The sequence below is a fragment of the Pezoporus flaviventris genome, unplaced genomic scaffold (genome assembly GCF_033815535.1).
Source record: "Pezoporus flaviventris isolate CSIRO_AGI_PZ_B2104156 unplaced genomic scaffold, CSIRO_AGI_Pfla_v1 ptg000007l, whole genome shotgun sequence".
Classification (NCBI taxonomy): domain Eukaryota; kingdom Metazoa; phylum Chordata; class Aves; order Psittaciformes; family Psittacidae; genus Pezoporus; species Pezoporus flaviventris.
This window is the reverse complement of record NW_026892555.1, coordinates 83,499,811-83,643,989: the sequence shown is the minus strand read 5'-3', so window position 1 is coordinate 83,643,989 and position 144,179 is coordinate 83,499,811. Positions and strand designations below refer to the sequence as shown.

At 40.9% G+C, this 144,179-nt stretch overlaps 1 protein-coding gene across 1 annotated transcript; it reads right to left on the bottom strand.

The window, feature by feature from the left end:
- Positions 1-29,139: 29,139 nt before the first annotated feature.
- Positions 29,140-142,808, bottom strand: CDH20 (cadherin 20). Its single transcript, XM_061449281.1, has 12 exons — positions 142,479-142,808; positions 63,829-64,195; positions 57,933-58,227; positions 56,157-56,276; positions 52,461-52,628; positions 50,428-50,615; positions 46,699-46,952; positions 43,062-43,198; positions 40,433-40,554; positions 38,462-38,579; positions 32,271-32,522; positions 29,140-30,765 (listed from the first exon to the last, which is right to left on the bottom strand). The coding sequence occupies exons 2-12, from the start codon at positions 64,069-64,071 to the stop codon at positions 30,266-30,268; spliced, it is 2,397 nt and encodes a 798-aa protein (XP_061305265.1). The 5' UTR covers positions 64,072-64,195; positions 142,479-142,808; the 3' UTR covers positions 29,140-30,265.
- Positions 142,809-144,179: the final 1,371 nt, after the last annotated feature.

Here is a 144,179-nt window from a genome sequence, read left to right as displayed (position 1 = left end):
CCACCTTCTTGGAGAGACACTATAGTTTGGTGGATGGTGGGGCGGGGGGTGGGAAGGAGAATCAAAATAGTTGCATAGATGTGGAAGATGAGAAACAAGAAAAAAAGGTAATGCTGAAGGTAAAAACGAGAGAATGTTTTAACAACTTTTCAGGAGAGAAAAAAAAGAGAGCTCTGTAGTGTTCGACTCACCATGTGCGTAGCCCTGAAAAATACTTGTAGTGTTTTGGAATCAGATGCTGACAGGTGAAAACATTACACTTCTGAGGGTAAGCAAGCTAAAAGAATTTTTGAGTGAAGTAAACAGGCACTAAATATGAATGGAGACATGATCTCTTTGAAGACCTGAATGGCACTTTGCGGTGCCAGCCCTGATGGGTGCTGTCACTGCATCCAGATGTAGCTCTGCATTGCTGTTCCCTCTATAACTTTGATATTCACAGCTCAAAAGTGGGAGGGGCTGGAAGTATAAAGATGAGTAAAAGAGAAGAAAGCCCGTTAGTGTCTACCATCCATTGAGGGGATTTGCTCAGAAGCTAACCCAGCTGAGTCAGGGTTTTCCAGACAGGTAAATATTCTCAGCAAGGGGTTGGCATACCGGGACCTGGTGACAAGAGAAATGTGAGGGATAATGCTGTATGTGGTAGTGTGGAGGTACACTGGATCATGTAGGGAGAGGGTAGGGTAAGAAAAGAAATCTATTTTTTGTTTTCCTGCTGGGAAAATGTGAGGGAAAGGATGGCCAAATTCACTTCTGCTGTGGTCTCTTTACCTGTGCTTTATGTGGGAGGTGTTGCAGAAAAGGAAGGCTAAACAATTCAGTATTGTTTTATTATATCGTCCAATATATTATGAAGTGATGTACACACTATGTAAAGCACTGTATGCAATAAACAATGTGTTCAATGTGATTATAGGTATTGTGGCATGGCAGATATATGAGAAATGTCAGTGTAAACACTGATAGAGGGAGATTTAAAATGGGAGAATTTATTATAGCAAAGTTAGGTATTGGTCCCCAGGAAGGAATGAAAGCACATTCACTAACTGCTGTTCCTTCCATAAAAATCGATTTTCCTGTCTTTCTTTTTTGGGTGTTCTTATGTGGTATTATAGACTTTGAAAATATCATCCAAGGAGTAAAAGAAGAATTGGGACGTAAGCACTTTAATCCACATGTTTAATCCAAAATTCTTGATACAGAGGCAGTGGCTCACCTTTGATTTTCTGAGATTTGTGCTTTCTTTGGTCTGCCATTTTATCTATTTATTTATTTTTCAGTAAGATTACCTCAAAGCCGTACGTTAGAAGTATCTGGTGTTGAGATAAGAATGGTGGTTACAGGGGCAGTAGCATAAAGCCTAATGATAAACTGGATAACTAGAAACCTTGCTGATGCTGAAAAATGCTAAATGAAAGACAGGATAGGAAGCAGTAGATGGACCATAATTTTATTGAAGTAAATAATTTTTCCTAACTTTGTTAATCTCTACATAGTGTGTACTGGAATTGTTGCTGATTTTCTGCCAGTGTGAGAAGATGAATAACAAGTCTCTGGTGTTCATGCCTCTCTGTGAAGAAGCTGACTGAGCTCTAGAGAAACCAGGAGAGTCACTAGCCACAGTAAACTGTCTGAAGGAAGTGGTACAAGGTGGATCTCTCTGAAAAGAAGCTGGGTTGTGTGCATTCCCAGTGCCTGTGCTGTTAGTAATTTCTTTTTAGGCTTTTTATCATTCTGTGATGTGAAATTATTAGGGCTTTTCCCATTACTTGTGCTTTTTCAAGCTGATCAATGAAATGAAAACGTTTCTTTTAGGGTACTAAGGCCCAGCAAAAATGAGCCTGGAGGACAGCAATAGCTTCTTGCATCCTTCTCTGGATGGCATTTGTGGGTAGTTAGAAGGGAGCCCTTCCAGTTCGTCTGGTCTTTTCACAGAGATTTTACCTTTTAGGCAACTGCGAAGTGGCAGCTTCATACATGGGGGTGGGTACACCCAGACCTCTCTTACTGCTCTGTAAGAACAAGGCAGCTGAACTGAAGAGAAAGCTCTCTTGTAGCGTACTATTGCGGAGCTGCTGAGCACAGCACAGCCGTCCCAGGAATATAAAGCTACTTTGAAACAAGTGATAACTCTTTTTACAACTTCCTTGTCCTCCAACGGAATTTGGCTCCTGCTAAACTTGCTCAATATTTTGGCTGTTTGCTCCAGACAAGTTTCAAAGAGCCCTGGATGTGGCTTCCTTGCAGAAGGGAAAGAAAAAAAAAAATAAAATAATGGTTTCATTGTTATCTATTTTTATTTTGCCAACACCTTGTATTCTGCGCTGAAGTCACTGGAGACTCATTTCCTGTGAGCACATCTCTGGGATAAAAGCATCCATAGTCTCTGACAGAGGAGAGGGCAGCTAAATGGCATGAAATTATTTAAAAATGCTAGTATTAAAGATGCGAAGCCAAGTACCCACAAACAAAGAAATGCTGGGATTCGTGCTCAGCTGAAGCCTTAATTTGATGCCTTTACACACAATATGCCTTTTTTTGGGGTCACTTTTTTCACAGGCCTCCTGTCTCACGCAGCATGCAGGACACTTGGTGCTCATTCACCAAGTATCTTTTGAAGTAGTTTTCCCACTCTTCCTTGATATGTGCTTGTATACTCTCTCAGAAATGTGGACTTCTTCATTTCATCTCAGACTTTTCTGTGGTGCTTGTGCTGGAATGATCTTCTAGCTTTCAAATACCAAAGAGTTCACAACATCTTTTAAGTAGAGGAGTTAATATCATTTGCTTTTTATTGACTACAGACTGAGACCTGAAGATTAAAGGCAGTTGCATCAAAAGGAAATCCAGCAGCAGAAACAGAGATTGGATACTGTTCTTCAGGCTGACTTTCACTTTCTTTAGCTATGAAATCTTTTTGTTTCTCCTCCAGTTTCCTTCCTCCTTACTGTTTAGTCTTCCTATGCCAGTAAGAGATGACCTTAGGTCTTACAAATACTCTTTCTAGTATAAAATTCAAGTGCATTCCCAGAAAAAAAGTGAACTGGAAAGGTTACATCCGAGGAAGGTTCCAAGTAGTGACTACTGCATGTGGAAACCATGTGGGAGGCTGCAGACATTTCAGGAAACACAGCAATCAGCACATTTGAGAGGGGTGTTGTGTACTGCCCTTGCATGAGCTGTTGGTTGTAGAATTAGGAAAGCCAATGAAGACAGGATAAAATTTGCAGAAATTAGATGATTAAATGGAATATTGAGAGCTTTGAAAATGCAAAAATATACAGAAAAAAGAACTGAAAACTTAATGTCTGGTTCAAAGCTACAGGATTGCTAAGAGGGCTTAGCATCCATCAGGAATAGACCCAGCAAAGATGCCTACAGTATACACCCATATAAAAGCAATGAAAAGCAAAGGAAATCTGAATAATGCATCAGTGAAAACTGACTCAGAACAGGGAAGCTGTGAAATGAGTACAGACAGAAAGCAGATGCTCTGTTTCCTATTGAAGCTGGAAACAGAATTATGCAATTGTACAGGAAAATGAGGAATGCGTCTGCAATACTTCTGTAGGCCCTTCATATAGGCCTGTATTATTCAAGACCTGTCTGATATGCTGGTATATCTGTAGGAGATTGCGGGCAGCACAGCGTGCTGAATCACACTGAAAAATCCCAAAACTTTGAAGTCTACTTGTGACAGAGCAATTAAAATAGGCTTTATGAACTTTCAAGTCTCTGCAGTCATCAATGTAGTAGCACTACAGATATTGAAGTTTTCCTTATTAAGGGATGAAGAATAGCAGTGCACTTTCATAACGATGTCTCATCTCCAAGTTACAATGATGCTGATGTAGACTAAAAAGGTACAACTGCTGGATTCTCAGGTGATTTGCACAACTGAAAGCTAATTTCAGCACTGACACAGACATATGTATGATTTTCCCTCCCTGTTTGTTTATGCTGGGAACAGGGTGACCTGTTACAGCCTTTCTGATGTGAAGTTTAGCTCATCACTCTTGAAGAATATGCAGAATGCCTTAATAGCTTTTGCAGTTGGTTACTGTTTTTGTGGGTACCTTGTAATGAAATGGCATAGAATATTTTTGTTCATTTCCCTATTATTGGATTGCAGAATCACAATTCAGTTGAACTTTACCTTCAGGAGGACAACTTGCATGACTAGCCAAAGCCACACGGAGATACGTGTAGCGCTCTGAAACACTGCCATCTTTTGGTCACTGGAAAATGTGTCGTACGATTAGTTTCCGATTCCTTCTGGGTGTTTGGGACTAGAGAGAAATATTTATACACCCCAATAATTTTATCCCATGCAGAAATTAATTAGATGGAGGAGCCTGGAGAATCCCATCTCCGTATTTTGGGGTGAACTTCAGTGTTGCATTATTTTCCTTCCTGCTCCTGTCTGGGAAGTGCACACATAGCTCTCCCCTTAGGCAAAAGGAAGAATGAGCTACACGTAGCAGAGTTGTTTGATGCCTTGCTGAAAAATGCTTACACAGTCTATTAATAATGGCTTTATGAGACCCTGTATTAAGATCCTTTGGGATATGAAGGATACGAGGTTAATAAGCAGGATCTGACATAGCATAATTTTGGGAAATATACATTTAATTCCCTCTTTGAAGTTGCCCATATCCTCCAGTTCATAAGATTTCTGTACTGTTTCTATTCACTGTACATTTATGAAGAGTTTTGTGGGCTGTCTAGCTTTCTGCCCAAAATACTTTTTAGTACTGCTAGGGATTTCTGGCTTTTGTGGTGGGTTGACCCTAGCTAGACATTAGGTGCCCACCAAAGCTGCTCTGTCCCTCCCCTCTTCAGCTGGACAGGGGAGAGAAAATATGTCAAAAGGCTCACAGGTCCAGATAAGGACAGGAAGATCACTCACCAGTTACTGTCATGGACAAAACATGGCAAACCTGGGGAAAAAAAAAAAAATAAAATTCTTACTAATCAAATCAGAGTAGGATGATGAGAAATAAAACCAAATCTTAAAACACCTTCCCCCACCCCTCCATTCTCCCTGGGCTCAGTTTCTTTCCCAACTTTCTCTACCTTCTTCCCCTGGGTGGCACAGGGGGACAGGGAACGGGACAGTTCATCACATGTTGTCTCTGCTGCTTCTTCCTCCTCGGTGGGAGGATTTCTCACACTCTTCCCATGCTCCAGTGTGGGGTTTCTCCCATGGGGCACAGTCCTCCACAAGCTTCTCCAACGTGAATCCTTCCCATGGGCCGCACTTCTTCATGAACTGCTCCAGCGTGGGTCCCTTCCACAGGGTGCAGTCCTTCAGGAACAGACTGCTCCAGTGTGGGTCCTGATGGGGTCACAGGTCCTGCAGCAAAAACCTGCTCCAGTGTGGGCTTCCCATGGGGTCACAGCCTCCTTCAGGCATGCACCTGCTCTGGTGTGGGGTTCCTCCTGAGGCTGCAGGTGGATATCTGCTCTACCATGGACCTCCATGGGCTGCAGGGGGACAGCCTGCCTCACCATGGTCTGCACCACAGGCTGCAGGAGAATCTCTGCTCCGGTACCTGGAGCATCTCCTGCCCTCCTTCTTTATTGACCTTGGTGTCTGCAGAGCTGTTGCTCTCAGATATCATCACTCCCCTCTCTGGCTGCAGTTGTTGCTGTACAGTCACTTTCCCCACTTCTTAAACATATTTTCTCAGAGGTTCTACCACCATTGTTGATGGGCTCAGCCTTGGCCAGCAGCAGATCCATCTTGGATCCAGCTGGCATTGTCTCTATTTGGCATAAGGGAAGCTTCTGGCAGCTTTTCATAGAAAACACACCTGTAACCCTCCTGCTATCGAAACCTTGCTGCAGAAACCCAATACAGCTTTAGATTGGGCAATCTAGGAATGAAACCTGGAAATAGGGAGAATGGAGAAGGAAACTGCAGATGTTCTCCAGTGGTAAGTCCCTGGAGTCCTGAGGCACAGGATTCAGAGGCTGTTCTTGCCATGCAGAAGGTGAATAAAGTCAATGAAATTGCCATGGTGGCCTGAATCCTTCACAAGGGCTTTATCATGTCTTTATCTGACTGCCTTACCTGATAACTAGTGTTTTGGGAGATGATGTGCTGGTTTTGGCTGGGATAGAGTTAGTTTTTTTCATAGTAGCTTGTATAGGGCTTATTTTGGATCTGTGCTGGAAACAGTGTTGATAAAACAGGGATGTTTTAGTTATTGCCATTCAGTGATTACACAGAGTCAAGACTTTTTCTGCCTCTCACCCCACCCTACCAGTGTGCAGGCTGGGGCGCACAAGAGGCTAGGAAGGCATGCAGCTGGGGTGGCTGACCCCAGCTGACCAAAGGGATATTCCATGCCATATCATGTCATGCTTAGTATATAAAGCTGGGCAAAGTAGAAGGAAAAGGGGGATGTTTGGAGTGATGGTACTTGTCTTCCCAACCGTTATGCCTGATGGAGCCCTGCTTTCCTGGACATGGCCTAACACCTGTCTGTCAATGGGAAGTAGTGAATGAACTCTTTATTTTGTGCAGGCACGGATTTTGCTTTACCTATAAAACTGTCTTTATCTGAACCCAGAGTTTTCTCACTTTTACTTTTCTGATTCTCTCCACCATCCCACTGTGGGAGATTGAGTGAGTGGCTGTGTGGTGCTTAGCTGCCACCTGAGATTAAACCATGACCGATAACTAAGGTGATTATAAAGTAGGAGCGTAATCAGGAAAAGAAAGGATAAAGTATTGAAGTTATATTGACTAGGCTTGACTTCCTTTTCCCCTATGCAACTTTTGTGTGGTGATTTACACATTGCAAGGAAAAGCAGAGTTAGTCTCTCTGGTGCAGGTATCAAATGCTTTGATGGAACTTCTCCAGCAGCAGACTGAACTACACGAAGGAAGAATTAGATGCCCAGACTTACAAATAGATGCTTACAGATATGATTGTACAAGAATACAAGCTGGTACAATTTTTCCTGGCAGATAGCCAGAAAAAATTGTCACATTAAATTGGGAGGATTTATTTTAATTTTCTCCTTCTGACATCCTCCTATTGATTTGGACTAAGTGCCTTTATTCAATAATTCTACTAAATGAATACCAAACAGTCTAGTTGCTTAAATAGCATTTATTTATCAATATAATTTTTAATGCACAGAATTTCACTCTGTCAGGACCCAGCTTAGTTATGAAAGTGTGTAATTAAAAAGAAAAGAAAAAACACTAAGCCAAAACAACAAGAAAAACACACAACAAAAAACAACAAAAAAGTATATTTTAGAAAGCAAACTGCCTGAGAATTAACTGTAGCATGTTCTCACAAGCAGCTCAATTGCTTTTCAGCAGTAGTACTGTCAGATGTACATTGTCTTTCAGACAGGATCCAGCTCCTTGATGCTTTGGTGTAATAGAAGTAAATAGGTGTTATACAGCAGGAGGGACTGTTACTCTCTGACAACATTCTACACTTTAACACAGAAATAATCAGAAATGAGAGGTCACTTGTGAAGTAGTTTGGAGGCACCATGTCAAAAAGAATAAGTGATGTGAATGTTTTCTGAGTGAGGTGATATCACATCTAAATCTTTTGTGATGAAGAAAAGGTTTATGTGCGACCTCCTCATGAGGTTTCGCTACAATAATAGCAAAGCTTTATTATGTCTGTTTTCTTGCATTATATACATTTGGAAATGTATAGTGCACTACTCAGTATATACACTTGGAAAATGTAGGTCATGATTGTAATATCTTCCTAGGAAGAGAAAGAAAACTAAAGTCTTGCTAATTTGTGCCATTGAATTTGTTTTGCAGAATTAGTAAGAAATTCATCCAGGTGTTCATTATGTGTCACTTTTGCTGGCTGAGTTTCTCTACCACTGTAGAAAAGAACAGGTATGAAAATGCATGGCTTACGTGTGAATGTGCAATAATTCAGGCCCCAAATTTGTGGAACCTTATCTAGTCAATGAGTGATTATAGTGGTTCAGTATTGATAAAATCCAGACAGTGGCCCCTAAATATTAGTTGGTAGGCTGCATAGTATACAGAACTCTGTGTAAGAAAGACATGGAACATTAAAGAGAAACTTTAGCAGAGTTCAAAGAAATGTGGTCTCTCTTGTGCAACTCACACACTTTTTTCACATATTGTGAAATCATTATTGTGCCCAACTTACTTCAGAAGGAAATCTCCAGCTCAGCCTGCTAGACACCAGGAGACACTATATGAAGAACTTAACCACAAAGTTTAAAACTAATTAGTTCTTCTGCTACCTTATAGCTCTAATTTATTTAAATGGATTTGATGGAGTACAGCTTGCTCAAACAAGGATCAGAAAAAGGCAGTCATTGACTGTGTCTGATGGGAGGAACAGGCATCAGGAGATTTGTTTCTTTCTTCCCCCATCCTGTTGGCTCTCTGAGAATTACTGTTTGTCATGATAGCAGGCTTCAGAAGAGGCTTGATGCAGTAGCTAACTTAAGATCCCTATTAATTTTCTATAACTCAGTAAACTGTAAATAAATGGATTAAAGAGCCATTTGATCTTCAAGAAGAGGTTTAAAGGGGCTTTGATGACTTAGTACCTAAGGGAATACAATGGATTATTATGGATAATTGATTAAAGAAGAGAGGACATTAAATTGATGTATACGTGAAGACATATGATCTACAGCTCATGCATGTGAGATTGTGCACATGTGCATAAATGGAGACAGAGCAGAGTGGGTGTATGAAAGTATACATGTTACTATTTATTTACTTTGTCTTTTTTAATTAGGAAATGAGAGATGAAACATTACTCCCTTAAACCATAAATGCATTTGCAGATATGTCGGCATGCTACTAAACTCCAGGTGAAGTTGAGACACCAGGCAAATTTCTATCCATCAGACATGCTATCCATTAGTAAAACTGAATGCAAAGGGCAGCACCGTAACTATAAGCTTGTGTGAGTTGAAGTATATGATGATTGAGAAGGTAGACAGATGGTAAAAACACTGAAATACATTAGAAATCGTCTCCCCATTAAGGGAGAGCCCAAGAAAGCCAGCTTGCTCTTATCATCTTCCCCAGTGTATCTTGGCTTGGATACTAGCATCTCTTTCTGTTATAGGTATGTTCTTAAAAGGAGCACTCTGAGAAAAGCTTAAAAACATGTAGGACAAATGGTAAGTGGACAAAAAGGTCAAGGAGCTACACCCTTCAGATTTCTTAATCAAAAAAATGTAAAGACTTGTCTCATCTTTTAAAAAACAAAACTTTGGTGTCCAACGTGGCCAGAAACTAAAATATTGTAATGTCTTAATAATCTAAGACTAGTTTTGTGACCTCTTCAGATCAAACAATTGGCTCTTCTGCTTTGCAAACTGCATTTCTGTCTGCAGCATGCTAAATCAACACAGCTGTATAAATCTGCTAAACACAAGAAGTGAAATGGTAGCAAGTCAGTCTTGACCTTAGTCCCTTGAAAGTTAGCTTACAGGAACTGAAGCAAATCTACATATTGTTTGCTCCTGATTTGTTTCTTTCTCTTGGATAAAATATGTTTAATTTTACAGGTTAATTTTTCTTTATTTTAGTAAGGACTTTGTGGAACAGGAAAGGTTGAATATAGTTTGGGGAGGAGAAGAGGGAGGTGATCTTTGTACCTTGTGGCAGTTACTGTTTTGCACTCATAGTGGTGTTTTTAATTTTGCCAGTTTTGTTAAGTTTAAATGATAACTTTACAGATAATACAAAAGCAAAATGATACAGAACAATTCATTCCTTGCTTTTGCTTCTCTCCTGCATATACTCCCTGCCCAGCCATTGTTGCTCTTTAAAACTAAGTGGAGAGCGAAGGATTTCTTTTGCAGCAGGGCTTTGGGAAATCTAGAAAGCAGCTGTTCACTTCCACTAGAGCAGCAGAGATGGCACAGACTGTCCTCTGGGAACTGACATTGAGTATAGTACTGCATTATAAATACCATTTCCTAAATACAGACTAGGCTCCCTGCAGCTGATTAATAGACCCATGCTGTCTTAGTACAGGGCATGAAAGAACATTTTCCTCACTTTTGGAGTAGGGGGAGCATCTCATAGCATTTCTTTTACTTCACCAATTATGTGTGTAGTTGGATAGACTTTTAACAATGATTTACGAATGGACCTTCACACTGGCTCTGGCATCATCACCTCCCACTGAGGTGAGCTGTGATTAGGGGTGCAGATGCTTCCCAGCAGATTGAGAAGAAAGGTGTGAGTTTAGACCCTTCTTCTCTTTCTGGGCTCAGGCTCTGGTCTGACATGTAGCCCTTGAAAAACAGCTTCACATCATCTTTACATCACATTGCTGGTTTGTGAACTGGAACCTAAACATCCTCATAGTACTGTGGGAATATAAGAAGTCACTAACTATTGTTGGCTTCACTGACTGCTTCTCTTTTCTTACTCATCTGAAATAATTTTCTGGTCTCATTTGGAGAGTTAAGCTACTCTTGCATGGTAGGAAGGAATTAACTTTGTACAACCAATGCAAACTAAAAGAGACAGTAACTGCTTAAGCTCCAACTGAATAACTGCTGGGAATGCTCCTTGTTAGTGGATGCTCCTCTCTTTGGGTGCTTTCTTCCCTTTTTGTATTCCCCTTTCTGCAGGAAGGTATGGCTCTTCCTAGATTTCACATTCTCATGTACCTGTTCACCACTAGGTATTGTCTGAAGAGGTAAGAAAGTGAAGCAAAAGGCACTTTACAGCTCCCTGTATCAGCTGTGTGAAGCCTCCTGTGGATTACAGTTGAACAGACGTTCCTCTTCCTTGGAGAAAGCAGCCTAAGACTGTGCTGTAAGGAAACAAAAAAGCTGCAGGGGAGATATTGATTTTTTTCTTAAATAACTCTTAAGTGAGTCTTTACTACTCTGAGGGCTTCTTAATCACCAGATTAATTAAACACAAGTGATTACCAGCATTCAAATGTTCAGGTGTATGGTCATTTTGTTTCTCAAGACTTGAAACTGCAGTAACTGGCAATATCTTAGCCCTCATTAGAGCTAAATTGCAATTGAAATCTCTAAACCTGTCAAAGTCACTATACGCTGTGACACCAGCCCAAGAGTCAGTTTGCCATGTGCAGCAGTGATACAAGCAGTAATGCAAGGAGCAAAGGAGAAACCTGATTTTGCTCTCTGTGCAAGGAAAAAAATGAAGCTGGAATAAATAAATACAATTTTTCACAGGATGGAGTGAGGTTTCTTTGAGTTAGAGTTTCAAGGCGTACACTTCCACTCCCAAGTGGAAGAAGACTTTTATGTTCTCTTGATACACTCCCTCGGTTAAAGCTTAATAAGTGAATTCCCAGGTTCATTCTTTCCATCTTATTTTTCAGTGAGTTTCCTAGTTATCAGGAAGAAAGCACCTACCAGCTGCTATTTAAGTCAATAAAAACAACCATAATGTTTGCCTTTTATTAATTGGTTCTGTAAAGGGGATTCTCCCCTGTGAATCTGTCCCCTTGCTTTTTATTAGAAAAAAGGATATTTAGATCATTACTATTTGCACATACTGTAAAAAACAATCAACCACATTAAACTTGTGTTTAAAAGCTAATTTCCAACATTGAGGAAACTGTCGGGTAGATAAAACATTAGGAGGAACCAGGAAACTAGGTGAAGTTTTTCTCATGAAGAATTGAAATAATTTTAAGTAATTTGTCAAAATGTCCAGAAAATCTCAATTTTTAATTGAAAAAGTGAATATTTTTTTTTTTTTTCTGAGAAGGACAGGTAAGTATTCAAGGAAAGAAAGCATGTTTTATAATGACAACTTTTAACAACAGCAATAATAATAATGCAACAGGTTTGAGCTGATGGAAGGGATGCTGTGACAGGATGAGCAGGATGAGCAGGATGGAAAGGAGGCTGGAACAGAAGGCAGATCAAAACTGATGGTTAGCTGTGTATTGAGGTTCTCAGGACTTGTGTTACCAAATATCATTGCCACAGCAATTAAAAAAAACACAAACCAAGCAACCAAAAAAAATAACCCCACAAAACTCTTCCCATTCCTCTTTCATTTGTACATATTTTTGCTGTCTATAGCCAGGCATCTTTTACTTTCTGATGAGTAAATAAGTTACTTTAGAGTATCAATACCCTCTTTTCCTTTTGACTGCAGTCAGCTGAGCTTCTGGGAAACAGACCTGACTGCATCAATATATCCACTAAGGTCACCTTAACTGTTACTGAACATGAATTTTTCAGGTTGCTGTACTACCCATGTTCCCTGTCTGAGTGTGCAGTTTTATGCATCATAACCATTTCCCATGGAAAAAAAAAAACAGAAATGATGATTCAGGTTATGTTTAAAAAATGTTGATCTTCTGTTTGTGGCTTTGCTTTTTCCTGTGAGTGTAGGCAGAGCAGAGCTCTTAACCAGTGTGCGGGTTACAGACCATAACACTCAGCAGGAAGTGTGCCTTGCCCCAGGGCAAAATCAGGACAAGGAAGCCCGAGCACTGTTTCCTTTCCTTTCTTGTGTGTGTCCTGCCTCTTTGGAGCAAAAGTATTTCTAGTGTAACAATGACATTAAATGAAAGTAAACAGGATTGGTAGGCAACTTGCAAAGGGTTTAGCTCAACTAATCATGCTGATGTTATCTCTTATTAATTATTTAGAGTAACTGTGTGCTGGAAATGGTGGAATACACAGGGGATAACATGGACTAGAGAACACACAGTGTAACTGAGTCACTGTACTGCTCTTCCATCAAATGTAGTTTACTGGGGAATGGCGAGAAGGGGAAACAGTTTTAGAGCTGTTAACGCTTATGAGTCAGGGACGTGTAGACACGGTGACTTCTGGATCTTCAAGAGCACAAATTTAGGATGAACTCTTACATCAGAAAGCCTGTGCTTTCTTGCCCTTGCTAATACCTGGCTGTCAGGAAGCATGGAGAAGCATAGAGTTAACCTGGCCACTTCTATGCCTGGTCCTCCTGGTGTTGGTAGTGATAGTGCCAACTTGTGTAAGAAAAAACTTGTCCTGGATTCTGTTTTTTCCAGCCTGTTCCAGAACACAGCCTTGAATGTGAGAAATTAATTCAGGAGTGAGCCATGCCGTTCTCTCAAGCTGAATGGGATTCAAGCTGATAAATTGAAAGGGAAAAACCATATAATTTATTGGCAGTGTCATGTGGATTTAAGCACACTATGTACCTGTGAGAATGAGTCGTCTAAATTTTTCTCCTTGGAAAAGCAGTGAAGTTGTTAATTCTTTCATAGTAGAGTCAAAAGGTCTTTTCACAGAACTGTTTCATCTGGACTAAAAATTGCTGTAGGACAAAATCAGGGCAGATAGAACTGTTATAATTAAAGTGATACAGTTAGAGAGTGCATGATGTGAATCACATACAAGCAGCAAGCAAATATGCTCAGAGTAAATTGCAGTTGAAAGGAGTTTTAAAAGACTAGCAATGGGACCCAGTTTTCAAAACCGAGGTGTCACAGTGCCCTTTCAGATGCCCTCCATCTCCTACACTCCAGCTGCTTCTCCAGACGGTTTTGTGGATTTGCAGCCTCATGTCATGTGTGTCAGCCCCACATGGATGTCTCACATACGTAAGGACATCTAAAATGGTACTTCATGCCTATGTTCAGGAAGCCAAAACCCCTCTGACTTACTATTCCAGAAAGTATGTATTAGTAACTTCTGTTAACATCTATTTGGTCTTCATTGCTCCTGAGACTGGAAACGAATTAAAGCCACCCTTTATCACAGGATATTGCACATTCATATCTACCCCTGTGGGGCAGGGGTAGAAGCAGTAACTTCTATATGAGGTTTAAAAAATGAATAACTCTTAGTGCCACTTTAGGAGTTGGTGTTGTAATCTCTGCTTGAACCACACATTAGGATAATATTATCTATAACATCTTCCTAAAAGTGAATGTTTATTGATGAATGAAACTACTGTTTCCCATGGTCTGGAACATATGTAGTAATTTCAGTCATTAAAAACCTGCCCAACTGTTCAAAGAAGAGCTGCATTAACTAGCTCTATACTAATCAGTGGCTACTTAAGACTGGTTAACATTATCATAAATGCTTGATAGCTTTTGGACTTGAATTTGAATAGAATCATGGAATGGTTAGAGCTGGAAAGGACCTTAAGATCATCTCATTCCAACCCCCCTGCCATGGGCAGGGACACCTCACACTAAACCATGTCACCCATGTCCAGCCTGGTCTTGAACACTGCCAGGGACAGAGCATTCACAACTTCCCTGGGCAACCCATTCCAGTGCCTCACCACCCTCACAGCAAAGAACTTCTTCCTTACATCCAATCTGAACTTCCCCTGTTTAAGTTTTAACCCGTTACCCCTTGTCCTATCACTACAGTCCTGATGAAGAGTCCCTCCCCAGCATCCCTATAGGCCCCCTTCAGATACTGGAAGGCTGCTGTGAGGTCTCTTCTCAAGACTGAACAGCACCAACTTTCTTAGTCCACTTTCTGAATACTGAAACATGTTTGTGCCATACTTATATGGTGTCAATCTCTCTTTTTTTTTCTCTTTTTCTCCCTTTCTTTTCCTAACAAGTTAATAAATTCAGTTCTTTGACAACTGTTTAGGTTCCTGCCTGTGAATAATAATTGCTTTTTAAGGCAGTTTGGTGTGCTGTGGAGGGCAATGCGTTGTGTTTGGAGAATCCAAAGTTCTCAAATAATTACATTGAGAGGGCATCTTGTCTTATTTGTGTGGCCATAAAGCTCTGTTATTCTGTTCTGTACAGGGCCATATGTCATTTTAGCATCTGAGTTCCTTCTGGCACAGTAGTAAGCTGTGTGCTTAGTGTTTTGCAGTTCTTTAATTCCTCTTAGATCAAAAGCAGAGCCAGTGATTGCATTTCCTTTGTTTTTTCAGCTACACTAAGGAGCACTGAGCACACTTTGTATTTGGTGCTGCCACCTGACCTTGGAAAAATCCGAGTTATAAAACCGGTTTTATATTGGCTTTACAATACTGTATGTTTCCTTGTAGCTCAGACAGTTCCAGTTTTGTGATTTGGACATCCTCTGAGATTTGAATGCAGTTAGATTTCTCTGGAACAAAATAATGATATCCTTGGGTTTTCCAAGGACTGCTACTTCCAGATAGATGAGCTAATTTGCTAATAACTATGTGCCTAGGGTCTGACGATCCAAATTTTGCAGGTTTATGTACAGAATTATTTTTTTGTTGAGGAAGCACCATATAATGAGTTCTGAGAGCTGCCTGCTAGTGTCTGCAGCTTTCACTTGTTCAGACTTGTTCCACTTACCTGAAGGACATGATTGCTTTCTAACATGCTGATCAGCCTTCACAAAGAAACAGAAGAGAAGACAGTGTAACATCCAAGGTTTTACTCCTTCTGCCCATTTATTATTCGCTGTAACTAAGTGAAGCAGAACTCTTTTAGTTCACGGGCATAGCATTCCCTTTATAAGAGATCTCCTTTTGTCATCTGAATCAACTTAATTTTTCACCATTCTCTGAGCAGTTTTCCTGAAATGCTTTGCTGTCTGTCAGTAGGAAAATTGTTTTTTCTTTTAGGTTCATCTGTGCTTCTTCCTCCAGCAATTTATATTTTTACTAATTCCCATTATTTTTAACTACTTCCCTCAAAATGTGCTGAACTATAAACTCAATTACTGAATGTATCAGTCAGCTGAAGAGGTAGCTTTTTTGGGTTATGTGTCCTTCCCTGAAAACTAGCTAACTTGAGAGACATGTGTTGTTTGTGAAGTGGCAGTGAAAGGATTTTTAAAGGAATTCTGGGAAGAAATTTCTGTAGCAGGGATATGTCATAAAGGTTCCCCAGCTTTTAAATTTTAAGGTGCAAACATGTGTCTTAAAACGAGTGTGCTGATTTCAGTGAGAGCAGGGACTGTCATCATCACCAGATCCCTCCAGTGCCTGCAGAGATGGAGCCACAGGCTCCATGCCCTGAAAAAATCTCTAATGATCACCCAAACCCACAAAACGTGTAAGACCACAGTGTACAAAAAAGGAGAAATAACCCCAAAAAACTGTTAACCTCCTTTTCCACTGCAGAGTCTACTCTGGCTCATCCTTCACCTCCAGGATGAGAGAAAACAGGCATTTGGCTGTGGCCTGCTCTTTCTTACACTGCATTTTTGTTTTCCAAATTTGTCAGCTTGCTTACTCATTGGGGTATTCTGCCTATTTGTGCAATACACAACAGCTTGCCTTTCCTGCAGTCTGCTGGCTGGGAAGATAAGGTGTTCTGCATGAAGAGAATCCAGCCTCTCTTAAACCTGGGTGCCTTCAGCTCACTTCTTTGTGGCACTGTTTTACCCTTCCTTCCTAGTTTTCTAAAAACTTCTTTACAGCCCCTGTGATGTGAGTTTGAGTAATCAGACTGGCAGCAATACACAGCTGAATAAGGCAGCTGAGTTGCACATCTAGTGCAGTGAAAAATAATACTGGCACCATCCCAGTCTGCAGCAATGACTACATTTCTTTGAGCGTGGATACATTCTAGTGACAGTGATTGGTTTTGTGTTTTATTTCCCCCCTCCTTCTCTGTCTGTGTGTTCAGATCATCACAAAAGGCAGATGATGGTGAATGTGATTCTTTTTGCTGAGTGACAGATTCATCCAATGATAAGACCCTAGAGGAAGTTGATTCTGCAGTGGAGAATGGCCACTCCACTATTGCCAGATGAATATACCAGTGCCAAGATGTTTATACGCACAATGCCATAAGGCATACACAGGGGGTATGCTTCTCCTACTGGGAGAAGTACAGTTTGGTATTGCGGTGTTAGGCCTCTAGCACTGCTATGAAGCAGGGTTTGTTATTCTGAGAAAAATGAAATTTCTGTGCAGCCAGATTGCAGTTGATTAGCATGTGAACTTCAGCTTTTCCTATGGGACAGGAGTATTCAGTAACCCATATGGACTCTGAAAGCTTGTGCAAGCGAAGGCTTGTCAGATTTTTGTATTTTACCTCTGTGGGGTAGCATGTGTTTAAAATTGCATGTGTGTCTTTTCAAATGTTTGCAGATACTTTCAGAATCTGAAAAACTAACAAGGAAGGCAGGAAGCATGTTTCTACACAGACCCTGTGACCCTTCGGCAGGTGAGCTCAGTGCAACCTTAACCAGATGAGGGTTGCAGTGGCTGCACTTAGTGCAGACGTTTCATATGGATCTTGATAGGCCTGAAGGTTTGACTGTATTTGCTTTTCCTATAGAAACATTGACGCCAATCTCTTCCCTTGATGGATAAAACAGAAGTGGGCTAGACATGGAATTAGCCATTGCTCAATGTAGGACTTGGAGAAGAAGGTAAACTGATTTCAAAAAGGACATGGTCCTGAGTCAGCATGTGTGAGTGTGATCTCTCCTATGATACATATTTTAGTGGATAAGGATAAAGAGTCTTGCTTACTGAGTGTGGAGAATTGAGTAGACAGTTGTCTAGCAAGAGTGCTGAAAAGTGCATTTCATCATAGCCTGTTTCTATAAATGAGCAACGGGCTCCTCTTATGCCTCTTAGCTGACCTTTCCTAGAGGCAAAGTACTAAATACTAAAGAGCAGTGTCCCAGAGTCATGGTAAGCACGATAGAGAGCCCTGCAAAAAATGTTTGCTAGCAGATATCCAGATAATGAGAAGGGAGATGCTGCATTTTGCACTGCTCCACAAGAACAGGAGCCTGTTGACCTTCAGGGGTAGGCTGACAGGTTAGCTACACTCCTTCACCCCTGAACTGCAGGTGAAGAGCTGGAGATTTACGGCTTTGAGACTGTCTTTTGTTACTTGTACTTGGGGTTGTGCCAAGGCTATGTTCATGATCAGAGCACTAGGGGTTAACAGGGCACTGAGAGGTGTTTTAATGTATGGTCAATTAGTTATAATGCAGACTGATTGATTGCTTATCTATTAAATCTTCTGTTAATGGACTTATGAAATGTATTACTCATCTGTAAAATGGTTATAACAGCTATAAATCATTTAAGAAACTTAATAATTCATTTGTGAACCTATTCTTTAGAGTAAAGAGGGATTGATCTTACCTTCATGCCCTATTTTTTTAAATTACACATATGATACCAGCACTTTATGTGAGCATGTCTTCCATACTGGGCAATGGAATGGAAAGGATCCCATGTGTTTCATAGTGGCTGCTTATTTTCCTTTCCAAGTCTTGGTTCTTGTCTTTCTGAAAGTTATCACACTGACTTTAAAGCTGCTTCACAAAGTCTGTTGAAATACCCTGTTATGGCTGCTGGAGCTGACTGGAGCACAGCCATTTGCTCAGTCTGTGGGAAGCACTGCATTTTCGGCTGTTACACCACCCTCAGAATTGAAGTGTGTCTGCCAGATGCCAGGTGGTCCTTCCCAGTGGAAGCCGGTGGGGTTCTTAGTGGTGTATGAAGTACAACATAAAATCCTGGCCAACATTGTTTTGTTTTGATCAAGTCATAGGTAACCTGGTTTAACCTGGGGGTCCTTGAGGGCATTTCTGGGCCTGTGCTTACTTATGCCTATTTGTGGTGCTAAGGCAGGGCTCCAGGGACTGTGGAAACCTTGGAGTGAAACATATTCCCAAAATCTCTTTTTCCCTCAGTCTGAAAGGGTGAGGGCATTTCCTTGTTTTTGTAGAGGCCCTGTGGAGGACTGGCAGGCCCTCCTGCCTGCCTTGGAAGCTGCATGACTAGGCTGGCTGTGTAATTCTGGCTGGTTTTATGGCTGTGCTTTCTAGCAAAATTTTGTACTTTCTGTGTGTACTGGGACTTTTAACCTCCAAGAGAGATGTGATCCACTGAGCCCCACGGGGGCCACCGTGGGTGTCTAGACAGGACCCATTGGCAAGCAGCACCGGTACCGCCATCCATGCTCTGGCTGGAGCTGGAGATGCAGAGGGAGGGCTCTGTGGTGGGAGCCTGGGGAAACTCACCCAGGACATCTTTGTTTTCTTCCCAATTCACCTACAGATGTGTCATCCAGCCCCAGCACTGCTGCTGCTGAAGAGACTGTCAGGGCATTTTCTTCAAATGAAGTTTTCAAATGCTTCCCTCCCACTCCTTTACTTTTTATGTTAGCCTATTAGAAATGGGAAATTGAAATCTCTTTCCTCCCTCAGGGGAGTGTTTCCTCTCTCCTTTCTCTTTTCTTTCATTTTTTTCCCCCTGCTTTATATTGCTTGAGCATTTGATGGCTGCTTTTCATGGGCAGCCTGCAAATTCATGAAATGAAACAAGCAAAGGAGCAAACAGTACTTTAATGAGATGAGGAGGATGTTAATACATTTTGCAAAAAGGCTTTGCAGACACAGACAGGAAAGCAAGAACACTATAGGTAATATTAGCATGGACAGCATTCCATAAATACTTCTGTGCCACTCTAGCACACATGTGGATTGCCAATAAGCAGCTGGTGCCAGACAGTGAAGTCTACAGACCCGATATAATTCCATGCAAGTCTCTGTGTGACAAAGATGTTCATAGCTGCTGGAGTGGCTCATGTTTGATACATCTTTCAGAAGGTTATTCACATAGGTCTGTCCTGTGTTCTGGAGACCTCACTCACTTGCAGAACAATTAAGAATCCCAGATGAAATGTATCTCATTATGGCATGTAATACGTTATGCTACAGAACATGTTGTCACGAAGGCTGGACATCAGAACACTGGTCCAAAAAACGATGCCAGTTTCTCTCCGTGTTCTGTTAGTGCAGTGGGGTGTGATATCATGCAGCTGTCTGGAGGTGACACTGACTCAGCCTGGCCTTCCTAGCATTATGTCCCTGAAACCCATCGCCTCTCAGAATGCATCAGTACCATAAAGCAGGCGATGAGCCTGTGCCTGTCTTATTTCTCTGTTCATGTACCCTTCTCTCCTATCAAAGGTTTAAATTTAGGCATAAAATACCAAGAAAATCATTCCCTTCTTTTATAAACCAAACCTGACTCCAGGATACCTGGTCAGTGTTGCTGGCTTTGGGGATTTCATCACAAAACTCAAGCAATTTGTTTGCTTTCATTAAAAAAAACCACTTCCTAAACAAGCAGCTCAGCTTTTCAATTATTTAGAGAGGCAATGTTTTCCTGGCTGGAAGCTTTGGGACATGAGCTCCAAAGTTGCCAGTGTAGTGGCAAATTGTTAAAAATAAAACTAAATTTTTTCTGAAAAGGAAAATGTTATTTGGTAAAACAAAGAAAGTTTAATAATTTGGAGATAGCTGACTTGTGACTTTTTCAAATGCTTGTAACTGATGTAACTGATTTCACTCCCTATAAAAGCAACCACATGAGTTAATATTAACTGTCTTTCATATCTCCTTCTAATTCCAGTATGAATTATCCTTCATCTGGATACTTGCTATTAATAACACTAAAAATATAAATCAAAGACTTTTTTTTTTTGTTGTTGTTGTTGTGCAACTTTTAGCTTCATTATTGGACACGTTCCAGAGAATGGCATCCGAAAACATTCAAATTAGCAAGCACAGGTATAATGATGTCTTTTTTTTTGTCCCATTGCTTTACATGACTGTGTAACCTCCTCAGCTGCATCAGAAATTCCAGCATGAAGTAGCTACTGCAGCTATTGCTTTATGTTCATCCTGAGATCTTTGTTCAGGCATTTCTAACATGATCCTTACTTCACTCTCTGCTCCTTTTCCTCTTCAGCTAAAAGGATGTGAAGTGGCATCAACGCTTTTTTATTATTGTTGTCCTGTCCTCATGTTCTGAATGTGCTCTTGCAGGGATAAACTTAATGGCATCTCAGCTGAATACCTCCAGCTTCTCTCCTGTCTGATTCCCAGCCCTTTTAAATAGTACTTTCTGTCCAATGTGCCCCAAATCTGCTGCTCTTGGATCTGCGCACTTTGCAGGCCTGATACACTACATCCTCCCTTTCCATGTGAGCTGCACTGCCCCTTTACACGAGTCCCCTTGCACATCTCAGTTGTGCACCTCTGTGCTTGCCTGACCCATTGCGTAGGTCCCATGGCCTGTACAAAGCAACAGGGAGAGGCCAGTTGCATGCAATGACTGTCCGGGATCTGTGCAGCCTCTGTGGGCTCTCTGTGATCTCATGAATTTTGATTCTCTCTGATGCTGGTGTTGCTGGATGGAGCTCACCCACAAGCAAGCTTCAGGAATTAATTACCCTTTGCCAGGGCCATCGTGAATGCAAACTAGTTATTACTGACTGTGTACTCCGTCTTGCTTGTGCCCTGCACGTAACCCCTTATCAGTTACGCCCAAAGCAGCTCAGCACCGAGAGAAATCATGAGCACAGTTGGAAAAATCAAACTTCTCTGAAGGCACCAAACACTTTAAAAATATCACCGGGCTCCACAAACACTGCTGGAAGAAGAGATTTCCCCATTCTCAGAGCGGTGTCATTGGATCTATTGTAAGGTTGGCATGGACTTCTTTGGCTATGTGGAGCAACAGGGAAGTCAAAAGGAATGAGAGGAGACAAGAGGCCAGCACATGTAACGGTGAAGCTGGCTTGCAAGGAGTTGCATTACAGCCCGGCCATACTGTGGCTCCTGATCCCTTGCTTCATTTTCAACAAAGGGAGATGCTCCAGCTTTGATAATGTATTGATTAATAGGAAAAATAACATGTGTGGCAGTGCTGTCTGTAGGCTCTTCCTACAAAACTTTCCAGCCAAAACTAGGTCAGGTTTAAAAGCCTAACGTGTGCACTGAAGCGCAAAGCAGAGAAAGAGATGACTTGTTCCCAGTAATGATATTTTAAACAAAAAGAAAGAGCCAGCATTCTGTTTCTTTAATGGCTCCAAGCTGATTGGCTGCAAGCTGATCAGATATTTCACTACAGCTGTGTTTTGCTTTTAGATGCTATGACAGTATTTACTGGCAGAGACAGGACAATGAGTTGCAGGCAGAAGCTGGCAGGGAAGATGTTACAGCAAAAGTAGCTAAATAGCATAATTTTTTCTTGTTATAATTCTGGTACATTGCAGTAGTCATTATCCACACATGAAATGAGAGATGCTTCCCTGGCCTTACAAGCAGGGATGGAGGACACTATTACCATTGATTTGTGGATGGGGATTTGATAGTAATAGAAAAAATGACTTTCTAGAGGTCTAAGTAAAGTCTTTATCACAGCTATGTACAAAATCAGTGCCATGGTCTTGTATCTTATACAAACATCTTTTATTTGAAAGAGAGGTTGGCCAGCTTGGTTTTGCCACATGTTGGTTTGAGCAGCCATGGTGGCAGTAATTGGTGCTGACAGCAAGTGTATCCACCAGCAGTGGCAGGTCTCACCTCTTTTCTGGGCTGTACATCCTTGTGAAGCAGTGTGTGAAACACTACAGATAACCAAGCAATTTGGTTTCCTCTGAGATTTTACTCTTCACTAGTGTATCTTGCACTAACGTCTCAGTGAAACCTCTCTTCATCCTGTTGGAGATGTGCAGTCAGTTGTCAGGATCCCTCATCAGTTCCCTGAGGACCTCTGGCCCATGTGGACACCCCCTGCTCATCCAGCAGCCAATGGCCTGAGAAGGGAGAAACACCCCTCTAGGGGCCAATTCTTCTCCTGAGAAGGGTGACTAAGGTAATATGGTCTACTTGCTGGGGAATCCTCCTCTCTCTCTCTATTGTCTACAGAAAGAGCTTAGACATTTAATTTTTAGATCAGTTCTACAATTTTTCTGGAAAATTGGGATCTGCTGTATTACTGGTTTCAAATCCTGCAGGGCTGCACAAAGACACTCAGTTGATTTTCTTTTAGCAATAGTATTAGCGTGTAATGCTCTCTAAGGGCTACTGATAACAGTCACTATACTCATCAAGGATGCTGTGCTGCTGCAGTAATTCGTATTTACTGTGTTCTTTGATGTTTTTGGAGAGGTCTGACAAAGAAGCAAAATATTGTGACTACAACTGATAAAGTGAGACAAAGGAGATGGATTAGGATCTGGTTTTCTACAGAATTTTGCTCAGTTCTATTCTAGGTATGCTTTAAGGAAGCCTGAATCACTACAATCTCCTAGTGCCTTCCAGTAATGCGTTAAAAGATATGCTGCCAACATCTGCTGCTCATGAGTCATCCTTCTTTTTCTCTTTTCTCAGAGCCAGAAGGGTATGTGCTTTTTGAAAAGAAATATGCAGCTTTATATCATATCTAGTATGTGCCTCGGGCCCTAAAATGCTTAGGAGTCTGTTTAAATAAATACTAAAACTCTTCACATTGTTATGCTACTTTAAAGTGGGTAATAGTTATCCCTGTGGTATGCTGGGTGGAAATCCACAGCGCAGACAGATAGGCTGTGAAAATTCATCACACTCACATGTACCATCAGCATTAGGGTCAAACCCAGACCCCAAGTCTCATAGTGCCTTGGTGTTTTTTGTTAGCTACGAGCTGGGAGAGCACATTTGGCAGTATGTGGCTTACACAGGGCTGTGGCTGTTCACCAAAGTGTTGGTGGGAGATATCTTGCTTTCTGTGAGCCCAGATATAAAAATATGACACCAGGAACACTGGGGAAGACTTTTCAGCCTTGTCTTTCACCAGACTTGCTGGGTGGCTGGTGTAGTGGGTTATGCAGTCTAACTTTAACTGTGGGATGGAGCCATTTTTTTTACTGACTATTTTCTCTTGCACCAACCTGTGAACGAAGTCAGGGCTGACAAAGCTCTAGGCCAAGCCCCGTCAGAAAATGCTGACAAAAAATGCTTGCTTAATTTGTTGTTGTTCTAAGCAAAGCTAACAGTTTACAACATCTTTGGATGTGCTGTTCATTTATCAAGCAGATCAATGAGATAGCTAAAATTTTCCAGGGAACGTGAAGGAGGCTTAGTATCTTACAAATCGGTCAGTTTGGAGCTCTCACTGTGAGTGATGTTTCTAAAATGCTAACATTATCTCTAATTTCTTAAAATTACACATAATTTGTGTTGTGTTGTTCACTACTCTAACAGTTTATGAAAACACTTGACAATTAACTCTGGATGATAAGATTTAATAAGAGCTTTCACACATTTTTATCCTGCTCATCTGTTTTGAGTTGTAAATGCAACATTGACTTTTGATTTCTTTAGTGGTAGGACAGCTGGCTGAATAGTAATTGAGAGATTCAAATACTCAGGAACCATGAAATGAAGTTTCCTTGGAAATACATCTACGTCTGAAGGAAAAAGGGGGTTCTTGTGTTTCCTGATTTCTCCATCATAACTGATTTGAATGGTGACCAGGTTAAGGCAATATTGGGCACTTAGAGACCCACTGGGGACCAGCCATAGCTCTAATGCTCTGCAGTGATCATGGCAGTGAACCCTCTTCCCATTGTAAAAGCAGAACAAGAGATGCAGGGAGGTTTTCTGTACCTGTAAGAGTGGGAGCAAGAGGGAAGGCATGTTCCCTTGACCACAGGTTATCTTCACTACTAGTTTCAAGATCTCTCATTCCCTTCCTTTGCCTTTCCCACCTGGGAGTGGTGGCCTTGGACTGAAGGGCTGGTGTCATTGGAGGTCAGGAGCATTAAGCTGTGCTGGGAGGAGCAGGGCATTGCACACTGCTTCAGGCTGTATGCATATTCCAAACAGCATCTAAACGATATTTTCCAAATTTCTCTTTTTCTAGACATGGTGGAAAAAGCATGGGCAGGATCTTCAGAAGGCTGATATAGGAAAGCAGAACTGAAAATCTGTCCCTAAAGCCTCAGTTTGGCAGTGGGACTCCCCACCCCCTATCGCTTTCTGTGGATCATCACTCTGACTCCACCTCAGGTTCACTGCTGTCCCTGCTAATTTTCCTCTGTCTGTTTAAAGAGGATGCACTGATACAGATTATTACTGCATTACAGTCCAAATGAGAGACAAATCACTGACCTCTATGCATGCGAACGAATCCCTTAGGTGATACAGCTGTTTTGTAGCAGTGGCTGTCTTGGAGCACTCTGATGGCATATGCGTTTCCCTGAGACATAGGGCACTATTGAGTGAAAGTACTGTGAATATCAGCAGGCACAAGTTGGAATGTCTTCAAATACTCACTCTCAGTTTACAACAGCTGCATGTAAAAAGAACGTGTTGCGGGTTATTTCTTGAGCAGGATGCAATGGACTGCCTTGCATCTTGACAAACAGGAGGAGGGAAAGTAGCAACATATTTAGCTTTGCAACAGTATGGATTTCCTCATATGCCATCTTCACTTGTTATTGAAGCCACCTTCTCTCCTGGGGAGCAGCAGCCTCTCCTGGGTTGGTCTGATAGCTATGCTAGCATAAACCAAAGTGATCACATCTGGCAGCACCTTAGTAATAAGACCTTGTCAGCACAAAGGCAAAAGTAACTAAATATCCTCAACTTTGAACTTGTCCAAGTCAAAACTTTTCTGGAGTCTGTCAGGTATAATTTGTGTCTGTTTTACATGTCTTGTTTCTCTTACTTGCGGCCAGGACATGTGAGATGTGGTGCATATGCAGGGCAGACCTCTGGGAGACATCCATCCACCTGGTTTGATGGTTCCTGAGAGCTGTTGTCAGGCAGCAGGCAATGCAGCAGGTTCTAGTGGTTCGAGTTTGTGGTATAAGACAGTTACACCAAGCAAAAGCCAGGCACAGGCTAGTAAATCATATTTCAAGGTGACCAAATTATAACTTTTATAACTTCTGAGTCCTCCAAGGATCTGTGGCACTACTGGTTTTAATGAATGGTCTAAAAGGGGATTGTAGGCAGCAAACACGATGGTGGAATAAAATGATTAAGAGCAATAAAAGCTGGAATAGAAATGACAAAATCAAGAGGGACCTAATAAAGCTGGAAAAATGGGCAATGCAGGATCAAATGAAACACAGCGTTGCAAGGAATTTTATAACAGAAGGAAAGATGTTAACTCTTTTTAGCATTCTTGAGTTCTGCATTTTGCTCTGAAGAGATCTGGGCTTTTGACAGACAGCTTAAAGAACACTGCTACTCAGAGCCTAGGTGTGGCAACAAGAGATGGCAGGTTGTGCAGTCTACCTAGACAAGACAGATAGGTGGTAGGAAGGGAAAAGGAAAACATCAGAGACTGTAGTGTTTGCCCATGGTCACTCATCAAATGGTCACTCATCAAACCAAATGTAGAACAGGGGGGCTTGAGAATGTCAGTGTCTAGGGCCAGACTGAACTGCCTGCACAGATCCCCGGAGACCAGGCCATTAACTGAGAGAAGCACCTCCAGAGAGTCATAGACATATATAGACATAGTCATACAGATGGTCAACACAGAGGGAAGGAATCACTCTTTGTCTAGCTCAGTTAGTTAGAGGGAGAGGTTAGATGAGTTGCTTAGGCCATATGCTCAATTTTTAAGTGGCTGGAATTAGTAAAATGACTTATACCCTGTTATTTTTACCTCTGAACCATTTCTTTTCAGCCCAAGCTGAAACTAGGGGGCTGTTCCTGGATGGTAAGTCCTTTTGTATTTCCCTGAGAACTGGCAGCTGTGGAAAAAAATATGTCATCAGAGGAACAAAATGAAATGGATAGTGATAAAAGCTTTATGGATTCAGGCTAACCTTGGGGACTGAGGACACTGGTGAGGCCATATAGAGTCTTGCCCTGGCCCTCTGACATTTCTGCCCTTACACAAGGGCAGCGGGTAGAGTGTGGGTACTACTCAGGACTGGGGCTGCCAGTTGGAGATGTCTGCTAGTGTGGCGATAGCCCCTCCACCATGGCTAGCTGAGTTCCCTGGCTCATGAGCAGATTTTATGCAGCGCTGCAAATGTTCATGCACACTGCCAGGGCCTTGAGAAGCTCCAGGGCAGGAAACTGAGGACCTCTGTGATCAGCATGTTTGTTTCACTGCCAGCCTGTGGCATCATATGTTTCCTTTGAGTTTAGAGTCTCCTCCCTTGTTCTAGTTTGGGCCATGCCTGCTGAGCCCTGATGTGTCTGTAAATAGATCCTATTTACATTTCATTGGTAAAAACAGAGAGTTCTTCAGTTTTGTTTGTGGGAGGGTGATAGATGCAAGTGTTGGTTGTTTGCATGGAGATCTCACAGACTGCAAAAGCAGTCACCTGTTCCATAAAATGGAAAAAAACCCAGCCAGGCTGCCAAGTGCCTACTAAACACCAGCTGTGAAGTGTCACAGCATCAAGCTGTACAGCTACTAACTGTGCTCACAAGCTGAGGCAAACCCAAGGATAATCAGGTAGCCTAATGGTGACAGACAGCTTAGGAAGGTGGGTTCAGAGGCTTCCCTATGGTGTGAGTGCAAGCACCTAGCCATAGTGCTGTTGATCCTTCCCGCTGGGTGATACACAACCTAGGAAGTTGGTCTCAGCTGCTGCATAGCATGTCTTGCAGAAGCCACTGCTGGGGGCTTCTGTGGTGTAAAACCAGACCTTGGAGCAGCTTGCCCTCAGTACGTGCAGCAGATACCTTCAAGTTGAAGACAATATGACTGGCCAGCATTTCTGTCCCCCTTCCTCTCACTGTGCTACAATGGGACAAGTAAAGCATTGCGATATCAGAACATTAGGAACTGTACAGAGCCTTTTTGTAGACTGTGACTAAAAGGAGAACCACAAATGGTCTGAAAATACCAAACCGTAACCATACAGAGGAACAATTATCTATGTTCATTGCAGTCTGTATGCAGCCTGTATGACAGGGATAGTTGTTTTATACTTCCGAGGGAAGGCTTTCAGCACTGAATATATTGATGCAGTGGAAGATTCCTGGAAAAGTTACAGATCCTTAACAGTTGAGGGTTTTAAGAATAAACAGGCATCTGCTTAAAGTGTATAAAACTGATGCTTAATTCAGACAGGGAAGTGGTGGAATAAATGTCCTCTCCTGTTCCTTTCTATCCTATGTTCTGTGATTCCTGTTACATCAGGAGGTTAAGAAGCTCTCAGAAGCTTCTCAATAGCAGGTTTGCATGCTCTACACCATTTACTTGATCATGGTGGTTGCAGTCCTTTGTCTAGTGTTATAAAACCAATGTGATATGTGAACATAAGTGCTCCAGGATAAGTAAAACAATCATTATGACATAATTTTCAGTGCTTTTACTGTGATGTTGTAAGGCAGGTTCAGGTGATAAGTAGAACCCATGGCATACTGTGTTTGTGAAGGCACAGCTTTCACATCTTTGTTTGTTGAGAAGTCACTAAATTTTTTTTTATCTTGCTGGCTGCTTGGCTCTCCAGGGGCACGTGACTTTGTACAACTCTGTGGAAACAAGGCTTCTGTCTTAAATTAGTACAGGTGTAGATGAGGCAAAGTTAGAGACAGCAGTGTTTCACACACATCTGCAACAGAAACTGAGCACAGTACTGACATGGTAAACGTGTGGTAACTGGACAGTTATGTCTGCACATCTGTTTCTGGGTATTTTGAGATAGACAGATACCTTAGCTAGAAAGAAACCTTCAAATGCCTTTGCTGACTTTTCTGCTTTCAGAAGCCTTTAGCCACCTTCCATGAAACTTGTGTTAGTGTAATTTCCCTGCCCCTTCCCATTTGCACACGCAAACAAGATAAGATCTGGGCTCAAAACTTTAATTGCAGAGTAAGAATAGCCATAAATGGATATTGCATGTTACAGTCTGTCACGTCTCTGAAGGCACGAGATTTTGTCAGGGCTGTGTAACTGGTTTCCAAGCTTCAAAATGCCCCAGCCATAATGTTTCAAAAATCATCCACCAAGAATTTCTTTTTACTTCACCATGGCTGGAATGCACTTAGGCTGGTACTAGGAAGAAGCTCTTTACTGTGAGGGTGGTGAGGCACTGGCACAGGTTGCCCAGAGAAGCTGTGGCTGCCCCATCCCTGGCAGTGTTCAAGGCCAGGTTGGATGGGGTTTTGAGCAACCTGGTAGAGTGGAAGACCTCCCTGCCCATGGCAGGGGGTTTGGAACTAGATTGTCTTTGAGGTTTCTTCCAACCCAAACCATTGTATGATTCTACAATTCACTGCTAAGGACAGTGCCCAAGTGAACAACAACAAAAGGAGGAGGCAGTCTGCTTGAACCTGCAAACTGAAGGCCTGTCTCCTTGACACAATGCAGATGAACCATTTCTTTTTGATGCTCAAGGTTTGTAAAGCCACAGAAAAACACTAACTGCTGTGAGTAAAGTAGTCAATAAATTACCATCAGACTCTCCCTTCTGTTTAACTTTTATTAAAAGAGGTGCTAAGGTACTGTACTGTATGCAGTACATCATATTTATTACCAAAATTAACAAATATACAAAACTTATACATGTAATTTTCTTACATCCATTTATTGGTCTATAATACTGCATTTGTTCAAGTAGGTTATCTACAGTATGTAAACATCCCTTGGATTGACCTCACACAGATTAGGAAAGCCCATCTAACCCATGTAGTTACCAAATATAGTTTTTATTTTTTTAAATTTATTTGGCTTTCATTGGTAGAATCCAATCTTCACATTTGGCACATGGAAGAGACATCTACAGTGCAAAAGAGGCAGATTTTCTGGTTTTGTTCTGAGCAGTTTAGTGGAGTCATGGTTTTAAGGAGCCAAGAATAAATTTACACAATCTTGATAGGAGATGGATTAGTGTTAACGCCAATGACTTATAGATCAGCCATTAAACTAGAGCAGAAATTCAAAGCCTCTTCCCCAGCCCTCTCAGCCAGGTGGAAAAAAACCCTCAGCCTTGTTTCTGAAGGATTATAAAAGGACTCCGTTACCAGCAAAGAGAGGAGGTTTACTTTACAAAGAGCCCTCTGAGATTCCAGTTTCAATTTTCTGCTTTGAGGGATTTTTTCTTTTTTTTCTTCCTCTTGTTAGCAAGCAATTTATTTTTTTTTTTTTTTCCTTTTTAATGGGGGAAAAATAACTGGGGGAGAACAGATTTTCTCTGCTGGCTATTTCATAGTGAATTGGAGATTACAGTTGGAGTTCGTAGATCTTTGAACCCAGAAGTACAGAGCTCAGTAAGCTGCCGTGTACGAGGGAGAGAGAAAGGGAGAAAGAGAATAAATGTCATTATAGTCCAGCTGTGGAGCTTTCCAATTTTGCTGTATGAAACAGGAAAAAACTTTCTTCCTTCTGCTTCCCACTGTTTCGCAAATGTGACTTAATTTAACTGAGTAAAGCTGATCCAGAGAGACCTTCATTTGCACCCTTCTTCCCATTCTCATCCAAGCACCGTATTGCTATTTTTTAGGAGGCCTCACTTATGTCCATGGAAGCATTTGATGAGAATGGACCTAACTGGACGCCATTTTGCATGGAAACCCCTCTGCCATTCCTTGTCTGTTACCACAGAGCCCCACTGCTGTCCGTGGCACCGTACATCTCGGCCAGCTTTTTGAAGCGCGGCCCCCAGTCTGTCAGGTAGTCGTAGCTCTGGTCTGAGTCTGTCGTCACCGACTGTAGGGAGCTGAGTGACTCCGCCACCGAGCCATTCCCTTCAAACATATACGTCTGGAGGGAGTCGAAGGGAGGCGCCCACAGGTCCATGTCAGCTTCGTACAGCTTAGCAAGCACATAGTTGTGGACGTTGTTGTCCATGACGCACGCCTGAGGTACGTATCGGGAGAGGCTCTCTATTTCAGGGAGCATGTCCTGCCGGTTTTTCACCACCAGCTGAGCCTCCCGCGGGTTCCACATGGCAGCAATATCGAAGGCCTCTGTGTCTTCCTCCCCGCCACCCTCGTCGTCATACCTGACGATGTTCTCGTGGATGTTCTCCTCCTCATCGATGATGTATGGCTGCTTCCGCTGACGCCGCATGGAGAGGATGAGGAGAACCAGCACTGCAGGAGGCAACAGAGAGACATGGAGCCATCAGTGAAGGGGCAGATTTTATGAGGGCTTTAGGCTCTCTGCTGCCCTGATTTCCCTTTCATGAGCCCAGTCAGTCCCTTGGATTTAAAGAGCTGTGGTGTTCGCAGGTGGGTGGTGTAGCAATCCCTCAACCCCAAGTCTAACAGTTGTGTGAGGTCCTGCTAATCTGTCCCTTTTCCCACCTTAATTCTTAACTCTCAGTGACAAGGCATGTATATCCAGTGGTGGTTGCGATACACTATAGCAATACTTGAGCTACTTTTAAGTTAGCCAGATCAGACAATCAATAACAGTTTATCTGTAGTGGCACACAGCTCCATAGAGGTACTTTCTTTTCCTGCTGTGTAACAGCTTTTTGCAGCCTGCTTGCAGCCCTCAGCCCAAGGTCTGACTCTGGCTCGGGGCTGCATGTCACATAGACGGATGGTGCCAAGGCACCATGGTGGTACTTTTGCCTACATAGAAAAATGCAGAGCTAGCCCTTTGGTCTCCTCCAAAGGGTTTTTTTTTGGTTTCGTTTTATCTGCAACCCTCTTGCAGTGCTGCTGTGCTGGTGCTCATCATCCTCTCCGTGCTTCTTAGCATGGGAACCAGTGGTCAGAAAAGCACCAGGGCCCTTTATTATTGAAAATGTGCCATCAATTGTTGACTGTATTTCCAGGGCTAGAACTCAGCAAAGGTTTTGAACGCTGAAATTTCCACCCGAGGTACCTAGGCTCCTTTGAACAGCCAGAATTGAGATACGTCTAAAGAATTTTTCCAGTATCTTACTCCACTGTTCCTCAAACTGTGTCCCCTGAAATTTCAGGGAATGTGTGTTTTGAACTAATATCTCATGACTCGAGAGAGTGAATGAGGGCAGCTCTGAAATTCTTTTGGTACCAACAGCTATCAGGGGACATAGAAAGTCTGGGCAAGAAAGGAATTAAATTTATTTGTAGAGACAGAACACATGCAAGATGCTCAGCTCTTTTATAGCAGCACAGGCACCATTTTAATGTAGTGCCTCAAGGAAAATATATGGAGGTGGGAATATCTACTGTCAAAAGACAAGAGATGGAATAGGGCTTACCATTCCTGTTTCCTGCGGGAGAACATGATCAGGAACTGCTGAGGATGAGAAAGTAATCTGTCCCCAGCCGCAGCTCTTAGGACTTCCTCCTGGCATACCTCTTCCAGGAAAGCAGGGTGATATTAGACACCCTGGCACTTTGGCATCTGGCAGAAATATTTGCAGGCCATAGTTTTTCCTCATTCCTACACCCCAGGGTCTGAAGCCATATGCAGCTGACTATACCGTCTGGCCATCTGGTCCTTGATTTGGCCCTTTCAGTATGTGTGTGTCTACATATAATATATATATATGCATAGACGTGTGTGTGCATGTGCGTGTGCATCCTTCACTTTTGGTTGATCAGCAACCCCCTGGCCAGAGCTGAAGAGTCTGACTTTTCCTAAGAAGCCAAGGATTTACCGAGCAGGACGAAGATGCAGGCAAGGATCGCAATGAGTGCCCCTCTGCTCAGGCTGACGGGGAGGACGTAGGCCTCTGCATTGCAGGACATCACCATGCCATCGTCATCGCAGCTGCACACGTGCACAGTCAGCGTGCCTGTGCTGCTCAGCACGGGGCGGCCGTTGTCACTGATCAGGATGGGGAGGTAAAAGGTGTTCTGCTCATGTTGTCTGAAACCAGAGCGCCTCGTCAAAATCCATGCCGTGTTATCTGAGGGTAGAAAATAAATGGAGAGAAGAGCTTACATGCAGAGCACATGAATTCAGCAGAGAAGGAAGGTTAAAAAAATCACCCCTAGACCCACACATATATTTGTCTTCTCTCTTTTTTTCTTTGGTTTGTATCAATTTGTCACAAATCAGCATTTTGTTTCTGCCTCATTACAGTCTCTTCTCATGCCACAGCTCCAAACCTGCAAGGCATATACACCTTAGGAGCTGCTTTTAACCCTTCTGATATAAAGTGCCCAGAGCAAACTCACAGCCTCCAGATTTAGCTAAAAGAGCTTTCAGAAGGCAAGACAGAAACAAACAGTTGAAGGAAACTTGTTGTCCTTGTTTGTTCATACTTAACATCTTTTCTAGACTTCACTCTTAAGCACTGGCACTGTTTTGGAAATGCTGGTGTATAACCCTTGTGGACATGTTAAGGTACTTTTCATGTTTTTTGATATATGGCATGGTCATCTGCTTGAGTCAACAAAAAGACAAAGGAAAAAACAGATTGCTATTCTAAAGCAGCAATGAGTTGAAAACTTGCAACTAAACTTTTTTCAGTGCAATACATGCAATTTCACTGGCACTTTTGCCATTGAAAGAAGCCAGAATGCTTTATGTCATCATTGTCAGAATTATTCTGCTTTGATATGACCATTCTGCTTCATTTAATGTAACTGCCTGTTTTTTTTATATAAATCAAAAGGAATCAAAGTGATGCTGCTATAAAAAATAGTAAAAGAGTGACCTAACAGTCAGTTGCTGTTGGTCATTTCAAGCAAAATTCCTACCTTTGGGGCTTCTTCTCCATATTCAGCCTCTTTTTAAAAATGTCAGAATTTCCCAGTGGCATTTGAATTCCTGCCTACCCTCTCCCTCAAATTCCTCAGACTGCACCATGTTTCCTAATGAGAAAGAAACTGAACTCAGGAATTTGTTCTTCTCATTTCTCACCACAGGAATGCCTAGGCAAAATCTTTGGAGATCAGTGATGATTTTTTAGTGCTGACTTTCAAGCTTCTTGGCCTCAGAGACTTTTGGAAAGCATAAGACTGGATGTCTCCAATGGGAACTGGGCCACCAGGGAGTCAAAAGGAACCTGCAGGAAAATTGGCCCTTCTTACAAACATGTCTGCAAATCTTGGTCCAGCAATGATAAATGGGGAACACAAGTAATTTTTCTCTTTGGCAGACCTACCTGACCTGACCCCATGCGGCGATGCTGTGGGTTTTTGGGAGCTGAGTTTCATGTGGTTTCTTTTACTACTTAGTTTTGTTTCCTGTTTCCTTGGTTCAAGAGAGGCCACAGTCGGGCCACCTGCATCTCCAGGTTGTTACCAATGTACATCTGCTAAGCCTGGAAATGCAGGATGCCAATTGGCTATTCCCAGGTGGGTTGGCACAAAGTGGCTGCAACCCAGAAATGGCAAGAAACCTGATCACAAGCACACTGTAGAAAACCCCCAAAATATCAAGAAGGGATTGTTCCACTTCCTTGTTATTTCCCTATCAGTTTACTGCTAAAATTATAATCTTGGGTTATTTTCTTCAGTGCAGAGACTCAGGTTGCATGCAGATAAATCAGCTGTATTACCTGCTGTAGTCTGAACATCAGAAATGATTTGATGGCTTTTGGGAATGAAATCAAGAGTGTTATGTACAGCTGGCTATGGAATATAAGCAAACTCAAGCTAGACTCACTAGACTTGCCTGCTAGACTTAAATTATGCTCAGAATTCCATATTTTGTGCTGCAAATCTTATGGCGTCATATGGTACTGGTGCCCATACCTTTGGGCTTTTCATGTGCCCTCTAGTATGTGCTCTCCAGCTATTAATACCATGTCTTTTCAACACTGGGCCTGTTTTAGCATAAGAAAAAGCATCCCAAAGTGCAGAAAATGGCCAAGTGTCTGCATTTATGCTGTGTGAATGGAAATGTCTATGTCACCTTAACAGTGTACTAATTTGGTCGCTTTTCTCTTTCCTGGGTGAAAGACTCACTCTCTTTAAACTGACTTACAGCAGGAGTAACAAATTCTATTCTATGACTAGGTGACAAAAGACCTTCATCTTATGTGAAATTGCTCTTTGTGAAGAAAAAAGACTTCATTATTCTGAGCTGATCGTACTTTGCCTGCAAAAGAAGTCAAAGGCAGTAAACCTGGATGAAGCTGTGCAAAATTAGCTAGTGAGAGATCTCAAGTGTTTTTAACCATAACTTTTTCTTTTCAGGCCCAAACCAGGTCTCTATAATTAAATAATAATAATAACTTTATACACACATGTATGTATTTTTGCTGTGATATGCTGAACATATCACCCACATCTTAAGTGTTCTTGGTGATAAAATTCTCCAGGTGACTCTCAGCATTACGTTTCATCCCTTAGTTTTGTTTTGCTTTGCAACAGTCAGGCATCCAAATCATCCCTAAAGAATCGCTCTACCTGTTACTTTGCAACTGCAATATGTTGGTGCCAAAGCTTGTTGTGTGACTCATCAAAAGCTAATGTGATCTGATGTACTACTGCAGTGTGAAGGACATGCCGGGATGTGGTGCAGCATGGCAGAAAAAGGAATACACAATTTTCTTCCAAATTTGATATCTGCTAAGCCTCAGCCATCAAGAGAAGAGGGCTTGTGAGGACATGAAAGCCCCATTATATAAGAAGAAAAAAAAAACAAGCATGATAAGAATGCACAACATTTTTTGCATCGCAGCTTCCAACACAGCTTCTTTGGCTCACAGAAGGCTGGATAGTAGCACTTAGCTATAGTGCTGAGCAGAGATACTGGTGATCACAGCATAGCTAGTCCTGTGCCTGTGTCATTAGGAGGAGGTGAAAACTGTACTTCCCGCAGGTGTACAGGCTGGTGTCTTTATGTGGTTGTGAGAGCAAGCCACGGAGCATCTCTTTCCTGCAGCTTTCTGCCCCACTGAAAGTGGTGTACCTCCCTGGAGAGGTTAGGGGATTTAACCACTGTGTAGGTCCAAACACTGAGATCAGAGCTAAACACCACTCTCCTTACAAGAAAGCCTTGTTTTCTGTGTGCATCTGTACAGGAACGGGGGATGGTTACTACAGAACTTCTGTTAGTTTCTAAAACCTAATTGTAATAATTATGAATATAGAGAAACATGCAAAGAAATATTTCACCCGGAGTGGGAGAAAGAGCACAAGGAAGCAGGCATTACAGACACCACTGGCTTGAGGAAGGGGTCACATTTTTACTCGGGGATTTTCAGCTCACTGCTTTTGCTCTCTGCCGAGGTGTGAGGTAGATCGCGGTTTTAGGGGAGGAACAAACAGCCCGTAATTTTCTAGGACAAGTTTAGGGTTAGGGTTAGGGTTGGGGAGGACTGCCAGAGTCTTCTAATGATGGTCCTGACTGTGGTATGACACTGAAATCTGCACCCATGAAAATGTCTGCTCTCTTCATCAGTTCACCCAAAGATGGAGGCCATCAGTTAAAGGTCAGCAGAAGATCAGCTCAGAGTTTAATCTGGAAATGCAGGAAGATTCTTTTGTTCATCCTATTCTTACACCAAGCCTCTTTTGACAACTTTTCCCTAGCATAATCTCAGTAGATTTAGAATCAGGCAAAGATGGCTTGACAATGTCCTACATGAGTAACCAAAGAGATGGGAGACTCCAGCTCAATTCCCTGCTTTATCACATATATCCTACAAGGCCTTGGGAGGTCATTTAGTCGCAGATCTTTGCAGATACTCACATATTTATCTCCCACTGATTTTACTGAGCTCAAAGGGAACTAGGCATGTAAGTAGCTTAATTTCTTTTGCCCTGGATCCCCGACTGTAAAAATGGAGAACAATAGGATTTCTCTGCCTACCAGAGATATGTGGAGAATAAAGAGACTGAAGAAGTTCTCAGAGACTAAAATGACAAGGGCCAAAGAAATATAGAAATATGTAAAACAGTTCATCAGAAGGCAAAGTGTGATCTATCTGTTGCTCAGTATAAATCAAGGTTTTAATTGTGCCAGGAAGGCTTCATGTTTTGCAGTTTCTCCTACTGCTATATTGGACAACCAAGTAATCAGCACAACTGCAAATCTTAATAGCGCCTTCCCGCAGCCTGAGAAATATTGCTGTCTTGTGTTTACATGGGGACGCTGGGACTAGCAAGGAGGGTTCTGTTTCTTGTCTTGCCACCCTTTGACATACAATATAGCTGCCCCCTCTGTGACTATGTCATATGATTTATGTAGTCCTTAGTGGTCTCTAGCTGAAAATATAAATATAAATTATTGTTACTGAAATGACTACTGCACTCAAAATTGCTGAGGCACTAAATTAATCCTTAATGTCTGTATTTCGAATAGTCAGTTGTTTGATATTTTACATTTTTTATTTCAGGTCTGTAACCGATAGTACCCTAAGTTTCTTGTGCTGTATATCTCTGGAAAACTGGTATTTTACAGAGCGGGAGGCACAGCCATTCAGTCATTGCTGTCACTATAAATTATCAGAAGTACAGCCTTAGACAGAAAAAGTGCATCTGATGCTGATAATTTTGTTTCTTTTTTTAGAACAATGCCTTGAGGGTGAAATGAGCCTAGTTTGCCAAATGTTTTAGCAATAGTTGTGTTTTATTTGTTCACTTATTTTGGCAATATATATTCAAAAATAAAAAGAGGGAGACAATGGGAGAGAGATGGGAATAAAAATGCAAGAAATCCTGTGTGGGAAAAATGACTGCTACTGCTGAACCCAGGACAAGGCTTCAGGGACACTATAGAAAGAAAATGGGGTTTGGGATGAAAAAACATTAGCGCGCAGTATAGGAGGGTTCCCAACTTTGCAAGTAGCATGTTTTAATAGATGTTTGCATCCTCACTGCTTTTTCATATGCCTGCAGAGGCACAGACAGGGGTTATGGAAACACATGCGACAAGCAGGCAAGCGTAGGAGCAGGGGCAGGCAGAATGCTTGGAGGCCAGCACAGATGCTGCAGGTGGCCATGCTTTCTGCCCATTTATTCTGGAATCACTTGCTGATCTGCTGTACTTTACATACTAAACTTCTACTGAAATACAGCCCCTTCATATTGGCTTTCAAAGCTCTGCACCAGGTCACTCAAAGTCCTCCCTCTTTCCCCATGAAGGCTGTTGTGGATCTGACCTAAGCACCAGTATCTGCCCGTCAAGATCTTCTATCAGCAGCAGTCATGCAAAGGCTTGCCAAAGTGGGGCTTTCCTGCATGGTCTAAGCCTACCAAAGTTTCCCCAAAAGAAGTAAATTCCACTGGTTAGGACACTCACCTGCCAGCACTTTGCCATGAGTCTTCTCACTGCTGTTTCAGTTTATACTTAGTAGATCTTACACAGACTTTAAGCTGCATGCCATTATCCCCCTAAGGCTCTGCATATTCTTCCCCATCTCCTGCCCTTTCCTACAGAAATGAGGATGTACAAAAGAGGGAGAAAAAAAGTGCTTGGGGTAAAAGACTAGAACAGTACTAGAACCTTCCCTTTCTGTGCCTGGGAGAAACATGAAAAGTACAAAAAAAAAAAAAAAAAAGGAACAACATAATTCCCTTCAGATATGTCTCCTAGTTCCAGTTGCTGTCCTACATTTAAGCATCTCCCTTTCAATGAATGCAATTTCCACTCCGTTATCCAAGATGCCTGCAGCCTGGCCACAAGATCTGAATTTGCACAAAACACTGACACATTTCATCAAAGAAGAAAAAGGGGCCTATTTCTAGAGAATATTTATAAGAAGAAAATACCTTATAACCTTCAAATGTATTAAGTAATATGTTATTTTATTGCTGCATTTAAGGAGCAGGTGTCACTTGGTATTATTTGAAATGGCAGTCTTATCACACAGTGTAAGTCACAGCCTCTCAAGTCCAACTCAGGCATTAGAAATTAGAGTACATAACTGTCTGTGTCCACTCTGATTACCTTGATTGTCCCTTACAGTAAAGTTGGGGTTGTTGGCTGCCTCCGGAGCCAAGCTATAGTAGAAGTGCTGACCATCCTGTGGGTCATCCCTGTCAATGGCGCTCACTGTCTGGATAAGCTATAGGGTATGATAACAAAGCAGAAACAGTTGAGAAGCAATATATATATAATATGAATAAACAGATATCATATACATTTATATATATAAGCAAATGGAGCATTTGAATGAAACTGTCTTGCAGATGTACAGTAGATAAATAAAAGAGACTCAAAACCTTGCAGGCTTCATATATTTTGCTATCATTATGCAAATCACCTTTAAAAAAAGGAAATAGCTGGTTTGCTTCAAATAACAGACACTTTTCTCTCATGCATCCCTATTTTCTGCTGCACAATTATTTTTCCAGTGTGTTCAGAATACTCATTGTGCATTAGAGAGCTTGTAAGAAGTCCATGATTATTTTCAACTTCATTTCGCAGGTAGAAAAGGACTTCAGGTTAATTATTTTATCACTCTTAATTTTAAATCAATTCAATTCTTTCCAAGTTGTCAGTGGAAAAGAGAATGAGTAAAGGTAACTATGCAAACACTCTGTGTGTGCAATATGTAACGTCACAGAAAGAAATTAAGACAATGTTAAATCCACAAAGAGATTTGTCAGCTCACCTATAGAGGCTTAGTAAAGTAGGTCTAACAGCTTGAAGCACAGTGAGCTATAGCTCTGTCTGAATAAACATTCTGACATCTTTTTAGACAAGGAATAAATCTTCACTTGGATTTTTACATTCAAAAGTTATTTTTGAATTCGAAGGTAAATGACAGACCCACGAAGTCTTGTTCACCACCTTAAAAATTATTTCAGAACTTTTCAAAGAGTGGAAACAGAAGCTGTCTTTCTTTACATAAGGAAATAGTCTAAATTAGAGTGCATTTCTCAGAAAACTTATTATTTAGGGCACCCACTTTTCAAAACCAGGAAAAAAAGTATGCAATGATTTCTACTCCCTGTACTTTTAAGATCCTCTGTAAATTAGGGAGATGAAATTATCCTATATGTGATAGTTGTGAGACAGTTGTCCCAGCAGTGAGTAGCTATTTCATTCTGCTTCACAGCAAGCTGGAAGAAGCTTCAGTGAACACACAGCAATATTACTAGCATAATTTTTTCTTCACAAATCACGAGTGATGTGTCTATATGTTTAAATTATGCTAGTCAGGTTTGCACTAGGAGACACAAGTCTCACTGTGGACCCTGGGTGGCAAAGCACCCAAGTTGCCTCCCTACAAGCAATCAGCAGTAGAGCTCACACCAGCTCCAGCGAGAGAGAGATCATGTCCATCTGTGACAAAGGCAGACCTTGTTCAAGGGGTTTAATGGGCTTTTAGATGGGAGAGGAGCAAAAAGGCTTCCCTGCTTGGTTAGAGGTCCTGGCTTACAGTGTGTGGTGAGGGAAGTCCTATGTTGTCAATGACTCTTTGTCCCAGCAAAACGGGTTCAGCTTGGCTCCCCTTTGAAGCTGGTGTAGTTTGTTCTGCTCAAATCCCATAAGTCCAGGGTGCTTAAGGCTCTTATAAATAGAGTCTTTTAACAGTAAGCCTTGTCTGCCACAGGCGGGCCGGATTATCTCCACGGCATTTCTCATAACACTTCTCTCTTTGTTGCTGTTATCAGACATACTGGATGTTTGCCTGATGGCACCTGCCCAAAGGAAGGCTTAATTTCAGCCATGAAGCATATTGTACAGTGATCCTGGAAACTACTGGGGGACAAAAAAGAGGTGCTATGTATGATGCTAATCCCAGTGTGATGTACTTGCCTTTGGAAAGCAGCATAGACAACTGTTCACCAGAGTTCAGGTGAAATGCGTGGTTAGCTGAACCCTCTTTTCAACGTTCACCCTTTCTGACATGCTGCCTTTGTGTAGGATGGCATTCCTTCCCCAGCCCCTGGCATTACCAGTGTTTCTCACCTGCCCTGCTTTGGCATTTTCACAAACAAAAGCTTCATAAAACCTTGCAAACTCCGGCGCGTTGTCATTCACATCCAGGACTTTCACTGTCACAGAGACGCTGCCCACCTGAGAGGGGTTGTCTGGAAGGAGGAGGCACAATGTAAAGAAAGACAGTGTACAGGAAGGGGAAGGGGCTGCTCCTCACCTTGCTTCAGAGGTAAAGCAGTTTTTTGGGTACTGACTCATGTTAAATGGCATTTTCACATAGGGAGCTGCGATTGCTTGCGGCTTGTGTGACTCGGAGTGAAGCTGCAAATGCATCTCTCTCTAGCCTGGCTTCCCATCTGATCACACCTCTTTCAAACAAATTCCATGAAAACTTCAACCTCGTTTGGTCCAGTGGGACTATTTCTATAACAAAAGTTTTAGACAATGCCAGTATATATATATTTTTTTACTGTCCCTTGATTGGGCAATAGTATTTGTGAAGCCTCTCTGCTGGTGGCACAAATTAGAAAGGGACTCTTTTAAGCATAGGTTTGTGATTCAGATCTCGTTGAAAGTGGTAATTCTGCATTTTAGAATTTACTCAGAATTTATGTTCCTTGAACTCATGAATGCTGTCAAAGATTTGTTACTTTGTACAGATGGGGTTAAAATGTAGTAACACATGAAATTGTACAGAAAAACTTTCACTGAAGCTTAAAATTGCAATGAAAGTTTTGCATTCTGCATGCCAACATTTGTGATGCTTCTGTCCCACTGGTTCATTAGCTTTCTTTGCCAGTAAATCCATACATCATTTCACATATCTTCACAATTTCCAAACTAAGTATCCACAGAATTCTTTTTTACTGTTTTTTTTTTCCCCCAAACATATTTTTTCCTTTATTTACTGATAAAACACTGAGCAGAACAGGAAAAAAAAAAAAGGAAATTCATTATTATGAGGTCAGAAAAGGTGCAAAAATCCAGAAAATTCTTAAAAAAGAGTATTCTCATCTCCTTTTTCACCATACCACTTTATGCATTTATCTCCAAATAGATCTCCCTTTATAACAAGAACTGATATGTTCATATAAACAATAGAGAATTTTCTTATTCCGTGGAATTTTCTTAAATGTTCAATGTACCGTATCCGTAACATGTGTCACATTGTATCATTGAGATAATAGTCTTAAACTATATTGTTTCTCCCTAATTTATAATTTAATCTTTCATCTTCCCACATATCTATACATATCTTGCTAACACACCTGTCATTGTGTCAGATGAATGTCTGTGTTTACACTCTTAGCAATATTGATCTAACTTTTTAAAGTAGGAGCTTTATTCAGGAGTGCACAACTATGACATTTTTGCACGTATTCACTAGACTAAAATACTGTGTTGTACACGTACAGATCAAAACTGACAGAGGATTGATGGAGGATGAGTCAAAGGAAGACATGCCTTCATATTGCTCTCACCCTTGAGTGCTGCTACAGGGGCAGCTTTTACAGACTTGTGTGTGTATTTGGATTTACATGGAATTGCAATGGCTGCTGGTGACTGAAAATAAAACTTGCGTCAAAATGGATGGGGGTGAGATCCTATCATGTCACCAGCTCCTCACTAGTAAAAAGGGGACAGAAAAACATCATGTTCTGGAACAGCCTGCAAACATGTGGCAGAGTCACCCTGACTCTTGTGGAACCTTCTTTTTGCTAACCTCAAGTTGGCTGATCCATTTTTGGGCAAGTGTCTTGAATCTTTTTTCTTCTCAAACTGCTCTATATCTCTGGTACAGCCTGAATGTGCAGGGAACTCTCTCAGACATGAGGAATGATACCGCTATTGGCAGCAAGCTTCTGAAAAGCTGCTGCCCCTCAGGTGATGCACTGAGATCCTGAGCAAAAGCTATATGGACCAGAGAGATTTCTGGTGAAGACTGCGTGAACCTTTTGTTTGCTTATATTCCCCAAACTCCTTTATGAATTTCACATCTGTTAGTATTTCAAACTCAGCTAAATTTTTCAGAGACACTACGAAGTAATCAGCATCTCCTTGCTCTCAAAGCCTAGGTAAATGCTTGGAACAGATGAATTCTGAGCTGAGTTTTAGTTTGCTGTAAAACCAAAATGCATAACAAATTTAGCATTCTGGCCCAAATTATTTATGCAGCAAGCAGACGGTGATGACCTTTACTTGCTGCTGAACCAGAGCAGATTTCAGCTGGTGACCTAGTAGTGCAGGATCACTTCTGCCTACCAGTCCCTGCACCACTCAATCCTCCCAGGTAGGACTGGCAGCTCTGGCATCTGTGCAGCGTATACAACATCTGCTTTAGCTACCTAGCCCTTCTGAAGAGACAGAGTTTTTGCAGAAACACATCAGAAAGAGTTTTAAATAAATCCCTGGAATACTAATGAATTGGAAAAGCAGCGCTCTGCATTGAATTGCCAGCCTCTACTCCTCCTACCATCCTGTGAAAGGGAGCACAAAAAAGAAATAAAATGCAGTATTTGCTTGTCGATGTCAGAAAAGTAATTCAATTAACACGGCTTCCTACTCAGTGCATAAGAACATGTGAACTGCTGAATCTGTCTCTCAGCCTACTTTGTCTATTATATCTTTTTAATCTATGTACAGTTTGCATTCTCCTTACTCAGCTCCATGGCCAGCACAGTGATGTTGTGCCAAGAAACGTCTTCCCGGTCAAGAGGTCTTGCAGTCATCAGTGCTCCTGATGTAATGTCGACATAAAAGAACCGCCCTGGATCGCTGCTCCTGTCAATTGAGTATCTGCAAGAGTACATATCAAAAGCATTATGCATCCCTTGTGAAAACTGTGTGTTATAGCCAACAAAATACCCCAGCAATGGGAATAATGTCATACCCAGCAGATCCACATTCTTCCACAACCTAGTTATATGCTTCATTGACTTGTATAGGTAAAGTCAGCTGCTCAAAAAACTAGTTCATGTGGCTAACAGCATTTAATGGTGAGTACTACTTGGATGGAGCTGGAAGACAGGAAGATTTAGAGGAAGAAGCCTCAAAGCAAGGCACAGCTCAGCACAGGAACATCTGCTTTACAGAGAAAATCTGTCAGTGGGGAATGTGATTTCTTTTTCTAAGCAAAATAATTATGCCCTTTCCTTGGGCATGACTGAGACAAAAATGAAAATTACTTTACTCAGCTCATTCTCTGAGCACCTTACGCTGACAAGGAGAAACTGTTCCCTTCCTTGTGCTTTTGTATTCTCTCCTCCTTCAGGCGATTAAACTCCACCTGCATCCTGAACCATCCATACTGACTGAGCCATGTCAACTCAAGGGGATGATGAATGGCTTTCTCACATCATTCAGCTGGAAAAGCAGCCCGCTCTGTGAGGTTCATTCATCATAATTGCTGAACCTGCCTGGCTAATATTATGTCAGTTTAATGCTGGGAATAAACTTTTTGTATCCATGAGCAAGGAAATGTAGTGGTACCTGAAGGCCAGGAAACTTGGGCAGGGAGTCAGCTGATTGACAGCTGTCACTGCAGTCAGGGGGACCATTTTTCAGGGTGTGTAAAATACTCAACACCCTTCGTATGCATCACCTTGCTCGTAACAGCATTTTGCACAAGTTGCCTTCCTAGCTAACTATACTCATGGTAAGAGGTCCTTTGGCAAAAGCCACCCACAAACCTATGTAAATGTCACAGCCTCAAACAGAGCCCAGACTTATCCTCATTTTGGCTGGTTCCTTCTTTGAAGTTGATGGGAAGTGAAAACATTAGCATAACAGACTCTGAACAGGGCTTGTTCTTCTGAATTTTCTCTTTTCAGCACAGGTGCGTTGACTGGAATAAGCTTGCCAGCCTGATCTTTACATAGGAACTTATTAAACTGGGATATAAAATATTATTGAGCTGTGTTGTTGGAAAATTCTTTTACAATTTTTTTCCAGAAAAATCAAAGAAGGTGGGATAGCAGGTTTGCTTCACTCTCCTTTCCAGTCCTTCCCATCCCTTCTTAAATAGATTTCTGAGGCCTTTGATTTATTTAGGAAATAAGTACAAGTGTTCCTATATTTAGCTATAATAATTATTCTTGTATGAGAGCTATAAAAAGAATTATTCTCTGACAGTTTAAGGCCAGCAAGTATCTGAAGTTGAATATGGCTTTCTGATTAAGTGTTGAGGTATTAATCACAGGTGTCAAGAGGCACAGGTGGAGCCTCTGTCTGGTTCTCCATGTAAGTTCTCCTGCTAATAACACCTGCTCCTTCACACTTGTTTCCATTGTATTCTTTAGGTAATCTTCCTGAATCACTTAACAACAATCATGATGTATTTTCAGCCATTATAATTTCACAGTGTGAGAGTCCAGAAACTGGATGCTGGAAAAATGAGGATTTGAGAGTTTCCCCGTGTTTAGTGAGCCCTCCCCACAATATGTCCTGGATTTTCCATACTGGAAAAAAATGGCAAAAGGAGGGTCAGATCACTGTTTTAATTTCAGATGGATTTCAGCTTGTGTAACAAAACATGGGATTTTGGTTTTCTTATATTGCCTTGCCCTGTGCAAAGAGAATGCAAAGCAAACCTAAACACTCACAGAATGATACTGCACAAAGCTGTCATGGACGGAGTGGACCCCATTACAGGCAAGGAGAACCAGTTCTTAACATTTGTATTTTAGATAGCATTACAAGTAGTATTTATTCTTCTTCTTTTTTTTTTTTCCTATTTCCTCTACCCCAACCATTTACATTTGTATGTATTAGGTGTGGGGGAGGAAGGAGAGAAGGGAGGAAGGAGGAAAGAACGGAAAGTGGAAAGGGCAGAAGCTGGGAAGAAAGAGAGGAAGAAAGTCAGGAAGTGACAGAGTTACAAAGGAGTCCGTGAATATTTGCGACTGTTTTTTTATTGTAATGTATCTCTAGTGATGCATTCTGTGCTTTATAGAGTGCTGTTTCATCAAGGGTAGTCACTGGAAAACTCTGAAGAAAACTAAGAGAAACCTCATTAAAAATGACAATGAACACTTCTGCCTTCTGATCGTCTGCAGAATTACTCTTACACTGTTTTAAGCAGAGTAGCACAAAACTGCACTGCAGTGTTTGGACAATGCTAGACAGTAATCAGCAAAATAGGATGTAAGTGAAAACAAGTTTAGGGTAGTGAAATTGTGATGTAGACAGTATAATACTTAGTTTTATTGAAGAATTTGAGACAATATCATGAGAAGTATGATAACCTTATAACATAGAAAAGATAGGTATATTAAGATAGTGAGATGAAAAACTAATTAGAGCAGCAACACAGGAAATAACATCATTAAGAAGAACAGGTTCTGTGTTTGCTCCGATCTCCTATGTGAAGCCCAGAGCTGCTCATATAGATTTAACTTTCTTTAAAAACTCCAAATGTTTGATGTTTTGACTCCCTCCTGTATTTCCCATGCCTGTTCCTGAACACAGACAATTCAGAAGCTGGATTGACCCAAGGTTAGGCAAACTGCAGCTCAACACCCAGAGTGTTTCTTAGATGAGAGAAGCAGCCAACCTGCTGGGATTAACTTGCAGTCACTTGGAGCTTCTGCAGGTAGTGGAAATCAGTATGTGTGCTGGCCTTGGAGAAACGATCCTATGATAAACTGGGCTGACTTGGCAGCTACTATGGAACAGAGTGGTGTGATCACACAAATCTGCTCCTTTGTCTCCTTGCTGAGTTGCAGCTACAAAGCTCCCATGGTTGTAAATACACCTTTACCTTTCTTAACTCCATATGGGAATATCTAGCTCTGTAGCTTTAAGCAGGCACTATACAATTTAGGGGCTCATGAATATTTATTAGTATGCATTCAATCTACTCTAAAAGTAGCTGTGTATTTGAGCTGTTGACAAAGGCAGGCTTTGAATCAGGAGGGGGAGAAAGGAGAAGTAAGTTGGTTACCTTCCCCTCGGTATGGCAGCAAATTCTTAGTGATGTTGTCAGGTTTTGTGCCAGCAAAGGTATGACAGTATGCGGTTTGTTTTCAATGTATCCTATCAGGACATGCTTGACCAGTTTTTTTGCAATGCTAGATGCAGACATTCTCTATACCACAGAAAAGGCAATGGTGAGCTCCCGCATTGCTTTGACAGTCATAGCAGAGCCCCTCAGTGTGTGAGATCTGGTTTGGATAAGCCTACTGACAGCTACTACTAGCTAAAAAAGAGTGAGTTCCAGCTGTGCTGTTTCATCATTGCCTCACCAGCCATACATACTAGGGAACACTCATGGGGGAACACACAAAGACAAGACAGACCTGATGGAGTTGTTGGTCACATCTGGGTCCTTGGCAATAATGGTCTGTATGGTGGTTCCAATCTCCACATCCTCAGGCACTTCCACAAAGTAGAAGCTGGGCTCAAACACAGGAGGTTCATCTACGTCCTCCACAGTGATGTGGACGGTGGTGGTGTCGCGAAAGGGACCCAGGTTCAAGAACCGCATTTCCAGGTGGGGGTTGGCACCCTCTACTTTCAAGGTGTAGCTTTTCTTGCTCTCAAAACTTAAAGGCTGAGTAGGAAAAATACATCCAGAGTCAGGCAAACTGAGCCTTATGATTTAGGACATATAATTTTAATTTTCAGAAGTAAAGTTACCCTCTAATATAAACTGATGTTTCTTTTTTAAAGTAGATCTTTACTTAACTTTTTAATCATACAGCTAACAAAGGTAATTATTTGCAGATGGAATAAAAGTATTGAGTGAAAACAGTATTAGAAGTAGTACAGTATACATAATCTTTTTTTTTTTTTTAATTTGACAGTTGAACTGAACAAACCAGGAGAAATATTTAAAGACCAATTCTCGGGGTTGCCCAGTGGGACATACTCTTTTTTGTTGCATTAATGGCTGTCAAAACATGTGACTTGCGCATCATGTGTGGGACTACCGTGCACAGCCTTATTTCATTTGGACTATAGTCAGATCACTGCTGTTGTTCCCGTCCAACACCTTTGCTTTTCTTGGTCAGCTCTTTGTTTTTGAAGACCCACCACCAGACTGGGACAAGGAGATGGGCAGGTAAATAATGAAGACAGAGAATGCCAAAGCAACTGGAAGTCAAAGCTGCAAAGATCATTCCTTTAGCAGTGAAGTCCTCCTTGGCCTTGGCCAGCTGCAACCCATCTCTTCTCTGCCCTGCTCAGTAACGCAGTTGACCAGTTCTGCAGCCATGAGTTGTATATTAGTTTAAGCAACATCAGCACAAGTTTCACATGCTCAGGCATGGCAGAAGTATATCCTATGGGCCTCAAAACGCACCCTAAATTCAAGGGAGGCTTCAGTACTTCTCTACTGCCACAACAGCTTCTTTCTTGAGAAGTAGAAACATTGCAGTGACATACAAAAGCTCATGCTTTTGCAGTAAAATTGCCAGTGCTGACGTCCTCCATAAGAATGCCTGATGAAAGACTGGAGCTCTTGAAATTATAAACCTAAACCTCAGAATTCAGGACATGGAGGTGAGAAATGAAAACTGGAATGGGAATTAGTTTTCTTGTGCTGGGGAGATGACAGTCCAGTATTACTGGAGATTCCGCGCAGTGATGTAGTACAAACTGTGCAACCTGTGGCAGCAGGTGCAAACAGATGAACTGAAACTTGCTCAGGCTGCCCTTAGTTCCACCTGGTAAATCAGTGACTACTGCAGGCATAGCACTTGTCAGCAAAGATTTATCTAGATCTGCAAACGTATTATCCATTACCGAAGAGCTGTTATGGTCTACCAGTTGCATATTTATGCATTGTAAAAATAGCAATAAAATAAATTCACATGATCAAGCAACACTTATAGTCCATCTGTCAAGGAATGCGCAATGCAAAGCTGCCTAAACATATATTAAGAAAGAGGCCATTATATTTCATGGTTTCTCGGAAAACTGCACGAGAAACACTGCATGTACACTAAAAAGCTAAGTTGTAAAAAGAGCTGTTAAATCACAGAAACAGTTACTAGCTATAAAACCCAACTACATTATGAAAAGGCATAATCACCTGGAATGATCAAGTTAGACAAATGAGATAAATCAAACAAGTGTGCTAAGCAATCGTATTTTTGATGCTTCTGCATTCAGACTCCCTCAATTTGCCCTCTTCATCAGCCATGGCTTTCTCTCCAGAGATCCTTTCACGTGCCAACGCCTCAACATCACTGCCGCCCTCAGTTTTGTCTTCCACAGGTATGTTCAAACCTCTTTCCAACAGTGGAACCATAGGGAGGGCGAGCGGGTTGCCTTCTACAAACTGAACATTGTAAAACACAGCTGAGAGGAAAGGCAACCAGTGGAAACTTCTCTTCATTCTCATCCTCCTTACCCCAGTGCTGGGACAGACGCTAAGAGATGTGCCATGCAGGAGGGATTTAGCAAGAGCTGCTGTGAGAAGTGATTGACCAGGGAGGAAACACTGGGCTTGGTCCTGGCTGAGTGACCCACCACCCTGCTCCTATGGGCAGTGTGGCAGCCCAGGAAGGGAGAAGGGGGAAAACCATCACTGGAGTGACTATCAGCCTCACAGGCAGGGAGCTTGGAAAGAGCTGTAACTCTTAGGAGGTAATCAACATTTTTGGGATTAGTGGGCTGTGGTAAGTGGCCACAAGACTACAAGCAGTGTAATTATCTGTAACCGTAAATTCTGACATTTTGATGCCCATGATAGAAGTGTTAGCCATTTTGCTTGGGAAATCTGTCTAGAAAAATGAAAGGGGAAGATTTGCTTTCTTTCAAAGAAGATTTCATTCTGGGTTTAGAAATTCTTTCTCTCTCTCCCCACTCCCCCCATTTTGATATGCAGTTGAATAATTTTTTTCTTAAGTGGATACAAAGTTCAACTTTCCCAATGTTTTGCTATTGATGATCATAACATTACAAAAAACTACAGGCATATATAGAATTTTACAAACATTTATGTATTGAGCAGTGTGTACCTGATGCCAGTACATGCTAGGTATGATTGATGCTGTAAAAGTTTATAACTTCTCCTGCTAACGTACATAAACATCTAGTAGAACTGTATTCATAATAACAAAAGTCAAGATTATTGACACATTTACTCCAAAGAAACAATTTTCTTTCATCAATAAATTAGTGAAAAATTACTTTAGAGATTGTATTCAACCTCTGTTTAATTCCAGCAAAGTTATTTAACTTTAGGGACTAGTGCTCAGGAGAAATGTGACCATAAATACATGTTTAAATACTTTGCCGCAGGGCATAGAGGCTTGTAGGGTCAAATCTCTGCCATGTGCTGTTCCATTTTAGTGCACAATTTAATCCCAGGCTATTTAAATGAAGAATATACTTCCTTATTAGTACACTAGATACGCTTAGGCAGAAATATACAGTTATAATTTCATAACGTAGAAACAGAGTTGAACTTCTAGCATTTATGTAAGCTTGTAGAATAAATATCCTGTAGCAGGGAGTCTAAGGAAAAATACTCCATGCCTTTCTGCATAGCCTGCGGTACAGAGTACTAGCAGTTTCACAGCTGCCATTTTAGAGACAGCTTCTTCTAGCCTAATTAGCATTTATGGATCTTCAAGCAGCAATCAAAAAAAAACCTGCCTGGGTTTTATTGGTTTATAAATAATTCTAAGGCATGCTTTATTATTGTTTGTGGGACACAGGAGTGAAAAATGTGTATAGTTCAAATGCAAATATTGATCTAATTTCTTGTATTGTAGGATAATTAAGCTACAGAGAATATTTAAATAGATAAATAGTGAATCGCACCATTCCTTCAGTAGGAAAAGACATGTTTATGCTAATGCTCTCCCTACTTTTTAAAGGCTGCTCCTAGGAACGCTGTCTGCTTTCACATTTTAGCAATGAATGTTAAAAAAATTGTGTTTTATAGCAGGAAAGGGGCTACTGTCACGTAATGGGAACCAAATTACTACAGGCATAAGGGAATGCTGCGCACATAAAATGTAACCAGGAATTACATGTTAGCCATATAAATTACTATAAAAAGGAAACTTTACTACCTTTCTCACAGTTATGATGCCAACTTGGTAATTAGGATCAGTGTTAATATCAAAGACATCCAGTCCATCTCCATCCACAAGGCTGTATTTCATCTCCGCATTTATGCCTTCATCCAGGTCTTTAGCAACCACACGGCCCACAGTGGAGCTGACAGGAGCGGACTCCGGCACGCTCATCTGATAATGCTCTGGCACAAGCAGCAGAGAGGGAGAGGGGAGCAAAAAACAGGCTGTGAAAAGGAACCAAAGACTGCGATGTGAAGTGTAGATCAGGGCAAGCCACAACACTGCATAGCCTGCAGGGAGTCTCCAGTACCTTTCCCAAAGCTGCAACAGCAGTGTGATTTCCTTTAAAAAGCCCCAGCTCCACTGAGTTGCCTGGGAAAGTTTTATTTAGGAGTTTGCCATATCAACAGGTTTGTTCAAAGGGTTCTTTTCAAAGTAGCAATATTACTGAAAAGGGGAACTTCAACCAGAAAAATGGGGCAATTAACACTTGTGCTGTTGAAGCCCTGATATAAAGCAGGATATGAAACAGCTTTAATAGGACAGGCATCTTCTATTAGATCAGCTTGTACACAGGGTATAAACACATAGGTTTTGAGCATCACAAATCCTTTCTCAAGTCAGTACAAACTTCTTTTCAACCCTGAGCAAGGCTTTGAGAGCTCAGAAGCTTGCCTGTTTCTTCCAAATTTACTAGTTACTCTATTAAAATATACTACCTCTCCCTACGAGCCCTGTCTTGAGCATATTTGGTGCATCACTAATTTGCTGAGCAGCAAGCCTGGGGAAAGCGAGAGCTTCTATTTTGAAAATATGCTTAAAAAATATAGATGTTGAGCCTAAAATACTATTCTGCCATCATACTTTATGTTCAGGCCTTCCTTGCTGCACTCTCTCTGTTGGCTCCACCAACTATTGACCTTTATAAAGCAGGATAACACCTAGGATGGGGTTTAATCTATTCTTAATTTTCTTAATCAAGAGTTTGATATCAAACAGTTACAATACATGCCACTTTCAAAACAGAATTGATGTGTTCAACAAGTTGCTCTGACAGAAAAGCAGAACTTGAGGTTTCTTGCTAATCTTAGTGTAATGCTTTGATTTAACAGTGCAGCATGCAGAAACAGATGGAGAATAGCAACAAAAAGAACTGCAGAAGGTTTTATTTCTCAGCTGGATGAGAAAAAACGGTAAAACCAAAATGGCTTGAGACTGATCTATGCCACCAAAAGAATCAGAATTTTTATTTTTTAATGAAAGTATATCCCTTGAAAGATTTAGTTCAATCAAACTTGAAAAGTTTCTTTCATTTTAACAATAATGTAGAGTTATGTAGATACATTTGATCTAAACAAATTAAAAAGAACAAAATATTGCAAATCTTGATTTGAGGATCACTTTTGTAAATACAAAGTAATATTTCTGATAAGAGTGGAGTTGCCTGCTTTTGCATTCCATTAACTGTGGCTGTTGCATGTCTTAGGGTTTGACTGCATATTGCTAAGGTTTAGATGAAGCTTTTCTGGAGAGCAGCCTGTATGACAACGCACTGTACACTGGCAGCACAGCTACCAGACGCTCCCCTGCAGTGACCTGGCTGGAGTAGTGAATGAATTATCTTTCAGCTTCTAGCACTGCCACATGTCCCTGATTTGACAGACATCCTTTTGGAGGTGAGATGAAGAGAGAGTCAGGGCAGCAATCAGCAGCCAAAGGCAATGGCCATAAGCATTCGAGGAACATTAAAGACATCCTTCTTCCTTTTTCTCTAAATTAATTTCCTCCTCTTTAAAAAAAAAAAAAAAGTATATTTTTTTGTTGAGGTCAGAAACCTTTTCTGAAAGACAAAGTGGTGAATGACTCATTTTGACATTTTTTCTGAAGGAAAGTTCCTTCATCAATTGAAATTCTGCTTATCTCTAATAGTGGCTATCCAGAGCTTGAAAATGTCTGCAATGACAGCAAACAGCAGCCAGACAACTCACCCACCCCTTTTTGTCCACCCTACTGCAGTGGGTACTCACTCTGTGGAAATCTGGGTGGGTTGTCATTGACATCAGAGAGGGTGATGTTGACTGTGGTTGTTCCAGCTAATCCTCCCAGCTGTCCGCCCATATCCTTGGCCTGGATAATCACTTCATAATATTCTTTTGCTTCTCTGTCCATGTTCATTAGAGCTGTTCTAATTAAGCCTGAGATTGAGGGGGAAAAAGGTTTTGGGAACAAAAGAAATGGCAGTTAAAGAGTATACAAACAAGGTGGAGTGCTCTTGCTCCTGCATTCTACCCCCTATGTCAAGAATGAGACCAGGCTCTGCATTCACTCTCACCTTTACTGGCAGAGTAAAACTTACCCAAATTAAATCTAGGTTAACAGAAGGTGTGAATTTTAAAGAGGCCCAGTTAAAATGCATCAGCTCTGGGGCAGGCTGTCTGTTCAAAATGCAAACTTTGCCTTCCAAGAGAGCTGGAAAAACTTTTCAGGAGCAGAGTGTGTTGTGCTGCTCGGGGATGACTGTCCACACAGAAGTGGAAGTTATGGGATTAGTTAACAGATAGATCAAGGTGAGTGTTCCATCGTCCCTACACATGCAGTCCTGGAGGCAAACTGGCATAAGCCCACAGGCTTTGATCGGGACCTTGGGGAATCGCGCTGCGGGTTACGCGAGTACAATCTGCAGAGCTGCCGCTGGTTTGGGCCGGACGGCGGGTGGTGACCCCTCTTCCCCCACCTGCAGAGCTTCCGTGTCCTTCGGGGTAACACTACTGCAAGAGGACATGAGGTGGCAGCAGCACTTCTCTCTCGGAGGCTGCGGGGAGCAGGCCCGGGCAGCGGCGCGGTCGGTGCTGTGGGGCGGCGGAGCGACTCCTGCCGCAGCTGTTCCACGCTGCTGCTCGTCCCTGGGGCTCCAGCTACCGCACCCGCCCGGCCCCCTCCTGCCAACCATGCTGGGCTTGTCGGGGGTCTGCCTCGGGTTTGGATGCTGCTCTTTGGTTTTCCTGGAGCATCAGATCTGCGGGCGTTTGCACTCCTTTCCCTCTCACCCGGCTGTCCCCACTGAGCTCTTGCTCATCCCCACGGCTGTCTGCCAGGAAGGAGGCGCACAGGTCTACACTGCAGAGGTGTCAAACCTCGAGTTCTCCCAGTGTGCCTCATACCATCTCAAGAACTACTTGCCCACAGCACACTGGTGGCTTTCTCTTTCACAGCACAGCTACCCAACGCTACTGCTTGGCCACAGCGGAGTCCCTGAGCAGGACAGCAGCAGTGGCTGGTGATGCAGCCCAGGGCATGCACTGCCAGGGGACACTTCCCATGGCACTTACGGCCCTTGCTAGACATCGGTCATGACACATTTGGGGTGGCCTTCTATGTGGGGGCAAATACGTGTCAGCCCTGGGCACCATCTTAGCTGCATGGCTCAACAGGCAGTACTTGCATGTCAGGACACTATTAACTTGAGTGATCTGCATTTAGTGTTTATTTTTAGCAGGAAGATGACATATGGGTTTAATAAAAAAGCAGTAAAAAGATATTGCATTGGCAATTATCGCTGTATGCAAGAGGGAAGAAATAGTGACCAGTACTGAATACTTCCCATGGATATAAATAAGATACAAAAATGGTTATCATTTTGGAAAGTATTTTCTTCATATAAGAATACGTTTTAGGGTATTTCCACTCTTCTCTTGTCCTTAATACAGAACAGTCTAGATACATGAAAAAAGACATCAGCGCCTAAAAGCCAGGCTCCCCCATGCCTATGTTTGGGGCCCTCTGGTCCCTGCAGAAGGGCCACTCCAGGGCAGCAGGACTCAGCCAGGCCGGTGTTCGTGCTCCTCCAAATGGGACCCAGAGGAGCAACTGTGCTGAGCAGGAAGCCTCTGATGCTGCTGCATGTAACTGGTCAGCAAGGAAATGCTGGAGATGGTGGTGAACCTTAAAACTTTCCTTAGGGCTATGGAAATGATCAGATCCTCAGATATTCCAAAGCAAAGGGTGCTGATACCATTGTTTTAATCAAACTGAATGAGGTTTTCTCTCTTAAAAAAAGTAGTAAAGAGCAGAGCTAAGGTGATGTCCTTTCTTTTTTGCAACAGCCAGATGGTTTCTTGGGAAGTTGGACACTCAGGGGTTTTTGCCTGCTCTGCCTGAGGGGATTTAAATCCTTGGGTTTTACCTTCTAGGGGATTATGATCATGGTCAGGCTGTAAAAGTACCCTGAAAAAAAGGAGGAAGAGGCTCTCAGCTTTCCTTTGAAGTTGCACCTTTACATATACATTTGTTGAGCACCTGTGAGGCCAGTGGCAGAACAGTCATGCTTCTGGAACCAAGAGATTGTGTCGGGAGGTGAAGGATAAGGACACCAAATTCTTCTAACAGAGCAGTATACTGAAATGTGTTGTCCACTATTGGGTGCTTTAATCACTATGCTTCAATATAAAGGAGCGGGTGATTGTTTATAATTCAGTTCCGTTTTAGAAGAATGTGAGAGCTGCAATTGCATTTTTTTGGGTTAACAAATCTTGTGGGTGGTTTGCTGTGGGGAAGCTAGTGAGAGTATTGCGTTCGTGGTGAGGAAATCGCTTCTGGCTCACAACTGCATGTTGTCTAAAAGGGTGCCCTGTTGTCCATCTGTAAAGGCTGAGGCAGCTCTGGACATATGCAGAGATGCAGGTCTAAGTGACTGGGAAATTGATAAATGGAGAAAAAGAACTTTTCTGGGTTAAATACCAATCAAGAACATAATTTTGTATTTAAAAGCCTATCTTCATTCTAAATTGCACTCTACCGGTTTAATCTGTACCAGGTCTGACCCTGAATATTGCTTCTTTGCTTTCTTAGAAATCATTCAGCACCCAGCAAATCTATAATTATCTGTGGTTGATAACCTGAAGTCAAAATGGACATTGCTGTTTCTTAGAAATCATTCAGCACCCAGCAAATCTATAATTATCTGTGGTTGATAACCTGAAGTCAAAATGGACATTGCTGTTTTATTTATATGTAAAGAGCTGAGAAAATAGCATGCCACATACAAACTCGTTTTTGGTTAGAGCACCTACTCCCTGAACTGCTAACTTTCAGAAGCAGATTATGCAGTGTTGTTCTGCTTTGTCCCCTAGGGCTCAGCAGTGACTATCGTCTCATGCGTTTCTGACCTTAGCACTACAGATGCCCTTTAGAAACTGTCAAAACCTGCCAGATTCCTCTTTTGGATATGAACCTTGGATATACACAGAAAATGAGAGAGAGAAAGCAAAACAGTGAGGGTATCCTATAGATAAATTTAAGGTTATTAACAAGAACACCCTTAGGTAAAAAAACTATGCCAGGTAACTTCATCCAAGTTGCACTTTCCAGTCCTGGTTGGTTCATAGGTTACTTTTTTTTCCCTCTAAGCCTTGTTACCATCTAGATGTGTTGAAGACATTGTTGCAATGATAGATGCCAACAAGAACATATACAGCATCCGACCCATCCAGCTTCTGAGCTGCAGAATACAGTCATTGGGATGAATATAGCACTGTAGAAAGCACATCATTCTGGAGCTCATTACCATGGCCTTGCTTTAGCCCTCACACAGTACTGCTCTATCTTGACTCTGAGCCACAGAAATACGTTTCTCTGACCTCAGTCACAATGCACTGCCTTTGCTTTCTGCTTGAAACATTTTCTTTTGTTTTCACACTGCCTCATTCCTTGATGAAATAACATACCTGTCCGAGAGTCCACAGAGAAATATGGTTGTCCTTGGAGAATACTGTACACTACTCTTGCACTGTTCCCATAGGTTGGGTCGTCAGCATCTGTTGCTGTCACCTGGATAACAGAGGTGCCTGACAAAAAAATCCATCAGGTAAGACTTTGTGGGATAAAGAGCTGGCATGAAAAGTACAGTTCAAAATAAATTGAAGTGCCTAACAAAAGCTTTACCACAACAAACTTTTTCATTTGTTGCTCATAGTGTTTATTGTTATAGCCCATACTTTTATCTCATTAGCATTAAAGGAATTAACAGGCATAAATTCATCATGCATCTATAAGAAGATATAAAAAAGCTAGTAGTCTGAGGACTACAGTTACAGAATTGCCAATATAACAGTACTTTGTTATGGGTTGCAGAGGGCTGGTAGTTATTTATTCCTTGCTTCTTTTTCCCTTTTTCTTGATTTTAAATATTTTTTAAAGGCAGCTCAAGTAAGATCTATAGCTTTGTTGAAATTAATCGTGAGCTGCTGTAGCAGGCCTATGAATGCTGTATGTTGAGATGGAAACCATTTGTACACAAATAGTGACTGTGAAGGGATGTGTATCTGAGATTATCTCTCTGTGGGATTGCAGTTTACATTGCATGACCTTGTGATTGTAATGTGCTTAAGTGCCCTTTGGAACCTGCACAGATGTATATAGACTTCTTTTCTTCAACTGGTTTTCAAGGTCTGCTTCCTCTAAAGCCATTAATGGCTTGCAGATGAATTAATTTATCATTAAAAAGGAGATGGTAAAGCATAACTTTGAAATATATGTGAGTTTTGACTCCTTAAAATGTCAGACAATGCCTTTATGAATATACCTAGCCTTCTTAATGTTCTGTGTTAGAAACAAATCCGATGTTACTCGATACACACTTGAAAATAAATCTGAATTCAATCTAGACATTACCATTAAGAAACACCATTTCTGAATGGAACTTTTGTATTTGATGATTGTCTCTAGCTTTATGCCAACATAATATTGAAGAATGAGAAGTTAAAGAAGGACATGAGATTTATATGGTACTATCTCTGTAATGACGTCACAGCTAAAAAGCAATGAGCCGCTCTGAAAGAAAGGAGTCCAGAAAAATAATGTTTTATGGGAATATTGGATCCATTACATGGAAATGGTTTCTCTTGACTCGGGTGGGTAGGAAGGCTGCTGTTTGTCTTCTGCACTACAGCAACGGGACTGCCTTTGACATGATCTCATTCTCTAACAGTGGAGAGCAAATGGTACCAGAATCTTGGGATTCACTGAACTGACTTCAGTGCAGACTTACAGGGATCAGAAGGCGCAAAGCTCCTAATAATTGTTGTGATGTCTCCTGGGCACTACTTCAGCTCTCAGTATGAACTAGAATAGGTTCCTAAAGCTGTGTTATTTTTCTGGGTGGTAATGGTTGCCTAATGGTTATTAGTGTTGCTACCGTCTGATGGAAGGAGAGAAGGGGCAGTACATTACTGCAAGTTGCCTGAGGATGGCATGTTCAAAATACACCTTTTTTCAGCTCTCCGGCTTCCCTTGGTGTGTTTTCTTTCAGAGGGGCCCAGTTGAATGTGGTGTAAACCTGCTATCCCTCTTCTGTGGCAGCCAGGCACCCCAGGGAAAGCTCTCCTGTTCTGCGGCTCTGGCACAAGGGACAAAGGCTTAGTCCAAGGAGTCAGGGAATTTATGTTTTGGTGATCATCTCCAGTTTGCTTATAGGGAAAGAAACTCCACAAAATCTGTCTTACCCACAGGTGACATTTCTGGAACAGAGGCTACGTATGGTCCATCCAGGAACTTGGGTTCATTGTCATTGATGTCTTGGATTTTGATGATGAACTCTGACTCAGGTTCCATCGGCCGGCCCGTTCGTCTGTCCAGAGCCTGTGCTCTGAGGGTGTACTGTGACCTTTCTTCCCGGTCCAGTCGTTGAATGGCATGAATATCCCCTGTTGTATCATCAATTGTAAATACAATGCCAGCTCCCTCTCCTGAGAGGATGTATTTGATTGAACCATCTCCCCTGTCCATGTCAGAATGGAGCTGCAGAAAGGAACAGGATTCAGTTACTATGAGCTGGGCAAGCAGCTGCTGAGGAACACCAAGCACATGAGCATCCTGAGCATTTTGGTCTCACTGTTGGAACTCACGATCTGGTTTTAATGAACTTGTTTTGCTGAAAGAGGCAAATACTCAGTAAAGTCTGTATCACAGAGTTGCAATTAAAAACCCTCTCCTGTCTTCCTATTTCTGGCCCCAGAGCTGTGCCAGAATAAAGGGCAGAAACAACCAAAAAGGAACAGGCTCTGTACCTTTTTGAGATCTCACTCAACACAGTAATTATCTTTTGCCTGGTTGCAATGGCCACTGAGAAGGCCTCACTGCCAGGCTTGGGATAAGGTGAGGTCAGCAAAGCTTCGGACTGTGCTTGCTCACATGGTTTAAGAGGAGTCAGGGGTAGCATAATGCTGGGATAGATAAGGCAAATCTGTTTGGGATCAAGGGGAAAGCAGGATGGGAGAGCTACTCAGTAACTGTCATGATTCAGAAATCTTTTATTTTTTTCTACCATGAAAATTTTAGCAGTAAAATTTAGGATTGATCCTTAAATATTCAGGAAAGAATGGACAGTATGTAAAGTAAATGAGAAATGATTGTGACCATGGCAGGCCATAGAGATTAGAGGCATCCGAGATTTTCTAGAGAATTAGTAAATGGATTTATTGAATGACTGCTGATTAGTCCTGAGCAGCCACACTTAGCTGTGAATGCAATAGAACAGGAGAGAAGTAAATGCAGTGCTAATTATCATCTAAAACAGAGAAAGAAGTCATCCTGGGGACTACCACCCAGTTCCCATGAAATACTGGGATACTACATCAAAAGACAAATAAATCGATCTATTTATTTCACTCACAGTAGGAAGATTCTTAACAGTATGCTCATACTTCCATGCTTTTATGGGATAGAACATAAAGACCTGTGCCCAGAGACGGGGCTGGTTAAGTTCCAAAAGACAGGAACACAATAGACTTGAGATGCAATAATCAAAATGGGATATTCAAGAATGGCTCAGGTGTGAATATTGTGTGATTATCATTTTGAATAAAGAATAGATAAATAATAGGAAAAAAGTGATCAAAGTGGGCTGGATTCAGTTAGGCACATTTTAAAATGCATATATGTTGCATATATAATGCATATACATATATGCATAGGTAAATATTTGTACTGGAAAGGAAAATATTGGAATAACAAATGGAATATATGAACACAGTTTGGGTAGGATTTGAAAGAAAGACTCCAAATATAAATGATAATTTGTGTGGAAAAGCAGAAGTCAAACTTAATGCATTTAATTACAAACTATTCTCTCAAAAAAGAACGAAGAAATCTCATCTCTGAGGTATTTAAAAACACACTGAAAACTCTACTGTAACTTACACATATGAAAAAGTTTAATAGGGGACAAATTAGCTTATCTGCCCTAAGCATTGCTAATGGTAACAGACTGGAAGACTGTGACAATTGCCATGTCAGGCCATTGATATTTCATTTCATTGCTTCATCACTGATCTCTTTAGTGACTACTGCAACTGAGAGATGGGAGTCTTTCAGAGAGGAAAAAGAAAAGGAAAAGGAAACAAAACTAAAAATAAAAAGGAAAATAAAAATAAAAAGAAGAAAAAAGGAAAATAAAAATAAACATCAAAAGAAAAAGAAAAACAAAAAGGAAAAGAAAAAGAAAAAAGAAAAAAAAGAAAAGAAAAAGGAAAAGGGCGTACCTTTTAAAATAGCAGGTGCTCAGGGAAGTTTAAAAGACTTAGAAGAAGATGCTGAATTAAACTCATAGGTTAAATTGCACCTTTGGTCCAAAGCCTGTTTGGAATGAATGCAGTTGTGTAGGGAGCAAACAAGGAATGAACATGGCACCCTAATAAGAATTTGGGAGTACAAGAGGATCTCTGTCTAATTGATTTGTTACAAACATTGGGTCTCAACCAAAACTAAGTAGCAAGAAATGCTACCGGCACTTTTGCAGCTTCTTGTGTAACCTGCTTTCCCTAGACACAGCAAAAAAGAGCATAAAAGCCATAATACTGCCAGACTGCAATAAATCTGAATGAATTTGGTGTCTGAAGGGACTGAAGGTTACACCATTGCTCACACGAAACCCAGTATCAGGATCCTGCAGTTCAGACTGTACATAGAAGTCAGTACTTTGGAAAGGTGATCCAGGTTTAAGTTTGCTCTGTTTTACAGGTGGTGCAATAATTTGTGCTCCCCTGTGGCTGACACAGAAGAAATTCATTTGTACTTTCTCCTCCATATTAAGGAATGGAATATGGGAGGAATAAAGCAAATAACTCCTGAGAAACTGTTAACTGTGTCAGCCTGGATTGCTTCTTTTGATGAGGGTGGTACAAAAGATTACGGAGGTTATATCTGCATTTAAACAACACATTTCCTGGCAAAAAGCAGATGGAGTGGTGCTGAGGAGGGCAGCTCAGGGGAGGACTTGCACAGTTCTACTAATCAGGCTGTGACTCCATCCTTGATATGCTTTCCTTTCTCTACCTCCAGGGAGGTAGTGAGGATGCATGAGTAAGTTTGTTTGATCTACAGTGATAGTCCATAGAAAGGAAGCATTTTGTTACTCATTCATCTGCTATGGTTCAAATGCTTTGAAACAGGGTTAGGGAGTCTCCAACATGGCAAAGTGGTGAAGTCTGTCCCCAGTTCAATTACTGACACAGTTTAGGCTGCTGGATGAACATGGGAAATAGCTGCTGTAGCAAATATGGGGGCTTCAGTTTCTCTAGTTTGTTCTATTAGCCAGTAATGGCTACCTCTAGGGAAGTTGAAGCCTTGTATTTATCTGACAGGACCAGGAACCCTCAGAAGCTGAAATACTTTAAATTATGAACACTACAGAAAAGCAAAAATTATAACGACTTCACCTCAGGAAGTTTCTTTTAATTTCTCTGTCCATAAGCTACTTTACACCTTGCTTTACAGTTACATAGGAAACTACATTTTTTCATAGTAGCCTTGAAAATCATATTAGGCAAGCCTGCACCTATGGTTCAAGTCAGGGTGCTTTCTGGGTTGTTCCAGTCATACATAGCTAGCCAGAAACAGCTGTACAAGAGCATCCGGAAGAGCCCTTCTCTTACAGGAATCCTTCAGAATATAAAGTAGATACAACTGGATCTATGCTGTGCACTCTTTCTCCTTCTGACCTGGGCTTGGAGTGGGCAGATGGATAAAAGAAAGGCCTTGCTAGCAGGGTGTTTCACGGTGTTGTGGGTGGTGTCAATCAGAAGACGCTCTGCCTGTCCAGGCATGGGACCCAGAGCTATTTGGGGGGCTGGTGCTAGCAGCAAGCAGTAGGCTGGAAGTTCTTCCACACCTCCTCTTGGCCCTGCACAAGCCCTTCCAGAGTTGTTTCTGAGTCAGCCTGAGGTGATTTGGACTGAAAAAATTCTGGCCTGCCAGGACAATTAATTCAGCCCACAGACTATTCCCTTTTCTAAGGATCCCTAAGACACAGGCAGCACAAATGCAGGCAGGGTGACAAATTGTAGTAGGCTTTATGGCCTTCTGAGAGCCTGTGCCTTTGGCTGTGTGAGACAAGGGTAAGCTTTTCCATCATGGAAACCCCCACTGCATTCATCCCACTGCTCAGCTGCCTGCTCTGCACCCAGTTCAGGGGTGGGAGAAGATGAAATGTTTGCCCCCCCAGAGGCCCATTCTGGCAATAGAGTTCCCTGTCTGGTCTACATGGAACAGTGCAGAGCTAGGCCTTCAGAGGGATCCATCCCAGACAGCTCAACAGTGTATGGGGTTAAATGGCTCTGTTAACTGTGCGAGCTAATTAGCCCTTTCACACTCTGTGCTGACAGAGCTGTGGCTTTGGCATTCCTGGAGATTCTCTGACAGCAGGTTGTGCCTTTGTATGGTGGGCACAGATCACAAAGAGTTGTATCTGCTTCCCTCCCCCGGTTCAGCAGAGCTGAGCAGCAGCGAGTTCAAGAGCACTGCCGACTGCGCCAAGTTTTTGTGCTCCTAATGACAAAATCAAGTATCAACCAACGATGAGTCAATTTCTTCCAGGACTTGTTTTAGCTAAAATTCAGCTCACAGTGCAAGTCTGGAGTCATTTCAGATGAAACTGAGCATGTGAAATAATATGTCTGGCCCTTGTTCCAAAGCTGGCAATTGCATGAAAACAAATATTAATTTCTTTAATCAATAGAGATATCAAGAGCTGAAATGCTAGATGCAGAGATGAATGAAGACTAATGAGGTCTCATTTGGCGGCAATCAGTAGGAATGCCGTTGCTGTGGGAGGAAGGAGAGAATATCATGCTGTCAGTCACACAGGGATAAATGAGGAGGAGGTCTTTTGAAGCCTGTGGATTCATTTTGATTTATACTGGAGTGACTGAAGGCACAAATTAGCTTCATGGGGCTGCAGAATGATAAATACAAGCCCAAAAAGGGCCTCTGGATATGTGGTTCTTGTTTTTTGTTTGTTTTCCCTGCAAATGGATAGATAGGAAAGAAAGAAGAAGCCTTGATCATATAAAAATAAGCAATGAAAGGAATTGTTTTCTGACATCCTTTCTTAGTTCTTAATTTTTTATATCTACCTATATATAGTCTGCACCCATCATAGTGGTATCTGATATTCTAGGCATCTAAAATCTTAACTGTCTTGTTCAAACACTTAAGTACACTAAATCTTCTCCTCCCCACTTTTTTTCAGATTTGTCACCTTGGTGCTGACCATAAACCTTTGAATAAGGGTCAATACTTTAAACAATTCAGAGTCTTTAAAAGCAGTCAGAAAACAGAAAAAAAGAGGATGGTTATAGTGAGGGAGATTGTGATGGCAGATATCACTGCTTTGATTTCCACCAGCTTTTTCCTCAAGGAGCTACAGAAATGTAAATGCAAAATACTGCCGAGAAGATGGGGTGAGCTTAGAGATCCATTTGACATGTATCTGTACTGATGTGTATGTTATTGGGGTATAAGAGGACCCTTCATGGTTGGATTTAATGAGCTGTCCATCTATCCTTCTAGATCTGGATCAACTTCTCTGTAGTCCACAGCATTAACTTGCAGTCAAGCTGTGCTTAGCAAGAAGATACTCTGACCCTACAGAATTTTAGAAAATAAAAATTGAAATGTCAATTTTCAAGGGAAACTGGCTATTTATTTAGTTTGATTGTGAATTTCAGCTTTCAGCTGACTTGATCACAGACAGAAACATGATCACAAAATTTTCCTTTCTTTCCTAATTCAGTGCCAATAAAACCTTGTTTTGCCTTGACATTGTTGGAGTCCCTGGAAAGATCACTGCAGATTTTCTAACACTGCCATAACTACAGATGGTGACTGATGTGGCAGATCTCTTTCTTTGAAACAGGCAAATAGATTGACAGGCTCCGAAACAGAAATTCTTCCCAAAAGAAGGTGACACTGGGGAAAAGCTCTTAGAAGCAGAAGTTAAATAAATAAATTCACTGCCAGGAGGACAGTAAAGGCACTTAGGGAAACTTCCTGTATTTCACCACAGTCTGCAGATACTCAGATGTATACATTCTGCCAGATACCTCCTGTTGCGGGTCTTACCTTCCCAACATAAAGAGGGTCGGTTCCTGTGTACTCCTCCAGAACAAAGAACTGGTTCCACACCCAGCTCCTCTTCATGCGCTGATGTAGCTTGTCTGACAGGTCGTCTTCTTGCCCTTCAGTGAGGGGCCTGGCACTTCCTGACAGCACAGTTGTAGTAAGGTCCATCAGTCCCCAAAAATACAAGGACATGCCAAGTCCAAGCAAGCTCTTTGCATTGCTCATTCTACCTGAAATCCACATCTGTATTACAAGGGCTGACTTAAAAGTCAAACCACAGTATCTTAGGTCCCTTGTGAAGAAAGTAGCTCCTGTGCGTAGTCCTTTAAAATGTCCAAGAGATCCTTGTTCTGGGAATGGTAGTCTCCTGTAAAGTTAAAGAAAAGTCATAGGAGAATGGGCTTTCCCTCCCCCACCAAGGTAAAAGATTTTCCTCAATAGGCATATATGCTGTAAAATATTTAATCTTCTATATAAAAATACAATAGCAGGATGCACACCTTCTGAAACTAGGAATTCTATTTCCATATAAGCTGCAGAACTGAAGCCTTAGATACAAGAATCACCAGGGTTTAGTCAATAAGTAAGAGTTCTCTACTTCACTAACTTAGCTGTAGTGTTGCTTTACAGTATTGATTGGCATGAGTTAAGTGCATACTCTTTAGAAGTATTTATGACCAGAAGTCCTTAGGGAATATTTAAAAACACTTCACTCTGAAAAATAATAGCTGGTGAACACACTTTGGCAACCATCTTTCTATTTGAAAATTATGTCATTGTAATTATATACACGTGCAAGCCCACACGTCTACATAAATACAGGTATTATTGCTATGTTGCAAACCTGAAATATAACTTTTAGCAGCTCCAAGTTGTTTCTAATTTTAATTATTCTTTCAACCTCCCTGTTGCTGGAATTCAGCTTTCACACTCTGCTGCCTCCTCCCTGAGGATCTGATTGCTGCTACAAATTCAACATTTCTAGAATTTGAATGGTCAGTTAATCATTTTATAACCCACAAACAGTTTCAGAGTGCTGATGGTCGCATGTTATTGGGTGATGTGTCCAAGCAAGTCAAGCTTACACATTTTTTCCTTCACAAGTCTGAAAGACTTGTTTAGGCAGAGGAATGCTGACCTCTATAAAAGGACACTTTCTCATCAGTCTAGGATCTTTTGTTGTCATGAAGTCAGTTTAGTTGGTGAGCTCACTTCAGGCTACTTTCCTTCACCATTTTGCTGAGTTTAATGATGTGGTGCTGCACCCAAGTTACTCTGTCAAAACACCCCAGTTACATTTACTCTGTGGGCCTAGTATTTTTGCTGTTCTTCTTAAGAAATCTTTCACTTTTCAGGACAAACTTATTAGGAAATGCATACAGGGCTTAGGCTTAAGCAAGCAGTTCACACTTTATTTTACTGGTGTTCTATACTTAAGTATTTAGGCTTAATTGTTTTATGCTGTGGTAATAAATGTAGCAGGTGATGTCTGACACATATTTCTAATTGAAATCCTTGAAAGATTTCAAAATCATAAAAAAAAAACTTTGAAGAGTTGCATGATAATGTTTTGAAGACTGAGACAATGCAGTGTTTCAACAGAGAAGAGAGTGTTTAAAAATTCCCCATCATCCAAGCTTGTACAACTGGAAAACTGTGTACACTCACAAATTTACTGAATTTCAGAATTTAATCCAAAAGTTGCCTGAAATCTGAAAAAGGCAGATTAGGTCTGGAATAGATGTCCATAGGGGAAGTAAGGCAACTTAATGATCTATCTCAGACTAATTTCTACACAAAATAAGGCTTCCAAGTATAAAGCCCAGAAGGACTGTGACTACACAGTGCTGCTAGTCCACAGACTTGTGAAGTGTAGCAAACAACTAGTAGGCCCTTTACCTTTGAAAGTTTACAGCCTAAGGCTCAATAGATACAACAAAAAAAGGACAAACTTTAAGAATGGAACATGGTAAATCTCTTCTAAGCAGAGCAATGTACAGAACTGCTGCTTGTTTAGATATTGCCTATGTAATGTGCTAGGGCTTATTGTCTGCAAAGGCAAAGAATGGGGATTTATTTAAGCAGTACAAGCCCAGAAGGACCGCAGTAACCTGTGTGTCTGTTGCTTCACAAAGAAGCTGGCAGCTGTTTGGGAGACACAGGGACAAGGCTCAGTTTGCTGGATACCCACAGTTAAAAGAGTCCAAGAGCTGTGTGTGCAGTGCTTGCCTCTCTCTGTCCTGTGAGTCCTTAGCTCTCAATTGCTAATCTACACTTACATTGGGTAGTGGAGGCTGAAGTCCTCTTCATATAATGGGTATGTCCACCTTGTTCTTGGCATGTTGTGAACACCAAGTTTTTCTCAGCAAAGTCAGGGGGACATTATTGACAACCCATGTTTTGTTGGTGAGTAAATGTAGGAAGGGGCCTTCCATCATCCCTCAGCATGAGTTGAGGGAACACAGAACTGCCTCTGCCATGCAACAGGAGGGGGAAGTGGAGGCAGGCTGCAATCCAGAAAAGAAGGTCCTGCCTGAAGTTTTTACTCTAAGAAGTTCCATCTGCTGTACAAGTCAGTTACATTTTTGTTCATGCGGCAAAAAGGTGATACAACACAATGGACCAATTCTAGTGTCAAAAAGAACTGTTTGTAAGTGAACTTCCAAACCACAAATTCAAAACTAATTGTGCCAGACGTCTCCTGTAATTAAGTTCAGCCAACAAGGATCCACAGCACTCAGGCAAAGTAGTATCAAGACATGGTTAACTAAACTGGTAGAGTTACCAGTAGACCAGTAATGATAGCAAAAGAAATATGATAATCAGGATGTTTTTTTTCTGCATGTGTTTTCTATCAGCAGAAAGCAAAATATGTAGAAACAGTGAAATAAAGGGCAAGAGTAAGGAAATAAAGGCTTCAGGCTCCCTGTGATAACAGCTTTTGTCATTTGAATGTCACTCAGGATTGCAGTGCAGTTCCATGATGAACATTTCTGAAAACAGTGTGCAACTCAGTAACCTGCAGGGGTAACATCCCTAGAAGCATTTCCTATTCCCAATGTAATCTCATTCTGGGGTATGGCAACCATCAGGAAACTTTCTCTTAAGTAATGTAAAATCTTGTAGAGGATATTTGTTAATACCAGAGTTCCTGGTGTATTGTGTCTTCCCAAAACTGTGAGCAAGCAGGCTCAAACTCATCACAGTTTACTCCTCGACTAAAGGTAAATTACCACTATGAATAATAACGTTTAATCAAGAATGGTTCCTCTGTCTCTGAGGCTAAAGGGGAATGGGATTTAATTTTTTCTGTCTCAGGTCCTCAGCTAGTATTAAAAGAACAAAAAACTTCTGGTCCCAGGTGCTGCTGATTTCTCTGAGACTCTTTTTTGACAATTTCCTCTCCCCCAGGTATGTACTACTGGCCTCTGGCTCTGCAAGAACTCCTGGTCAAGCAGAATATTTCTCAGCAGAGTAAAAGGCACACATGTACTTTTAGGGTTTGAATTGTGTGGTAGCACAAGTGATGGTTGAGCTACAGTTTAGGTAAGGGATGACTGAGTCTTTCAGAGTACTCATGCAGACAGCTTCTTCACTGTGTGAGTTTAATAGAGAAGTATGGGGTCACTTTGACTCTAGAGATAACAGTTCATTAGGATGATAGCCATATGCTTTGAATGGGCTAGCTTGGCAGTATCTCTGGTCTTAAGTGGGCCTTAGTGGTTTTTGTCACTGAATGAAGATGCAGGCTTTGAGGCAGAGCCTCTTCTTCTGCCTTAGGCTAGGTAGTGCCTTGCAGGCAGATCAGGGGGACCAGTCAAACAGGAAGACACTTGCTGGCATGACTGAGTGAGGTAAAAACCAAATCTTTAATGTTCTCTTAATGCAAGTTTTTTCTTAGAGCCCTTCAAAATGGGTCCTTAGGAACATCTGCAAAGATGGAATTAAGCCTCTGCTTGTCATATGAAATACATTATAGAAACATGTTTCATGGCACAGTACGGGGATGTGCAAAAGACTTCAGGGCAGTAAAGGAAAGGAAATCTTGTTTTCCTTGCTCACACAAAAGAACTATAGAGCCCAGGAAGACTGCATGACCAAAAGCTGTGGGATTTCTGAAGAAGGCTTTTTATTTTTCAAGAACAGTTTAAATGTTTCAGAACCCAGTTTGTTACCCATAGTTGAGTACTCCATTGTAATAGGCTTAGCTGCACCTGTGCTGTTTAGATCCCTGTCCCAAGGTGAATGCCTTCCTTGCCCCTGCTTTTGTGATGAATATTTCATTATCAGCTCACACTTTAAGGTTATTTTTTTCTATTCTTGCAAATATTGCAGAGAGAATCCTTCTTCATGTCACTAAACAGTTACAAACAGGGCTTTCGACTTCATAAAAACCAGTGAAGATCGATGGATCTCTGTGCAATTGGTGGTCCATACACGGTACAAAGAAACTACCTGATTGTTCTACACAAAAGGGTCAAAATAATGCGTTTTCCACCAATGTAAATACAAATTTCTCTTTTTGCCCCATATTATGAATTAGAGTAGGTGGTTTCCAAGTGTGAACTCCTCTTCATGCTCCAATTTCAAAGACTCCTCCTTAACAAATACTTGTATCGTAATTAAGCTATTCTTAGTTGAATATCTAGCTCTGGGAAAATATTAAAAGGAAAAAGAAATATCTGCCAAATATAGAACCAACTTCTAGCATTTTTGTACATGACCCATTTATCTTGTTAATTCTGAAAAGAACATCGCTTCTAAGGAAAGGATAAAAATATTAGTAGTTTGGATGACCATATGGGCATCTAGAGAGTTCCACTGGGATTGAAATGTATTATGCTCAATATATATCTGCATAAACACAGAGATTTTATGGTCAAAAAGCTCAGAATTGAAAAGGTTTATGTACATGCTTAGTGTATATGTTCATCATGTGGATCAAGCGATCTCCCAGAAAGCCAGTGGACTATTTGCATTCATAAAATTAATTACATTCTTATATCTTTTATGCCTGGTCCTTCCAATGTGTTTTGCTGCGTGGACCCAGCAGTCATGCAGAATGCTACAGACCTTAGTGGATCCTATGCAGGCACATTGCTTGAGTGGAGCCAATTCATTTGCAGGAGACATGTTACACTGAGAAAGTGGGGAAGAGAGAGACAATCATTTTTAAACACCTTCCTCCACTTTCTCTGTACATAAATACACAAATACATGTGATATTTCTAATATATATATGTGTGTTTCTTAGCAGTACATACACTGCAGCATGTTGATGAAAAATTATTTCTGCGTTTAATGACACTTTTAGAGAGTTTTCCCCCCACCATTTTGCCAAAAGAAACCAAATAACTCATTAATGACCACAGTAGGAAGAAACTAAATTTGACTGAAAAGAATTCTCCTAGTGAGCTATATACTTTGTTCCTTGAATTTCTCGTGTTATTTTAAACCCAACGTGGGTGTGTGAGTACTGAACAGTTTTTTACCCCCTGGTAAATAGATTATTATTTTATGTTTATACAGTTTATTTCTTAGGTTTCCTGTACTCTTAGTTGCTTACAGCCTTGTCATAAAATGTCTTTGCAATAACCCCACAGCAGTGCCAGACAGTAAGAAAGTGTAGGCTATATTCTGTACGAGGCGAGCCACCAGCAATAGATGCCTAAAACCAGCCTCTAGGGATGGAGGCTCCACTGAGCCAGGATCTAAAATATCTTAAGCAATTTACGTAACACTTGTCTCATTTTAGAAATCCTAACACTTGCAGTACCTAAGTTAGGTACCTCTAAACAGGCTGTTTGATTATAGTCCTAAATGTTTTTGGACTGCTTCCACAGCATCATATGTTTTATCTCTGGCCCGGGCCACTCCTACTGCTATTATTACCTATTGTTATACTTACTGAGAGAGTTTAAATTGAAAGGAAAGATCTAGAGGCATTTGTTACTTTTCTTGAAAATAGACTGGCCCTGAACATGTATTTTTATTTTTATCATAAATACAATGAAACTTGACAACATACCATATGGTGCATAAACATTAACTCAGAATACAATCCATTGTCATAAAATTACATCTACAGACCAGTCAACAGTCTCTCCCGGGACACATCAGTGAACTCATTTTGCTTAAGATCTGAAGCCCTTCAAAGCTACAGAGTGCCTGCAGAGTGAAAAATCCCACAAAACGACAGAGGGAGTCCCATCGTATAAATCCCAGCCCTATGGTTATAGATGCCTAAAAAGATCAAAAATAATGAAACACAATCACAAAGTAAACATTTCCAAATAAAATAATGCTGATAACTTACATCAGAGGAGGATCTGATCCCCAGCTTTTTCTCAGTGTGAGGTACCGTAAATACTACTGTAAAAATAGGACAGAAATACAAAAGGGTTTCAAAAGCTCCATGCTGGTTTAACTAACCCTGCTGAAGTCAGCCTCAGTAGGAGCTAAGTGAGGCATTGCAGATAAACTGGAAAATAGAAATAAATGCTAGATAAAGCTCAGGGATGCATCTTGCTGCCCCAGGCAGTGGAATATTTAAGCCCTGAATAGGACTTAGTCACAACTGTTACAATCCTCTTTGAGAAAAATGTACTAATGCCTTCCCTCTATTTTTCATTTACTTCATTTCTGCCCATTTGCTTCATTCCCTCCCCTCTTCCAGATCCTGAGCAGATGCCTTTCCTGATCTGCCATTCCCCTGCAATGGGATAAAACCTATTCCTTTTGCACACCTGGACTGCATTTTGAACCTGAGATGTCCCTGTCTGTGCTGAGTGGTGGCTATGGTAGCAAATCATGTTCCTTGACTACAAAACATTGCATTTTGGGTATGCTAGTCCCCAGAATATGACATATTTCCACATAGAAGTGAAAACTGGACTCTTTCTTATCCCATGGCTGCTGCTAGATAATAAAGCTCTCTGATACTCCCTAAATGTCAAAGATGGAAAACATGTTATCTGCTACCTGGAGACAGATATGAGAAGCAGCTGTCTGCCTGGGGCAGATAGAGGTAATATTTCTTTTCATGCATGAAGATCAAAAGTAATGACAGGCAAGTACCTAAATGCTGTTACTGGTGAAAACTCACCAGCTTAATTATGACTGTGTTTCTGGTTAACTTGGCTTTTCATACAGTGTTTTGACATATTAGAAATAGACTCAGAACAACCACCTTTCAAAGTCATCTGTTGAAGACAAAGAAGTGGATGGGTAACTCCTTTTTCCAACCAGAAAACAATATTCGTCCCTCACTCATGCACCCACCAGCACACAGTGGGGTTTATTTTGTTTTTTTTTGATAAAATTGTGGCTATATTCATAGAGAAAGGATTGTCTTTAACCTATAAAATAGCCATAGGAGATTCTAAGAGGTGGAAATCTTTCATATAATTTGTATTTCTCGAATCTGACCTTGCTTCAGCTGTACAGCAGTGGCATCTGTACCTTGTCCTGACCTCAGTGAATGCCTTGTCTGAACATAAAGACATGCCACTAACCAACAGGATGAACATTTTCAATCCAACTTCAAGCTGCTGTCCATGAAATCAAACTAGCAAAAGAAACGTACAGCTTCTTTCTCGATCTAAACTGTCAAAGTCTACCCTGTTCCTATCACCTAGCTTCAAAGTGTTTCTAGAAATACAGAATATGCGTGTCTAGCCTTCACAGGACACTTTCAAGCTGAAAGGATAAAGTAAAAAGGAAAAAAGATGTGTTGACCTCATTTGTTCCAGAACTGTTCTAATACAGCAAGAATTGGTTAGTAAAGCCTAAAAAACATCCCCAGATGCTTTGCATGCCAGCTTCTAGATTTTTGCCTTCAAACTCAATTGTTTCAGTCTCCACAGCGAGTGTATATGAAGAGTGATCTAATTGCCATCTATAAATGCAGCATGCACTAACAATGCCCCTCACAAAGAGGATTCGATTATCTATTTTCCATCTTCTTCATAATCCACTGATGGGACATGTTCCCAGCTTTACCAGTCTCTTCCCATTTGAGAAGGTTTAGTGTGCTAGATGGCTGTTCCTCTGCCTGAATTTCTTAATGTCTAAGAAGAGCTAGCATTTACTAGAATATAAAAGATTTTTTAAGCTTCATCTTGTTGGCAAATTCTTGGCTTGGCAGTTTGTTAAAGGTGAATCTTTCAGAGGGGACTCAAAAACCACGTGCTCTACCTGTCTTGGCATTCAATTTGTAATGCTGATGTAATAGCAGCTTTTGTACGAGCTGAGGTATTCTTGGCCAAAATTCCCATCCTTCCATTATCTGCTGTGTGCCATCTGGTTGTTGTCCTCCTTCACAAGGGAGAATCTTCTGCAGCTGGTTTGAGTCTGATTTTCCAAGGAAATGAGTTTATGCACTAATATAAGTGCATTGATATTCCATTAGTATTATGAAAGACAGAGATCCCAAGGATTACTGTATTTTTGTCTGTTCCTTGGGTATTAACAGGTGCTATAGGGAATAGACACCAGACTGATGTCATTTCGCCATCAAGCAACATGGTCTCCCAAACCAGATCTCTGCTATACTGAAATATTTTTGCCTTTGGAAATTGCCAATTCTTCCAAACAGTTGAACTCTTTCTCAGTATGCTTTGGAGGTGATAGTTCACAAATGAAGGATTTTCTAACAAAACAAACTTGACATCAAAATAACTATGATTAATAGCAGCAAAGAGGATTTACCAAGAAGCTGGAAAGACAGTATTTCCCAAATGGAAATGGAGTGGGCTTCTAGTCTGACATAAATAAAATTTTAGCTAGAGAAGGTGTAAGAAAAAAAAAAAAGTGATGTTTTTCTGAGATATTGAGCTATGGGTTGCTGGGAAAACGTATGAAACTTAAAAGACAAATGCATGAAAACTGAAATGATTTGCCTGAAAGATGTTTGTTCAAGGAAACTTTGCTTCCAGGTGAAGCTGAAAAATCCAGCCTTGATTATAACTTTCTTTCTCTTTGTAGGAGTAATGTTATTAATCAAATATTTTGTATTTGATGTTTCAGAGAGGGGGAAGAGAAGTAGAAAATAAAGAACAGTGGGAATAAGCACCAGTGCTCAATGTTAAAATCAATAGTGTGATATTGCTTGATACACAATCTTTAGTTAATCATAAAAAATAAGGCTGTAGTGTTGTGAGAAGAATTCCTTGCTGACCCTTGTGGTTGGTTTATGCACTGTAGCATGAGTTTTGATTTCTTCCTTTTGACTGAAAAATCATTTTGCCTCTTTAAAAAGATGTAGCAGTATAAATTTCACCTTCCATTTCTCACAGATTTTCAGCCTTTTACTACATCTTCCCTTTTTAAATGTGGTGGAAGGATCCATTTTTACTTCATCAACTTAGCTTGATCTTAGCCACTTAGTGTCCAGTGAAAACTGATGCGGTATTTGGATATTATGTTCTGTCTTCTCTCAAGCTGTATAACCTACCTTTTCAAGATCTCTTGCCAAATTAATCAGTCTGCACAGAATTTACCCTCAGTTACTTCAGAAACCAACTAAAGAAATAGCCAAAACATTAGTGATTGCCTTCATATGACTGTAGAAGATGAGTGGGATCCTAGAGGACAGGCAGAGGAAAACCACACCTATATTTAAAGGGGGAGGGGGCAGTGAGGAAGAGGAACCAGTGCAATCATTCCAACTTCAATGCATGGGAATTTACTGGAACAACCAATCAACTTTTCAGCATCCAGGGGATAATGAATTGCTAAGGAATAACCAACATGGATTTTTGAAGAACAAGCTGACAACAAATCACTCTGATTTTCCTTTCTTTGATAAGATGACTGGCCCAGCGGATGAGAGGTGAGAAAACTGCAATACATCTTGACCTTTTAAAATGTTTCACACAACTCCACAACTCATTGTCAAAGACAACATAGGGCAATGTGGCCCAGGTGAAATGAGAGTAAGACAGTCTAAAAGACAGCTCAAAGAACCAGTGCAGTGGTTCAGAGTTAGACTGGGAATCATCATCAGTGCAGGATTTTGCTTTTGACCAGCACTGTTCAATGTTTATTCTAACAGTTTGGATGATACAGTACAGTTACAAAATGTGAGGATGACATCAGGCTGGGAGATATAAGCACTTGGGAAGTGGGGTAAGATGTATGCACATTGGAAAGATGGGTTAGAGTTCAAAATTATCTTGATAAATTAGCAAAATGGTAGGAAATCAATACAAAAAAATTCAATAGGGACAAGTGCAAAGCACAAGCCTTGGAATGGCAAAATCAAACACCTAGGCATAGAGAGATGAATAATGGCCTAGGAGTCAGCACTGTAGGAAAGGAGCTGACCACAAACTGAATAGGAGCCAACGCATTGATGCATAGGTTGTTGCAAAGGAGGAAAATGCCACTCTGCTGTTTCAACAGGCTGTTGGGCAAGTTGCTCATGTCTTGTATTTGAAGGACTTTTACTGGCATCCTTAGCAGGGAAAGGCAGTGCATCACAGCTTAAACAAGATATCAGACAGACTCCCAGACCGCTGCCAGAAAGATGGAGAGAAATGTAAGCATAGGTGTGGAAAAACAGAACTTGTGAAAAGGTTGAAAAAATCGTAATTTTTTTAGATTTTGAGAAAGGCTACAGAGTAGTCTGTTGGAAGTCATTTAAGTGACCTCTGATCTTGTGACAGAAGGAAAAGACAGAAGGTAATTAGAAAACTTCTACATTTCTATGTCCCTGAAATGCATATAAAATCACATCTTGTAAAACAAAAGATTTGAGTGCTCATTATGTCTAGTCTTCCTTTAGGATTTCTTTGGGTTTTTTTTCACCTTCTCCCCTCCTCCTCTGTTAGGCTGAACCTACATGTGCTGTGAATTGCCTCTGTTGTGTGAGTACTCAAATAGGCCAGTTTTACTCACTGGTAAAGAGAAACCTTATCAGGCACGGATGATATTTTTAAGCTTATGTGAACATACCAAATGAACCTTACAATGAGCAGTGCTTCTCATGATAATTAGGAAAAAGCATGATGAAAAAAGCTCATGCTTTTCTTGATCATCATAAGAAATTAGTTTTTCCAGGAAGAGATGATCAGAAGGTGCTCGGCTGTGATTGCCGTACCATGGGGCTAACTGGGAATAAAGCATTCACTCCAGCTGCACTTTGATTGCCCTTGTGGGTCCACACTTCCATAGCAGCAATAATTTCACGACAGTTAAATCATATCCAGAGCCTTATATGTGTAAATGACGTTCTTTTAGATTATTCCTGCAGGGAGGAGATTGTACCCCTGGTCCCAGAATAACGACTTTTGTGATGCAAACTAGTCTGTAATCCCCCTAACCACACTGAACTGTCACCTTACTTCATAAAATGACCATCAAATGATTCTATTGATTGCAAAGGGGTTTCTGTTTCTCCATGTGCTAATTGATAATTTATTAAAGTCTGAGTTAGCATACAGAAGTGCTAAATAGGCAAAACTCCCTACAGCTTTGTAAAAGACCATTATTCCCCATTACCTTTAAAATCCCCATATGAGAAGATAAGGACTACCTACACACTTTTCTCATTGATTCCTGCCTCAGAGTATAGTTTCACAGTCTACGTATTCAAGCAAAAATAATTAACTGACCCTTCTTATTGGGTAAAACATATTTTCAATAAAAGAAAATTTGAACCCCTGTGATTCTGTCATAGTTTGCTGTATAACATCATAGGGCACAGTAAGGTATTCCTCTTTGCATTAGACAGTTGACATATAAGAGACTCTAGCTATTTCTGCCTTTTAAAAATTGACTGAAGTTTACTGTAAGAATCGAAGTGTTCTTTTTCCTGTCCTACTTACTTTTCTGTTTACCTAAATCCATTTAAATCTGGCATTGATACTCTTGCTTTTGGCCGATGTGGTCTTCCAGCAGTGCTCTACATCATTGCATTTGATCTTGGATTTGCCATATTTCAATGTGAAACAAAGTGTTTTGATGTGTATAAGAGCAAATTTCCCTCAAAAAGCTTCTTGCCTAATCTCTAGATTTGTACAGGTTTTGCATAGGGCAAATCTTATTTGCTTTGCTCATTTCCACCTTCCAGCTGACTTCAGTAAGAATATTCAGGTGAACAGAACCATGAAGATACAACCTGCAGTGCTGCAGAGACACACAAAAAACATAAAAGAATTACAACATCTACCTATATACTTTGTAGCTACAAATGTAGCTTTGGCATTCAGATAGCAGAATTAAATGCCTGTATTGCATCATTTGTGCCTATTAGCCTATTAATTGTTCCATTAGCAACAATGAATAACTGCAGGCACAAGATATGTCTGAAGAAACTAAAATATTATTCATATACTATTTATATTGCTATGACATTCCTTGGCATGGAAGTGCAATATAAATTCATAGTAGTATCTGTCAAAAATCTATCACCTCTTCTTCAGCCAGTAGAATATCTTTCCTTCAAGAAATACTTTCCCTGCCAATCACATGATAATAAGCAAAATACAGCTTAAATGACTTTTTTTTACTTTTTAATGTCAGAATGATCTCCACTTGCATAATATAAGGAGACTGGGTTTCTTAACATTTCACTCACATAAAGTAAAAGAGTATAATATAATGTAATTCAATATACTATAAAGTGACATAATATAATGCAATATAATATGACACATATGGAAAGCATGGTGTCCACTTTCTCTAGAAGATATGACATGCTCATGAATATGCACCATTTGCTCATACTAGGAAGTGCAAACTCAACAGCTCATGCAGCTCACATCCATAAGTGCTTGGACAGCTCTAAAGAGGAGGGGTATGAGATGCACAGAAGACGTGATCAGATTTGATTAAGTCAGTTGCTGCTAATTTCTAGTTCAATATCAAAAGTAGAATAACAAATCAGGTTTAGGAAGCCGCAGCAAACAGTTGCATTTTTTTTAGGATTTAAATAAGGAAGTGGAATCTTGCAAAACTCATAGGTAGTTGCAGGCTGCCAGAGTAACACCAAGGTGTGGAGATCTGTGGTGTCCTGGTTCTGCTCAAAAGACAGGCAGCCTCAAGTACCACCAGCCAAAGCTGGAACAGGGTCTTCTTCTTCTCCTGTGGTTTATCCCCTACACTCACTGTGGCCGCCTGCATCTCCTACCTGCCCCAGCTGACAGAGACAGTACCTGGGAGCCCAGCTTTGAGAAGCATCTGCAAATGGCTCTGGGCAATCAGTGAGTGCTGAGGTTATACCCTTCTCCAAGCATTTTGAAACAGAGATGTGGATGCCCTGGGCAGAAGCAGGGAACCTTGAAGAGTTTGTACACATCAAACCTGGGCAGAAGCAAGTTTTTCTCTCCAAAAGCTGCCCCAAATGCTGTGAGTCCCTACCTGCTCTGGCCTAAAGAGGTTTCACAGAGCCCCTGCAGGAGTGCCACCACACTACATGGGGGATATAGCTGGCTGGGAAAGTGGAGGGATGGCCCCTGATGGAGCAGCAAAATAATCAGTGTTCCTCATCCTGGTCAGAGGCTGGGGGAGGGTAGGTGGGAATTTCCCATGTGCAGAAGCTGGACTGCTTTTCTTGCGGAGGGTTTTAACAGGCATTCACCTATCTATCTCTGAAGCTTTCATTAAAAAATGCAGTTTTTTTCTTTAATGATAATCCCCACACACCATTAATTTCAGAGGGTGGACTCTGAAGCTGTAGCTTTGCTATGAAGAAAAACTGAGTAAAATAGAGAAATGTGAACAGTGAATTGGAAAAAAACATGTCAAGGACAATAAAACTTTTTATTTCTGGTTTAATATTCATCCTGTATTTCAAGAATAGCTATAGTAGCTGTCCAACATTATTAATTAGCATGAGCTTCATTCAATGAAACTCGTCCTTCTCTTCAAAGAAATACATATATTGTTACATATCCCCCATTTTGTTTTCCCACAAGACACATTTCAAAACATGTGCTGTCTCTGATGCAATACTGTATCACTCTGATTATTGTACCTAATAAGATATGTCTTAAGATAGAGCACTGCACAGGTATTTATTTAGAAGGACACCTTTGATGTTGTGTGGACTAAAGAAATATTTAAATTCTACTGAAATAAAACTGAAATTCTGTGTCACTATAATCATTCTTGATCCACTGTGGAAGTCTGGGCTCTACAGAAGTGCCATTCTAATCTACTTCCAAATATAAGCTTCCAACTTAGAGACAGTCAAGACATATGAATTAACTCTGAATAGAAATTTTCTAAAAGCACAAATAGAAATGTATGTGCCTAATACCTGTTTTACGAATCGACCGTTCAATTAGAAGAGATTTAAATTTATTTAAGAATGAGAAGTCCATGTCACTGTCAGTCTCAGGTAATGCATGGGTTTAAACTTACAGCCTCCTTGAAAAGACTTTGAGGAGCAAATAATGAAATTATTCCTGAGTCTTTTATATGGGTACCAGTGATTGCAACAGAGAGCTACCTAATATTTCTAAAGAAGTGTTTCAGACAGCTTGTCCACATCTTACAGAACACTGTGTATTCATTTGCTCCTTACTAACACAGAAATACACGCTTTCTGAATCTTTCCTGGTTTTGAGCAATTCACTGTATTCAGTGAGAAGTAATAAAGAAAATATACTTTATGTCACCAAGAAAAATAAATAGTAGTGTTAAAACATATCCTTCACTATGTTTGCACTTCTCTGTTCTTCTTTGCTACATTTGCTACAGCAGCTCTATTTACATACTGCCTTCCTCTTGTGCGCTTCTGGGCAGTATCTGCCACAGGTGCTTCATCAGCTCTGTCCTCTTTTTAACACAACCCGCTCTAAAGAGAAAGTGTCATTTATATCATAGTATGCATCAACTCTTAGAAAAGACATCATCCCAAACCAATCAGAACATACTTTGTCTGGTGATCTATCCTCTTTCTCAACTGATGCACCAGTATACGAATGGGACCAATAATCCACAAGGTGAGGTATACAGATGCCATTCACTAGAGAGGATGCTGGGAGAGCATAAGCTACATGTGTGGGTGGTGGGAACAATAGCAAACATTTCATGTTGAGGTGGCTGGTATGAATAATGCATGTGTTGGGGAAACAGTTGTCCCATTCTGGTGTGGAGAGGATAGAAAGAGTGGGTGTGGGAGGTGGTTTCCTGATCAAGTCAGCATTTCTAATTAAAATCACCGTCTGCACAGACCCAGAAGACACTTGTATGATGAGCAAACAAGATGCAAATATCCAAGGGGGAACTGGTTATCGTTATATGGACCCACAACAAAAGCAGCTCAGATGAAAAATAATGATTTCTGTAGTAAGGCAGGCAGACAGACATTCACAAATGAAACCAAAGGACCAAGAGGAATGTTAGCAGACTATGTGTTCTTTTGATCTGGTATTGTTTAGATATGCCATATAAATGAATACTTCATCTCAGCTAAACCACCCTTTCAAATTATTGTTAATTAAATAATAATCCCTGAGAAATGTGTCATTACCAACAGCTAGGAACTGGTTTATTATGTTTGCCCCAGGCTATCAATGCTCAAACACAATGGCCACTAATTGCAATAAGAATTAATTTCCCTGGAATTGCACATGCATTTTCTAACTATCTGGGAGCCTAGTTTTTGTTTTTGAACTTTGTTTTTTAAACTTGTCTAACTAGAACACTGGTCAGCCAGAAGAGCTATTCTCTAATCATCCCACACATAAATTGCCATTAACAAAAAGCAAGCTGATTTTTTTAGCTTTGTACATTATTAAATTTCTGTTGCAGACAACAACAACAGCAGAGGTTCTAATCCCTATAAACAATGCATTATGTCCAAATCCAGCAAAGCTAGCAAAAGCATTGTCAATCAATGCAGTGAGCTTTGGATAAGTCCTGACAGTTTCTTTAAAAACAAGGTGGGAAGGGGAGGGCTGTCTGTTGTTTGCAAAGTTTATGGCTCATCTTCTGTAACATGTTATTAATGTAATGAGAAATCACTTCTGGGATGTCAATGACCAAACTTTGACATTCATTCCTGTCAGCTGTTTTCGGTGTAGACAATTTAGGTGGCCATAAGAATTATTATAAAGTATTGTTAAAGAGATAAATTGAGAAAATTAATCCAGAGGCAGGGGAAAAAAAAACTCTACCTAGAATTTAAGTGATTTTCTCCACAAACGCTTTTTACCTTGGATCAGAAGCAGAGTATAACGAAAAAGTCTTAAAGAATAGCTGCCATTGTCATTGCATTTTAAAAGCATCCACATGACAATTTAAAAAGAACTGCCATTTCAGCTATTTCTTAAATAATCTCTTTCTTCCTCCATAATCATGTAATATATTTCTTTCACCTTTTGACTAGCACTTTGGTGTTTTTAATAAACTTACACACTCATTTTGCAGGAAATTATATTTTAAAATGCTTCTCATAGGTGTTTTATCCTAGCAGTTTCATTTGGGTTGAATTAATGTTGAACCCTGATTTGCAGAAATAGAGGAAGAGAGGGACAGAAAGAGGGAAAAAAAAAGAAGCTTAGCTTGTACCTCTTCTCCAAAACACACATCTTCAATTTGCATTTCCAAATCTTACAGTAACCTTTATCTGTAATGACAGAATTATTCTGATACTTTTAAAACATATATAGCAGCAGTGTAGTTATCTGCTGGACTAGATAGTCAAAAGAGTTTCCATTCCCACTCTTCACCAGTACAGTTTATTTTCAAGCCTCCAAGGCCAGTTCACAGTTGATAGTTTTTCTTCTTTTTTTTTCTTTTTCTTCTTCTTTTTTTTTTTTTTTTTTAGGTCCTCGTCTCTCTTTTTTCCCCATTAAGATGCGAATGGGCTGGTACCTCAGCCAATATGTCTATACATGCCTGAATAGACTTGCAGAAAAGCAGGGTCTCCTTTTGTCTGCGCCCATATGGCTGTGTGTCATTCCGCACCGATAGGCAAGGGCTCTTTTCTCTGTGGGAGATTTCCAATAATTGCCAGAACAAATTAAACTGGGGCTTATCTGTTCCTCTTTCTTTTCAGCTTGAAAATGGAGGAACAAGACCAATTTTAACTGGTGACAATGCAGCATAGAAATAGATTGGATGCAGCATGTGTGAAGTCATGTTGTAGACAGCAGTGGCAGGCTACTGCTTTGCAAAGTGAGGTGATGTTGTGCTGCTTGGCCAATCCTTCTAATCTGACAAAGAATAAAAAATGAGTTGAGAAGTTAAGAGCAGTCCATCTAGTCACCATTGCCACCATCCCCATAGGTGGAAATGGATAAAGGAGTATTTCAGATCATATTTGTAGATGTGGCTCTTAGGGACATGGTTTCGTGATGGACTTGGCAGTGTTAGATAAATAGTTGGACTCACTCTTACAGGTCTTTTCCAACCTAAATGATTCTATGATTCTATACTGGAGTGGACTGGGCAGCCCAGAAAAACAGAGTGGACTACAGTGTGTAAAAAGGACAGATGAGGCATATTTTAAAAACTAGAAATGAAGTGTACAATGAATTTCAGCTATTCCCCTCCCCCATGCACATCTCCTTCTCTCCTTGTCCCACACCGTGTCCATCTTGTGCCTTACTCTATGGGTGAGTATCACGAAGTACAGTCTTAACCCTTGACAGACCAATGGGGTCTGGAGTTCTGCCCTGCCTCCTTGGTGACTATCTGGCAGTCTGGGGCTGAAAGGAGTGTATTAAAAGATAATATAGTAATATGACACATTTTTTTTTTATAGAAAAGAGCTGTCATCTTCCTTTGCAGATGAGATAAAGTGAGTTCAAAGTGCTTTCTCCAGGCAAAGACAGACTCAAAACTGTGCAAAGGAAATGAACTCTTTGACAGTGTCTGACAGACAGAAATGTGAACCATCAGATTTGAAAGGGACCCTTCATTCTTAGGGCTGCTGAATGCCAATGGGAAATATTAGGATCTTCTCTTGACCAGCATGATTACTGTTACCAAACGAGAATATGTCAAACACCTTTCAACATACTGCTGTAAGTCAAGCTCTAAAAAGGCATCATTCACTGTAAACTATGCTCTCCACTACCACTCTACCTCAGACACTTTCTTCCAGCCCCCTTTCTCGCAGTCAGTGAGAAACTAATAGTGAAAAGAAGTCCAGCAGTACTTAGTGCTGTCCTTCTCTTTTTCTCTCCAGCTCTCATGCTCCCGCTTCATGTCAGAAAACCAAGGAAATTGTGATACAGCCATTAATGAAGAACAGAGGGTGTAACTTCAGGTTATTGCAACTGGGTGCAACATCTACCGGTAAGTCACTCTCACGTCTTATCTTGACCCACCAGAGAGAAGAAGTCACCCTTATGAGGAAGTTGTAGAAAACAATGAGGTCACCCCCAGTCTTCTCTAAGTTGAACAAACCTAGCATCCTGAGCCACTCCTCATAAGTCCATTCACCATCTTTGTTGCCTTCCTTTGGACACGTTCTAATATTTTTAGATCCTTAAATTGTGGAACCTGACACTGCACACTACACTGCAGGTGAGGCCATGCCAACGTTGAGTTGTAGGATACTTGGTGTAGAATCTGGGACAGAATGTTTGCCTACCACAATAAAGTACAAGGATCTTACTTTTGTCTTTTATAAAAATGAGTTAATTTTAACATCACATACAAAAAACAAAAACATAGTAAAATTGGTGAAAGCAGTGGGGAAAAAAAAAGATTAATTGAAAAAAATAAAATGCAAGTTCACATTTTAAATTTGTTATGTCAATCCTGAGAGCTCCCCTTTGACCTTAATAACTTCTATAACTTCTGAATCATAAATAAGCAATTGCTACTTAAACAGCCCATAACTAAATTAATTACCTAAAAAGAATGTATAGTTCTAGATAATTTTAAAATGTCTCTAGAGAAAGCTATGCAAAATTCATAATGGGTTCATTTTCCATTAGGTACTCAAGAAAAAAATTAGCAAAGTGCAAGTTTTGCAATGTGATCTTCAGCTCTAAAAACTGTGAACAGTCAGCAAAACTGGAATGGCAAATCCATTCTGAATTGACTTTTTTATAGTCATAAGCCTGTGAATTCAACTTTTTCAGAAGCATGCACTTCAGATACTCTACCATATTTTAGTTTTATACATTCTCATTGCTAGTTATTCTTTTTGATCAGAGCAGATGTCCTGGGTTCAGCAGTAGCAGTCATTTTTCTCCTTCTTGGTAGCTGGTGTGGTGCAGTGTTTTGACTTTCGGCCTGGGAACAGAGCTGATAACAATGATGTTTTGGTTTGGCCAAGGACTTTGTGAGCCTCATGTTCTGTCAGGAAGGAGGGGAAGCTGGGAGGAAGCAGAGACAGGACACCTGACCCAAGCTAGCCAAAGAGGTATTCCATACCACAGCACGTCTTGCCCAGGATGTAACTGGGAGTTACCCGGAAGGGCTGGGACTGCAGGGCTGGAGGAGGTATTGGTCAGTGCTTGGTCAGGTGGTGGGGGGGCGAGTTATCGGTCAGCTGGTGATGAGGTGTTGTATTCTCTTCCCTGTTATTTCCTTTATCATTGTTACTACTGGTGGTAGCAGTAGTGATTTGTGTTATACCTTAGTTACTAAACTGTTCTTATCTCAACCTGTGGGAGTCGCATTCTTTTCAGTTCTCCTCTCTGTCCCTCCAGGCGTAGGGGGAGGGAAAGAGGGGGGGGGAGTGAGTGAACAAGTTGCCTGACTGGGTTTAAACCACGACAGCAGATATGGGCTATTCACCCATTTGTCCAAAGGACAAATGATCATCTTCAAAAAAGGTATTTCTAGAGCCCAGACGGGACTCAGCTTCTCTGTTTCCAACTTAAAACCACAGCAAAGTCAATAAAGCCCACTTTCCTGCAAAGAAAATATGATCCATTTCAGTCATTATTTATTGTCTAGAAACCTTCCTTTCTTAGGAGCAGTCAGTAAAGGGGATTCCATGTCTGTAAACAAACTAGACTGTCATTGGCTTTAACTAGTGCCATGCTGGAGAAATCTGAATATGGAATAAAATAGTTCTTTCTTTTTATAAATAAAGAAATGCAAAAATAGGAAATAATTTTTTGAAGAAATATAAAGATAGAATAGCAATTGCACATCAGATGAAGTTACAGACGACGTCTGAAGTGTTTGCCAATACAAGGGGAAGAAGAGGCATCACTTATGGGAGGAATTAACATGCATCTGCCTGCCCACTGGTGACCTCTCTTCAGAGATGCAGGAAGAGAGGACTGACTTTGTTCATTGTGGCACTGAATCTGCCTGGCCTGCTATTCTGAACAGGAACAAAACCAACCACTTCAAAAGGTGCAGGATGCCTTGCCAACCAGCCATGTGGCTGGACAGAGAACAAAACTTTCCCAAACCAGTCACGGTAGAATTGATGTCTGTTGGTCCTTTATGATCTCACTGTGGCTGTTGTTAAAGGCTTAAAAAGCTTTGCTGCATTCATGAGTGCTACAATGTCCAAAAGCAGGTTTGTGCTGGTGGGGTAGTGGCTGCCCTGCTGCTCCCCATCCTAGGAGATGGACAATCCTATTGGAGGACTCCATGGACAAAGGCTTTCTTCCATCCTGGCAGTCCTGGGAGGAGGTGCAGGGTGCCTCAGCAATAAGGCAGCATTGCCAGCCACACTAGAGGTGCCAGTGCCTCACTCACCCCTTCTCCCCTTCTGCTTGTTACTATTGATCCAGGTAATTTCTTGCACTGTGTCTCCCTTCAAAAACTGGAGGCAACGGTGAATGCACAGGAAAAAGGACCTCCATTTGGACTGGAGCAAGAGATCCTGACTGGATGGAGAGCCCCAACCTTCAGTGCAAGAGCAAGAGGTGCCGAAGGGTGGGAGCTCTCTTGCTCCTGTGACTGTGTTGCTTATCTCAGTTTGCTGCTCCATGCAGCTACTTAATTTATCAGCACTTTGGTCTACAAACGATTTCAAAATTTCCTTCCCCTCTGCAGCTCTAAATTAATAATTTCTGAACATCAGGCCAAAGATGCTTGGCTTTCCATTCATAGGACAACTTAATCCCTTCTCCTGTATGTTGAGGATTGCCTATTTTGCTGTTTGATGTACTGAGTCAGAAATGATAATGAGCTATCTTGACAAGCTTTGTGGCTGCTAACCTCATGCTTAGAGTGCTGAGCTCTCCAAAGGCCACTGTGGCTGCTCAGGTTTTCTCTTCATACAATCATAAGAATTTTTTTCCTGATTCAGCAAACTTTTAACTATCAAATACAAATAGACCCTCCCTTCCTCGATGCATCCTGCAGTAGCTTTTAAGCACTCATGTCACTCTGCATTATGATTTCTGGGGCTTTTAAAAGCTAGGGAAGGGCTGGAAAATGTCAAGAGTGGGACATCCCTGAGAACTGCACACTTGCCACAGATACTTCTGCAGATGGCATGCTCTTTCTTCTGAACTGGACGTTAAAATGAATTCTGGCTTATATGAGGCTATTAAAAGATTCAGCAGGCCTTTCAATCAGGGCAGTGAAGTCTGCTGTGTCCTTTCCAAATTCCAGTTCAGTTAATAACATGTGTAAGGCACTGTGCAAAGTTCCACCACTAGATGCTTGATTCCTGCTAATACTTTCTGCCTATCAAAATTTTCTTTGTTTCACCTGTGTGCAGCAGTCATCTGTGGTTCCTACCTTGGACTATTTGAAAGCTTACATCCTTTTTCAATGCTGCTCTTTCCTCAGATGTGATCTGGGGAAAAATGAAATGATTCTTGCACATTTAAAACCCATAAAGATGAAAGGTGTTATAAGTGTATGTTAATTATTCAACACTAGTAGTATCACACATACTAATGTTTTCCTCAAACTATAGTGTACCCCACTGAGCTGTAAAGATATTAGTAGTTTTTCACATAAATTTGGCACAGAACTCAAATGAATTTCACTAAAAAGGTGGGATCAATATCACATTTTATGAATATAAAATCCCTTCCTCATCTAGGGATGAGTTTAAAGAAGGAAGCAACAAAGAGATTGAAACTATGCATTGTTGATAGCTTATAGTGCACCATGAAGTCTTTGCATCAGATAGAGCACAATTCAAAACCAGCCACTAAAGCACATCACCATATGCGCAGCAAGGATGCTGAGATCACTGCTGAGCACAGAACTGTTTTACCCTGGATTCACAATTATCCTACAGGTTGTCCAGCCTGATTAACTACTGACGTCAAAAAAAATAGTGACTGGAAATTCCTGCAGCTAAATATATTTTTTTCCCTATAAAGCTGCTTTGGTTCTAAATATAAAGATCTCCGCACAACTGTGTGAAACAATCAACTACCAGCAGTAACGCTTAATGGCTCTGTTCAATGTAAACTGTGCACTTAGGAGTGATCATGGTATAATTATAGAAAAATGCAGTAACAAATAAAGCTTTAAAGAAAAAAGTACTCAAAATCAGACAGTAAGTTGGAAATGATGTTGTGAATCTCAGGTAAATGCAATACAAACTGCAGTAATTTTAAATAGAGATAGCAATAAAAAAGCATTGGTTTTAGGTTGTTTTGAATGTGTTGGTGAGCATTCTGCTGTTGTGTCATTTTTTTGAAATTCTACCAACAGACATTACTAAAAGGAAATAAGATTAAGTTGTAAAAAGGAATATTCTGCAGTGGTAATCACAACAGACTAAATGCCCATTCCCAGTTTCAAATGGGAGGCAGTTAGGAGCTTTCCACTCAGTGAAAGGGATTTATTAATGCTGGAATTTTTTTCTTTTCATGCTTGAAAAAATCCAAGGTTGGAGAGAAATGATGGGCTGCAGGCTGTCAGCAGTCAGCTGAGAAAGGGTGTTGGATGCGACCCTGTTGCTAGTTGGAAATGTGTTTGTGTATATGCATGTGTATGTTTGTGCACCTAGATGTACATGGGTATATATTTTTAGGGTATTTTATAAGTCATATATATATATAGGATATATTTTTTACCCTAACATCTTTGTATCAAAGAAGAAAGGGCAGTTTCCCAAACGCATGTGGCAGAAAAGGCAGAGCAGGAAGCTGCAGTCGGCCAGCAGGGAAACCTTACGTACCATGTATAAATCCAACATTTACCTTGCTGGCCTTTTCATTAACAGTGACTGGAAAACACAGTGATCACTGCAAGCAGGAGATGAGTGTGGTTAAGTTCAAAACCATTTTATGTTTTAGATGTGGCACTGCATTAACATGAAGAAAATCATAGGAGTTCATGCTCAATTATTTAGATTTGTCTCATCTGCCCAGACTGAAGAACTATGTAGGGTTGCGAAGCTGTTATCTCATGTCTTTTATGTCAACAGATGACAGGACTTTTGTTACACAGGAAAATTGTAGATACATACATCTTCGGGGGTTTGATGATTACACAGTCTGCCTGCACTCTCCAGCAGTACATGAAATATGCAGCCCATGTCAGCTTCTCAAAAGGCACATCCCTGGCACTTCTTGTGAGTGCCAGTCTCATCAGAAGATAAGATGCTACACATCATTAAATCAGTACTAATCAGCCACCTATTACTGGTGCAGGAGAAAGGCCCATTCCACAAGAGTTCCCAGTACAGAATAATCAATCACTAATAAGGAACACTGCTCTAATTTCTACAATCTGAAACATATTACCAAAACCCCCATCTCCAATGCTACTGAAACTTGAGCACAACCACTAGGATAACATATCAAAAGCTGCTTGGACTTAGATATTTGGATTAATAATTGTGCACTTATTTAAGGGCCCTCAGCAGTGGCAGCTCCCAAATGAAGTATCCAAAAACACATTAACTGATCACTGTGACATGCTTGGGGTGGTACACCAGCAGACAACTTCATTGTGAAGAGGTTAGTGTGCATCTTAGAATATTTTACTCTCTAGTTAATGTGATTAAAAACATAATTTTCCCATAGTAAAACATGCATTTGCGGAAGTAATTTTCAGTTGAAACAAACACTTTCCTCCAGACCTCCCATTATAAATGAAATCTTCAAATTTTCAAGCATTACCTTTTTCTTTCTTTTTTTTTTTCCTTTTTTTTGTTGGTGTCGTAGTTTAAACCCAGTCAGGTAACTCGTTCACTCACTTCCCCCCCTTTCTTGCCCTCCCCCTACTCTTGGAGGGACGGAGAGGAGAATCAAAAGAATGCAACTCCCACGGGTTGAGATAAGAACAGTTTAGTAACTAAGGTATAACACAAATCACTGCTGCTACCACCAATGATAATAATGATAAAGGAAATAACAAGGGAAGAGAATACAACACCTCAGCACCAGCCGACCGATAACTCGCCCCCCCTCAGCCCGACCAAGCACCGACCGATACCTCCTCCAACCCTGCAGTCTCCCAGCCCTTCCGGCTAACTCCCAGTTACATCCTGGGCATGACGTGCTGTGGTATGGAATACCTCTTTGATCAGTTTGGGTCAGGTGTCCTGTCTCTGCTTCCTCCCGGCTTCCCCTCCTCCCTGGCAGAGCATGAGGCTCACAAAGTCCTTGGCCAAACCAAAACATCACTATCAGTTCTGCTCCCAGGCCGAAAGTCAAAACACTGCACTGCACCAGCTACCAAGAAGGGGAAAAAATGACTGCTACTGCTGAACCCATGACAGTTTGTTATTGGAGAAGTGGGCAGGATAAACAGAGCTGAATAAGAAAAAGTTAAAGAATAGCAGGTTTCTCAGGCAGTCTTGCAATCACTAGAGACACCTTATTCTGGTCTGTGCAAGCACAAAGTTGCTGTTCTGAAGAGCTAGCCATATGGAAAATTTCTCTCTGACCAAGGAAAGAAGGAAGCTCTGGGGCTACTTCAGCCCTACCTACCATCTACCTTGATTTCTCACTCCAAGCAAGACAAGGTTTTTATGCAGCTTTTTTGTACCTTCCTCTGGACTCTCAAACCTTCCTCACTCCAGCCTCTTCAGTGCAGACATAAGCATTCCTTTCTTTTGTCTTTTGTGAGTCTCAAAGTTCACTTGTTTTGCAACGGGGGCACTGATGTCTGACTGTAAGGATGACATTCAATGTTTGCTGGGATCTGTTGTGCCCATATACAACTTTTCTAGGCTCTGCAGATGCTCAGGATGCCCAGCACTTAGGCAGCCAGCAGGAGAGCAGCCTCCGAATAACAGCATTGCTGTAGCCTGCTGTTTTTGCAGCCTCAAAATACAGCTGCATATTATATTGTTGGGAGTAATACCACATGCACCACCAACCTTGAGAATAAAGGATTTTTAGCTGGATTTCCCAAAGAAATGCGTTTACAGTAGTTTCCTTCTGCTTGTCAGTCCTCATCTAATAAAATTGGAATCCATTTATCCGATTTCAACCCTATTTGACAGAGAAGATGTTATACTGTATAAGGAAAAGGATTATGTTGGATATACCCAAAGGACTTATTTTCCACAGAAACTTTGTATAGGCATACATTTGGGTTGAGAGCAAGCTCTTCAAGAATATCTTCTTCTTTAATGTGCCACATATATGCTTCTTGCATGGTTGTGTAATGGATGTAATCTTTTTAATGTGTATTTACAGGCAGTTTAAAATATGCACTGGGATCTTAATTTGGAACTAGAATGATAGTATGCAATTAAAATCTGAAATGAAATATAGCAAGAACATTGTAGGTTGTAATTGCAATTATTACCAGTAAAAAGACCATGTGCCTGAGATATGGTCTGTCTATCATTTTGTGAGTGAAAGTTCTTCAGGGAAAGAGCTGCTATTTGTTATGAGGTTGTACACTGGCAGTCACAGCAATCAGCTTAATCCTCTCTACTAACATAATAAAGATGAGTTCAGTTGAGTCCAGTTGACTTAAGCTAAGTTAAGGGAAGATAAAACCAGGCAGCATCAAAGGTGACCATGAGTGATGCTAGAGTACTTCCCCTAACTTTAGAAGGTGGTGCCAAGACTGCATCTTCAGCAATCCCTGTGTGGTAAAAGTTAGTGACCTTTTAATGGTGACAGTTATATGAAGTGGTTTGAATAATTACCCATGAAAAGATCCTTTTATATATCTTTACAGACATCCTGCAATGAGATGCTCTTTTGTGGCATTTTCATTTCCATTCTAAACCATATTAATGATTCACTGAGTTGGAGAATCAGATGGAAAAAAATAATCAAAAACCCAACAAACCAATTTGCTGCTTCTAGTGCTATTGCCTGGAGGCTTTGCCTCAGAAACAGCTGAACACCCTCTGCAGCCATGGTGGGTGAGGGCTTCTCCAATGGGGTCAGGAATTTGGGGGGCTCCACCTCTCAGAGGACCATCTCACTCCACTGCAAACATTCCCACACATATGATGGGCAACGATCATCTGAAACAGCTGCAAACAGCAGTAAACAAGCTGCAAACAAACCTACTTAGGGAAACGCTCATTTAAGTTTGCAAATAATTGCTTTTATTTAATTCAGCATGTAGCATATTGCAACAGAAAAACAAAATAGGTGAGAAGGAAGGAAGATTAAATGTTGAGAAAAGGAAACTGTGTAACAAGCAAAAGGAGACACCTTAAAGCGCTAAAGCAGTTTGAAACAGCAAGGTGTTTCTGCTTTTTCTTACAGCTGTTTTCTCTTTTTCTCACATGCGTTCAAGGAACTATCTACACAGTAAGAAATATCCTGCCCATTTAGAAGAGGAATATGAACTTAAATATATCTGCATGCATTTTCAGGAAATCACTGAGATGATGGACCCACTTGTATTAATTCCATCAAACTCTGCTGCATTATTATCATCCTGCAGGAAAGTTATGCCTACACTGATCTAAAACTCCTTCATTCAAAAGACAGATCCCAAATCAGTATTTCTTTTCTGTTATGCATTTTTCAGCATAATAGAATAAAAAATATGTTTGGAGAATAAAAGTAGGCTCCACAATGCCCACACAGACCTGTACAGGATATGAAATGAAATTTAGAAGCACTTTACGCCATGTTCTTTTAGCCTCTTGATGAAGCTTAAAAAAGCAGTGATGACATCTGGTAACACATAACAATATTCATCTTTTCAGGGAAAAGTAACCTCAGATCATTATGAAGCTGAAACTTAGTTTTGTGAGAGGTGGTGTCCTCACAAGACTGAAAGAGTCTCAACCAACCTTAACTTTTCCTCCGCAATTTGTTCATGGCTACATATTAACAGACAATGCTCCAAGCTCTGTCATGGGTGGAGAAGGTTCCACTTCTTTGAGGTTCTTTACCTCAGGTGGTGCAGGGAGTCAAAAAATTAAATCTCTGTAGCAATCAGATGATCATAGCTTTTCCAGGAATTGAAATACTCTGCTAAAAAACACCCCAAGTGACAGCAATACTTCAACATCAACATTGTTAATATTATAAGCATCTCATTCTTGTGAGAAATAAAGAGGTGGGGTAGAAGAAGGGGAGGCATATTTTTCCCATGGGTCTAAGCAGATGTTACAAAGAACATGAGAAGCACAGAGCCTAGGACCTCATCAGGAAATGAACATCATGAGGTTCTTTCCTGACATTTTTTGCCCACAGTCCATATTTTCACAAATTCACTCTATCTGATACCTTCTGTTTTTAATTAAGATGTTGGCAGGTAAAGTTTGCTTGAATTTATGCCAGAGGATTTATTCTAATCTCTTGCTTTTATGATATGCTTATCTGGAGGAGCAGAAAAATGATTCACCAGTTCTTGTGAAGGGGACTCGCGTACTCTCATAAATGTGTTGGAAGCCCCTGTGAATCTGGGCAGAAAAGGAACATCACTCAGACACATCACCTCTAAATTAATCAGAGTTTGCTGTCTGCCATGCACTCTGACATCCTGACTTGTAGTGAGTGGGAGTGAAGTCAACAAGCAGTCCCACTGAGGTCTGTGCTATGATAGCTGGAGCTGAGGGAGATCACTTTCGAAGGTCTGAGGCGAGAGGGCAGAACTGGTCTATAAGTCACAGGTCATATTCATCAGAAAGTCAGAAGTGGAAAAAAAGCATCAGTCTAGACTGCTTCTAACACAGCTACTCAGCCAGGACCAAATTTGCCATTGACGCATATTAAGAAAGTACTTTATGAATAGCTCAAAGAATAAGGTAGCCCTCAGCATGAATACATGTATTGCAAACCCACCACAAGCAGGGAAAAGTGCTGCTTAAACAATACCCAGTGAATATGCTATTCAGCAGATCTGTATGGTGGTTGTTTTAAAAAAAAATCAACAAAACCTCCCCCTCTATTCCCACTATTCAGATAGTCCTGTTTACCAGAAATATTACAATATGTCCCTGCCATTTTAGGCAACCAGCAGCCCAACTCATGCCAACAGTGCATCTGAGGCACAGCATGTCCTATAATGAAGGGCTCCCAGCATCCATGTAGTCTCTTTCAATGCTTCTCTGTACCTGCTACTGATACAAAGTTCTCAGAGGTAACGCCCCTCTCCCTCACCCACCTCTCCCTCCTTTATGCACTGCTCCCCACTTCCCCTTTGACCAGACCACAAAGTCTTTCAGGATTTTTCATACACATTTTCACTGCTGCAGCTTTTTTTTTTTTTTTTTTCCCTCCTCTCCTTTGCTCCAGCTCTATGGGCCATTTGTTAGAGCCTGGTTTATCTTTGCAAACTAAATGGATGGTGCTGTTAGTGCATTCAGCTGGAGATGGGCACAAAGAGCCAGCCACAGCCTAACAGCACATTGTGCACAAAGCTGGTCCATGGTCTTGCCACCCCAAACAGTCTCAGGACTGAAATACTTGCCTTTATCAGAAGCTGTGAATGTTTATCTTTAATTAAGTCCAACAAAGACACATTGGGGCTCAGCAGGCTTGTGTTTTAGATGCTAAGGTAAGAAGGTAAGACATCACTCCATTCTGTGCATTAAAATGAGAATTCAGCATGAACTGCATCATTAAGTACTCACAGGAGAAAAAAATGCAACTGAATTAAACCTGACAGCATAATGCAAAGAATCAACAGCTTTATTTGCTATTTAATGACGATGATACTTTTTTCATTTCATTATATGTGAGTCATAACCGGCTTTGTGTTGGCTTAATTGTACTCCTTAGCAAGTAAACTGAGGCATGCAATTTATAGCAGCACCACCTGTTAGAGAAAGCTTATTTAAGACTATCATAAATTGGTCCTGAACAATGAAATGAATTTGCTTCCAATCCAGCACACTAGATTATTAAGACATTACATTATGTTTGTACGTTGCTGTTTGTTGTTGTTTTTTTTCATTTATTTTTTATTTTTTTTTTTTAATATTTTAAATTAATAATATAATAAAGATTTCTTTTGACTGACAGGACAGAAAACCGGAACAACCTTGTAGCAATGCAGCTTCTGATCTGAGCTCCACAATGACCTGTTTCAGTTTTCACGTTTGGGATTGCACAGTAAATCCTGGGTCCTTCTGTCTCTGTAAAGTGACTCCAGCTTTTGGCAATGGTTGAACACACAGTATTTATTGCCTTTCTTTTTCATGGCCTCTACCAAAAGTATCATATAAAAGAAGCAGAAAGAGAAATAGAAGTGGGTGAGAAAGGAACTCAGAGGAGCCAGCTGAGGAAGGAATGACTGTCACAAGACTGAAGTCATTGTAGGTGTTTTTTTTTAAAGCAAAGTAGTGATGGAGGACACTCTACTCATTCATTTTTTCTGAATTGTACAGAGTGATTCAGCCTTAAAGAGGTTTGGCTGTGGTATAGCTGGGAAGGGACACAGCTGCAAATGGGTTTCAGTAGGCTGCGCATGCAAGGAGGCATTGGCAAAATGAGAAACAGGTCTGAGGTAGCCAGTGACCAGTTCCTTTGTCTTTATTTCTCCTATTCACCTGGATTGTTTCATCCATTTATTTTCCTTACCCTCACTGCCTGCCTCTGTGTTAGTCTGGGTCTTTTCAGCAGCCTCCCTTTTTCCCCAACGTCTTGGTGTGCAAGTTCAGCAGTGTAGAGCCCTACAGGTACCTGGGGTGCTCTTGACTCTTCCAGGACCCATCTGAAAGCCCAGAGAGGAGTGAAGGTGCAGGCACAGCCACATCCATCCTGGGCTGAGCTGAGTCCTGAAGTGCAGACAAAATGGGCATGTGCCAGGGACCATTCTGGCACACATCCTGCTGTAAGGACAAGGATGCCAAGTGCTATTTCTGGTCCTCAGCTTTGGCCTGAAGTGGCAGCTTACTTCTATTGAAATAGATCTGGTTTGCTTTTGCCCAAATGCTCTCTGTTCCCTCTTCAGCATCCTGCCTGTGTCACTGCTGGACATTCAATAGTTCATGTACTAGGAAAGTGGGAGGATACATAATAACTATTGTCATTCCCAAGTTGCCTTTCCTTTACAGGTCTGCCCTTAATTCTGGTTTCAACTATCAGGGATTGCACATTTCAATATTATTCTGAATTGCCAAAGTGAGGAGCTTTGAAAAGCCACATCACAGCTGAGGTCTAATTTTGTTTTCCTCTAATCAAGAGATGTTAGCTGCAGAGAGGTGTTGAGGTAGGCCTGACAATAGGGTGTTTGCATGGAAAAGGCAGATTTTCATGGCTTTGTGTAGAGCCTGCAGATTTCCTTGGGGACCTAGTGAATTAAACATTAAGCCTACGTATACTATGGTAGATATAACTCCACGATTAAATTCAGTAAAAAAAAAAGTAAAAAGACATTAACATGTGAAGACCTCAAAGATCTCTATGTCCTGTAGCATAATTGGGAATGTTAAAACTCAGTGTTATCCTAGGAAGTTCTGCTACAGCAAAAATCGTATCTTGGGTGTTTATATTTGTTACTTCATGCTGGTTTTCTGCATAAAATACATTCAGCTTGAGACTAAAGTGCATATTTGTTTCCCTACTGCAGACCTTGCAAATCATGTGTAGATCTCGACCAGCAATATCCTTTACGCAGCTACCAAGCATGAACGGCTAATGTGCCAAACTGTGTCACTGTTGAACCTCATGCAGTTCTTTTGGCCTCACTGCAATTAGGCAGGCTGTGACTAATTAGCTGTCTGTAAACACTTCTGAAGATGATGCATATGATGGAATAGAAACCTCAGCTTTCGTCTGCCCACCTTCATCAAGTCTGCAGGGCTAACTAAAGGAAAAAGCACTAGAGAAACTCAAGAGTTTTGTTGGACCCCTGAGCAAGATGCCTTTTTTATGTGGTAATTTTTCAGAGTGAAGTTACATACAAATGGAAAAAAAGTTCTCCTTCTCCCCTGCTATTGGCTACTGAATGCCTTATTAGATGCTTCACTTCCAGTGGAAGAGGGATCCCTGACAGAGGACCATCAGCCTCTTCGAATGATAATTTGGGATCTTTACTCCAAATGTTCGTGAGCCCTTTTCTCATACAAAAGGTCAGGAAAGATTTTAAAGGAGCTATGGATTAAAATGTATTGCCCAGTTCTCCCCATGATAGCTTCTGGGAGTAACCAAGGAAAGTGATTTGTGAGCAGTTATCATCCATTCCTACGTATTCAGACAATCGTACACAGCCTGAAGATAAGAACAAAACATGGTCATGAAGGCATTTGAGAAATATACCACCTTCTTTTCAAGGTGCTTATTTTGCTAACATTTGCTACTGATACAAAGGCAAGAAATACGGGTAAAAAGGCATCATCCATATTCCTAATGAGGCTCTGAAGATAAATACACACAAAGGTTGTCAGCACCTTGGACAGCAGGAAACCAGAGAGGTAGACACCACTACTATTTATCCGGAGTTGATATTTCAGAGCTGGCACACGCTCATCTTTTTTCTGCCTGAAGGGAAAACGAGAGCGACTCTAACAGCCAGGACCTTTGAAGGCCTGTCTAACCCAGTGAATCACAGGTATTTAATTTAAGTGGAGGACTAGCACACAACTAATAATAAACCTAAGTAATATGCCAGAACTGGTTTTGCAGGGACTTATGTTCTGCAAGTTGTCATGCTTTAAATACATAGGAAAGAAAAAGTTAGTTTTGCTTTTTTTTTTCCCTTCTGAACTTTAAGTAAACAAATAAGGAATTGCAGAATTAGAAAGAACCTTTATGTTCAAAACAAAAGACTTGACTCACTTTGAATAAATAACAACATTTTCCTGTACTTAAAGATCCATTAAGTAAAATCAAGTTCCAAGGTCCTGATTGTGATCAGATAGCTGTGGTATGTTAACAGCCTTTGTCTGTATGTGAGTGGGAGTACAGAGAGGGAAAACGCTTTAATAGAAAATAAATCAAACAGCACTGCTTTGTTTGCAAGAATATTTAGAGTCTGAAGACGAGTGAGGTAAATAGTTGCTTTTATTAATAGCAGCAGATCAATGTCACTAGATTAGCAGAAACTGAGAATAAAGCAAAAAAAAAAGAAGAACATCTCTGTCTAGTCACACCCCCTCTCCCCACTGCTGAGCACAATCCCAGGCTATGAATGGCAGCAGAAACATACCCTGTCAAGTATGGGCTCAAATTTTAAGACATGATAAAATTTTTCCCCCAGTTTAAAACCTAAACAGAAATGTAGCCATCTGCCCACACTGAGAATAGGCATGTTTTCTGTATGGATATAAGAACAGATGAACAAGTGGATGATTCAGAAAGGGGCACAGCTACTCTTTGGCTGTCCATTTTTCTTCTGGGAAGACTAAACTAGTCCAGCCTGAGAGAGGCTGGCTTTCTACCTTTTCTTGGCCAGGGAATAGCTGCACAGCTCCAGCTGCTTCACCCATACCCATGGTGAGAGGCAGGAGGTAGAAGGCAGGAGCTCCTGTTCTTCCTTCTGGGCTGGAGCCAGAAAATGATCTCAGAAGCAAAGGCATGGAAGCAAGACATGCAGCTGGAAGTTTTTGGGGGGTCCTGAGAGCTAGTTACCAGGCTGAAAGCTCTGAACCCACAGAGGTGTCTTTGGGCTTGTCTCTTCATTGAGGTTGGAGAACGTTAAACCTCACAGGCTGTATGAATCCCTGTCCTGTCAGCATGTCAGTATAGAAACTTCCACATAAATAGGAAAATGAGAGATAATTATACAGGCAGTTCAATGTGAATACAGCAGTGCCTATACTAGAATTTTGCCTTCATATCCACCTAAAAAGTCTCACAGTCTTCATAGCTTACACAGTTGTGTCATTTGGAAAGAAAAGGTGAAATCTGGCATCAATTCTTTACAGATATCTGAAAACTATCTATAGGACTAGCAAAAATAATCAAATTTGTAAATTACTAAAGAATGAATAGGGTAACTTCTGAAAATTGTAGTTCAAGACATTAAAATAATAACTACCAAATTATTCTCTTGACAGTCCTTTTGTTATGTCTTTAACATTTGGTTTTTAATCTTAAGCACCTATCATGAGATTAACACATCTGAGAATTTCCATTTATTGTTCTACATAAAACTGTAATATCAGTGACAAAACCTTTGCTCATATTTGGGTCAAAACACTCAATGATTTGATACATTTCTGTATTTTACCTTTCCTAGAAGATCAATAATCATCAGCTCCTGAAGGAAGTTAACCAATCAGATCACATATTTCTATAAGACTATTGTTGACTTCTGTGAAAACTGCAAAAGGGTTTCTGTTTTGCAAATCCACACACAAAGAAATTTTTCAGTACTGCTAACTGTTGTAATAAGATTCTCAGTCATAAAGAATTCAGACTTCGGCATAGGATGTTATGAGTAGATGATTTGCTACTGTAATAAATAATGAAAGCTAAATTATACTTAGCAAACGACTGAACAAGTTCTCTTTAAGTGACCCATTATCCTCTTCAAATTATCCTGTTCACATGGTATATTACAAAATTCATGGGTATCCCATTTCTTATTTTACAATGGACATGATTTGAGAGGGGGAAAGTAAGGTATATACTTTCTTTGGGTTAATCAGCTGTACATGTCCAGGAGGAAATAATTTGCAACTTGCAGTTCTAGGGTTGTAATCAATCACACCCTGAGCAAGACTCAAAAATGTCCTGCAGGTACAAGAAAAGGAAATGACATAGTGGGATGTATGAACAGGGGAAAAGCAAGACATCTGAAACAGCCCTTCTTACACTTGGCACTAAGAACGATTCACGTGGGGTTGCATTCTGATATGGGCACTGTGCTTCAACCAGTGTGTAGCTCAACTGGAGAAAGGGCAAAAGCAAACACTGAGGCAGATTAAAGGTCTGGAAAACATGACTTCAGAGGAAATTCTGCAGTTAATTAGCCTGAAGAAGAAAGAACTAAGAAGGCAGCATCGTAACAGTCATCAAACACATAAAAGTATGCTGCGAAGAAGAAAGGCACAATCCGCTGTCTGCCCACAGTGGGCAGCCTACACAGGAGGCCTTTCTGACAGCGAGGAGGGATCGAATCACGCATGAGAGACTTTGAAAGAACAAGGCTTATCAAGCATTGCAGCAGGTTGCAGGGGGAGGCTCTCATACCTCCATTCCTTTTAACCAGGCTGAACTGAAGGTATAATTGGTCCTGTTCGGGCAGGGGTGGCTTCTTGTCCCTGCAGCCCTGATTTAATTCCATTTTATAGAGATACTGCCGCTAAGCCAGTGCACAGTACTGACACCCCTCTCAGGCTACTACCTATGCCAGTGGCTGTAAGGGAGGTTTCAGAGGACGTGCAGAAGCACTCCTAACATACAACAGTGGAGCAAACTGGATGTCAAAAGCATGTTAGATTTGGCTTCCTCTTGGAAAAATACGTCTTAATGATATTGTATTTTTAAAATGACCCAGGGTAACAATAGACATTTTCAATGTACATATACATTTCTAACCTTTTAGCATTTTTCACTAGACTGCTGGCCTCAGTGATAGCTAGTGGCAACAAATTTCACATTGAACTGTGCTTTTGGGTAAAAACATATCCCATCTTAGCAGTTACTTATATGTCATAAAGAAAAGGTAATTAGGAGTTCCCAAGTTGCCTCCTCTGTTTTACTCATTACTCAGTATACCTTTATGATGGTCTTATTTGTTTAACTGCCAGACTAAGCAGCTTCACGATTTTCACTATTTCTTCATATCGAAGTCTTTTTGTATCTGTAGTAATTTTCATCACTAGTCCCTGAATCATCTCTGTTGGACACCATATGAAAATCTCTTTTTTTTCTGACTAAACAAAGGAACAAATGCATGGTTTTGTTGGATTGTTTTTTGTGGTGGATTGTTTTTGTAGTTTTTTTTTGTGGTGGTTGTTTTTTTTTAGGGGTGGAATTTTATATTCATGTTTGCTTTTAGAACTTTTTTTCATGGCTGATTTTGCACAGCTTTCAAAATATATGGCTACAGTGGAGGAATTACAGACAGTTCTGAGAGCTTGTTCTAAACTTAGGAAAGAGTGCATGCAAGGCATATTGATTTCTTTTCTGTATTGATCCTTCTTCATTACTTAACTCTCAAGGCCATAAAATCTGATGGTTAGAGAAAATCCTGATAACTTATTGTTAGCTTATTAGAATTTCTATTACAGGTGGTATGTGTTCCTCCATTTTAAAAGAATAGAAAAAATCCTGAGTTCAGTATTAGTCTTTTCTCTCATAGAATTAAAAATTCATGGAAATAAACATAAAGAAATAAGGAAAAGCACCCAAAGTAAAGTATGCTCTGTTCTGCTTGTCCACTATGTATGGATAAAAGCCTTGTATTTCTTGTTCTTGCTCTGTCTTTTTAAGAATTGTGAAGATTTTTCAACCAGCAAATAATAGTGATAATTCACACATTTGCTTCAATGTTACACTTCTGCTCCAAATCAAATTGCTAACATAAGTATAGCCTGGACTCCTAACACAGACAGACAGAGGCGAGAAAGACATGACTGCATCCTGAACTCAATGCCACCGCCATACCCTTGCTAGAAGAGCTGACTAGCAATGTAAGGAGTACAAAACTGCCCCCATCAGCAGAAGTAATAGCGGCAGGAGGGTTTGACAACATCAAGGAGGTGAGAAAGGTTCCCACAGGGCAGAACATCCCAAAGCCATCTTCAGGAGCAAAGTGAATCTCAAGCTTTCTTAGCGTCTGAGATGTATCAAACCCTGCCTTATGAGGTAACAAATCATGGCATTTAAAAAATTATTTCAATGACAAAGTTACCACTGTGAAAGGTGATCATACTCTGAGCATACTCAGGAAAAGTACGGGCAAAAAAACTCCTGGGCATACTCACATTGTCTGCCTTCAAGTCCTTTTGTCACAGAATTACAACATAAAGGATGACATTTTATTGGAACTTCTTACTGATTTGCATTATGGCTAGAAGTAGACGCAGAATTCTAATATCTTCTACGGGTTGCCTGGCATTTGAGGGCTTATGTCAGATCTTTTGGGTTATATGAATAGTTCCTTTGATGTAATGATATTCCTTATTCTTACAAGAGCTATTTAAAAGACAAAGAAAAATCTCATTTCAAAATGTGTAGTTAATGAAATAGGAGCCCGTATCACCTAATGCATTGTGCATTTCATAAATATATATTGCAAGTTAGGACAGACAACTTTTAACATTTCCTGTGCTCATCTCAGTGTAATTCTTTGAGATCTGGGTCACAGTAACTTTTTTCTAGAAATATGGTCATAGTATTGAGCTGATCTGCCTTTTGGCTATTACATCAATGCAGATAGCCCATAAAGAGAGTACCTGGACTCAGAGCTCCCAAACTTTGGGTACTGAAGGTATACAAGTATATGTTTTATTTACTTGATAATTCATGTATCAAACTGCAGTGTAGAGCTGATTAACGTATCACTGGATGCTCCTTCTAAAACCTACAGGCCTATTATGACTGCGGGCATGTTGGATTGCAACTTGTGTGTATTTAGATCTGGCAGGGCTCTTTTTCTTCACTTTATAGTATTTACACAATAACTGAGCAGTTGTGAGTAAGAAACTGCTTTTTCTGAAGTAACAAGAATTGAGTTCAGCCTGTTGCTCAAAACTGACCATACAAGTCAGCAAAGGTCATGGAGAACAATGAGGCGTCCAGCTGACTAAGACTGGGAACTCTGCTGAAGTCTGAGCAACAGGCACCTGAAAATAAGAACAGAAATCAGTTGTATAAAAACACTGTGCTGGGTAATAAGCTACTCAACCTACCATTTCCTTTGGGAGGGCTATATTTGAAAGCTGATTGGAAGGAAGTATAATTAGTAACATACAAGTAAGCAGACAGCAGTGTGTGTGATGGGGATATCTCCTCTGATCACAGGGTGCACCTTAACATTGTAGGATCTTACTTTTCTTGATCCTGGAAAATTCTGGGATCGAACCAAGGAAAAATGAGAAAGATCTAGAGGACATCAACAGCCCTTTTGATTCAGGATTGCTTCTGGCAAATATTTATTGCGTATTGAATGAATTTAATGAATTTCTATTCTTTTTATTGCTCTTTTCCATGTCCACCCCTATTTGGTTGGGATTCTTGTTGTGTTTTGGTTATGTGTTTGTTTTATAGCTTTTTTTTCTCCCATGCTCCTTTTATTTATTTATTTTTTTTTTTGGGTGTGATTTGGATGTTCTTACATACATTTGTATATGCTTTTTGACATGCCTATCTCTTTTTGTGTGAATCTGATGTGCTTGGTTAAGATGGCCGCTTTGGTTGCTGCACTGAGCATACCATCAAAGAGGGAGCTACTAGCAAGTCAGCCCAGCACCAGTCCAAAGATGCAGGCTCTTGAAAGGGCCAAGAAGAATGTGTGAGTTGCATGCCAGTCTCTAGCAGTGCTGTTGCAAATAAGAGCCAGTCTCAGAGACCAAAACAATTTTTTTCTTTCCTTGGTGCTCTTTGCTCCTTCTTTGGTGCACATTTTGGAACCTAAGATATGACAAAACAGTTGCAACCCAGCTCAGATGGCATTTTGGTTTTTCTTTAGTAGCAACAATTACTATAATCTCTAATATCAGCCAAATGGTTACCAAATGGTCTTTTTACAGCTAAAGTCTAAGGAAATGTGCTATATTACTAAAAAGAAGATACTTTGCTGTTTATATATCAGACATATTAATCTTTATCTTTTCTTATTCTGCATCTTTAATAAAGGATGATAGATTTTTAAGTAAGTTAGTTGTTTGCCACTCTATTAAGCAGTCTGAGATTTCTGTCAAAACCATAAATGTATTTAATTTTCTAATTTTCTTCAGTGACAAGGTCATGTTGACGCCTGTAGACCAGTAAACACAATGAAACCAACACGTAATTCAGCTTTTTTTTCCTTTCATGCCAGGCTGTGTCCCAGGAAGCACAGAGGGTACTTTACATAAATGAGACAGTGACTTGTTAGCACATTTTCCTTTTCCTAACTTCTCACAGTGCTCACATCCAAATAACCTTCCTGATCTCCCTTCAGACTGCATCTTAATTACATTTTCTCACTGGTGAAAGCTTCTTTCAGTCTCAAGGATGGTGACTGAGTATCACCATTCTCCTCTCCAGCAAAGCAGACTTCAGGCATGATACTAAGGCTACTTCTCCTCATGAGGTCCCAGCCACAGGTTCTAATGGCTGCTTGGTCTCCCAGGGGACAGAGGTCCTGTCTTTACAATTCTAGCTTGCTCATTCATTCCTGGACAATGCTCTTCTCCTCCTTCTTCTGGCTGCATTTGGGAGGCCTCCCCTTGATATTGTAGAGATGGCTTCCTATTGGCCTCCAACAGGAGGGAATGAAGCTCAAAACCAAGGTCATGCCTGTGCCCTGGATGAGCTGAGATGCTCTTGCACGTGGGGCCCAGGATAGTTGGGGTGCATGATGGTGCAGTGCAGGGACTCTGGGCACAGTCCAGCTTCATCAGTGGCTGTTCTGCCACATACATTGGGAAGGGAGCTGAGCGGGAATGGCAGCTACTAATCCAAAAGCCTTTATATTGCTTCTGAAAACAAGCAGGTAGGGCTGCATAGCCCCATGTGCTACCATTGGAGTTTTGGGTGTGCCCTAAAAAAGTTAGCTTTGATGGGAACTGCTAGGCTATCTTTACCTTAGTAAATTAAATAATGATGCCTGGGCAGGGGATGGTGATCTTCAGCCTTTAAAGACTGTAAGAACAGTCTCCAGTTTTATGGCCTGTTTCATGCCTACTGGTCTCAGCACCAGAGAGCAGTCCTGGGTATGTTTAATTAACTAGGATCAGTGCAGCCTCAGGTTGCTTTTCTCATCTGCCTAGGTGCTGACTGGCTGCATTTCTCACTCTCCTACCTGATGAATCTGCTACTGCTGAGCACCCGAATATTTTCATTGGCTTACTGCTGCTGTCTTTCTAGGAAAAAAGCGCTCACCAGTATCTGAACTGGCCATACATTACAAAGTGACAGAAAAAATTATGCAAATATAACACAGTAACTTACTCATTTAGTAAGAGCATGTGTGTGTGTGCGTCTGTGTGTCTATGTGTAATGTCTTCTGAAACGCATAAACTCTTGATAAACCCATGCAATCACCTTATGCTACCTATGGTTTTGTTCTTTAAAAACAACTTTAAATAGTGTTTCTGAAGTTACAAACTTAAGTTTATGTAAATCTAAAAAGCTATGCAAATGTGAAACCTACTTCTTGTTTTTACAAATGATATTGGCTGGTATATATAACTTATCAGTACTTAATGTGAAACCATTGTGGCGATAATACCTCTGTGTGTACTAAATGGTTCTGAAATGAAAGCAGCAAATATGTGTGCTCTAGCCAACGTTCAGATGTTCACAAGTCAGAAATTTTAATTTGAAGAGAACAAAAAATAGTTCATCTACATAATTAGCAACATTTCATTTCGAAGAACAAAACCATTTTTAAATCATAGGAGTCTTGAAAAATAGCCAAAACTCTAACTAATTTCTACCCTCACACATTATAACCAACCTGAGAAGTAATTTGCATGAGCTTTTTTTTGCTTTGGATTGCAATTGTATGAACAGTATCTTCAAAATTAGCAGTCTCTGAATGACAGGAAATAATTGCTGCAAGGAGAGGTCTTACTAAAATGCACCAACAACGTTGCAAGCAGTCACCTAACAAAAACTTAACCTTTTTTCTTTCAATACTCATTAAAAATACCAGATCAATAACAGCAGAAGCAGAGTACCTTTGGTCATTTATACAAACCAGACAACATAAAAATGTCTTTCCTCGTTTACCATACAAACACATCACTTGTGCATCAAGTTGTAAAGGTGTTTGCTTTTCTCTCATTCAATGCCTTTTCTCTCTCATCAGATTACAAAAAAGTCATGCCAGCTGAAAAACTGGAGATTATTTTCTTGCACTATGATTTAAAAAAATCACCTACAAAACACTAAGTTTCCTGGAGACAGTTTTTCTCAGCCAGACCAAAAGGGAATTACTTCAAGCCACATTTATTTTTTTGTTTCTCACCTCTGAAATGGACAAAAAAGAAATCAATAAAAACACCACCCCACTTCACTCTCTTCACTTTTGCTGAAGAGAGATTTCAGTGCCACTTGAGGTTTTTTTTTGGAAAAAAAAAATCAATAAAAATTAAAACTCAAATAATACACTTTGGAACATTCTACATGCAGTAGAAGAAGAAGGTAAACAGATTCCAAATCTCTTCTTTGAAACAGGCAAAGAAGGGATTCAGATTAGACTTCCAAAGCCAGTGGTTCATAAGAAATTTGGTTACGTATCTCCTTTAATCTCTCATGTTTATTTTGTGCCACTTTGCATAAATAATTAAACATTTACGAGTACAAAAGAGAAATGAGAGGGATCTGTGAGGATACTCACCTGAGAGTTTAGAAATCTGCTTTCAATTTCCATTCTAAGTAATATTTTTCTGTTTTACACAGTGAAGCAACTCTGCTAGGATAAAGAGCAAAGATGCTGCTTCCCAAAATACCCAGTACCCTTTTTCAGGGTTCAGAGTAAGCAGGTTCTCACATGGAGGGGAGGATTGACTGAGAATGCTGGGATTCTCTCAGTGGCTGTCAGTGGTGGTTGCAGAACCCCTTCACTTTTAGCTAACATATCACCACTTCTCATTTCTGGCTATCCAAGCTGTTCCACAAATATAACCTAGATTCACAGTTATGTTTGGAAATGGCATATTTTGGAAGGGCATTATTTTATATGTTTAAACATATGCACATGCAGATAGGTAGTTTTTCATTGTAATTTTCAACAAATATTTTTAAGACAGACAAACATATGTTTCTGAGGTTAGCTGGTCTATATACCATATTCAGCACTGCATAACCATTTGCCATTTTATAAGCCATATAGTAGACTTGGCAAGTTATGAACAGCCATATGCACAGAGACTCACTTTCAAACTGCTGACACACTGTGAACTGAAAAACACCAGTAAAAACCCTATCATTTCTCAATACAGGTCTCTAAAACACACACATAGTTTAAAATAAATTGACTGAACATTTAAACCTGCTTAATTTTGGAATCAATTCCACATTTGAAATAATCTACAAGTTGAAGCAGCTGAAGCATAAAATGTGTTTGAAACAGAACAAGTTTAAATATTGAATCAATTTTGACATGTGTTTGCATATTAAGGCATTAAAAATGAATCCAGTTTAAATATTAAGCTGAGCAGAGAAAGAGCTGTGCTAGGGAAAAAAGATTAAGGATGACCACTAAAATTACAACGCACTCAAATATTATAAAATCCTGGCGTTTGTTATTTAATCTTACTGAAACAGCTATGGCTAAAGGAAAAAGAAAAATCCTGTAAGCATCAGTATGTAAAACAGTTAGTAAGGCATTTGAGAGCACAGAATGATAATGGGTGAAGAGTTTCCTACTCAGATTTGTCTGTGTTTATCTGATTTCAAGGGCCATCCTAAAAATCCTCTTCCGCTCACAGCTCTATTTTTATTTTTTATTTCTTTTCCCTTTAGCTCTCCTCAGGAGTGAAGAAAGGGCCCACAAACGTCAGCCTTCCACCCTGTAATGCCATTGCACTCACAAGCCATAATCTTTCGAAATGAGTTAGCTGTAATTGACTGTGACTCAAAACAAGCTTTTCTTCACATAATCAAGCATGCCACATAACCCTCTCCACAGTCTGCTGCAGTCTGAGAGGGAATTGCCTGCTCCTTCCATCCCTTTTTCCAAGTAGAGAATAAACTGCAGGTCATAGCACGGTCTTGGTCTTCCCTTGCCTATACCCATACATGCAGGATGCAGGCTAGGACATATAAGGAGAGGAAGGAAAGGGAAGCAGCAGTAGGGTACAAAGTTCTGCATGTAAAAAGAAGATAAAGATAAGGCATTGGGACATATATGCTCAGGCAGAGAAAAAAAAAAGGGGAATCACATGCTGCCATAAGCAATTTCCTTAGGTTAGGAAGTCATACCAAATTAGGGCCCTCTGCCTTGGACCTATCCAGCTGCAAGAGGCTGGTAAGCCTGGCACGAGGGAAAGCATGTTAGGTTTAGCGCTGCTTCTCCCAGAAGCAGGTTCAGTATCTCAGCCTACTTTTTTCACCTGAATTCAGATGACTGAGTATTGCCAGATTTCATGCTATTTAGTCAATTACTCACTTGGGCTGCTCATCCTCTGTTGGGAAAGCTACACCCTCCTTGCTCCGTGTGTTGCTCTGAAAGCTTGTGTAGCTGGAGATACCCCTTCCCCTTGCGAATCATTCAGCTGCGCGTGATTGTAAGCCTCTGATGTTTCCCAATGACAATTTACTTGCACCTGAAGCCTAAGCCTTCCCTCAAGCCTTCCAACAAGCTGGCTCTGTGTCAAGGTCTGTGTCAGTTTACATTTTGCTTCTGGTATTAATTCTGCAGCCAGAGGGAGATGATTATTGTTTAACCATTTCGCCTGTGAAATTGTCCTCCACGTCACTACCTGGCAGTGTTTCTGCCGCAGAGAAGAACAGGGCTTAAATAGCGTGGGTGCTCCAGGTCAGGAGTATGCTAAACAGGAAACAACACAGTCTCTGGGTAAACCCTGTAATCACTAGCCAATAGCACTAAACCATCACCGGTTTGGTACTCACAACCAAAATTGCAGAATGATCAGTCTCTTAAGACCTGGTTGTCATTTCTGTTAGGCTCTGCAGCCCTGACGTTTACTAATCTCGGAAGCAAAGCCCATACACCACTTCAATGTTTCTCCTTGCCACTCCCAGAACAAAAGGTGGCACTTTTGTAAGAACGAATGAAACCTGTGTCTGAAGACTTGCGTATCTGGAATGCTCTGGTCCATATTCACCAAAATAACTGCAAATACTAACAGTTCGTGGGTTAAATTGTGCCCTAAGGAGAACATCAAACACTTAGATCTCTGGAATGGAGCCTGCTTGCTGTTGAAGTTTCAAAGAGGACAGCAGTTTTAGCTCTTTGTACTCTGTGAGGAAATCTTGAAGAAACTGTTTTTTGCCACAATTTTATTTCAATAACAGAAAAGTTTATGCATGACAAGAACTATTGTCTGACTATATGAATTTGAAGACCATTAAGCTGTGGTTATCAAAAGACAATGTTAAAGAAGTGCTGCCTGTGGTTGTGCAATGCACATTAACAATGTAATCTGAAGAGAAAAGCAAATACTGATGCTTAACGGTAGGAGGTACAGAATCAGCCTCCTGTCCCACAGCTGTGGAATTCCTCACTGTAAGAGCAAGGCATGTGAATGCTGTCACACACACCTGTATTTTTTTATATTTGCCTGCATCATTAAAAAAAATCAAACCAAATCTGAATACACAATATCTCCCACTCCTCCCTTCTTTTCATATGTAGGTTCTCCTCTTGCTTGTGGGGATGGCAGACAGTTCTATTATGTAGCATATTGCATGTCCCTGAACATGCTGACTGGTGTCATTCAGTTTTAATGGTTTCAGGGTAACTTAGAGAGACAAATATTAAGGAGTATGAACAGGAGCGCAATAATTTTATTTTGTTAGTCTTTTTTGTTTAAATGACTAGTGATCCATAAAAATGGATGATCCATGAAGTTGCTTCAAAGTCTTATGAATGCATTTGCATCACTTGACATGATAGCAGCTCACTGAAATGCTTCACGGCCCTGCTGCGCAGAAGCACAGGGAGTCTGGTGGGCAGTGAGGCAGCTACATCTATTTTGCACAGCAGATAGCAGATGTGGATGCTTTGCACATGCTGAAGAAAACTCCTCCAGTGTATTCTATGGTTTTCTTCTGAGATGGAGGCCCTTCTGAACCACATATCAGTGGACTACCTCTCCATATGCTTCTGTGAGAGAAGTCCCTCACAGAGCTCGTCTTGGTGATGTAATGCAAAATCAGTTCTTCTTTCAAGTCAGGGGCAGTTTATCATTAACTTTATTTGGGGTAAAATCTTAACACAGAATATTTCTCAGCCCCAGCTGTTATGGCTGGCTGAGCTGGACACCTCCCTGGCAGCTCTAGAGCACAGGACAGCCTCCCATTGCATGGATTTTATTTAATTTCCTTTATTCATTTACTGTCAACATTTCCTTCATCCTTTATCATACATGAAGCATTTTCTGTATAAAAGGACTGAAGGAACTTGATCTTGCTTCTTCCTATCTCAGCCTGAATAGGTTAAATTGCCATGGTTACATCTCCTGTGTTGCTAGACCTTGAAATACATCTCTATTTCACTTCAGCTTTCCAAGCAGAAAGCTGAGCTCTAGACAAATTTAGGAAGACTTTTCATCAGGATATTAGCTCCCCTCCCAGAAGTCCCCTTTTGGGTTTTGTTCATGCCTCCAGCTTCCTTCTGTGCCTGCTTAAACCAACAGTTGCAGCAAACCTCAAAATCAACAGCCTTGTCAGGATGAATAATCTAAAATTAATGTGCACTTGTCGACACGCATTACTGTTCCTGACAGAGATGCGTTGCCTACGCTGGCTACAAACCGACAGTCGTTCAGAAGAAGTTTACTCACTGCAGTCCAAAGGCTGATGGAGAGCTGGGATAAGGCTGTAAGTCGGATTTTAGATGATAAGTACAATAGCTCCTGACACATAAGACTCAGAATGAATTCACCAAAGACCAGGCTGCTTGCTTTTTTTTTCCTGCTGTTTGCTTTATTCTCACTGGTGATGGTTATCGCATTTATACAGCACCCCCCTGAGAAATCATCTAGATAGGTTTTGAACATCTTGTTCTCACCACCCTCAATTTCAAGTCGTGGAGCAGAAGCGTGAATAATCCAGTGCACCACTGATACATTACAAATGCACACTTTAACTCTTCACTTTGTGTCTGGCACTCTCACTCCCACCTTGGATTTTTTCCTATCCTTAGCTCTTGCAAGCCTTTCTCATCAACCAAGTGTGCTCTTCTGCAGTATTGTGAGCAAACTACAGACAAAGATGTGGGCTTAGGAGCCCAAGAAATGCAGTTCATGAGAGCAGTGTAGGGTTACAGCTGTTAGCACGGTGCTTGCTGAAGTAATGAAATCAACCTGGAATGAAAGTAACAGAATAAAATACTGCTCTGTGTTCTTTTCTTTTTTTTCTTTTTTTTTTACACAGCTCAGTAATCAGCATTCAGCATATTGCTGCGTTTTTAATGTTAACTGTTATGGAATTCATGAGTTCTTCTTCATGAATACCAAAGGACTCGGTCTTTTGCAATTTAATAGGTAACAGAGTCACTTTAAATAAACTGTCTCTAAGCTTTCGTATGTCAACAGTTATATGAAAATTGAGAGAGCCTTTTTTTTTTCATTTTGCTTAAACTCTATCACTCCTTAGCCTCTCTGCTCAGCCACAGCTTGGGTCAGACTCCTCCATCACCAAATCTTTCTGTTCCAGATTACCTGGCAATAGCAGGGTGGCACCTTGCACAAGGGTGCCCTCATGGGGGGACTCAGAGTGCTTCTGGAAACTCAGAGGCAAGTGGTATATCCTGGCAGGGGGATGTATTCATAGAATCATAGAATAGTTTGGGTTGGAAAGGACCTTAAGATCATCTAGTTCCAACCCCCCTGCCATGGGCAGGGACACCTCACACTAAAGCATGCCACCCAAGGCTCTGTCCAACCTGGTCTTGAACACTGCCAGGGGTGGAGCATTCACAACTTCCCTGGGCAACCCATTCCAGTGCCTCACCACCCTTACAGTAAAGAATTTCTTCCTTATATCCAATGTAAACTTCCCCTGTTTAATTTTGAATCTGTTACCCCTCATTCTATCACTACAGTCCCTAATGAAGAGTCCCTCCCCAGCGTTCATTATAGGCCCCCTTCAGATACTGGGAGGCTGCTATGAGGTCTCCACACAGGAGAGAACAGATTCAGGGAGAGAACAGATGCACTGCCCATACCGAAGGCAGCTGCAGCCTGGCTGCTTCATTCCCTTCAAGAAAAGGACAGTCCTGAGTGCCCAGGCCACCCCATCAGCACCCTGCCTCCCACAAATTTGGGCTAATCCCACACCCCTTAAGACACTGGTGACTCTGGGGGGCCTGAGAGCTGCAGCCCTCATCTCCACACCTTACACTGGCTCTCATCCAGCTCTGCTGCAAGGCCACCATGGGAAGGAAAACAGCCTTTTTCTGCTGTGTTGATATGCACCAGGCAGGCAACAGAGCTGCTGACATTTTAGTGCCTAAATTCCCTTTGCTTGGGGCACCAAGGCTTTAGCCCTGGGAAGTACTAACCAACTACCCTGATGTGGCCAGATGAATCCTCAGCTGGGAAAAGCCTGCCCCCAGCTAAGTCTGCTTTCCTTCCCTGATGCCACCCCTGAAACAACATGGCAGGCTGCTGGCCCGCTTCTGTTGCTCATCTTGCCACTGGCAAGCTGGAAGCACATCTCTCCAGGCAGCGGATCGGGGGTGGCTCCTTGGGGAAGTGCAGCCTGTGTGTGGGAAGAGACGTGGCTGAAGGACAAGGGAAAGGGTGAGCAGAGAGGGAGGCTGCAGAGACTGGGAAAAAGGGTGAAAATGCTACAGGTCAGCAGCGGCATGTGAACTGCTTTGCAGGCAGGGGAGGTAAGCATCCCCTGATGCTCTCCCTAAGAGATGATTCTAGGTAATTTCTGGGGAATTGCAGATTATTTTTCTTTATTGTTTTCCCCTACACTCTTACCACTTTCGTAAGAGAAAATTACCTAGAATTTACTAAGCTGCACAAAGAGCTGGTTGGCAGCTTTCATCACATTTCCTTGGCAGAAAAGCATGCAGGTTTGTAACTCTGGGATGACATTGTCATAATACGTCATGGGGCTCAAACTAGCATCCCAGAAGATTAAACATAAAAGAGTTGCCAACAGTGTTTTCTCACCGGTGACTTTAGAAATACATGTCCCTGGCTGATGCTGAAGAGCAAATACTTTAGAGCCCTTGGCTAGTGCTTTGTGGCCCATCTCCTCCCTTTACTGACTGCAAACAAAGCTGAGGTCTGATTGTGAGGCATATCTTTGTTTCTTGCTCTTGCTTTTGGAGTATTGTCTAGGCAGGAAGGAGCGTGCTGAAAGATACCTGAATTTGAGCTAGGAGAGTTTTAGGGGCTGGAGGAAGAAGAGATCATGTGTGGGGAAGTGGGAGCAAGAAATTAAACCACAGGAATTAACTCCCAGTGGAGTTTCATGGTTAGGCATGCTCAATTCTGTTGTGAATATTCCTACAAAAGTGCTAGGAAGTTGAAAGGTACCCGCATTTTAATAGTAAATACAGCCAATTCATGCACTTGGCAGAACATCATCTTTAAGGTTTCAGCAGACGGATGACACACAGGGAATGAGAGTCAGGGAATTCTGTTTATGTAAAAAGGGAATAGGTCAATTTAAACCCAGGTGGAGTTTGAGTGCTGGCTTTAGGGTGCATCTGAGCCTGCAAGTCATTGTCTCCAACATCTAGTTAATACTCACTGCTCTGGAGACAGGCTCTGGGCAGCTGTAGGCTCAGATGTTGTCCTGTGCTCTCTATCTGTTCACTGTCCTGCAGGTCCTGGGGCACTCTTAAAGGGATGAACAAAACAAAAGTGGTCCCTGACAATCATTTCCACAGAGAGCATCAGGCTCTTAATAACACCATGTAGTGCTGGTTTTGTGCACCCTTCCATAGGAGCTACCTGAGCTGGGCTGCCTCTTTTTTTTTTTCTCTTTTTTGTACCTTTCACAAGGCTGTCTGAAGACAGGCTGGTGGGAGGCACCGTCAGCATACTGACTCCCTGCTGCTTATTAGAGTACAGGTTATATCTCATGAGGTTATGCTATGGCACGTGTCTGTGAAGACAACATGAGGTGAGATCATGCCACAGAAATTAACAATGCAGAAAGACATTTTCTTGATTCACAGCAAGCCATCAACTTATACATCTGAGTAGTGGATTAAGGGTTTCCAGCAGTGAGGTGGGGAGGAGTAAGAGAACAAGCTGCCAACTGGTAAATATCTACACTAATTTTGCAAATGCAGGTATTTCATGTCCCTCCTAATCTAATTGTGAATGCAAACTGGATTACTGCATCTGACATGACAAGAATAAAACAGCACCAACAGACTTTTGAAATTAGTAGAATGAGTTTGCTGGAAGAATTACATTGCCGATACGAGTCACTCTCGTAATAAAGGGCACTCCTAAAAAGGGAAAAAAAGAAAGCAGGAAAGACAGAAAAAAAGAGCAGAAGTAGGCAGCCTTTTCCCCTAAATGAGAGGTACAGTTAAGAAGTTAACTCTTCTTGCACCATTTTCCCTTCTGATACTCACCACATCATTAGAGCAACCACCTATGATCACCTGATAGGAGAATATAGGGAAGGATCTGGCAAATACCAAGGGCAGTGGTAGCACATTCACAGGGACTGGAAAAGGTGGGCCAGCAGGGATGCCTGGAGGTTCAGGGGAAAAGTCTGCGAAAGCGCAGAGCGTAAGGGAGAGGAGCTATGATCAGGGGAACCTCCTCAGACAGGTAGTAAAATGGGTCTTGCCTGCATTTCCAGTGCCCTCAGCTTTGGGCAGCTTTTTAAGTTACTACAAAGATAGTGTAATGAGAAAGCACTCAAAACTGGATTCATTTCTGCTATCATGTACGATACAGAAGTGCAGAACAGTAGAGTCTTGCTCTGAAATCTGCTTCTTTTCTGTGTCATTTTCAGGTTATTATTAACAGAGCCCTTACAACTAGCAAAGTTGCACTGTTTCTGCATGCTCCTATCTTCTGTACGCAGACTTGACTGATGCGGTCTCTAAACTACCTAAATCTTGTGTCTGGAAGAAGAGAAGTTGCACCTCACCCTAAGCTGCAGGCTGTTTCCTGGCTTCTGCAAGTGTAAAAGATGACAAAAGGACAAAAACATACCAAGAGAAGGGTTGGGAAAAGAAAAGTTGTAAATCAGAAGCTTTAAAAACAAGTAGGTCAAAGAAAGCTGAAATAATGAAAAAATAATAACTCCTTTTACAGGTGTCTTTTTGTGGAGAAACTGGGCAGAAAGCCAATATGAGAAACTGCAACAGCAAGGAGGAACAGATCCCACAGAGACAAAATGAGAGGACTGTCTCTGCAGGAGTGATGAGAAGAAACACAAACCATTAACACTATCAAAAAGACCAAAATAAAATGAAGAATTAAAGGAGCAGAAGTTATTTTTCATAGGCACTCTAGTTAATGGGTCTCATAATTCCTTTTCCCCTCTCTCCCACCCCAAACAAGGAAACTTTGTCTTTACTGATAAATGAGCATGGCTGGGATGGAGAAGCTGCTTTCAGGGAGATTTGTGCAGTACCAAGATTTCCTAGAGAAAAGCCAGTCTCCCTCCCTGTGGCAGGAGGACTGCCTACAAGCCCTTCCACAAGGAAGCTGGGACCAGCTGTTATAGGATGGCAAAAGAAAATGGTAGGATACTGAGCACAGCCTGGGGAGGTGAAGAATAGGGAGCAGCAGTGATGGAGGACTTGGGGATAGGGAGCAGATAGTGGCAAACACCATGAAATCACCACCCCCAACCTACACTGCACCCTTGAGTGTATGGAAAACCTACCTTCAGGAGTGAAGTATTAAAGAAAATGTTAAAAGAACAAACTAGTGAGATCTGAAGCAAAGAAAAAATAAAAAGACACAGTCAAGCAAGAGGAGATGGGAAAGATTAAGCCTCAAGCCAGAAAAAATGGACGAGCTTAAAGCTACTGAAATAAAAAAAAAAAACAATAAGGCAGGAAACAGTAAAGCACAAAATGTAATAGAAGAGAGCCAAGTGACCATGGAGGCAGGCTAATCTCTGTTCGGTTTAGGTGATCTTCTGCAATAAAGTTTACCATGAGGGCCAGAAGGACACTTCAGCTTTAAGAACTCTTCCTGGAATTAAAAAGCAAAGGTGTTTTGAGAGGGAAGGCAAAGTGTTCATACTCGTTGTCTCACTGTACTGGGAGGTTTTGGCTATCTCCTGTGTTATATCCCTAAGGATTTATAAGGATTGTCTGCCTCTCCACACCAGACCACACCAGCACTGAGGCAGAGGAAGTATTTTCATGATTAAGTACTACGAGGGCTAATTTGCCTTGGCTGCAAACGTTACTTATTTCTGGTTCTCTCTTTGCTGGCAATTGCTGAAGTAACTTCATTTTTAGCTTGGCTGCAGCAGGCCTCCAGTTACAAACTTCTCATCCTAATATGTCACTGGCATTAATAATGTCTTTGCCTACTGCTGTGATGGGGAAAGATTATACTTTGAGGCATTTTTTTTTCTCAGAAATAAAGCCTTAACCCATTTCCTTTCAGTCACACAATTGATTCTTAAATCTCCCTCCTCTGATGCCTTCTATCAAACTGATATGTTGCTTTGGGGAAATGTAAAGGGAAGCCAGAGCTGACCTTTTAGCCCCCCATTTTTCCAGCAAGAGAGGTCTGACTTAACTAACGAGAGGACTGAAAGAACTAAAGCTAAAGGAAGTAAACCAACAACAACCACAAATGTAAAGCAACCTGGATTTAGCTCAATTTAATGAGAACAAAATTTGCCCTAAGCTTTCAAGGTATTGCAAAGGCTCAAACCACAACTCTTCCCTAGGTTTTTCCAGACATTAATGGAGCTAAAATTTTGCCCTACTTAGAAATTTTAGAGGTAAAAGACAGGAGGCTGCTTGAGCTGTAATAGAACTTCAGTCAAATGCTGGTTTTGTTCGTATTCAAATAATACCCAAAGGAAGTGTCTTATTTAAATCCAAGGAGTCCAGAAGAGCAACAACAAAATGACTTTGCCAACATATGAAGAAAATACTTCCAAATCCATGTCTGCTTCCCCCGAATTGGTCTGAAGAATTACTGAACATTCTCCAGAGCAGATCTTCCCAAATGGTACCACTGTGGCATTTTGCAAAGCGGTATTGCCTGATGATGCCAGATGGAAGCATTACGAGGGGAGGATGTAGCTCAGGTTGGGATTGCCTAATAGTGTTGGCTGTAATTCAAATGCAAAAATCGTCCAGCTAACTCACTTGTCCTAATTAAAGGTCAAGGCCCTACATCGCACTGCCCCCACTGATACGCATGTCTCACAGTCACCAGGGGAGGACAGTCAGATCACATAACAGTCCTTGAAGAAGCACTGGTGCAGAAGAAGCACCTCTGATAAAACTTAAAGGACACTGAGGAACACACAACCGATTAGACAAAGGAAGTTAATAGAACTGATTTAAAACATTCTTAATTGTATTATTCCTGGCTAATTATTTTTTCCAGTAGGAAAGAGAAAAACCAAAAAGTTGACCAGCCAGAACTAATGAAGAAATATTTCATGGTAACTGTTTGCATTAATAATAATATGGAGTGTTATGATTAATCAGAAGCATACAAATACAGTGCGTTAATTGCAGGTTGCTGATTACACATTCTGAGACTCTGACTAATGCACTAAGTGGACACAGAGCTAAATTTAAATATGCAGTAGCATTACTGATTACCCTGAAGTTTTCAGCAGCTTATCACAGATCCAAATCTGACCCAAGGTCTTCTTTTTTTTACTTGATTTGCCCTGTTTGGGCAGGTAATTAGACGCCATTCTTTGACTGTAGTGCCTAAATGGCAAAGCTTTGTTCACTAGCTCATTGTGAGCCTCTACACACTGAAACAAGGGCCATTGACTCCACGAAGTTAATGACTTGGTCCTGCATTTTCTGGAGAGGGAATTTAGCTGCTCCTTTGAAGGGCAAGGCAAGTTCCTAAAAAGAAGGGACATGACGCTCACTAAAAGGGAAAGGCTAAGGTGAGAAGTCTGAAAAATTTTCTGTTGGTTTGGGATTATGGGTACTACGTGGGTTGCTTATGGGTACTATTGGATCATTTCTAGGACACAGAAGCAACTGCTATTTAAATAAGCATTAAATCCAAGTCAGAGACTTTGGGTTTCATCTCTTGGCCAAGCAACTAATTACTGCAAGGTTTAGAAAGAGTTTATTTTTCTCTTCCTCCTGCACCTCCTCCACAGTATTTCATAATTGAATTAACCCATTGGAGAGGTTTTGCTTTCCTGCTTACTATTTTGATGGGTCTTGGAAGAGGCATAATAGACTACAGGGTTGTTCAATTTTAGGCAATGCACTAATTTCATTACAAAAGCTCTTCCAGCAGCACCAATGTATAGTGCAGTCCTAATCAGCACAGATTTTACTTGCAGGTGAGCATTAGTTATATTGTTATCCAAGAGCTATTAATAATTTTTTAAATAATATTTTATTACCCTCTTAACTGCATAACATGGTAATTAAACGTCCTAAATAACTGCAATGAAATGAACAGTTCAACACACCTTCATTTCTAGGCAGATGTCTTTGTACTTGAGATGATCGTTTGCTTCAGAGTGGATTACAGCAGGCACTTAGTGACTTTCTGAAAGTTAAGCAGGTACTTAACTGCTGTCCTGCAGTGGGATGGACTTCAGCACTATTAAATTCACCAAGGCAGAAACGTGCATCTTTTCTTAAGTGTGTCCTTAAATGAATAGAGACAGTGCCAGAGGATGGTGTGCTGCTGAAAAACAGGGTCAGGCTTATGTCTCAGTGTTACTGCATAGGAAACAGTTATATTACATTCATTTTTAAACTGGCTAATCCTGAATTCACTCCACTGTACAACAAAAAAGAGAACATTCATGCAGTTTAGGCAGGGTTTTTGCTGTCTTGCTTATGTCTCTTTGCTGTCTCGTCCTTCTGGGAATATAATCCCTTTCAGTGACTGCACCATTTCAAACATGGTCTCATACAGAACTTTGAGAATTTTGCCATCCCTTTCACTGTGACAGAGCCACCATATCAATGTTGAAGGACAGCCCAGGCTCAGGAACTTGGCAATTCTAGATAAATATGTGTTACATGAAGAGAATGACTCTCCAGTGCCTGTGGAACAGGGTCTGGGCAGGCACGCTGCCCATGGGAGGTATAGCCTCCCTGCAGATGCAGTCCAGTACATCAGATTTACAGCCCACGTCACACTTATCTGCAAGCAAACAGCAGTCAGTTCCTGGATGTGTAGCAGCCCAGGGTGCTGAGCATCTTGTTGCCACAAAATTATAGCAAATACCAGTCCCTCAAAAGGTTTTCATGTCTGAGATATGGGATTGGATCATCTTTACAGGACTGCATAATACAGGATCATCTCCAGTATCAAGCACAATGCCAGCACCAACTGATGGATCTCTAGGGCCATTTCATAACCAGGGCCTTCAGAGCTCACACACTCATGGTCTGCTCCTTCAGACAGGGCTCTCTATCAATGCCTGCCTATCCAGGCTGCTCATAATTAGTTTGAATTGAATTGAGACTTGTTGGCTTATTCCAGTTTCAGTTATTTCAGCAGTTTTCAGCTTAATTCAGAGCTGACAACACCAGAAATGATTAAGACCCTGCAAAAATTACAACAAAGAGAAGAAAGACCCAAATGAGTGTCCCACAGAGAGAAAACCTATAGCGAATTTTACCCAGTTAATTGGAGTTTTAGGCTTGGCCTCTGATGGGCTGCCTGCGAATATGGCTGGCCAGCTAGTGTATAGTTGGCTTGGACCTTGTCATGGAGTGGATTCCTGAGGCCTTGAAAGACTCTGGAGTGCTGTGCAGACACTCATGGGGCATGGGGAAGCAAACTTGAGATATCTTGGTGGCTTAGACTAAAGGAGCCATAATGGAGGCAATAAGGCTACTCCAGAGGAGGGACAGGCATCTATGGGTGTAGAAAACAACTCTGTAGGAGTCCAGGCTTTTTTAATTGCACTGCTCCTGGAGCAACTTGTTAAATTTCATTATACCAACAGTTTCTCTGCTTACTTCTCACTTAGAAGTTAAATGAAACAAATCCCCAATGAGCTCTCACATCTCACCATGGGATAGACCTCAGCATCAAGGAGTCGTGAATTTATTTTACCTTTTCAGTCCTTAGTCATTTCATTCAGTGTTCTTGTAAGCCTGATCTCTACTGCATAAATGTTCCATGGTAATTTGTCACCATTATCTATTGCTTTACTAATGCTACTTAGGCAGGTTATTATAATCTCAGAAAAAATATTTTAGTATTTCCTTCACAGCTTTGTTCCAAGTAGTCTAACCAGAACAAGATTAATAAAACATCTGTCTTTCAGTATAGTTCAAAGTGTCCTAGCAAGATCTGCATGCCCATTAATCCTGCAGTAACAAGCAGAGTGCATAAAGTCTGATTTTAGCTGTCAGGACAGGTAGCCACACCTTCTATTTTTCTTGAAAATCTGCCTGTAATGTAGGGGGTTCAGTTCAGACCCTAAATCAAATATTTTGGTCTTACTTAACAATGTATTTCACTAGGCAAATGTACCAACACTCGAGATATATATGGATCAAGAGTCATCTTTTGCTTTAAAGATCCTACATTGTTCTACTTTCCTATATAACTTCCCATTTTTTATTTCTGTACTGCTCCTATTTCTCTGCTAGCCTGTGTGACTGCACATGCTCTGGTCCCCCAAAGCCATCTTCATGGTCTGTACAAGAAATACCTTCCAAAGATATCCTCTGGTTTACAGTCAGAAAACTCCTGAGGGCTCCCCTCCAATTGCTCATTGGCATCTAATAATGCTTAGGTTAATGGGCAAATAGCTGTAATCTATTTATTCTCAGGTGCCTGTCTTCAAGAGAAAAGCCATTATGTTATCAAGAACTACATTACCAATATTACAATACTATTACCATGAACAATTGCTGCCTTAACTCTTCTTTATTTAGTATATCTTGCCTCAACATGGCATCTATTCAGGTTCTCAAGTCACAGAAACTTCAACCTTGCTTTTTTCTTTTGTTCCTCCAGCACCCACAACATTCTAAATGTTATCTGCATTTAGTTACAACAGCAATATAGCACAGCAATGGAAAACAAAGTGAAGATACAAGAATAAGATTGTGTTCTCTGCAGCAATTCAAAAGTTATTTTAAATTGATCCATAGGGCTTATTAAGAACAGTTCCTATGTCTTTATAAAAAAAATAGTATAACACAATATTATTTAAATAGTACTCTAAATAAAATTTACTGTCAGTAGTGTAAAAACAATGTGAAGAAAAAAAATACTGCATTTTGTCTACTCTATATGTGAGATACAGAGCTTTTGGGAAAAAGAATGCACCACATGTACCCTGTGACATAAGAACCTGAGAAGAAGATCTGTGGCTTTCCACAGGGACCTAGATATGGTGCTTTAGAGTTTGAAGCTCTCGGCTACAGGAGTTGAGTTTCTGTAGAGTATGTCACACACACATTTCTGTAGAGTATGTCATCCCAGTATTCAGCACTCCTTGGGAGAGCTTGTAACAAATAATAGTAGTATAAGATGTGGGATAGCTTGTTTTCCTCCATGGGCTACTGATATTGTCTGTCATTTCCTATATGCATTAGTGAGCCTAATATTTCAAGGGAATTCTGTGCTAAAATTCTCATTGAACTCAGTGGAGTTGAATTCAGACCTGGTGCTTAAGATAGGTTTGATAATTTTCACTTCCACCCTTATAAACAAATATGTCATGTCTAAAGACTGGCATCAGCAGTGACTGAAGCCTGCTGTGCGAAGAGACATCTCAGCACTTTCACATATTTCCCCATAACCTTTTCAAGGCATTCCAGGTCCAAAGGAGAGGCAAAGGATGCTGAGAAGAAGAAACACAATTGCTGCAGGCTCCCACGGTTATCCTTCTGCAGCAAACATTGTCCATTGCTCTGAACTGCAATAGGTTACCTGTGCTGGTACAAAGAACAAGTTAGGGTATGTAATTCTCTCATTTAGCCAGATGAGAAAGGACTTTCTTTTCCTTGAGGTATACCAGACACTTTCCTGAAATCATTGGTTTTACTAGCATCTACTGTAATGCACTCCATAAATTGGGAAGAAATACTCCTGAAGGCTTGAAGCAAGACTGAACACAGTTTTAGATGCCTTTTTCATAAGAGAAATCAACAATCCATGCTAAATTATTATTAGAAGTTCAAGGTGGAATTTCTATCCTGGAAAAAAAAAAAAAAAAAAAAAGGATTTCAAATACCCTGGACTCAAGTCTGCAATTACTCTTGGAAGGGAAAGATGACCACATCACTTAAAAAAGCCCTAGGTTTACTTTTTTGCTGGTCTGCCTTCCTAACCCAAACATACCTGTATCAGCACCCCCCGGGGGATTTCAGTGTTATTTCAGGAACTGGTCAGAAGAGTGCAGTGTAGAGTAAGAGAGAGTAGTGCTGGTGTCCTGTAACAAGTCTTGTGAGCAGAATTAATATTCTTCATTAGATAGGTTTATGTAGCTGAATTAAAGTTATGGGTCCAAAAGTTTGCCCAACTTTATCATCTGTCCCAACAACAGTTAACTACCTCTTCTTCTTCCTTTTGCTAGTCAGTGGTGCAGTAAGCACCTTCCATAAGAGGCTGGATCAGGCATCCTCTGTAATGAACGGTGTGAAGACTGCCTACAGTGCTTGATAAGATTATACCACATAAAGTTAGCTCCATCTCAGGAGCTCAGTGGAAGCTTTACTGCAGAATACATTGAATGGACGCCAGTAAAACCAAGTTCCATTTATTTTGTCACAAGAAGTAAATAGGGTAAGAAAATCTGCTATATTAGGTACTTACAGCTCTAATTCTAAACTAATGTACTCATGTAATACTTTTGCAACCAAGAAGTGTAAGAGAATCTAATGTACTAATACATAACACTTTTTAGCCTGTATACTGCAGCCAGGCAGCTTTTTACAATTAGTATGATGTTTTTTTTAAGTAATACATGTACAGTCATTAAGAAGTGCAGTATAACAGGATGTCCATGCCTTTCCTCCTCAATCTTCTGCATGAAGAAAAAAAAAGGATCACCTAATGTGACTAGAAGATGCATGCGTAGCTAAGAACAAATACTGACTGTGTGCTCAAAAAAAAAAGCATGTAAGCATTAAGGCAGGCATCAGTAATCTCACACTAGGTACTACAGAATAACTCTCTGCCAGAAAGAACGGTAATGAGCAAGCAAAAGAACAAAAAATAAATTTATTATTTCTTCACACTAACTAACAGAAATACTCATAGGAACAGTATGGGGATGTTTCAGTCACTCACAAAACAGCCTGAGTGAATGATAATCAAATTAATTATCTACATTAACTGAACAGTTGAGAGCCAAGGTTGAAATTTAATAAACCACATGGCATGAGGATGCTTAAAGATAAATCACAGCTTTTGATTCTGTGAGCATCATTTATTTTGAAACATTGCATTGTTTCTGCAAAATTTATTTATTAAAGCTATGCAAAAGGTTCAAGTTTTTTTCAAAGGTGAGTACTTTTTGATTGTACTGTTGGTATTTAAGATGTTCTTACTCAGTTGCTCACATTTCTTCACCCTCTCTAGTAATTTCTGGTCAGCTGTGTTTGGCATGGACATGTTGTGGGGAAAAACACAGGTCCAGCTGTTTGCCCTTGGTCCTGCCTTTGCCTACCTTCCCTCTTCAGCTCATGCCCCAAATACATTTGCACCATTTATTCCCTTAACAGATACACCTATGTCCCAGACACATGCCTCTCTGTAAACTGCTAGTCCTCATATTTGTTTGCGTTCCCTATGTTGTGTTGTCCAGGGCACAGTCAGAATGATTTCAGCTGCCCATGGGGCTGAAGGAGATGTTGCCACAGGGTTGTGTTTTACACAGAGACACCCCAACTCCTGCCCCAAATATAGGAGACAGAATGCCAAAACCTTGTATTAAGCCAGGTCCTACGAGCCCATTAATAATAGCCCAGGCAACAAGGAGAAGTGAGGCTGAGCAGACTGCAGCACAGCTTCCCCTCCACTTCCAGCTGGTGAGACCCTGGGTGCCACAACCATGCCAGGGCAAGGGGTGCCAGAAAGTCACACAGTGCAAGAAATCAGCTTCCCAGCCACTATTTCAACAGGGTTTTGTGGGAGAGCACAGCACTGCCTAACAGTATGGCCTCAACTTTGAGGGACTGCATGCCCAGACGTTGGGTACATTGAAGAATACGAATGAGCTATGCTACCTGCAGTTTCCCAGCACAGAAGGGTAGCCTGGGGGCATCATGACAGCCTCACTCCCTGCCTGGGACCTGCCCAGAGTCCCTGGTGTGGCCAGGAACACCTGGTGGTCCTGGCATGGGAACTGTGCTCCTGTCCCATGCAGGGATGTGGCACACGTGCACACTTAACTGACGTGGGAGCTCAGGACCCACAAGGTTAATTATAATGCCACCTGTAGGAGGTACTTTCCCACAAATATTAACCTTCTGGTTTTTCCATATGCTCCCATATGGTCAAATTTTATTTCATAAGCAGAGCTGTACTAGCGCTAGGAAATAACAGGTAAGCTTTACTTTTCTGCCTGTAATGTCAAAATCAGAAGTCACCTGACTTTGATATTTTTTTTTTAATTTAATTTTAATTTAAATAAATTTCACCTTTTCCTCCTATACTGTAACTTCTTAAGATTAATTTGCATTCAAAAGATAAAGGCAATTTGATAGACTTTGTCACAAAACATTTTCATCTCTGCCTGGCAGGAGTTCATTGAGAAGACTCAGATTGTCTTATCTCTGTGTCCTTTCTCCAGCCTTCTCCCTGTGCAGCTTCATTGCAGCTTAAATATGCCCACTTCTACAAATACAGAAAACATCACAGAAATCAGACACAGTATCTTTGATAATCTTAGGATGCGCAGAAGAACCAGCTGTATTGTGATATAATTAATCACTCAAATAATAGGCAAAATGAGCACACATATTCTTAATCAATTGCTACTAATTCTTATAAAGAATAAAAAAAAAACCAAACATATGATAAAAATTCTTGAAGCTTCTAGGATTTCTTTACACAGTGTCTAAAAACAGACTTTGTTAGCAGATTGACTGAAATCTTGTTGGTCTTAGAGATGTGCAAATGGTTGTGAGATGAATGCCCAAACAAATCACTTCTGGAGGAGCTCTGAACAATAAGGGCCTCTGTTTTCCAGTGAATTGTGCATATGCACACAAACACTCATCCATAATGTGAATTTAAAATAATCCTGATGGGAGTGAGGGAAGGGAAGGGAAAGGGACACATGGAAAAAACTAAGCAGGCTTTGAACCTTTGTGTTGGAAAACAAAGCCTTCTAGTTTGAATCTGAGATAGCAGTTCCCATTTGACATGGTTTCAACAGACATACACGCCTTCTGACTTATGCTTATCCCTAAAGGATACTCAGATGAAGCAAAGCTTGCTTACAAGTCACCCAAGCACAACACGATTTTAAGTGGAAACAAATGAATAGAATAGATGTAATTAAAAATCCAAAATGAATTAGGCAAAATTGCTACAGCTTCACTTTACAAAGTCACTGAAGGGCAAGAATGGAACATCCGAAATAACTATTTGGCATAGGGTCACTATGAAGATGAATTAGGGTTAATTTTCTGCTGGAGTGTAGGTCAAGCACTGTGCTGTGGCAGAATGCTCATTTTACTGGGAATGTTTTGGCCTACTTACAACTTTAGAAAATAAATATTACAATGTTAAATTAAATATGCTCTGTGACAAGGACTTGCAACATTGAGAGAGTGTGATTTATATGCAGTTGGCTCATATATACTATCTAATATGATATGCACACTGTAATGAAAGCTCAAGGGTCTGATCCGCAGTGCAGAAATGCTTTACAATCCTCTTTCAGGTTGCATGTTGTTTTTCCTTCCCCTTCTTCTTAAATTTTTTTTTTTTTTAATGACTACATGAGTTAATTACTGGTTATGTACTCTGTCTCTTTGTCTGGCCTAGCTTATCCCTCCTGCAATAAATCTCTTTTCTTTCCCTCTCCCAAGGATCATTACAACATTAGCCAGCACTGTCAACAAAACTAATTGAAAGCCACCTGTTTTAAGGATCACCCTAGTGAAAAATAACAAAGTTAAGAGAAAAAAATCAATCAACTTTCTAAAAGTCTGTAATTTCCTGTTAAGTCACACAAATGCAGAGGTAGGAAAAAAAACGTAAGATCTTCTTTGTTTTCACTGCTGGTCTTATTGTCCACTTCTCCTTAGAACTATATAATTAGAAATGATTATTGTTGTAAACTAAATCTCTCATCACTCCTTAAAGTGGAACTAATAGTATAACATTTCTTCTTTTCAACTGCAGCCATGCAAAAAGGGAAAGTACTTGCAATTAGCCCTCCTATTATAAATCAATCTGTTCTTTTTTGCAAAACATTTGGGTTCTCTTAATCAGATCAGCCCAGGTTCAGCAGGACTTTTAAAGATGCCAAAGTTCACTTAAGCACTTACACAAATGATCTAAATCTCTGCTTTTGATGAAACTCAAGCACATTCAGAAACATGGAGAAAGGCTGAACAAGCACGACTAAATAGGTACAGATTTCCTGAGGAGGGCCTTGGTACCCAAATATGCAAAGCCCTTCAGCCCATCTGAACCTCAGGCAGGTGCTTAAGTACTATTGAAGTTGATAGGAAATAAGCATGTCCTTCAAGGTAAGTACTTTGCTACCACTGCACAGCAGCACGCAACTCACTCAAATGAGCATGAATAAAGAAAACACGCTTGAGATAGATTGACAGCTAAACTGTTTCTCATAAGTAGTTTCCTAGCTTGTCCTTAATCGTGGAGGAATAGGCCTGGAAAAGGATAAAAGCAGATGATTTATTTCTGTTAGGCCAACTGAAGTAAAATACTGAGAAAAGAAAAAAAAGGGAAAACACAAGGCAGGAAGTACTGATGACTATTTGTGTTACAGCAGGGTCCCAATAAAGCCTGAGATCCCATTGTGCTAGATGCTATGCAAACACGTCAGTGAGGGTGTTCAGTAAAGGAGAGCTGCCTGTAAACACGACATGTGGAAGTCCCTTTGAAGTCAGCCACGACCCAAGCATGCGAGCGTCAGGCCATACATTTCAAGCCAAATGATTAATAGCTGTCAAGCAGAAGACAGAGTCTCTCAATACTGTGGCCACCAAAGATATAATGAGCTGAGGAAAAAAATAAGGTCACAGATAATATATTGGTTGTTTTTAATAGCCCACTGTTTACTTCCTGGGAGTGTAAACATATCATTAGTTTTCCTACTTCGAAAGAATAAAACCTCTATTTAGATGAAATACATTTAAAACAATGCAGGTGACATGCAATACAGGATAAATACTGCCTTCATTCAAATGTATGCAACTCTCATTGATTATAGTAATGAGATATGCAGAGAAAGATCAGAAGAATATAATTTGATCCTTTCTGGAAGCTACTCCAAAATTCATGCTGGATGTAGTGTATGTGCATGCGAAGAACAGGAAGAAGAGTGTGGAGCTGTAGTATTGTGGAGCCTTCCCAAAAGGGCAAGTTACTGCTTTTTCAGAAGCGGTCTAATGCCTACAGAAGGTAAAAGGACCTAGAAACAAGGTGAACCCACCAGTTTGCGAAACCACAGTGTCAGTGATGCAATCATTGCTACAACATGCAGAAAAGGCTTAAAAATAAAGGCTACTGAAGAACTAAAGGAAGGAAAAAATACCAGTCAAGAATAATTATCACTGTGTATAAAACTTTCAACTCCTTTATTATCATAAATTGCAAAGTTTTATTGATGCATATTTTATCACAGCACTCTTGCCATATGTGATCTGAAGATTCAGAGCCTGTCCCCAGGGACAATGGTACTGATATAGATAATCAAGAATTCCTTTTATGCGCCTCTCAACACAGCTACAGCTCAGATTGAAATTAACATCTTTTACAATGAAACACCAGTTTTCTGCCACAACTAGACATGGCAGCTGGAGAGAGAGGCCTGCTTATCCAGTTATTCCTTCAAGTGTTGGTTTCATTACAGCCCGCGAAGTTGTAAAATAAGTACAAGGCAATGTGGATGGTTGCTGAATACCAGAAAAACGAATCTGCATGCAACCTGCCACATGAAGAACCGAGGGAGAAATGCTTCCAAATAAATGCAGGGATGAAAAGCAAAGATCAGAGGCAGCCTCTAAAAAAAGCAATGAAGAGGAATCCAAAAGCTTTGAACTTCTGCAGTGTACACTGTCTGGGTTAGAATGGGTGATGCTCGCACACACACATGTGCACACAGGAGTGGAACCCATGCCCCAGAAAAAAAAACGTCATAGGGCTCTGCCCGACTTAAATCCTCTAAAGCAGGGATTTTGCCTAGTGGAAACACTAAGGCTGTTTAGTGTTGGCACTTGCTCCTGGTCATCTTTTTAGGTTTACTGCTTCTACCCATACATCAGCCCTGATTCTCATGCTGCTGAGAAGAGGGCTATAGAAGTTTTGCTGTGCTCCCCACAGTGTCTTATGTCATTGTGGCATCCGAGTGCCTTCCTGTAGAGCATTAAATGACCAGCATCTGCCATGCGAGGTTCGTTCATCCTACTCCCAAGAGAGAGCTGGGTATGCAGTGTAGTATTTTGTTTTGGCAGGACTTCATTTTTGTTGGTTTAAATCTGCATTCTGCCGTATGTTAGGAAATAAAAAACAAGCACCTTACTTATGAAGGAGAAGGTGGTGGGGTTTGTGATGGTCATTAGTTTCTGAGAGAGCTAGTGCCAAGGTCTCAGACTGGCTTCCCAGAAGGTGCAGCTTCCTACTGGCTGCTAGAAAGATGCAAACTTCACAGACTGTTCCAGGGAGCTGGAGATGATAATGCACCGGAATCACATCTCTTTCATGTGTGAAAGTCGTTCAAGTCCAGCTTTGGGCAAATGCCTACCTACCATAACATTTTGAAAGAGCCTGTTTTTTCAGTATATTACGTGCTGGGACAATACATAGTAAAACCTACTCTATTGATCTTTGGCTTTTTTTCTTTCCTTTTCTGATTAATGTCATGTCGTCTAGAGGTTATCCCCAGTCACTAGGGAAGCATAGAAAAGAGGATATAAATGTAAATTTTGAAACATGTAAGTGGGAAAATGCACTGTTAGAGATGAAAGGACGTTCAAGAAACATTTAGAGCATATTGCATGCCTTCAGTATAGATCAGGAAAGAAGAACACAATGGAGAACAGATGCCACTTTTCTAGCCTTATATCTCTGCCTTTTTACAGGTTGATCAAAACACTACTTCAACAGATCAGTAATTTGGATGAGCTCAGGCTAAAAACTCATGTAATAGCAAGCCCACTTTAGGGTCATTATCAAGAGAGAGAAACAGGAGACTATGAAAAAAAGATGGGTATATGGCAGAACTGCAGTGTAAGGATCTAATTTATATCCTCAGCAGAAAAAATAGCACTAACACATTAGCTGGATGAGTCTTCAGTGGATAAAAGGGACAGGGCAGGACTTCTCATGCTGCATTAAAAGACTGTCACTTTCACTTTCCTTTCACTGAAGCTAAGGGATTTTTGGAATTTCCTGCTCCTCAACACACTGGAAGGGAAGATTCCCAAACCTTCAAAACATATTGCATTCATGAAGGAGATTCTTTTGGGAGTTACTCATTCTTTCTTCCATTATATTTTTAATTGAAACATTTCTCAGAGTTTGCTTTTATAGGATGCTGATGCTGGAAGGATTTAATATTGAAAATACTTTTCTGCATGAAGGAAACTTTGGAGCATAGGTTTGGATAACTGGGATTTTTCCAGTCTTGTGCACACACAGTTTGATGGCTGCAACCTCACTCCAACTATAAAGTCTAGATTAGCTAAGGGTCATTTGAAGAGAAATGTAGCAGTACCTATTAATTTTCCCTTTACAAGAGATTTAAGATAGAATATTTACTATGATCATACAATTTTTATATCAGATTGAAAACAAAATTTTCATCTTACAGGAAGTTATAGTATTTGGCATTCCTACTGAGACAGGCTAAAAAGCCAAAATAATGCAATTTATCTATCCATAAATTTCTTAAAAATCAGTTTAAAAAGGCAAATATGTTAACTTCTGTGTTATGAAATGGTTCATCTTGAAGTTTCAGAAATAAAACATTTATTGTTGGGGACAGGAGGAATGTGGTGACATTGTTCCTTCACTCCACCTAAATGGCCACAACTGGAAGCTAATAATCTTGACCCACTTGTCTCTGTCTACCCCATGGATCCTTCCTTCCAGTCATGATTAGAACCCCACCACGTGTGACAGTCTCATGGTGCTGCGATTCTCAAGATGCTTCACACCACTGTAAAATCTCATCCCAAATCCAAAATATATGTCAACCAGTTTTTCCACTGTGGAGCATTTTGCTAAAAGGTCTACTTTCTTTATGAATATTTTCAAATTTAATGAACAACAGGAAAATACTTAATTGGGCACTTTCGTGATCAAACCTAGTTGTTTTATTACAGCTTGCCTTTTGAATCCTTTGAGTGGGACTATCAAGGCAGAATATCAGCTAAGAAGACTTGTATCAAGCTAGAGTCTCAGAGTGATGTGTAGATAAAGAGGGCTTTGAAAAGCATTTCAGATTAATCTTTCTTCACAACCACAAGTTTTAAAAGTGCTATTTATAAGCAAAACCTTTCATCATTCTTTCCACAGTAATGTTGGTTTAAAAAAATGTTTTACACCTGGGAATCAAGAAGCACACTGGAAATAAACACTTTTCTATAAAATTTGTAATAAGGTACAGATCAGGAATCCGTATAAGGCCTATCATGATGGATAGAATGACCAAGCCAAAGGGAGGGGGGAGGTCATCCCTGTAAAACAACAGCAATAAATTAATTAAAAAAACCCAACAAAACAACAGAGACCATCGAACAATCAAAAACTAGTTGCTTACTATGAACAAAACTCAGACCCTCTTTGAGTGAAATCTCATTCTAATTTCACCAGCGTAACCTCACGGGAACCAGTGAGCTTGCATTAGTGTATTAAAGAGCAGAATAACATAAAGACATGCCATGTTGTAAAGTTTTTTTACATCTTTCTTTGAAATACTGACATGGGTCATTTTCCTAGACACCAGTCTGTCCAGAGATAGTAAATCCTGGATTTTTAAGATAGATAGGGTGTAATTAAAGCTAGAATATGGCCTATGGGGAAATATTTCTCCCCACTTAAATCACATTGTTTTCATTGCTGTACTGGTGTAAATGGTATTTTTATGTATGTGTCCAGAACAGAACTGAACTACAGTATTTCTTTTCTACTGCTGAAATATTAGCATTAAAAAAGCAATATTTTACAAAAGTCATATAAACATAGTGTCTATAACACAATCAATTTTGTTGAAATTATTTTACACCAGCCTTCATCCTTGAAATGATTCTTCCTTTCCATTCTGGAATGTTTTAAAATGTTATTTGAAGTAAGATTTAACATTATATTAACTGGCAAAAATCAAAGTATTCCTTTTTTCCCCAAGCCCAGAAGAATTAATTTTGTTGCCACTAAAGAAGAACAGACAGCCAACTTTTGAACTGACCTAATATTTCTGAAAACACTGTATGCAATTAACTTCTTGTAAAAGCCATCTTTCAAGCAGTCTTTTTCTGCCTCTGAACTCTATAAGCTGCTCATCAGATCCAGCAAAATTAGGTTATTAATAGGGAACCATTTATCAAGCTCGATATGTTTGTTAGAGGCACACTTGTCTAGTTAACCAACACTGCCAGAGTATCTTTGAAAGCAGAAAGATACTGGTAAGGGCCTCCTGAAGTGTTTATTTCTAGTCCAGGTTTTCCACATCAGTTTCTTCAATGGTGGCCTGGAAGCAGTGCTGCCCTAAGAAGTGGTGCTCAGAGGGCAGAGGGTCTCCAGAAAGGGAGCCCACCTAGGCTACAGTGTGGCGTGACAGCGCCATTGCAAGAAGTCAAGATATCAAAAGGGACACGTTACAGCAGGGTTGACACTGGCACCCCTTGGCACTTTGTGCACATGGCGTTACTGGTGGGTGTCAAAACCAAAGAGCACTGCTGCCCTCTCCACTCTCTCAGCCCATGGCTCAGAAACTCTGGCTTAGGTTTAAAAGAGGAAAATGTCTGGTGAATTGTGATGGCAAATTGGTAGTAGGGGATTAGGAAGCAGGGGGCTGACTCCAGTGTTTGTCTTCTCCCCCACCTTGTTCCTTGATGGCCCATGCTCTTCTCTGGGTTTGTTCATCAACACTTTGGCTTTCTGCATATATTCTCCTTCAAGGAAAAAAAATAAAAATAAAAAAAATCAAGATTTCTCAAATCAGGGCTTTTTCTTGTGATTTTCTGAGACACAGATCAAAATTTTACCTATTCATTTCTAAATGTGAATGCTCTGACAGTTTTTTCATCTGCGAATTTTCTAAAAGCTTTGGTTTCCTCCTAAAATCTCTGGTTTTGGAATCTAAGCTTTGCCAAAACAGAACTGTGATATCTCCCAGGTCTGGTATTTGGATTGGAAGCACTTTGATGCAACGCTGTGTCGTATGTGTGTTTATATCACTGGAGTTTGCATCATACCTAGCACCCACAGGCACCTATAAAAGTCAAATCATAACTACTAACATAAGTTTTACCTTAGCCTGGTGCTTGGGTCCCAGAAACCTAAACCCCATGTATTTCCTCAAGCACCTAGATCCACTGTGTAGTCAAAAGCAACAAAATCCCTGTTGTATCCAGAGGTCTGGAGCCAAACTTATACACTGCACTTATCTAGACATATAACCCCATCAGACTGGGAACCTTTGGCATCGCCAATATGGTGTTTAACAGTGACAGAAGTTGTGCTAAGGTGGTGCCCTTCTCCCACCCCATCCCTTCCTATTTTTTCTCCCAGCATCACTTGGCTGTGCCTGCAGCTCTCATTGATTTGCACTGTACAAGTACATTGTACAAGTTTCAGATAAAGCAGAACCATTCTTTCCTACCCTTTTCCTTAAATGTTTAACATGTCACATCTGTGGTTTTCCTAGTTTTTCTGAGACAGGAATATTGAGGTTCTCATTGATGTTGACAATACTCCAACTGTGGCAGAGCAGAAGACAAGAGGATAAAATACTTGGAATGTTGCTTCTTTCTCCTTCCCCTCTTTTTTTACTTCCTGTAAACATTACTGGAGAAGATTGTACTGCAAAATCATAAATAAAGTATACTTGTCAGAAGCTATGGTCTCAAAATATTCTAACGGTTTGTTTGTTCTCTCCATAAATTGTTTATTGGTCAATATGGCCAGAACTTTCAAACATATCCTTCTTTGCAGTTCATTGATATCTCCATTCTAAATATTTTTATCTAGTACTGAGCTTTCAAAAATCCCCACATTCTACCATTTATTTTTTTTTTTACTGCTGATTTTTCTAATGCTGAACTCATTCAGATTATGCAGCATTACATTACCCTGTGTTTCTTATTCTTATGGAGTTTACTAGTATTAAAGGAGAACTGTATGATTGTTACTAAAGTTACTATTGGCAGTAGGGTTACGCAGCAGGGGAATGCTTTTTGAGTGATCTCTATGCAGTAAAACAAATCAGGAAAGAAAAATCTCTGTATAAAACATTTCTCTAATTTGTATTCTGCTTCACTACAACGTGCAAATGTTCTTCAAGTAACAGACTGATGTTGTGGAATAGTACCCTGATGAGTAAATTATCATAGAAAGAAGTTCATCAAAGCAATGATTTCAGATGTGTGCTTGAATAGCCTGTGAACACAGAAGTGAAGATATCTATTTAGCCAGAGATATCACCAATCATTAACACAGAAACCAGACTTCGAACTCTCCTGGAGCTTTGCAATGCAGAGGGTCTTCCAATAAAACAATTATCCAATTATCCTGCATAAGGTGATATTTAAAATCAGAAGTTAAGTGGTTCAGTGCCCTCTTGATAGTTTGTAAAGAGGCTAAAGAATCACCAATGGACTTAAAAACCCTTTCAAATGCACGTAATGGTTGATAGATTGGATATTTACAGCTAGTAAGTAAAATATGTTATAACATCGGGCAATTGCTTCTTCAGTAAATAATGTGATAAGTTCCTGGAGAAAAGAAGGCAGCTTTTCTCAGAATGAAACCAGTTTTGATCCCCCAGCACTTTGAAACCAATTTGACAAGTAACTGTAGCTATATGGGGAATTTGGATTCTCAGTTGTCATTAAAAATAATAGGAAGTTAAGTGTCCAGATTCTACAATAGCTTCAAAAATCTTAGCCATGAACCTCTGGGACAATCACTTTTTGCCTTCTGCAAAGGTATTAACACTGAAGCACTCGTATTTTAGAAAAGAAAGAGAACAAATTGCAAAAACCCTATTTCGAATGGTTATCTATAAGCATTTTCCTAATGTTGACACATGAAGAAGAAAACAAGTAGAAAGCTCTGTAAGCTATTTTTTATGCTAGAATTATTGATGTTTCAACAAAATAAGGACCTCATAGTCAAAGGGTTGATTGGCAACGGAATTAAAGTGGCAACAGATTTTAATCAAAATGCATGCTTTGAGGCTAGGAATTTGTAGTAAAGAATAAATACCTACCTGCCACACATTGTTATATGTGTTTATTCTGCGTAAACACCTATACAACCCAGTAAGTGATTACAGAAGTAATGCAATGGACTGCCATCTCCCAAAGGTGTGAAATGAATGGGATGGAGACAGCAAATAATTAGTATGGAACAGTTAATAACTCTACTGAGTGTTGCTACTGTTAACCATGGTTCATTCACTGCCTCACTGATAGTCACCCTTTAGCATAGCAGTCATCGTAATACAAATGAATCTGAATGGGAGCTCCTTCCGCTGCCCCAGAACAGCATGACAGTAAGAGAGAGGGCACTTGAAGAGCTATATGGGGCAAACATTCAATAAAACAACAGATAGAGGCTGACAACTCACTGTTGAGCTGCTGTTTTTTTTCTTTTTCCTATATTTTTTAACATTATCTCCTCTATGCATTTGTATCTATCACTCAGTTCTTCAGTCCTCAGCTTACTATTGAGATTTACCATGCATACAAGTCAGCACAACTAGCCTACCAAAACCAGTGGATCCTCAACCACAGCATATTTAGCACAGCACCCTTAACAATGCCCCTGAACTTGTTCTAATGAGTATGAACCTTTCTGAAGTCTATACAACATAAGAAAGCTTTAGCCATGATTCAGTACAGCATTTTTATGTAATGGTTCCATTATGTATATAACCTTAATATCTATAAAACGTTGCTGACACCTTTCTCTTGGCATACTGATGAGCTGTAACCTGAAACTCCCCCACAAATATAGGAATCTGACTTCTTCACAAAACTCCTCCAATACTCCTGTACTCACCCTGGAGTCTTGTGGGATCCAGATGCTGTTATTCCAATCTCTATTTGTTACCACAAACTGCTCCGCTTTCTGCCATTCTCATTCGCAAGCCTGTGGAAGAGTTATTTGTCTTCTTTTTGTATTAGTCCCTCTCTAAGCCAGAGCCAAATTCTATACCTGCCACTGATCAGATCTGTCCTTTTTTTGTCTCTGTTATTTTATGAAGGCATTTGTCATTTCTTTCTCTCTGCTTCACGATACAAATCCTCTGTTTTCTTGCCCTCCTGCAGCTTCTTCCTCTGTTCAGTCTCCACAAGGTTTTGTTGCTATTATCATCATTTTCTCTCAGCATGCTCTCTGTCCTCTTGAAGGCTGGTTTGACAGATCCTCTCTTGTCATCTGCTTGAAGGCTGATTTCAGCTCTTCCTTACAGCACCGTCACTATGCACCTCCTCCATTACAAGTGCTTAATGTAGAGCTTGTTCTACCAAGGCAATATGTGCTTTTTATGGCCCTTCCTCCCGAGAAGGGTCACAGGGATGTTAGGTGTGCAGGGCTGTGGGACACAGACACTACTCTGATAATGTCAGTAGTTGACTGCTGCCTTTCCAATAGGCCTGCTAGTTCTTCTCCTTGTCATTATCAAGGATGTGCAGTAGTCATTTGACAGGACCTCCCCTGGATGTCCAACGGAATGCCCAGAAAAAAAGAATGTGTAAGCTTGCTATCAGAATAAATTTACTAACCTGTGCTCAGTCCCCCTTGCCTTGGAGATGCTCATGAGGAGCAAACACTCCTAATTGTTTGCATGGTGCCTGCCCATCTCCATATCACCTTCTGAAGGAGACACAAGACTACAGCAAATCCATATGGGAAGCACAAACCAAACAGGCAAGTGCCGTGGTTCCTTTCATGAGATACAGTAGCTGGCTGATGCATGGAACCCTCCTCTGACACTGAAAGAAACTGAGTGTCCAACTAAAATGGACCACTGATGCATCTTTTCCCAAATTCCTCTTTCCAGGGAGGCATTCATCTGCCATTCACACATCCTTCATAAGGCATGATGATTTCTTTCTTATTTCTTCACTCTGTTTCTTAAAAACGTATTTTTGCTCTGATGCCTTAAGATATCATACCTGCAGGTCAAGCAATACATAATACACACTTGGATGGCTAATGCTGTCCAGATTATGCATGAATTGGAGGATGCTTGGGGCAAAACTCTAATTTTTTTTTTTTTTTTTTTTTCCCCAGGGAATTGCTTCTTTTCATTTAGGAACCTTCCCTTTCTAGAAATGAGTCACCTAATTCTCAGTGAGAGTCAGCAGAGCTTCACCTGTTAAAGCTCTCCTAGTCAAACATATCTTAAAATTAAAAAGTAGACTAATTTCAGCAGTAGGCTAAGCACACAGAAGGTACTCTCTATATAACAATCTAGTGAGGTACTTATACTATTCTTAAGGGATTTGCCAACTAGGGAACTGCTACTGGTATTTTAATTTATGTTACAGCATGATTGCAATTCTAAATTAAACTCATATAAGCAAGGCAATTTATAGTTAAACCTTTCACTCAACCCTGAACTTGCTTTGCCGTAAGCAAGTTATATATTGCAAGGGCTCTTAACTGTCTTACAATAACTGGGCATGTAGAAAGGTTAAGTACTGTATTGTGTTTGCATGGCAAGGTTTTGGGAGCAGGGGGGCTACAGCGGTGGCTTCTGTGAAAAGCGACTGGAAGCTTCGCCGTATTTGTTAGAGCCAATGCCAACCTGCTCAAAGACGGACGCACTACCGGCTGAGGACAAGTCCATCAGCAATGGTGGTAGCACCACTGGGTTAACATACTTAAGAAGAAGGGGGGTGGAAACCTGGAGAACTGCAGCCAGAGAGAGGAGTGAGGGTATGTGAGAGAAACTGCTCTGCAGACACCAAGGTCAATGAAGGAAGGGAGGAGGTGCTCCAGGCACCAGAGGAGAGATTCCTCTGCAGCTCATGGTGTAGACCATGGTGCGGCTGGCTCTTCCCTGAAGCCCATGAAGGTCCACAGTGGAGCAGATACCCACTTGCAGCCCATGCAGGACCCACGCTGGAGCAGGAGGATGCCCAAAGGATGCTGTGACCCTGTGGGAAACGTGTGCTAAAAGCAGGTTCTTGGCATGACCTGTGGCCCTATGGCAAGAGGAGCCCACGCTGGAGCGTTTGCTGGCAGGACTTGTGACCCTGAGGGGGACTCACGCTGGAGGGGCCTGTTCCTGGACTGCACCTCTGGAAGGGACCCACACTGCAGCAGTCTGTTCCTGAAGGACTGCTTCCATGGAAAGGACCCACCCTGGAGCAGTTCATGATGAACTGCAGTCCATGTGTCGTGTTGAACAAGTTTGTGGAGGACTGTGTCCCATGGGAAGGATCCCATGCTGGAGCAGGGAAAGAGTGTGAGGAGTTCTCCCCCTGAGGTGGAAGGAGCAGCAGAGACAAAGTGTGATGAACTGAACACAACCCCCATTCCCCATCCCCCTGCACCTCTTGGGAGGAGGAGACAGAGAAAATTGGGAGAGAAGTTAAACCCGAGGAGAAGGGAAGGGTGGAGGTAAGGCGTTTTAACATGTGATCTTATTTCTCATTATCCTACACTGATCTGATTGATAATAAATTCACTTCCTCCAAGTTGAGTCTGTTTTGCCTATGACAATATCTGGCGAGTGATCTCTCCTTGCCCTCATCTGGACTCATGAGCCTTTTGCTGCATTTTCTCTCCCTTACCCAGCTGAGGAGGGGAGAGACAGAGTGGCTTTAGTGAGTACCTGGCATCCAGCCAGGGTCAACCCACCATAATTACATAGACTCATTTTTTACCTTTGATTTTCTTCTGTAGCAGGCTAAAAAGAATCATGTAGAAGAATTCAGCCCTGAATTCAACTGGAAACCTGCTAGCACCTCTTGGGCTACCTTGTCACGTGCTGCACAGTTCCTCAAGGCAAACCTTACTCATGCTGGTGAGTGCTTGCTTTGTTGGCTACCTACACAGAAGTATGAAGGGCATCAGTCCTTCTGAACACAGTGAAATAATTTACAGAAACGCCCTACTGAAAAACCACATCAAGTGTTCTCCCCAAAGGCCCCACAGCAGCCCTAACCAGCTCTGTTCCTTCCCTCTTTGGTGAGGACATGGGAATGGGCCCTCAAGAGCACCTCAATTCTGTAACTGTTAGAAAAAAACAGGATATGATGCAAATGGCAAAAAGGAGAAAATCAAATGAGAAATTCCTAAGGCAGTCCTGTAAGCTGTAAACCTTGCTGTTTCACTCATTCCAGCTTAAGCTTGGATTGTTTATGGTTTGGGGTATCAACCCTTGCATGCTCAGGCTTTTGAAAAGCTATTTCAAAAACAACAGAGACAAACATTTTAAACATACAGAATGCATTTGACAGCGTACCTTCACCCTGAGTATCTGAAATTCCCTTCATATTTTTCTTAGCATATGAACTAATGCTTTTCAAAGGAAAACAAGAAGTTTAAAAATCGGAATCTCCTGTGACTACATGAAATGCTCCTTTCATCCATTCATTTTTTAAATGAGGATGAAAGTCAACTTCTTCACAACAGTTACAGTTTCCCAAGTCTGAAAACACTTTCAAAGGTGGTGGTCTATCTTTTGGAGTACCATCATGACATACTTGGTAGTGTTGTAGCTGGTGAATTTGAAGTGTTTAACTTTCAGATTAAAATGTATATAGCTATGTTAAAATTTCCTGTGAAAAAAGTAGATTTTATACATGCGTTACAGTCAGTTTTCACAGTTCTACCTTCTTTTATTTTTTTTTCTCTTCTCTTACCCAAGGCATTCTGATTACAGAGCTACAAAGTAATCTATTGAAAACTGGGTTTTAAAGTGGCCTATTAGACACAAAAAGCATATGGAATTAGGAAATATTTAGTTCTCTTCCCCTTCTTCTTATATTGCCAAATATATTTAAATCAAACTTGCTTTAAAAACAAATATTCCCAGGGTAAGGATTTTCGTATCAACTTCTAGTTAACTTGCTTCTGCTGAATTAGAAACTGCTGGCAATTTTTTCCCACTGAAATGTAAATGATGACATATCGCTAACTAGCAGCATTACACCACTAAAATACTAAGATGCATCTTGCTTGCCTCAAACTTCCCTTTCCTTAAGTGCAATGCCTTAGAGGCTGCAGTGTTTAAACGGTACAAAGTACTCTACTAGCACCAGCCTGAATCTTTATTTAGGAGAACAAGCTTCACATTCTTCTCTGCTAACACAGTATATGGGCATGTTCAGCTCCTCCATAAAACACACTCATGCACTATTACTGTCTAAACCAAGGTACAGTACTGACATGACAGATTCATGTTCCCAGCTGTGACATAAGGGCCCTTTGACAATACCACAGTGAAATCCCTATTAGAAAAACATGTGCCGGGCAGTTCATCCGATGCAGTTAAATGCTATAAAAGATTTTCCAGGTGTTAATGAGTTACATGAGTAGAATGAAAATGAGATGGATTTGTGCGCTTGGAAATTCTCAAGAAGCAGGGCTCAGGCTCTCAGAGAGATGGACAAACAGCGCTTTATAAACATCACTGGCCATACTTTGCACCTGACCACGCGAGGTGATGAGCGACCCTGACTATTCACTGGGGAACTGTTCACTGAGGATCGTTTGCATGGGAAAAGACAGACTTTCATGTCTTCCTGCATTTTACTGCATCCTTTTTACTTTGCTCTATTTGTGAAAAAACACCAGCTATTTTCCCCTTTTTAAGCTTTATTTATTATTTTTACTAAAGTGAAGGAAAACTTTATGCCTGTTATTTAAGTTTTTGTTCCTAGTTTTATGAGGGATTTAGCTTGATCCAGTACAGATAAGAAACTGTCATTTAGCCCTCATTAGAGTATCACTACTTAGAGTGTATGCTTTTGATGGACAAAAATACAGTCTTTCACAGACTTTGAAAGAGCTGTGGTTGAAATTTTTCAAGGCAATGTTGGATCTTCAGATTTATTCCCTTAAACTACATATAAAATCACATGTATGGGCTGCCCAGAAAATTTCAACCACTGATATTTCAGAGTAGGTGCACACATTACCTCGCACATTAGGTATCTACAACATAATTGTTCATTCATATCATCTGTTGACCAGATAAAAGATTGTTTAATTTCTTTATCATGTGTGAATTTTATGGTTATCGTCCTTGAGAAGCTAAGTTTTGTTTTATCTACATATGACAGGTACAGCGTGGAGAGGCCGCAATGCAGATTTGTCCATGCTGTTGTGACCACGACCACAGTTCTAATCCCAGCATAGAACTATATTTAGGAAAAAAAGATAATTCTGCCGCCATACTAATTCCAGACTGATTTTCCTTAAAAGAAAAGGTCCCAGTAATATGAGAATGAATTAAGAGTCTTCTCTCAGAAATTAATCTAGAACCATCTATTTTATTTCCCACAATGACAAGGTAGTATTATTTTATCTTTTATTTCCAATCTAATATCCCAAGTCTTCTTCCTACTCTTCCCCCATTCCAGAGTTACTTAAATTAACTTTGAGAACTAAATTTTCTTAAATGAGTAAGAAGACTAGGTGGAGAAAATGAGCAAAACAGTCTAAGAGCACGTTGACACAGAGTCTTGAAATTAATATCTGAAAGGTTAAAATTCCTCTGGCTTAGCAGGTGTTCTGTGAAAATGCTGCATTCATACAATATAGTATCTGACCATTTAACCATATGTCAAACAATCTCTGCTATGACAACCAGATGTAGACATTGCCGTGGAATGAAATTATCATTTTATTAATTACCCTTTAATTAGTTGATACAGAAGAGAACATGCAGTAATTTAGTCATAATTGGCCTGACTGAGAATACTTACAGGGACGGGAATCTGTTTGTGAGACTACTTGTTATGAATAACAATTAAGTCTGTGACAGCACAATTTTATTATGAAAATGTACTGTGCATTTCAAACGACTTTTAGGTGTAAGATAGTACTCAGGATTTAACTACAAATTGACATCAAATGTTTTCCTTGAATAAAAGTGTAGAAACTTCTATGTATTTTGCAAAACATGTTAGAACAATGCAAGACCTCTTCCCAGAGTTACTGTGATGGCCAAAGCGTGTTTCCAATGCATTTTAGTATAGAAATGAAAAGCCACTTAGTTAATTTTGTATTTGAAAATGGAGGAAAAAACACTTCAGATTTCTCTCAAAATCTTGCTACTGGTCTTCAAATTATTCTAGAGCTTAACATGGTGTTTGTAGTATTTGTAGACTATGCAGATTTTTAGAAACATTCTCTTTGTCAGAACATCACAAACAGGAACTTGAGCAGTGTTCTTACATGATCACTTGATCACTTTTGGGTTTCTGTAAAGTCTAGAACATTCTCAGGTTTCTTGGTCTAGATAGGTGCAAATAAAGTTAACAACATCCCTCTCGAGACTGTACTGGTAAGGAAAATGCCTTGAAGACGTCCTTTCAGTACAGCTTGCAATTAAATCAGGAATACTGTTCGTACTCAGAATACTGAGTATCACTGTGGTAAGACAGAGCACATTCAACAGCCTAATAAAAATGCTTGTAAAATGTATCATAACACTGGCCCTTACATAGCCAGTTGTTAAGAGGGTTTTTTTGCCATCCCTTTGGACAAACCTCTGGATTCACCATTCCATCCCAGCTCTTCTACACCCCATGATCTGAGCAAAGACTGCAGTGTTTTATATTAGTTCTACACTGTTAGATAGACAGTATACCTCATGTTTTCTTTACTTGTCTTTCCACAAAAATCTCACAAACTGGAGGTCAAAACCTTCAACAAATGCAGCTTCAATGAAATACAACAAATTGCTTTGCTTTACAGAGTTGAATGAAAGCTCTTTTCCTTTTTTTCCCCTCTGTAATGGGCAGCTCCTAGCTTTCTGCATGTGCAGTGACAGAAAATTATGCATAACTGAATTATTTTCTAAATCTTGCCCAATTCCAGCACATGTATTTGTTTATTTATTTATGATGGATGGGAAGGCTACATGGATGTCTCCAAGCCAGATGAATCTTTCATATAACTACTCTAAAGTCACGGAAGTAATATGAAGGATGAGTCTCTCTTTTGTAATTAGACTTTGAGTAATGCTTTTATTTTGCTCAAATGACTATTGAGACTTTGTAAGATTTCTTTGTTTTAAACATAAAATCCTTCCACCCTGTCTAGTAAATTAATCCACTATTATGCTTCTTCATCACAAATGCATATATATGGAAAAACATGTTCTATAGAAAAGAAAAGCATCTTTTGCCTATGGTGCCATCTTCCAGTTAATATCAGTAAGTCATATTCTATTGCTTGTAAGCACATCTTGCTTGACAACTTATAACCACCTCCAGTACAAATATACACAGGTTGTATTTTCCTGCTGTGTCACAGGGAATAGCTAACACAGTGTAACAAGAGATCATTTCATTAGGTTACCATGAAAGAGTCACTGCTGCAAGGAACTTGAGCTGAACAGGGACACAATCACAGTGTTAAAAACTCAAACCAGTTTACCATTAAAACCTTGTGTGACTGTTTGAAAAATGTCTTAGAGCTGCACAAAAGCTGGCACCATTAGCTTTCATCCCTGCTGAGCTGGCAATAAAGTGTACACATAAGTAAAATGCATTAATTGGTATTAGTCAATCTAGTTAAGATGTTCATTTTCCAGGCATCTTCAGAGTTCATTTCCATAAAATAGGATTTCTCTAAGTCTCAAAATTTGATTTTGTCCAGCCTGAAATGATGTTGACACAGTGGCAGCAAAAGCACAATTACGCCCCAGCTTTACAAAGGTGTTCTCTGTCTAGATAGACTGGGACCCACGTGGTCCCACTCATACACGCACGAAAAGAGACATCCTGCAGAAGAGGGAAAAGTGATACGTTTTCCTGTCATTTTCCTGTCACTATTTTTCCTCCCTTTTCCCGTATTTTTCCTACTGTGCACCACTGATTACTGCACTTTAAGATCAGAATGAACAATTAACTGCCTAATTATTCCAGTCACACCAAGCCACAATGAAATCTTTATTCAGTGTTTACAGCAATCTTTGGCAGAGACTGTCTTGCTGTTTTTAAACCAAGAAGAACTGCTCCCTTTGGCTCCCTTCAGCATCAGCTGCCTGGGTTGCAGAGCTGGATGCCAATAATCAGCCTCCTTTTTCTCTTCCAAAGTGGCTATTTTTTTTTTTTTTAAGGGTGAAAAGACCTATTCTCATCAACTCCCCATGTATTCTGCCTGATTTATGTCCCAGCCTCTGGGTCTCTTCCTTCCGTATCTTTTGCCATTTGTGCCCCAACATCGGATCCCCTCCACGCAGCACCCGCCGAGCCCCGGAGTTCCCGGACGCCCCCCCCCGCCCCCCGGAGATGGGTACGGGGTGTTATTTCTCGGAAACCCCGGCTAAGCAAGGGACGACAGTCGAGGGAGCGGGAGCGGGGAATAGTTTCCAGCTCCTGCTGTGCAGCACCCCACCTCCATCCCATTTTTCTATCGGTTTTCCGCTTTCTGCAGAAAGCCCCCGCCGCGGCTCCCTGCGCTCTCCGCCCCGGGAAAGTTGGACTGCGCCGCTCCGGGCCACAGGCAACTCTTTCTGCCTCCCCTCCGTGTCCCTGACCTGCTCCCGGGACGCGACGGCGAGCTGCGCTGCCGGGACGCCCCTCGCCCTGCCCTGCCCGGCGCGGTTGTGCACCTGGGGAAAGTGGGGCGGGGGGAAGATTGTCTCAGGCAAACTCTAGAGCGGTCCAGAGTGGGCTTGCGTGGCCCCCCCCCCCCCTTTCATCACCCTATGATTGCTGCTGGGCAGCTGCCGGGGGGGGGGGGGGCAGAAGAAGAAGAAGGAGAAAAAAAAAGGAACACATAATAATAGAATAATAATTTAAAAAAGGTAAAAGGAGAAGCAGAAATTAAGGGCGCGGAAAAGGGAAAGGGAAGAAAGAAAAAAGAAATAAAGACAAGATAAAATTTAAAAGCGGGGAGGCGGGGGGGGGGGAGGGAAGGAAGGACGGGAAAAGGTAAAAAGAAGCAGAAGTCTCCGAAAGAGAGGACGGGTTACCTTGCAGGGCGGAGGAGCTCCCGGCTGCCTTGCTGGAGATGGGACTTCCCTTCTCCGGCGGGTGCGCCGCTCACATCACCGCGCCCCGCTCGGTCCGCAGGGGCCGCGCTGGGCGCCTTCGCAGCGCTGCCTCTCACTCCTGGTTCTGGATGTGGGGGGAGCCGGGGGGCAGCGGGAGAGAGGGAGGGGGGCTGCGCGGAGGGCGGAGGAGGAGGAGAAAAAGAAAGAGGAGAAGGAGGAGGAGGCGGGAGCCCCGCGGCCGCCCTGCTCCTAGGAGCTGCCCCCGCTGGAAGTGGCGGCCGCTGCCCCTGGCTCCGCTGCCCGCTAATATCGCGGCGAGTCTAACGCTACCGCGGGGACCTGCGGGAGGCGATTGGTGCCTAGGAGCTGCGCCCTCCTCCGCTCCCCACCTCCCCCCGCCCCCCCCCCCCCCCCCCTTTCCCAGGGACCCCCCCAGCTGCCGCCCGCGGGCCCCACGCAGCTCCGGGCGGTGGGAAAAGCAGCCCCCCGTGTCTCCCCTCTGCGGGGCTCCTTATATCTTGGGAGGATTTCAGAACGCCCCGCACGGGCCGTGAGAAAACTGGCTCCTGAGGTAGACCTAAGGTAGTGCTGGGGAGGCGAACCCTCTCTTTATTTAGCAAAACGGGTACAGAGGTGAAAGCTGAATGTCTTTAGAAGGCTCGGTTTTAGTTGATAAACATCCTGAGACTAATGTCAGAGCTACTTTTATGAGGGTAAACAGTACAGTTTCCTGGAGGGTTTGTGTAAGACTTTGGAAAAACAACCAAATAATAAAGGGGTTTTACATCCACTTTTAAAGATCATTTTAGTGTTCATAAAAGCTGCCAGACTTGCTGAAATACTCCCTACCCACACAACGACAGCAGCAGAGGCAGAAGCAGGACAAGGCATCCTCTCTGCCTACTAATTTGCCTGAATCCTGACCTGAAGTAACTAGGAGGGAAGATATTTCTCACACCATCCCTGTGCCAACTTCCATTTTTCTGCCCAGTGTGGGAAGGCAGCAAACTTGCACCAACTTTCATGACATGTGTGTGTAACAGCTATAGGGAAACTTATCCACTTGGGTATGAGAATGTTATTACCTCTGTAACAGCTCCCTGTAGTAATCACTTCTTTTCGCTGTCAGTGTAGAGCCCATTCCCCATCTCAGTTAAACTGGCAAACCTGAAGCAACTTCACTGAGCGTGGAACAGAGCTGTGCTCCACCAGTCTGCGTCCAAGTCAGTGAATGGCAGTAGGAGACTTTAAATCTCATTATCAATTCCTTGGGATTCTGCCAGTCCCTCAACAATTAGATCTTGAGATGAAGATTCAGATTATACAGTCAAGTTTTGTTTTTTTTTTTCTCTCTCCAGATTTACTCTAATGATTATTTACAGAAATAAGGTCACACTGGCTAGTTTTGTGGCCCCACATTTTTCATAGTGATCATAACATAGTCATTTCAGCATTACAATAGAAAAAGGGCAGTCAAACCTCTGGAGAGAAGTTGTTGGAAGCTTGTATGCTGGCAAAGTGCCCAAAACAAATGATGAATTACAGCTATGATAAATGAATACTTTGATGTGTTGGGAAGCAATAGGTTGTTCTCCCAGTTTCTCTGTTGCATGTTCATCTTTGGGCTCCTCAGGCTTATTGAACATTCTTAATGCAAGCCCGAGGAGGCAGAAATGGCTC

Excerpts from the sequence above, each read along its gene's own strand:
- CDH20 (XM_061449281.1), bottom strand. The coding sequence starts at position 64,071 with ATGTGGATTTCAGGTAGAATGAGCAATGCAAAGAGCTTGCTTGGACTT. Across the intron at positions 58,228-63,828 it reads ACCCTCTTTATGTTGGGAAG|CTCCATTCTGACATGGACAG; the intron begins GTAAGACCCGCA and ends TCCTTTCTGCAG. Across the intron at positions 40,555-43,061 it reads TGTGCTGGCCATGGAGCTGA|ACAACCCCTCTCAGGTGGGC; the intron begins GTAAGGAGAATG and ends TCCTCCTTCCAG.